The sequence below is a fragment of the Vitis riparia genome, chromosome 14 (assembly GCF_004353265.1).
Source record: "Vitis riparia cultivar Riparia Gloire de Montpellier isolate 1030 chromosome 14, EGFV_Vit.rip_1.0, whole genome shotgun sequence".
Taxonomy (NCBI): Eukaryota; Viridiplantae; Streptophyta; class Magnoliopsida; order Vitales; family Vitaceae; genus Vitis; species Vitis riparia.
In genome coordinates this window covers 11,061,550-11,184,407 of record NC_048444.1, presented here as the reverse complement: position 1 = coordinate 11,184,407, position 122,858 = coordinate 11,061,550, and the positions used below count along the sequence as shown (strand labels likewise).

The window sequence follows — 122,858 nt, the reverse complement described above, 5'->3', positions numbered from 1 at the left end:
AAGCCTGAAAATCTGTGAGGGCTACTCAAGCAACAACTTAGCTAGATTAAGATGCTGAACTTAGTAAAGCTTGTACCTACTACAATTACCCAAAGGTGCATAGGGAAAGTAATAAGAATTTTTATTTTGTAATAATAACTTGTATACTATGTTTGTTGTTAAGCTCTAGTTTGGGTACTAATCTTATTATTTTTTTAGTGTTTTTAGTATAATTTTAGCTTTCTTTTACTTAAGAGTGATGAAAACATGGAAGGATAGATGTTAGAAGACTTGCATTTGAAAGGATAAGTTGGAATTTAGCTTGGAACTCTTTCAGGAGAATGCAAGATTGAATTTGCAAGGGCCTAACATGCATTGGAAGTCTAGTTTGCATTCATTTACAATTGAGAATTCAAAAAGAATGGCTGACAATAATGCACGTTGAGAAGCTAAGGGAACAGGCAGGTTGATAGGCAAAATGATTAGGTGTCACCAAAAGTGATCAATCTTCCTTGAAGAACAATTAATCATGATTGAGGTTTGTTGCCTTGATAAACAATCAAAGGGGTGATCGTTACAAAGTGATCAATCATCTTTAGGAAGCTATTTATTGTGATCATGCATGTTGTTTTGTTGAAGGCCAGACTAGAAAATGTTAGCCACAAGGTGATCAATCGTCCTAGTAGAACAATAAATTATTTATTCCATCTAATCATTTATTCCCATAGGTTCATAGTTTTGAACGCCTATGTCAATGTGGTAATATAAGTTTGAATTGCTATTCGAACCTAGCGAAAAGAAGTTTTTCTTAATGATTTCTACAACCACTTTCAAAAGGCCATGTAAGATTGCACTTCATAACTTTGAATGCCTATGTGAAGCTCAAATCAAGGGGATGTTTGAGGCTTTGTGAGAGAGATTTCGAATAGTAATTTAAGTTACTCTTTGAAAATGTTTATGGGTGCTTTTACAGTTGGAAGATGATCACATGCATCATACAATTCATACTAATTGGTTTGTGATCATTCTAAACCATGTTAAAGGCTGCCATGGGTGAATTTGGATGAGTATGGAATGCCTTGAGTTTTGAATTTGATGAAGAATGGAGTTTTGATCTTTGGCAGAAGATGTGAAGATGAATTTGTTTCATTCTTTCTTTGATCTAATATGTAAGGATATCTAGTTACACAAAGCATCCCAAGCCTTGGATCTTAAGAGTGCATGCAAAATTTATCCTAGGATTCTTTAGATCTACACAATGGAAACAAATAAGCATTTAAAAACTTAAATCCAGAGATTAGGAATAGTAAAAAAAACTTGTGATATGGATGTTCTTAGATCAATTCTAGTTGATGAAGAGATGTTGTGGATCTTGAAGACCGATGAATCTTCCACTCGATGACTCTTTTTCCTAGATCCTAGCACATGAGGAAGGTTGATTCCTCTCTAAAGGGGATGAAGGCTAGGGTTCCTCTTTCTTGAAGAATGAATAAGAGAAGTGTTTTAACCCTAAACCTAAAAAGGGGATTTATATAAACTCACTTGTGGGCTTAAGTGGCTTGAAGCTCGTAAATACTTAGTTTGACTTATCCCTGGACTATTTGGTTGTGCAGTTCTGAAACCAACTGTTCGTTACTTGCAGACTCAGACTTTAATTCTTCCATTGCTGATAAGTTCCTTCATTGTTCTTTGTTGCCATGTACCTATTTGTTGGATTCTCATATTTAAGTTGGAGTTGGGAGATATAGGAGCAGCAGTGGCCTTCTGTCTGTCCATCTGGCATAATGTGATATTGCTTGGCCTGTATGTGAAATACTCTTCAGCATGTGAGGCAACCAGAATGAAATTCTCAAAAGAAACTTTTCTTGTTATTGGAGAGTTCTTCCGTTTTGTTGTCCCTGCTGCTGTAATGGTTTGGTAATTTCTAATTGCATCTTGGTTTTTTATTTCCATTTTCTTTTTCGTTTCCTAAACTATTTTCCATTTTGGGCTCATGGATGATTTTAGTCTTAAATGGTGGTCATGTGAGTTGATTACTTTGCTGTCAGGCCTTTTACCGAATCCAAAGTTGGAATCTTCAGTTCTTGCTATATGGTAAGAATTTGTTTTTCCATGGATCGGACATTTTTCCTTAGAATGTTTTCGAATATTTATTATTGCTATTTTATCAGCCTCACCATCACAACATTGCATTTCACCATACCATATGGGCTAGGCGTAGTCGCAAGGTGCTCTAGAATGGTGTCTTTGTGATTGCACATCCTTTTGTGTGATATAAAGTATGCCATATATGTTGTTTGTTCTCTATGATCACCCAAAAACAGAAACTATATATATATATATATCAAGCATTGAAAAATACATGCCTTGATCTCTAGATAGGGAACGAACTTGAATCCATTATGCGCTTGATGAAGAAGTACGAATCTTCTAAGGCTGTAGAGGGGTATCCACCGTTCATGTAATCTCTCTGACGATGGGAGCAGGAGAGAGCGCGTTCTGTTATATTCAAAAGATATGTTCAAAAGGAACAGACACTTAGCCTTATATACCCTCTATGCCTTAGGGACCATACCCTTTGGACTATTGGGCCTCGCGTGTCTTAGGCCCATCATCTAAGACCTGTTATGACATTGGGCTCTACACATAAGGTGACCCATACTCAATAAACACAAATTGAAATAAATACGGATATCTTAATCAAGAACTATGTTACATATGTGAGTCCATATTTTAACAATCTCCCACTTGGATCACATATATTACAGAACAATGTTCATGATAGTACTTTATTGAGCTCATCTTTTATATTTTATCTAAATATCCTTAAACAATTCGGTCTACTAATTATGCTAACACAGGATTAAAGCGGCCTTCGTTAATCATATTTATAACTAGACCCATCAATGATCACAACATTAACAAAATTAACAACATGGATCAAGTATGGATGTGTAGCATGGAAATTACATAGAATGTGATCTTTAATATGTCTATTTCCAATTGGTCATACTTTATGACTAAAAATAGTCAAATTCCACTTTCAACACTTGATGCTAAACTGTTTCTGAAAGTCATCATTTCAATTCAGAGTATTCAAACACAATAGTCTTTATAAACAAGGTTTGTACAGATAACACAAACATAATAACACATCAAGAAAACAAACACAAAATCTAAATACAAACTCTCAATATATTAGCACATCATCAATTTGTACAATACCTATATGTGTGACATGCTCATGATATACTTTGGGTGGCAAACCCTTAGTGAGCGGATCTGCAATCATGGAGTTTGTGCTTATGTGTTCAATTGATATTTGAAGACTCTGAACTCTTTCTTTCACAACCAAGAACTTGATGTCAATGTGTTTGGACTTTGACGAACTTTGGTTGTTCTTAGAATATAATTCTGCGGCCTTATTATCACAATTGATTCTCAATGGTTTCTCAATCCCATCAACGATTCACAACTAAGTAATAAAATTCCACAGCCATATCTCATGGTTTGATGCCTCGTAGCAGGCTATGAATTCTGCCTCCATGGTGGAAGAAGCAATAAGTGTTTGTTTTAACACTTTTCCATGAAATTGCTCATCCAGCCAACATGAAGATGTATCTTGAAGTGGATCTCCTGCTGTCAAGACATCTCGTTAAAATCGGAGTCCGAATATCCCACGATATCTAAATGACTGGATCTACGATATGTGAGCATATAATCTTTAATTCTTTGTAAATACCGCATAACCCGTTTTGCCTTTTTCCAATGATTCATACCTTGGTTACTCAAATATCTGCCTAACATTCCAACAATGTACGCAATATCCGAACGCATACAAACTTGTGCATACATGAGACTTCCTACTACCGAGGCATAGGGAAACCTCTCCATATCCTTCTTCTTAAGTTTATTTTTCGGACATTTGTGTAAACTAAATTTATCGCCTTTTGCCACAGACGTGTCTCCTGGTGCACAATTGCTCATGCCAAACCTACTTAACACCTTATCGATGTAGGACTTTTGTGACAGCCCAAGTATACCTCTTGAATGATCCCTATAGATCTGTATACCCAACACAAAAGATGCATTACCAAGATCCTTCATGTCAAATTTACTAGATAGAAATCGATTGGTTTCATGCAAGAGTTCTACATCACTACTAGCAAGTAGAATATCATCTACATATAGCACCAAGATAATGAATTTGCACCCACTGAATTTGAGATATATGCATTGATCAACGATGTTCTCCTTAAAACCAAATGAAGTAATCACCTGATCAAACTTTCGGTACCATTGTCGGGATGCCTGTTTTAAACCATATATGGACCTTTTTAATTTGCATACAAGTTGCTTTGAATCATTAGACTCAAAGTTCTCTGGTTGCACCATGTATATTGTCTCATCAATGTTACCATTAAGTTTTAACGTCCATTTGATGCAGCTCTAAATCATAATGAGCCACAAGTGTCATGATGATTCTAAAGGAGTCATTTGACTAAACCGGTGAAAAGGTCTCCTTATAATCAATGCCTTCTTTTTGAGTGAAACCTTTTACGATTAGGCGTGTCTTATACCTAATAATGTTGCCTTTTGAATCCCACTTGGTTTTAAAAATTCATTTACAACCAATCGGTTTTACACCTTCAGGCAACTCTACTAGGTCCCAAACACCATTGTCTTTCATGGATTTCATCTAATCCTTCATGGCTTCTATCCACTTTTCAGAGTCAGAACTTTGTTTGACTTGACTAACTGAAATTGGATCGTCTTCCAAACCCATGTCAAACTCATGTTCCTAGAGATATACAACATAATCATCTAAAATTGTACTTCTCATTTCTCTAGTGGATTTCCTCAATGGCACTTGTACTTGAGGTTCTTGAGGTTCTTGAGTTACCTCTTCATGAACTTGAATTGGTTCCATAACTTGAGTAGGAGGAATCTCAGGTATGTCTACAATCTTTGTTATTGGTTATACATTCTAGATAGTGTCATCAAACATAATATGACCATGCCACCTTATGAGGGATCCTAATCATGTCTATAGACTTAGAAAAGCTCTCTATGGTTTAAAGCAAGCTCCAAGAGCTTGGCATGAAAGACTCACATCCTATCTTCTTAAGAAAAGATTCATGAGAGAAGGAACTGATCAAACATTGTTCATTAGAAGAAATGATGAAGTGTTCTTGGTAGCACAAATATATGTGGATGACATAGTGTTTGGCTCTACCTCCAATGAGTGTGCTTTAGATTTTGCCAAAGAGATGAAAAGTGAGTTTGAAATGAGCATGGTAGGGGAATTTACCTACTTTCTTGGTTTCCAAGTGAAACAACTCAAGGATGAGATTTTCTTATCCCAATCCAAGTATACAAGGAATCTTGTCAAAAAGTTTGGGCTTGAGTCAATCAAACACTTTAGGACACCAATGCCTACCAACCTAAAGCTAAGTATGGATGAATCTAGAAAAATGGTAGATGAAACATTGTGTAGGAGCATGATTAGTAGCCTTTTATACGTCACTACTAGTAGATCGAACATAGCTTTTAGTGTTGGAGTGTGTGCTAGGTATCAAGCATGTCCTAAGGAATCTCATCTCATAGCTCTTAAGCGCATCATTAGGTGCATTGCTGGTACTTTAGAGCTAGGCCTTTGGTATGTGTTTGACACTCATTTTGATGTAGCTTGCTACACTGATGCTGATTGGGCTAGAAATGTGGATGATAGGAAAAAACACTTCAGGTGATTGTTTTTATATAGGAAATTGCGTGGTTGCTTGGATGAGTAAGAAACAAAACTCTATTTCACTCTCCATAGCTAAAGATGAATACATTGTTGCCGGAAGTTGTTGTTTTCAACTTCTATGGATCAAGCAAATGTTGAGAGACTATGGAATAGATCAAGGAACCATGGTTGTGTTTTGTGACAATACTAGTGCCATCAACATATTCAAGAACCCCGTTCTTCACTCTAGAACAAAACACATTGACATTAGGCATCACTTCATTCGTGACTTAGTTGAAGACAAAGTTGTATCCTTAGAATATGTTCCAACAGAGGGTCAAATTGTTGATATTCTCACTAAACCTTTGGATGTGTCTAGGTTTGAATCACTTAGAAGATCCACAGGTTTATGCACACTCAGATGACTTCCTTTAGATCTTGTCTAGGTCATCTTCTTGCATATCTTTGAGTCCTAGTGGTCTTCTCAAGTTCCTAAATGTCATCAAGTTGATGTTCTTTTTGTTTTGGTTCAATCTTTTCTCTATTGTTCATAAATTTTCTAAAATTGTTGAGTTCATGAGAGTGATTTTCTTATTCTTTTGTTTAAAAGTTAGACTGACTCATAATGATCTTAAAAGCTTCAAGATGTCTTTATCTCCATGGCTTGATTGATAAGCATGATATTGAATCCTTGCTATTTTGATTTGATTAGATAAACCACAAAAGGTTAGCTTCATATCTTTTAAGTGAGTAAAAGCTCATGGTTGAACCTTGTGATTGCATAAATGGTGAATAATGCTCTTTAAAGTCTAAATGTAAACTTATACCTATTTAATAAGCATTAAAGAGTGGGTAATGTCACCTGGAAATTCCTTGAGTGGTTGAGATGATCGTTCCTTGATTGTTTGCTCTCTCTTTGAAATTAAGTATGAAAAAAATGGAAAAGAAAAGAAAAGAAAAAGAAAATATGAAGTTTCTTGGAATGGTTATGACTCCTTGGAAATGTTTCAAGAGTTAAAAAGCCTCCATTGTGAGAGTGGACATCCCTTATGTTGTTATATTGTAAAGGCATCCTTAAAGATCCTCAAGTTATAAAAATAAAAAATAAAAATGATCTTAAGCATAAAGACTATATATTTGTATTCCTTTTAATGCTAAATTTGAAAAGCAAATGAGGTATGAACTTTGTTAAAGGGATGTAAATGGGCCGTGTTAAACAGAAATCCAACCAAGAGAGGTGCAAATTGACTTCCTGGAACATTACCTTGAATTTCTCTAGGAAGCAAGAATGTCTTGAAATTGATTTTTACCTCATGGATAGATATATGTACACAACTAGAAAGAAATTAACATTCTCACTATTTTATGGTGTCATGGGCAAGTCTTCGTTGAGTTTAAGTTTACTTGTAAAGTGTTGATAATAATTTGTTTTTTACCTATTCATTTGATATATTTGGAAGGTTCTTCAATCTCTATGTTTGTTAATTTTGTCTATTGTTAAGTTCTTGGAAGTATTTTTGTTCAATATGAATAAATTCTAACTCATTGATTGAAAGATAAGTATGTCATCCTATTGTATCTCAACTTTGGTGGATCAATTTTCAATTTTTTGAAAAGCTTTTTGGTATCACCGAGAGCTCATGATCGAAAGCTGGATCGATTCACCAAGATCGATACCACTTATGCACTTGTGAAAATTTTCATTTTTGCTCCCAACTGGTTATACTCATGATTTAATGGATGAAGGGTATTTTTGTAATTAAAAGTTACAAAAAATTGAAAAAGTCAAAATCCCCAAATCAATTTTTCCCAATTCATTTCTTTCAAAAGCCCTAGGCCTTTTGTTCTAGAGAAAAAAACTTCTCTACTCTATGCTTCTCTTTAGCCATCATCGTTGGTCCATTATTTTGGCCACTACCTCCGAAAGTTTTTACTTTTGAAAACCTTTGTCATCGTACATCCATATCTAGTGAGAGTTTCAGGTTTGGCCAATCCTACTTGACAACCCCATCGAATAGCCTTGAACTGTTGTGTTGTTCAACTCGTTTTGTCGGCCTGTGTGTCTTTTCTTGGCATGCCAGTGCTGCAAGAAATTGCCTGCTACATAGCCTGTGCTGGCTAGGACCTTTTGTGCGCGTCACTGGACTGTATCTTGTGCAGTCGAGATTTTGTTCCAACCATTGGAAATTCTGATAAGCCTTTAGGACTGGGTTCTTCAAAGTACGGTCAACAACTCAATCTACCCTTAGGACCATTGTTCTGAACAACACGTTTAGTCTAACCACTTTCATCGACTTGTGTTTTGGAATTTGTCGCCGGTTAGTGTTCCATTTATTATTGCCAACACCATTTTTGACGAGTTCTTCTTCTTGTGCCTATGTCTTCTCTATCACAGGATCTCTTTTCTGACAACCACTACTACTCTATATACAGGTTTGTCATCCTTCACTAGTCTTCTGTGTTTGACAAGTGTTTGAGTGGGCATCGGGTCTCCCTATTCTACTAATCTTCAGAGTATGTGTTCTCAGAACTATGCCTCCAAAAAGTTGTGGGAGCAAAGCCCCAGTTAAAGAGTCATCCTCTAAGATCCCAAAAGGTGCTCAGGATGAGAATTTACCCATCAATCCACCTATTCAGACTCCCAATATCCCTAAGGCTCTTGCGAAAACTTCCATAGATGGGATTTCTTTTAATGTTTTCCCGAAAAAATTCTATACACCAAGGTTTATCGTTAGAGGTCTCTTGTTCTTAAGAGACAACTTCATATAGAATCATTTCTCGACCCACCAATTCCAACACTATTTGTAGAACTAGGTTGGATTCCTCTAGCATGCTTCACTGGGACTACATGCGCTCCCATTGTCCATATGTTTTATTCGAATATTATTGGGCATGACTTGGATGAGTCCTACCTAAAGTCAAGTTTCTTTGGTATTGTTGTTAAAGTCACTCCAGAGGTGATTGTTGAAGTCTTAGGCATCCTATTGGTTGAAACATCCTTTGTGAGTGAATTGGAAATCACCTCTGAGTTGTTGCATAGTGTCCATTGACTTATGGGGAGAGGTTCGAGTTCAACTAGGCTCAGTTGTACACACTGGTAGCATATCTCATCTTGCATGAGTGTTGATGACTTTTCTAACATTCTCAATTTATCCATTTTCTCACCTGGTAGATATTTGTAAGAAATGTTGCATTCTATTGTCCCGAATTCTTCATAGGAAACCCATCAATTTAGCATCTTGCATTTTAGATGAGATGATTGTTCAAGGATATCCTTCCGTGTTGAAAAAAAAAGGTTCTTCCCTTTGGCATTTTAATCACAAAAATTTGCCAAAGAGCTGGGGTGGAATTTTTTGTATATTCTTCATTTCTCAAACCAATGGGTCTCATTGATACCTCATCTAGGAATCAAAGTCAGGGACATATTAAGGGTGCCTTTATTCTAAGAAAAAAGTGTGTTGTTGTAGAACTAAGATCCAAATTGGTGAAGGTGACTTAAATTCAAGTGTCCTAGCTCAACTTTGTGCTAGGTTTGATGCATGGATGAGAAAATTTATGCACAATCCACCTTGTTGTCTGAGCAGATTTCTCAACTCCACTCTCATATTGAGAAAGGCTTCTCACTAATTGATGGACAAATGCTTTGCAACATGGATCAACTGCAAGCTCTTGAAGACTTTGTCCATAAACATCTCCCTTAGTCATGTAGCGGCTAGTTATCTTTTTGGATAGCTTTCTTTTGATAACATGTTCAGTTTGCTAGTCTTATATACTTTGCTTGTTTTAGACAGCTCTTTGTCTAATTTTGGGACAAAAAGAGGAAGACATTTTACATTTTACATGGATATTGATATGACATGTAGTTGATCATGACAGTTTCTTTGTGTTTTGTTGCTTTGGATATTTGATATGTTGATTATGATCACATTTTTGTGTATTTGTGGATATTTGACATGGTTTTGGACTTATGAATGCATATTGACTATCTTTAGACAAGTGATTTTTGTGGATATTTGTGTGTCAATTCATTTGAAACTTGTGGAAGTGTCTTGGTAATATGTGCAGGTGCTACTAATGTTTTTCCTAAAATTTATTTGTAGGTATTGTAGTACCTTTGGTGAGGTTTTGAGTGATTGAGTGAACTTGTATGAGAGTTGGGTGGGGCTTACTTGTACTCATTCGTGTTGTAAAGGGTTTTGTCCCAAAATCGTCAAAGGGGAAGATTATGAGTGTTTAGTTAGGTTGACAATTCCAGATAAAATTCCTAAATGTCCCCTAACTCGATTTTCCAATTCCTCTTTGGACTACTTGACTTTAAAGATTAAGACTTTGCCAAGAAGTTGAGGTATGTAGTCGAGTATGTGGTGATTGAATGTGAATCAACCTTGTTTTTCATCTTTAAAAGAGTTAAGAAAGCTAGGAGAAATGTTTTTTGATGAAAGGTTTTTGTTTCCTTATTTCTAGATCAATCTAGGTGTAAGAGCATATCAATCCAACTAACCTGTTTTTAAGATCAATTTTTACCCCTTGGATTAAAAGCTTCATTCTCATTTAAAATCAAAATTTCTCCTAGTTCAAAAAATAGAGAGAATAACAACCACAAGAGAGCTTTTCCTTTCTCCCCATTTTGAGGGTGTTTGCCTCCTAAGAAAATCTCATAAGTTTTCTAAGAATTTTTTTTTAAAAAAAATGGATTTTCTGAAAATGAACATGGGTTGATTTCTGAAACATTTATCTCTCATTATCTTGGTTTTGTACAAAAACTCATTTTCTTTTTGTGTGGATTCAAGTAAAGGTCGAAATCAAGCTTGGTGTGGACTCCAAGTGTGCTTCAGAAGAAGAAGGTGAGAAGTTGAAAGTGAAAGGTACTAATCAAGTAGTTCGGGAAGGATTGGTTGACTTGAATTAGGTAAAACCTTGTATTTAGTTTTTATTCTTCATAGTGGATGTTGTTTTTATCTCTTCGGAGGTTTTCCACGTTAAAATCCGATGTCAATTGTCTCATTGTCTCTCTTTCTTTTCTTAACACCAGTTTTCAGTTTTAGCAATTTATTATAGTTTTGATTGTCTACTATTTGATTGAATGATGAAGAGAAATGACTATGAATCATCTATGAAGTTGTTTCAACTTGTTGATCATTGACATTTTGAGGTATATTGATCTTGTTTTTATCTGAATTTAGTTTAAGTTGATTTGAGTTTGGGAGTGTTGGATCATGTGCATGTGAATTGCATTTTAATATTGTTGGGGAGTGTTGTTGCATTCATATATGCATGTGATTTATAATTTGTATTTTTGAGAATGTGTGAAGAAAAGAAAAATATTCAAATTTTTTTTAAGGTTTGCTAATTTGAGTTGAGTTTTTTTTTTTCTTTCTTTCTTTTAATTGGTCAAAACACCAATTCACCCTCCCTCTCCCTCCCCCGTCTAGTTGTATTTTTACTATTGAGATTCACCTTTTCAATAAACCAAAATGTTTCCTAATTATTAAATAGGTAACACGCCGTGTAACCCATTTAATAATCAAATCCTCCTATTTAATAATCATGTTAAGTTATATATATTATATAAGTCCATAGGATTAATATTTTAACCAAACATATTAATGATTTAATAACCTATTTATTTAAAAACAAATTTAAAATAAGTCAAATATGAGTTAAATAATTTAAAGTTATAATTAAGTTAATTAATAGGATTATTAAATGATTCAATTCAGATCAAATTCGTGTTATATAACTTAAAACCTACTTATTTATTAAATGAGTTATGCAAGTTGATACGAATCTAATCCAAACTCAAATATAATCAACTTAAACTCAAAAAAACATGTTGGGTTCAAGTCATATTAGCAAATCCTATGAAGGAAACAATGGTGAGACCAATTACGCTTTCTCTATCTGCGAGATGATTGGAGATACATATAGCAAGTTGCCTTAGGGTTGGTTTAAATCACAACGTTACAACTCATTTTAAATCATATTATTATGGTCCATTCACATGAATACCTATTTTTATATGCCTAGTCAACAATATAAAGTAACCCAATCATAGAACAAATCTATGTAGGTGTACTTGTTTGAAAGTCTTATTAAATATGAACAATGTGTACTAAATTATGAACCTCACTAATACATATCGTATAATATATGTATACATTAATAATTTTCAGTTTAATTTCGTTTATTACTGATTATTTAAATGGAAAATCATGGACCGAATTTATTTAGTTCGGTTTTATATTTACAAAATTGTAATTTTTAGAAAATTTTTAAAATTTGATTAATTGAGGATAATTCAGTTCAATTCAATCGATTACTTCAATCGAATAATAAAAAAACTTATGAATACACAACTTAATTATTTCAAAAGAAGTGATCGGAGTAAATTTTAGACAAATATATGGTCAAATAATTAGGATTAATAAGAAGCATGCCTAAAATAGACTCCATATTCAAATAAGAATGATTTCATATAAGTTTGTTTAATCTGAAAATTACTTTCTCAGGTTGATATAATATGATTAGAGAAAAAAAAAATATATATTTCCTTGTTCTTTTTAATCGTCCTGGTGCTATACAAAAGATACCTATGAGAATATATATATCGAGTCAAAGAAGTGATTGAATCAAATTGAACTCTTAGAATGCAGGATGAAAAAAGTCATGGATTCATGTTGAAAATTCAAACACGACTTGGAGTTGTCAATTTTCTTTTGGTAAATTTCCTCACGCATGGATAATAGCAATGGTTAGTACGTTACGAAATGGTAAAAAATAGTAATGTGATTTTGGTTACACAACTAACCATTTTCTAATAGTAGTAAAATAAATTTAACATGAAAAGTTAAGTATTATTATATAAACTTTTGGAAGAAAAAATAGATAATTGATTTTTTTCTATTTCTAAAAATGAAAACATGCAAAACAATCTAAAAGAGTGATTCGAAAATTTTTCTCTTTCAAAAAATGATCATAATATAACTAAAAGCAATAATATTTCAAGATGGTATAATTTTTCTTTCTAAAAAAGTGATTATAATTTATGTTTGACTCTAATTATTTTACTCATCAAAAAACTATTTAAATAAATATTAGTTTCTTTGACTTCTTTAAAAAAAAAAAAATACAAATATCTATTATTTTTCATTTTTTTTCCAATCTAAATTAAAAAAAAAAAAATCTCTTTAATATCTATCTACTCTAAGGGTTAGTTCAAATAAATTGTAACTTGGTCTGATGAACTACGTCCAAGAGTGGTGTGATTTTGGTTGCACAACCAACCATTTTATAATAGTAGTATGATATTTGTCTTTAATGTTTAGAAGTATTGAATTAGTTGATGACCTGGTTATCCATACTATAAAAGTAAAGTATTTGTCGATTTTTTTTTTCCCTTAGAATGTTCTTATCATCTCACTTATATACATTTAGATCCTATCATTATTTTTCTTTTTTAAAGAACAATCTAAAAATCGATTTAAATAATGTTTCCCTTAAAAAAATATCATAATTTAATTAAAATAATTTTAACATGAAAAGTTAAATATTATTATTGAAAATTTTGAAAGAAAAAATAGATAATTATTTTTTTTCTATTTCTAAATATGAAAACATGTAAAACAATCTAAAAGAATAAGAAATATGTGTATGTTAAAGAATTCAACTCCCAACTCTAAAACTTTTAGAAGTTCTCCAAACCAAGCAAATAATACTATAAGACTTTTTCTATTGGTCCTATATTTAAGACTATGTTTGATTTTTACGGAGTATCATCGATGAAAGAAAAAAATATTAAAAAATTAATTTTTTTTTATATTTAGTTTTATTATAAAAAAATATGAACAAAATTAAATATAATTAAAGGTTTATGTATTTTTAAATTATTTAATTTTTATATACAAGAATTAAAAAAATGTGAAAATGAGTTTGAAGTTAACTTTATTTATTTTTTTAATTTTTCTTTTTAACTTTTCAATTTTATTTTTTTCCATCTTAGCTTACCTCGGATTTTCCGAGAAATAAGAATTGCTTAAATAATATTTGACGTGAAATTTTTGTGAATAATCTTAAATATTTTTTAAAAGTGTAATTTTATAAAAAAATTTATGGCAACCTTTTAACGTACAGTGAGAGAGGAAGAGAACGATTGATTAGTCGCGGCCTTTGGATCAAAGCTTTATTTCGACGCCATTAGTGGAAGAACTGGAGCAGGCATAGGATGATGAGAAGCATGTTGGATGAGAAGAAGAAGGCTGCAGATCGGTACCTGAAGCGCCAAGTTCTCGGAGAGGGCACATACGGCGTCGTTTACAAGGCCTTCGACACCATGGTATTCTATTTTCCACTTTCTTTCCCCCTTTTTTTTCCTAACAATCACAAATATAGAAAAAGCAAATTATACAAATTAAGTTTAAATTGTTTGGCTCTTTGTTTGAGACCTGAGAAGGCAGAAATCAGTAGATAAACAACAACTACAATTCTACAACTATGTTGGTCCCGTTTAGATTTATATTATATATTTTTGGAAATCAAAGCATATGTATCGAGGCATAAGATTTGAAGTTTCGGATTCGTTTCTTTTCCGTTGTTCTTTTTCNTTATTTATTTATTCATTTCTCTCATCCACCTACCCTCACCCACCCACTTCTTCTCTCTCCTCCCATACCCCCGGCCACTTTTCATTTTTCCCTCATTTTTATTCCTTCCCACTCTTCTCTCTCTTCCCCAAAACTCGTTTCCCCTCCCCCCTCCTTTTTTTTTTTCTTTCTCCCAAGACTTTCCCCCTCCACTCAGCTCTCTCTACAACTCCACTCCCATTCTCAACAGGCGCCCCAATTTTATTTTTTTGGTTTTTTCCCCCAAAACTCCCTTTGCCCCCCTCCCTTTTTTTTTTTTTTTTCTTTTCCCCCCATCTTTTGCCCCAAGACTTTCCCCTCCACTCAGCTCTCTGCAACTCCACTCCCATTCTCAACAGGCGCCCCCCAATATTTTTTTTTAGTTTTTTCCCCCCTCCACTCATTCTTTCCCGGCCTCACCCACCCAATTTTTTGAGCTTCCGCCCAAGACCATCATTCTCTCTACGAACGGCACACCGGTCACACACCCACCATCTTCTCTCTTCCCTTTCATTTCATCTCCATTTTTTTTCTTTCTTTTCTTTCTCCTTTTTTCCTTCCCCAACTCCCACACAGACCGGCCGGGGAACTCCCTCGAATTTTCTTTCCTCATTTTTTTTTCTTTTTGGTTTATTTTCTCCTCCAGAACACCCCACTACCACATGCCCCCTCATTTTTCCGTCCCTCCATTTCTTTTTTTTTTTCTTTTTGGTTTCTTTTTATTCCCCGTGAAACCCATCTCCATATCCACATTCGGTTAGTCGTCGTTGGCGAGCTGCCGCAGTCAGCATCATTTCCGGTAGTCGGGGATCCCCTCCCCTTCCATCCATTTTTGGGACAGTCGATTATTATTATTATTATTATTATTATTATTATTATTATTATTATTATTATTATTATATGTAATTTTGTATTTGATTTTAATAGTAATTATTGTTAAAATTTGGGTTAATTTTTTATTGTTAATTAATATGAAATTTGGATTTATTGTTGGTGAATAAATTTGAAATTTGTTAATTTGGGTTTGTGGGATTAATTTAGGATATTTTGATTATATCAATTGCATATTGTTTATTTAGACTTGGTCTATTGTTAAGTTGTTATTTGTTTGGGCTTATTGGATTGGACTTGAAATATTATTTCTCTTGACCATGTATTTTTTTTTTATGTGGGCTTGTTAATTGATGTGAATTTTGGGCCCATAATGTGGGTGAGATGTTGGGTTATTTAAATATTTGATATGGGCTTGACCAATTTGAATTGTTTAATTTGGACATAGGACAATTGTGGTGTATATTAAACTAGGCTTAGATTATGAAATATTAAATTTAGGTATAGTAGAATTTATTTTAATTTATCTTTTAGGTTTGGTTGATTTTGTTTGTATTTGTTATTAATTTGGATGTTCTGGGTTAAGACCTATAATAATTTGGGCTCATTTTAATTGACGAAATTTATGGGACTAATTTGAAATTGGAATTTGAGTTTGAATATTTGTTTGGGATTTTATACATCTCTAGATATTTACATCTGTGCTATTCTTGTTTTTGCATGGACTCACTCTGCAATCTTGTTGGCTGAGTATGAATTGATGACACGTGAAACTTATTGTAAGTTTATTTGGGTACATATTTTATTTCCTATTTTTATTTTGTTTTATTTTTATTAGTTCTTGTAAATATTTGTTCGTATATATTTATTGAGTGTGCACAAAATTGAACATCGAACAAACTAGAATTTTTTTTTTTAAATGAGAGGACGAAGTCAGTAAATGTATTTTAATAAAACAACAATTTTAAAATATTATTTTTAATAAAATAAAGTTTTTTATTATTTATAAAAATTCAGAAAAATGCATTTAGAAAAATTAAAAAAAATGTTTTTAATAGAATTCTAAAATTGTTTTTAATGACATTGTTAAAAATTTCTTTGTTTAATAAAAATTGTCCAAAAATTGTTTTGTAAATAAAGTTGTTCCAAAAATTAATTTTTAGTAAAATTATCTAAAAATATTTTTTTAAATGAATTTTTTTTTCTTAATTAAAATGGGATTAAAAGTATTTTTCAGAAATAGACAATTTAAATCTTTGTTTTTCTTTTTAATTAAAATTTCTTTTTCAAATAAATTTATGTCATTTTAAATAATTTATAAAAATTAGTATTTTAAATGAAAATGAATCTAAATGCTTTTGTAAATAAAATTGTAAAATTCATTAATTTTTAGTAAAAGCAAGTAAAAATAATTTTTGTCTTCAAATTGAAATTTTGTAATAAATTTTTTTATACAATAAGTGTAAATAGTTTTTTTGAAAATTGAATACAACTGAAATTGAGAAAATAAATTGATTCTTTTTTATAAGTAAATAATTGGAAATCATTAATTCAAAATCATTTTTAATAAAATCCTTTGAAATTTCTTTAAAACTTTTTTTTAATATCTTTTATTTATTTAATTCAATAAATCATTTTACATAATCCTCTTATTATTTATTTAATGTATTTTTGTAATTAGATTTCATTATTGTTTTTGTACATATTAATTTTCACCATGACTTATATATTGATTATTCACAATTTCCTCAATTCGTTTAGTAGAGGTCGTACGTATACGGGCTTAGAGGGGTGCTACGACTCATCAACGTACCTTCCCAATGAGTAACCTGACCCTCGGACTCAGACTCGGTTTTTCACAGACCCGTTTTTTTTCTTCATGAGTCACACTGTGGACCCCGCATTTCGGCTCATGCGTTTCCCACTCAATGGCGAGCTCGATTTTAATTTGAAAAATGATTTTTATTGATTAAGAAAATGACTTGGAGTCGCCACTTATTTTTGTTTTATTTTTAAAAGGAAAAACAAAATAAGAAAAAAAAACCCTAAGTGTGACTCCTGAAGGAAAAAACGGGTCTGTGAAAAACCGAGTCTAGATCCGGGGGTCAGGTTACTCATTGGGAAGGTACGGTGGTGAGCCGTAGCACCCCTCTAAGCCCGTATATGTACGACCTCTACTAAACGAATTGAGGAAATTGTGGCAATTAATTAATTAATTATGGATACCAAGAAAAATAATCAATATACAAGTCATGGTGAAAATTAATATGCACGAAAACGATGATGAAATTTAATTACAAGAATACAAAATAAATAATAAGAGGATTATGCAAAATAATTTATTGAATTAAATAAATAAAAGATATTTAAAAAAAGGTTTTGAAGAAGTTTCAAATGATTCATTAAAAATGATTTTGAATTAGTGATTTCCATTTATTCACTTAAAAAAAGGATTAATTTATTTTTTCAATTTCAGTTGTGTTCAATTTTCAAAAAAAACTATTTACACAGATTGTATCAAAAGAATTTATTACAAAATTTCAATTTGGGTGCAAAAATTATTTTTACTTGCTTTTACTAGAAGATAATGAATGTTTACAATTTTATTTACAAAAGTATCTTGATTCATTTTCATTTAAATAAATAAATAAACAAAAATACAAAAAAAATTAAATCTCTATTTCTCAAAATACTTTTAATCTCATTTTAATTAAGGACAAGGAATTCATTTAAAAGAATATTTTTGGACAATTTTATTAAAAATTAATTTTTGGGACAACTTTAATTACAAAACAATTTTTGAACAATTTTTATTAAGCAAATAAATTTTTGGACAATGTTATTAAAAACAATTTTTCAAATTCTATTAAAAACAATTCTTTTGGATTTTTCTAAATTTTTATAAATAACAATAAAAAAAACTTTCTTATATTAAAAATAATATTTTAAAATTATTGTTTTATCAAAACACATTTACTGAATTCTTCCTCTCACTTAAACAAAATTTATAGTTTGTTCGATGTTTAATTCTGTACACAGTCAATAAATATATACAAATAAATATTTACAAGAACTAATAAAAATAAAACCAAATAAAAGTGAGAAATAAAATATGTGTCAAAATAAACTTACCACAAGTTCCACGTGTCATCAATTCGTACTCAGCCAACAAGATTGCAGAGTGGGTCCATGCAAAAAAAACAAGAATGACACAGATGTAAATATCCAGAGATGTATAAAATCCCAAACAAATATTCAAACCCAAATTCCAATTTCAAATTAATCCCATAAATTTCATCAATTAAAATGAGCCCAAATTACTATAGGTCTTAACCTAGAACATCCAAATTAATAACAAAAAAATACAAACACAATCAACCAAACCTAAGATTGGATAAATTAAAATAAATTCTACTAGACCTAAATTTAATACTCCCTAATTTAAGTCTAGTTCAATATACTCCACAATTGTCCCATGCCCAAATTAAACAATTCAAATTGGCTAAGTCCATATAAAAAAAATACATAGTCAAGAGAAATAATATGCCAAGCCCAATACAATAAGCTCAAACAAATAACAACTTAACAATAGGTCCGAGTCCAAATAAACAATATGCAATTGATATAATCCAAATATCCTCAAATTAATTACCAAATACAATATGCCCACAAACCCAAATTAACAAATTTCAAATTAATTCACTAACAATAAATTAAATCGAATTACGTATTGATCTACCAACAACAAATTAACCCCAAATTTCATGTTAATTCAACAATCCAAATTTCACAAACAACAATTACCATTAAAATAAAATTAAATAACAACAATAATAATAACCATAACAATAACAATAACAATGAAAATGACAATAATAATAATAATGATAATAATAATAATAATAATAATAAAAACGTGTGTGATGGGGGAGTGAGGGGATGAGAGAAATGAGAAGATGGAAAAATAAAAAGAGAAAAAAGGGAAAATAGAGAATGGGAGAGCCGACTCTGTGGATCTTTTGAGAAGGGAAGCAATAAAAAAATGAAGAAATAAAAATGAAAAAAAATGAAGCAGGGGGAGCTACTGTCGTGTGGGAGAGAGAAGGAAAAGGTGGAAAAAGAAGAATAGAGAGAGAGACGGCTGTGGGAGTGAGGAGAGGAGGAAGAAGATGGAGAGAATGGAGGAAAAAAAAATGGGGCGGAATGGGGGGCTCGACCTCGGGAAATAGTGGGGGAAAACCTGAAAATGGAGGGCCAAAAAAAAGAAATGAGGGGGAAGGGAGGAGCTCCATCCAGGGGCCGGCCGTGGGAAGAAGAGAAAAGTGGGAGCCCTCAGTGGGAGAAAAAGTGGGGGGAAAAGATTGGGAATTGGGGGGAAAACCAAATGAGGGGCAAAATGGGGAGAAAAATAAAAATGGGAAGTAAGGAAAGTGGGGGGGCCGGCCATGTGGGAAGAGTGGGAAAAGAGAGAAGAAGAGGGTGGGGTGGTTGGGGAGTAGGAAAGAGAGAGGAGAGAGGAGAGAGAAAAATAAAAAAATAAAAAAAATAAAAAATAAAAATAAAATAGATATAATAATAATAATAATAACAAATAAAATTAATAAGTAAAAATAAGATTTAAAATAATAATAATAAAATAATAAAAATAATAATAATGATAATTTACAAAATAATGAAAGGGTGAGTGGGCCTAAAATAACACATGTAATTGGGATTTAAAATTGGACTTAAAATTAATGTAAAAATAAAATTGGGACAAATTTTGGGGTCCACAAATATGCCCCTCTTCGGTAGAGTTCACGAGTAAAGGGAGTGTATACACAAACGAAACGAAGTGAACTTTGCCGAAGAACAAGAAAGACCACCAAATTTGTCCTAGTATGACATGGGCTCTGAGCTCTCTTGAATGATAAGGCTAGGGAAAAAAATGACTCTGAACGCCAAAAAAAAGGAATGATGGTGACTCTAGGTGCCTGAATGAGTATGCACGATAGCTTTGAACGTTGACTGAGAAGTGATGACGGCTTTGAACGCCAAACTGGAAATAGTAATGGCTCTGAACGCCAAAACTGAAAAGCGATGATGGCTCTGAACGCCAAACTGAAAACAGTGATGGCTGTGAACGCCAAAACTGAAAAGCGATGATGGCTCTGAACGCCAAACTGAAAATACCGATGGCTATGAATACCAAAACTGAGAAGCAATAATGGCTCTGAACGCCAAAACTGAGAAGTGATGAAGGCTCTGAACGCCAAACTGAAAATAGTGATGGCTATGAATGCCAAAACTGAGAAGCGATGATGGCTCTGAACGCCAAAACTGAGAACGATGATGGCTCTGAATGCCAAACTGAGAAGCGATGATGGCTCTGAACGCCAAAACTGAGAATGATGATGGCTCTGAATGCCGAAACTGAAAATAGTGATGGCTCTGAACGCCAAAACTGAGAAGCGATGATGGCTCTGAACGCCAAAACTGAGAATGATGATGGCTCTGAACGCCGAAACTGAAAATAGTGATGACTCTGAACGCCAAAACTGAGAATGATGATGGCTTTGAACACCGAAACTGAAAATAATGATGACTCTGAACGCCAAAACTGAGAAGCGATGATGGCTCTGAACGTCAGAACTAAGAACGATGATGGCTCTGAACGCCAAAACTGAGAATGATGATGGCTCTGAACGCCAAAACTGAAAATAATGATGGCTCTGAACGCCAAAACTAAGAATGATGATGGCTTTGAACGCCGAAACTGAAAATAATGATGACTCTGAACGCCAAAACTGAGAAGCGATGATGGCTTTGAACGTCAGAACTAAGAACGATGATGGCTCTGAACGCCAAAACTGGAACACCAAAACTGAGAATGATGATGGCTCTGAACGCTGAAACTGAAAATAGTGATGGCTCTGAACGTCAAAACTGAGAATGATGATGATGGCTCTGAACGCCAAACTGAAAATAGTGATGGCTCTGAACGCCAAAACTGAGAATGATGATGGCTCTGAACGCCGAAACTGAAAATAATGATGACTCTGAACGCCAAAACTGAGAAGTGATGATGGCTCTGAACGTCAGAACTAAGAACGATGATGGCTCTGAACGCCAAAACTGGAACGCCAAAACTGAGAATGATGATGGCTCTGAACGCTGAAACTGAAAATAGTGATGGCTCTGAACGCCAAAACTGAGAAGCGATGATGGCTCTGAACACCAAACTGAATAAGCGATGATGGCTCTGAACGCCAAACTGAAAATAGTGATGATGGCTCACTGAGAATGATGATGATGGCTCTGAACGCCAAACTGAAAATAGTGATGGCTCTGAACGCCAAAACTGAGAATGATGATGGCTCTGAACGCTGAAACTGAAAATAGTGATGGCTCTGAACGCCAAAACTGAGAAGCGATGATGGCTCTGAACGCCAAACTGAAAATAGTGATGATGGCTCTGAACGCCAAAACTGAGAATGATGATGATGGCTCTGAACGCCAAACTGAAAATAGTGATGGCTCTGAACGCCAAACTAGGAAGTGGTGATGGCTCTGAACGTCGAACGAAGATGTAATGGCTCTGAATGCCATGCAGAAACAAAAACACGACTCTAAATGCCGAAACGAAGATGTGGCTCTGAACGCCAAAACGAAGGTAGGCAATGGCTTTGAACGCCAAACTAGGAAGTGGTGATGGCTCTGAACGCCGAAACCGGGAATGCGATAGTGATGGCTCTAAACGCAAAACGAGGATGTGATGAAGATGGCTCTGAACGCCGAAACTGAGAAGTGATAATGATGGCTCTGAACGCCAAAACCGGGAACGCAAATCGGAACGTCAAACTAGGAAGTGATGATGGCTCTGATCGCCGAAATCGAGAATGCGACAGTGATGGCTCTGAACGCCAAAACTGAAAATGTGATGAGGATGGCTCTGAATGCCGAATGAGGGGTGATAATGATGGCTCTGAACGCCGAACGAAGATGTGATGATGGCTCTGAACGCCGAAATCGGGACTGTAACTCTGAGCGTCAAACTAGGAAGTGATGATGGCTCTGAACGCCGAAACTGAGAATGTGACGATGATGGCTCTGAACGCCAAAACCAAGAATGTGACTCTGAACGTCAAACTAGGAAGTGATGATGATGGCTCTGAACGCCGAACTACAAAGAAGTGATGACTCTGAACACCAACTAAGATGCGATGATGGCTCTGAACGCCAATCTGGCAATGTGACTCTGAACATCAAACTAAGAAGTGATGATGGTGGCTCTGAACGCCGAAACTAAAAAGTGATGGTGGCTCTGAACGCCGAACTACAAAGAAGTGATGACTCTGAAAACCAACCAAGATGCAATGATGGCTCTGAACGCCAATCTGGGAATGTGACTCTGAACGTCAAACTAAGAAGTGATGATGATGGCTCTGAACGCCGAACTACAAAGAAGTGATGACTCTGAAAACCAACCAAGATGCGATGATGGCTCTGAACGCCAATCTGGGAATGTGACTCTGAACATCAAACTAAGAAGTGATGATGGTGGCTCTGAACGCCGAAACTAAAAAGTGATGGTGGCTCTGAACGCCGAACTACAAAGAAGTGATGACTCTGAAAACCAACCAAGATGCGATGATGGCTCTGAACGCCAATCTGGGAATGTGACTCTGAACGTCAAACTAAGAAGTGATGATGATGGCTCTGAACGCCGAACTACAAAGAAGTGATGACTCTGAAAACCAACCAAGATGCGATGATGGCTCTGAACGCCAATCTGGGAATATGACTCTGAACGTCAAACTAAGAAGTGATGATGATGGCTCTGAACGGCGAAACTAGTGAATCTAGCAGAAAGGCTCCAGAGAGGCTCCAAAGAGTGTCAGGACACAATGAAATTTTAAATCATCAATCCGACACATCTCGTAACTGAAGGCGATCACACAAAAGCGAGAATCTGCAAATCATGCATCAACAGATATGTAATCTCGGCCATCTGAATCCATAACAGCATCACGCTCATCAAGCTAAGATGCATCTCTCAGATAGAGGGGCATGATGGCATCTGAGTGCCGAGAAGTGCGTGCCTGGATGACTCTCGAGAGGCTCCACTGAGGAATCATCATAACAATAGCGAACAAATCATCGTCTCGGCACGTACTCCATAAGTGGGAACGATCATGTAACTCTTTAGAGATCTCTAAACCTCATCCGAAATGGAAATATGCCCCAGTGTGGCATCAAATATACGATAAGTCAGAAATCCAGTAATACAGAGTCACCTATCATCGGACATGTGATCTCTATGATCCAAATCAAATCCAAACATCCAGGGAACGTCTCTCAGAATAAAAAAGTATGAAAACAACCCGATGTCGAGAAATGCAGACCTGGATGAGCGGCTCCACTGAGGGGTCATCATAAATAGTGAAAACGTCATCGTCTCAGCGCATACCCCGCAAGTGGGGATAACATGCAACTCCGTGAAGATCGGCAAATCTCATCCAAACGGAAATATGCCCCATGGCATCAAGTGTATAGTAGGTCTGGCTGAATGGCCTAAAGAGGCTCCACTGAAGATCGTCATAAATAGCGACCACGCCATCATCTTAACACCTATATCGTGAATGGGGATAAGCATGCAAACCCGTGAGGATCTGTAAAATCATATCTGAAACGGAAATATGCCCCAGTATGGGCTCTGAACGCCGATACTGAGAAGTGATGGCTCTGAACGCCGAAACTGAAAAAACGACGAGGATGACTCTGAACACCAATACTGAGAGAATAATAGCTCTGGAAGCCAAATCAAAAAGCTAACTCCAAACACTAAACTAGAAGAATAATGGCTCTGAAGCCAAACCAAAAAGCTAACTCTAAACACTAAACTAGAAGGATAATGGCTTTGGAAGCCAAACCAAAAAGCTAACTCTAAATGCTAAAATAAGAAAATAATAGCTCTGAAAGCCAACCCAAAAAGCTAACTCTAAATGCTAAACTGAGGAAGTAATAGCTCTGGAAGTCAAACCAAAAAGCTAACTCTAAAAGCTAAACTAGAAAATAACAGCTCTGGAAGCCAAACGAAAAAAGTAACTCTAAACGCTGAACTAGGAAATAATAGCTCTGGAAGCCAAACCAAAAAGCTAACTCTAAAAGCTAAACTAGAAAATAACAGCTCTGGAAGCCAAACCAAAAGCTAACCCTAAAAGCTAAACTAAAAAAATAACAACTCTAGAAGCCAAACCAAAAAGCTAACTCTAAACGCTAAACTAGAAAATAACAGCTCTGGAAGCCAAACCAAAAAGCTAACTCTAAAAGCTAAATTAGAAAATAACAGCTCTGGAAGCCAAACAAAGAGCTAACCTAAAAGCAAACTAAAAACAACTCTAGAAGCCAAACCAAAAAGCTAACTCTAAACGCTAAACTAGAAAATAACAGCTCTGGAAGCCAAACCAAAAAGCTAACTCCAAAAGCTAAACTAGAAAATAATAGCTCTGGAAGCCAAACCAAAAAGCTAACTCTAAAAGCTAAACTAAAAGGCCCATAGGTGAAAACCTATGGTGGCGATACAATAAAAAATGCCCATAGATGCCAATCTATGGTGGTGAAACTCTCAAAGGCCCACAGATAAAAATCTATGGTGGTGAAATCTGAAAGAAGGGGGAATGCCCTAAACAAACTGACGGTAGGGGGATGCCCTAAACGAAATGACAATAGGGGGATGCCCTAAACAAAATGACAGTAGGGGGATGCCCTAAACAAGCTAATGGTAGGGGGATGCCCTGGGTGATAACTCATAAAGATCGGCAAAGGGGTCTGACAACCATGAACAACACGAGACACAGTAAACCCAAAGGGAGGGGGTATGCCCTAGTAGAAAGCGCTAAAGGGGGTATGCCCCAGTGTGACGACTCGCAAGATCAAGAAATAGATCGAACAGTGAGAAAGTCCGCAAAAGATCTGGTGGACTCAAGGATGGGGTATGCCCTAGTGTGAAAAGTAACCAACATAAGACATAGAATGTCACCAAACAAAACACTCTGGATATGTTCAATGATGATGCAATGCAAAAGATATACATAACCTCAATGAACAAACGCAATACAAGTCCAAACATCACTGAAACTATGCTGACAAAGCAAAACTAAATAATGGATCAAACAATGCTGACCAAAACTCTAGGTCTGAAATGTAAGCAAATCAAGACATGACGTGTCAACTATCAATACAAGAACATCATCACAAATACATCAACAATCTAACAGGCCCTACCATCATGGAAGATGTTGAACCTAAACTCCAGAGACATGTGAAAACTCAGCTAGAAAACTCAAGACTAGTCCATATCTTCCTCTGATCAAGATAAGAGGATAAGGTCATGTAAGATGGTGAAATATGTGGGCTCAAAAGATGTAAGGCTCTAATAAGATGAGTGCAGGTATAACAGAGTCCAATGTAGGATGTATAGGTGTGTAACAAAGGAAAATGGGTACCCAAGTCGGACCAAGTATGTCAAGAAGATTGAACCCAGGGTGCCAATGACTCTATAATCCGTCGAGAGCAGCAATCATAAACAGGAAATGGAGTCTCAATGTCAAAATCAACAAGGTGGCCATGCCCCAGTGTGAATGCATCATTTCAGAATGGGTAGAATGGGTAAACTCTCAGTGCAGAATGATCTCCGGAAAGTAAGTGTCCGGCATAAACTGTCATCTCACAAAATCATCATCGATGAGTGGGCCATGCCCCAGTGTAAGCACTCCAAATCAAACCCATGAGAAAAGTATAACCATCATGCATCATCTGATCCGAAATGAATCTCCGCCCTCAAAGTCATCGTGGTAATGTGAAGAGAGTATCTGACCTCCTCTAAAGAAAGAGCATGTCCAATGTGACTGGTATCTCTAAGATCAACCGCCAATGAAAGGGTTATGCCCTAGTATAGGGCAAACCCTGAAATGACTAAACTCCGCTACATGGTCTCATAAGTGTCTGTGTCCTGATCCAATCATCTGGAAATTGTCAGCAATGATGAGAAGGCTACGCTCCGTGATCACATCAAAGAAAACATCCGGTCATATCTCGTACTCTAGTGTGAAATGAATCTAATCATCTCCAAGGAACAACTATGCCTAAAAACCATCATCGACCGAAAGGGGTATGCCCCTGTGTAAAATACACCAGATGAAATGTGTCAATCCTGTCTCATGCTCCAATGTGAAAAAGGACATCTGATATCCCCCGAGGAATGGACATGGCTCAAAAATCCGTCATCGACTGAGAAGAGTATGCCTCAACATAACGGTCATCCAATAATAAAACTCTCTGAGATGGTGTGCCCCAGTGTAAGACCATACCATAACTCCTGGTCCATCACAATCAGAATGCTCCCGAATCAATCCTAGATATCGCTCACATAAGAGCTATCAAACACAATGCATGATGAGTCAAAAGAACCAGATGAGCTTAGATCACCTGTCATCGAATACGCGATCCAAGTCATCCACATGTACAACTGAATCAGACCTATAGATCAAAGGGGCGTCTCTCGGAAGGAAAGCATGATGACATCGAAGCGTCGCGAGGTGCAGGCCTAACTGGGTAACTTCCGAGAGGCTCCATGGAGAAAACATCGTGTCAATGTGTATCTCATAAGTGGGGATGAGCGTGCAACTCCATGAAAACCATGAACCTCCAAATGAAAATGGGATATGCCCCAGTGCGGCACCAGAGGTATGATACGTCAAAAATCAGGTGACACCAAATCAATCATCATCAAACTCACGATCCTGGTAATCCGAACACAACTGAATCAGACCTACACATCAAAGAGGCGACTCAGAAGAAGAAGCATGACGATATCTAAAATCAACCAGATCTCAATCACCTGTCCAAGGTAGACGACATTGATCTCATGGCCTCAGGGTGGTCTTAAGACACGGGACGTAACGTAGGCCAAGGTGATAGGGTGATAGAAATGAAAGGAAACTAGGCTCAAATACCCAATGATCAAAACCATGCCCTCATATATGAAATGCAACATGTATAGTGATCCCATGAGCCATGGACCTGAGATGTCTAATGCGAATATGATGTCGATAAGGAGCAAATGAAGCAAAATGAACTGATAGTGATATGTGTAATGATGATGCGAAACGAGTATCGAACCCGGGATGGGTCGCTGTAAGGAGGGAATAAGATGTGAAGGGAATGAGATGAATCACAAGCAACGATAAAAACGACAGCGAAACAATGAATGTGTGAAGAAAAGATGGTGATCGACTCAGATCAAACATGAAGTGAAGCCACATCAATAATGAATGTAATGATGGAAAGGACAATGACTCAGAGTCCTTAGGAGAAGGTCACTCATCTCTCTCACAAATAAATATGACAAAGCAATACAAATAACATGGGATCTCAAGAGCTCACATACGAACTCCAATAACGAACATACTCGATAAAAATGACCCCCAACATCAATATACATACTCAATGATAAAAATAATACACACTGTGCTAATAATAATTTTTTTTTTTTTTTCAATTTTTTTTTTTTTTTTTTTTTTTTTTTTTTTTTTTTTTTTTTTACATATATACAAACACGCGTACCCTGAACATGAATAAATAAACCCAAAGATGATATCAATAACAAATGAACACACTCCCAAGTGCTAAGGTAACAAACAAACTCTCTCTGACAAATGACCTTCTCAAACTAAGGATCTCTAAACCAGTGTCCGCGAGATAGATGGTGGAAATGATGTGACTATCCCCATGTGATGAACTGAGGAGGCTCACCACTCAGGATGGAGAGAATATGAGACAAACAAATAGTAGATAGGATAAGGAAGAAGAGATGAATAACACAACCAATAAGATGAGATGAAAATGCAGAGGTGCAGTGATAGGAAAAATGATGAGAAAAACATGCCCCTAGTCCAAGGCTCATGAAACTCCCAAACAATGCATGCATACATTAAAGGGCCCCTGTCCCGGTGTGAAAATGTGAGCAAGGCGATAAGAAAGAAAGGCTATAATACGCATGTGAGGCTCAATGGGCTAGCAACGGACTATGTATCAAAGGTGAAAGGGTATATGGCTAACCGAAATGATGGCCACCCATCATGCGACCATGGTCTCAAACATAGTTCCTCTTTAGCTGATCCACATTGGTTGGCTCTGAGAATCGGTTTCCGTCTAAATCCATCAGCCATGCAGCGTCCTCTGGGGTCAACTCCCTGATGAAATAAGGTTCGCTCCAGTTGGGTCTGAACTTCCCTCTAGGATCTCTGATCAATCCCCTGATGAACCTCAAGACTAGTCACCTCTCCATAATGATCAATCAACAATCTCTGCTATCTTCCCCCACCAGCGGGAGATGAAGGAAGAAATGGACTCATCTGATCTCTGTCTGAAACCCTCAAGCTCTCTCCTCGGCACATCTACGACAGTACTAAATGAAAACTGTCACAGAAACTCCTAAGCTAGGTCATCCCATGTCCTGCGTCGCAAGGACTCCAAAGATGCGAACTAATGTTGGGTTGCGCCACTCAGAGATAAAAGAAACATGGTGATCATCTGTGACTCGTCTAACCCATGGACCCTCATCACAGTACTGTAGAGTCGAAGATGAATACATGGACAACCAACGCCTGTGTACCTCTCAATGTCAGGCATCCTGAACTTGGCTGGTAGACTGGCTACTAGTATACTATCAAGATCATCCCAAGCCGATGAACTGTCAGATACTCTCAACTGCCAGATACGCTACTCAATACGATCCATACATGAATGAGTATCCTCAAGGACTGTCTACTCTGCTGACTGTCTATCTCCTGCCCGAGACTAGCCAAGGCCTCCTAAATAAAAGCCATGGCGATCGTGAACTGATCAACTGTGACAACCCGCTGATCCATGTCTGATCTCTTAGAAAAGCAAACTAATATCCCCTTTACTCTGACCCAAGATGACAAATCCACACTGAGAATAAAAAACCGATCCTGAAGAGCATGAAGCACAAGATACCTGAATAGAATCCATGGCGTCTGTGAACTAGTTAACCGTGACAGTCTACTGATCTATGCCTGACCTCTCGAAAAACCGAACTGAGCTCCCCTGTACTCTAACCCAAGATGGTAAATCCACACTGAGAATGAAGAACCAACCCTGAAGAGCATGAAACACGAGATATGGTAGGCACAGGGAAAACATGGAAGAAATGCTAGTTTGAACTGGAATGAGTAAGACATCAAAGTGTAGAAGAACTGTCCGACTGTAACTCAAACCCGTACTGATCTCTATGTACTCTCAATTGGAGACTAAAAGAGGGAATACTGAATCCCAACTATGACCAAAGAGGCTCTGAAGGCCCTCAGATGCACCCACGTGTAGGTAGGGAGTCCTAATAGAAGGATCTACGACTCAACCTACGAGGTCAAGGTGACTCTAAATGGATATGGGTGGACTTTAAAAGATCCCTTGCAGAAGCGATCATACCCTCCGGCGGTACGCAACCCTCTGCAACGCCTCTAAAGAGACGGGGCGCTTCCATGCAAGGTGGTCATCACATCCACACATGCACTACCTCGACATCACCAGGGGTTTTCCCTATGGTGAAACCTCTCAAACTCTCAACACTCAATGGTCAACTAGAGTGCACAGTGAAAGGTGTGGGTGCATCCAAAAACCCTAATGAAACTAAAAGAGAAGGGGAAACACACTGATCGCACAACTATCCATGAAACCTAGCTCGGGGCTATACAGGTCTTCAATGATCGGACTCCAATCAGCATCGATATGTCGGTCTCCTCCAGAACGCTCCCAGACATCGGTATAGCCCATCGCTAGACCCTACTCCTAATCGCTAGCTCGGTCGAAGAGCAAACAAAGCAACAAATCTCATATCATAATACGAGATCAAGGAAAACAAGATTGACCGAGACTAGAGAGTTGGAGGTAAGGGATAGATGTGTGTCCACACAGACAAACAATACATGCATCACATAAAAGAATAGCAGTCATGCACCAAAGCAGTCATGCAAATAACAGGTATATAACTCAATTCTACACACAAGCTAGGCAAGAATATGATAAGCAAGATAGAAATATAACAAGAATAGGCAATATGTCGAGATAAACAAGATGATATACAATAGATAGAATCAATCATGCCAAGATGAATGAGATATACAAAAATGAGAACATACATGTCCAGGAAAGCAAGATAATCATACAACAAGAAGAGTCACTATGCTAAAGTAGGTAAGAGAATCAATCGATGTAATCAACATGTCAACATCACAAATGAACATAACAGTCAAACATATATTACAGACAAACATATCAAAGCTCTCAACGTGTAATCAGCAACCAATCATACCAAGACACATAGAGAGGGGTATCAATTAATTAATCAATCAATCAAACGCCACATTCCCCTCAACTCAAGTTCAAGTTTGACCCTCTAAAAATCCCCAGTGGAGTCGCCATTTTGTGGACCCCGCATTTCGGCTCATGCGTTTCCTACTCGATGGCGAGCTCGATTTTAATTTGAAAGATTGATTTGTTGATTAAAAATGACTTGGAGTCGCCACTTAATTTTGTTTTATTTTTAAAAGGAAAAACAAAATAAGAAAAAAAAACCCTAAGTGTGATCCTGAAGAAAAAAAAACGGGTCCTGTGAAAAACCGAGTCTAGATCCGGGGGTCAGGTTACTCATTGGGAAGGTACGGTGGTGAGCCGTAGCACCCCTCTAAGCCCGTATATGTACGACCTCTACTAAACGAATTGAGGAAATTGTGGCAATTAATTAATTAATTATGGATACCAAGAAAAATAATCAATAACAAGTCATGGTGAAAATTAATATGCACGAAAACGATGATGAAATTTAATTACAAGAATACTCAAAATAAATAATAAGAGGATTATGCAAAATAATTTATTGAATTAAATAAATAAAAGATATTAAAAAAAGGTTTGAAGAAGTTTCAAATGATTCTATTAAAAATGATTTTGAATTAGTGATTCCCTTTATTCACTTAAAAAAAGGATTATTTATTTTTTCAATTTCAGTTGTGTTCAATTTTCAAAAAAACTATTTACACAGATTGTATCAAAAGAATTTATTACAAAATTTCAATTTGGGCACAAAATTATTTTTACTTGCTTTTACTAGAAGATAATGAATGTTTACAATTTTATTTACAAAAGTATCTTGATTCATTTTCATTTAAATAAATAAATAAACAAAAATACAAAAAAAATTAAATCTCTATTTCTCAAAATACTTTTAATCTCATTTTAATTAAGGACAAGGAATTCATTTAAAAGAATATTTTTGGACAATTTTATTAAAAATTAATTTTTGGGACAACTTTAATTACAAAACAATTTTTGAACAATTTTTATTAAGCAAATAAATTTTTGGACAATGTTATTAAAAACAATTTTTCAAATTCTATTAAAAACAATTCTTTTGGATTTTTCTAAATTTTTATAAATAACAATAAAAAAAACTTTCTTATATTAAAAATAATATTTTAAATTATTGTTTTATCAAAACACATTTACTGAATTCTTCCTCTCACTTAAAACAAAATTTATAGTTTGTTCGATGTTTAATTCTGTACACAGTCAATAAATATATACAAATAAATATTTACAAGAACTAATAAAAATAAAACCAAATAAAAGTGAGAAATAAAATATGTGTCAAAATAAACTTACCACAAGTTCCATGTGTCATCAATTCGTACTCAGCCAACAAGATTGCAGAGTGGGTCCATGCAAAAAAAACAAGAATGACACAGATGTAAATATCCAGAGATGTATAAAATCCCAAACAAATATTCAAACCCAAATTCCAATTTCAAATTAATCTCATAAATTTCATCAATTAAAATGAGCCCAAATTACTATAGGTCTTAACCTAGAACATCCAAATTAATAACAAAAAAAAAATACAAACACAATCAACCAAACCTAAAATTGGATAAATTAAAATAAATTCTACTAGACCTAAATTAATACTCCCTAATTTAAGTCTAGTTCAATATACTCCACAATTGTCCCATGCCCAAATTAAACAATTCAAATTGGCTAAGTCCATATAAAAAAAATACATAGTCAAGAGAAATAATATGCCAAGCCCAATACAATAAGCTCAAACAAATAACAACTTAACATAGGTCCGAGTCCAAATAAACAATATGCAATTGATATAATCCAAATATCCTCAAATTAATTACCAAATACAATATGCCCACAAACCCAAATTAACAATTTCAAATTAATTCACTAACAATAAATTAAATCGAATTACGTATTGATCTACCAACAACAAATTAACCCCAAATTTCATGTTAATTCAACAATCCAAATTTCACAAACAACAATTACCATTAAAATAAATTAAATAACAACAATAATAATAACCATAACAATAACAATAATAATGAAAATGACAATAATAATAATAATGATAATAATAATAATAATAATAATAATAATAATAATAAAAACGTGTGTGATGGGGGAGTGAGGGGATGAGAGAAATGAGAAGATGGAAAAATAAAAAGAGAAAAAAGGGAAAATAGAGAATGAGAGAGCCGACTCTGTGGATCTTTTGAGAAGGGAAGCAATAAAAAATGAAGAAATAAAATGAAAAAAAATGAAGCAGGGGAGCTACTGTCGTGTGGAGAGAGAAGGAAAAGTGAAAAAGAAAATAGAGAGAGAGACGGCTGTGGGAGTGAGGAGAGGAGGAAGAAGATGGAGAGAATGGAGGAAAAAAAAAATGGGGCGGAATGGGGGGCTCGACCTCGGGAAATAGTGGGGAAAACCTGAAAATGGAGGGCCAAAAAAAAAAAATGAGGGGGAAGGAGGAGCTCCATCCAGGGGCCGGCCGTGGGAAGAAGAGAAAAGTGGGAGCCCTCAGTGGGGGAAAAGATTGGGAATTGGGGGAAAACCAAATGAGGGCAAAATGGGGAGAAAAATAAAAATGGGAAGTAAGGAAAGTGGGGGGGCCGGCCATGTGGGAAGAGTGGGAAAGAGAGAAAAGGGGTGGGGTGGTTGGGGAGTAGGAAAGAAGAGGAGAGAGGAGAGAGAAAAATAAAAAAAAAAAAAATAAAAAATATAAATAAAATAGATATAATAATAATAATAACAAATAAAATTAATAAGTAAAAATAAGATTTAAAATAATAATAATAAATAATAAAAATATAATAATGATAATTTACAAAATAATGAAAGGGTGAGTGGGCCTAAAATAACACATGTAATTGGGATTTAAAATTGGACTTAAAATTAATGTAAAAATAAAATTGGGACAAATTTTGGGTCCACAATTTGTATGTAAAAGAATTCAACTCCCAACTCTAAAACTTTTAGAAGTTCTCCAAACCAAGCAAACAATACTACAAGACTTTTTCTATTGGTCCTTTATTTAAGACTATGTTTGATTCTATTGAGTATCGATGAAAGAAAAATTATTTAAAAAATTAATTTTTTTTTTATGTTTAGTTTTATTATAAAAAAAATATGAACAAAATTAAATATAATTAAAGGTTTATGTATTTTTAAATTATTTAATTTTTATATACAAGAATTAAAAAATGTGAAAATGAGTTTGAAGTTAACTTTATTTATTTTTTTAATTTTTCTTTTTAACTTTTCAATTTTATTTTTTTCCATCTTAGCATACCTCGGATTTTCCGAGAAATAAGAATTGCTTAAATAATATTTGACGTGAAATTTTTGTGAATAATCTTAAATATTTTTTAAAAGTGTAATTTTATAAAAAAAATTATGGCAACCTTTTAACGTACAGTGAGAGAGGAAGAGAACGATTGATTAGTCGCGGCCTTTGGATCAAAGCTTTATTTCGACGCCATTAGTGGAAGAACTGGAGCAGGCATAGGATGATGAGAGCATGTTGGATGAGAAGAAGAAGGCTGCAGATCGGTACCTGAAGCGCCAAGTTCTCGGAGAGGGCACATACGGCGTCGTTTACAAGGCCTTCGACACCATGGTATTCTATTTTCCACTTTCTTTCCCCCTTTTTTTTCCTAAACAATCACAAATATAGAAAAAGCAAATTATACAAATTAAGTTTAAATTGTTTGGCTCTTTGTTTGAGACCTGAGAAGGCAGAAATCAGTAGATAAACAACAACTACAATTCTACAACTATGTTGGTCCCGTTTAGATTTATATTATATATTTTTGGAAATCAAAGCATATGTATCGAGGCATAAGATTTGAAGTTTCGGATTCGTTTCTTTTCCGTTGTTCTTTTTCTAGGCGGGCAAACGGAGGGTTAGGGAATTGATCTTGCTAAGTCTAAATTTGTGGGTGGCATTTGGATTTGACTGGGAATTCCAATTCTTAGGACTTGGAAAATTTTGCTGAATCGGGGTTTATAGAGTTTAGATTCAATTCCGAACAACCCCAACAAATAAAAAAGGCAGAGCTGGATTGATCTGGATTTCCAATTCGGAGGACCTGGAAAATTTTGCTGAATTGTAGTTTATAGCGTTGGAATTGAACTCCAAACACCCTGCATGCAGCCAAACATAACCAACAGAATTGCACGTTGTGTTGATCGCCTTTGATACCCTTTTCCTCAAGATTTGAGCAGTTTTTTTGTTTGTTTCTGAGAAAAACAGGGGAATATACAAATTAAAATGGAACTTCTAATCTTCTCTTTTCAGTTGTTTTCGTTTCCATAAATTAAACAAGAAAATTAGGCTTCTTTTGTTATGGAAAATATTTACTGGTTTCATTTTCTATCTTTACCTTTTAGAAATATTCCTTATTTTATATTTTCCTACCAATGTGCATCTATATAAGCTTCTACACTTAGATCTGCATTCTTTTTAAACAATATTCTTTCTCTAGAGTAGATTTAAGATGGTGTAGGATTTTGTAAACCACTTGAAGATGTGTTTCTTTTGGATTGTGTATAGATTGACTCACTACACTTACAACATAGGCTATATTCCACCATGTATGTGATAGATAAATCAATTTGCTAACTAACTTCTGGTACCTTTCTTGGTCTACTATTGCATCCTTATCCACTTTATGCAGCTTATGGTTCTGACTCAATAGGTGTATCGACCCATTTACATTTCAGTTGTCCTATCTCTTTGAGAAGATCAACTAAATACTTAAGTTGTTATACAAATATTCTTTGTTGAATGTGCCAATTTGATTCCTAAGAAGTTGTTGAACTACCAATTTTCCTAAAAGTTTAAGCTTGTAGGATTTGGGTTCAATATGCATATCATGCTCTTCAACACCCTTCCTCATGTGTGGCCCCAACCTGCACATGGAGGGATAGACAGATAGTGGAGAGAGATAGATGGTCTCATAGGCAAAAAAAAATGCAAATAGCCTTTTTTTGGGACTTGCAAATATGCAAATGGGGAAACAAATATACAAATTGTGGAAAGATGACTCGAACAGGAGACCTCCCGCTAAACCAAGGTTGGATACCATGTTGAACTACCAATTCTCCTAAAAGTTTAAGCTTGTAGGATTTGTGTTCAATATGTGTATCATGCTCTTTAACGAAAGTACTTGAGTTTCCCTAGCTCTGCTATCTCAAATTCCTTAGTTAGTTGTTTTTGAAGTAGGTGCCTTTCTTCTGGATCATTCCCCATCACAATTATGTCATCGACATATACAATTAAGATTGGAACTCCCCTTGAGGTTGAGTGCTTTATGAATAAGGTTATGGTCTACATGACTTTGCTTATACCCCATCTTTAACATTACCTTAGAACATCTTTCGAATCATGCTCTAGGGGATTGCTTTAACCCATACAATGCCTTATTTAACAATAACTAGCACACTTAATTCTTGTCAAAACTTGGTGGAGCCTCCATGGATACCTCTTCTTCTAAGTCATCGTGCAAAAATATGTTTTTTACATCAAATTGTTGCAAACACTAATCAAGGTTAACTGCTAAAGACAACAAAACACGCACAGTATTCATTCTTGCCATAGAGACAAATGTTTCTTGATAATCCACCCCATGGATTTAAATATAACCCTTAGCTACCAACCTTGCTTTGTATCTCTCTAAAGACCCATCAACTTTATATTTAGCCATAAAAACTTATTTACACCACACTGTCTTTTTCCTCTTGGAAGATCAACAACTTCCTATTTTTGGTTTTTATCTAGTGTCTCATCTTAGCACCCATGGCCTTTTTCCGGTTCTTATCTCTAAGTGTCTTATGTAATGTTTGGGGAATGTCAAGGAATTTCAATTGAGTAAGAAAAGTTCTGTATGTTAGGGATTATTTTTCCAAGGATATGAAGTGAGATATAGGTTATTGAGTGCTTTTTGATTCCTTTTCTAATGGTAATGAGTATGTCTAGGTCATTAACAACAGGAGAAGGAAGAAGAAGTTCAGTACCTGGTGCTAGCTTAGATTCTTGGACCTGCATAGGTTCAAGAACACACTTTTCTCCTGGAGTAAACTTGAAGTGGCTGGGCAGCGATGGGATTAGACTTGACAGCTGTAGGAATGACAATTTCAGATTCAGATTCAAAGGAAGTAATTGTTGGAATTTCTTGGGCAGTTGCTGGAATTTTTGGGACAATTGTTGGAATGGTGGTTGTCTTCAGACTTGAGCCCATAAGAACTTGCTGAAAGTCTAGGAACAAATCCTTATCTTCCATGGATGATGGTGGCTTCCCTTGAAGATAAGGATTTTGAAAGAAAGATTGTTTTTCAGAAAATGTGGCATCCATGTCCATGGATATAAAGAACTTCCTTAAAGGTGGATGATAACACTTGTAACCTTTTTTTTAGTAGAGAGTAACCTACAAAGACACACTTTGATGTCCTTATATCAAGTTTATTTCAATTATGAGTATGAATGTGTACAAATGATGCACATTCAAAGATCTTAGGAAGAAGTTTGCAAAAAACATTGAAATCAAGAAAATTTGAAAAAACACATTGATGGGATTCTTGAAATCCGATTTATTAAGTGAGCTGCTGTTAACACAGCTTCACCCCAATATGGTTCTAAAAAACATTTTTGTGGGCATAAAAGAGCTCGAGTTACTTCTAGCAAATGCATGTTTTTATGTTCTAATATCCTATTTTGTTATGGGGTATCCACACTAGATGATTGGTGAGTGATACCTTCTTGTTGGAGAAAAAGGTGACCAGCTTTGATTGAAAATGATCTCTTGTATTGTTAGATCTTACGCTTTTAATACAAACCCTAAATTGGTTCTGAATCATTCTATAGAAGATCAGGAAAACACTACTCACTTCCAATTTTTGTTTTAGGAGAAAATCTAGGTTATTCTAGTGCAATCATCAATGAATGAGACAAACCATGTAGCACCCGAAATATTTGGAACCTTATTGGAGCCCAAATGTCTGAATGAACTTATACAAATGGAGTAGATGATCTCGTATTACTTTGAGGAAATGAAACCCAATGATGTTTTGCAGACTCACAAACATCACAATGTAAACTATCAACATCAACACTTTTAAACAAGGGAAAACATGTTTTTAAGTGAACTAAAAGGTGGATGCCCAAGATGAAAGTGATGAAGCCAGATTTCATCTTTATTTGGTGTGAAGTTTTCTCATAGATAAGAAAGCAGGAATCAGCTGCAATTACCTATTGCTGTTTTAAAAAAAAATAGTCATTCCTTCTCCTTGGCACATCTAATCATCCTCCCCTTAACCTAATCCTGAAACATACAATAAGTAGGGAAGAAAGTTACACTACAAGTTTAGTCCTTGGTAATTTGATGAATGGACAAAAGATTGACGAATAGTTTAGGAACATGTAACACATTCTTTAAAAAAAAGAGAGGGATTTAGAGTGATTGCCCCTTGAGTGGCAACAATTGCTAGAGAACCATCAACAACTTTAATCTTCATATTTCCAAGGCATGGATTGTATGTAACAAATTGGTGTGAAGTGTGAGTCATGTGATGAGTCGCCCCTGATTCGATGACCTAAGAATTAGAAATGATGTGTTTGAGGCACTAAGAGTGTAAGACACTTATCTATCTGGGCCAAGAACATGATCTTATTGGTTTCTCAATAGTGATAAGGAGGTTTTTCAGCCTTTCAATTTCCTCTTTGTTGAGGCCCCTAATTTTTGTAACATTGAGACTAGAACACTCATGAGAGTTCTCATGAGAGTGATCTTCCTCATTTGTCAAGTGTGATTGACTTCTTTACCATCTGCTCTTGAAGCCACCATTCTGACCAATACCTTGTGATTTCCCATGAAGTTTCTAACAAGTCTCTTTTACATGATGAGGTTTAGCAGTATGTACACCATATGCCATCGTGGTCATATGACTTTAAAATTCATTCTTCCCTTCTTTTTTGTTACTGCTTTGTCCCTCATTATTAATTTTGAATCCACCATCATTTGGCTTTGGAAAAATCATAGTAGAGCCATCTATGGATTAGGAATCAAGCACAACAATTCTTCTACTCGAATCATTGAGAACACATTATTCAAAGAAGACAAAGACTTTTTTCCTAGAACTTGCACTCAAACTTTATCAAACTCCACATTGAGTCCTTTAAGAAATTCAAAAGTCCTTTCCCTTGGCTACAAATTTTTGTAACATCGTAGCATCCTCACTACACTTTATTTTAAAATTTTGATAATAGTTTAGTTCAAGCCATTAATCCTTTCATAATGTTGTAATACTTGATCATTGAGAGTGCACCTTGTTTGGTGACAGATATTTTAGTCTTAATATAATAATTTTGGGTTGTGTCTTGCACCTTGGAGTAGGTTTGTTAAATTATCTCCCAAATCTTCTTTGTAGTTATAAGAAACATTCAGGTTCCATTAATTTCAGGCTGCATAGAATTCCAAACCCAGGACGTGATTATTGAATCTTCCTCATTCCATATACTAAACTTCGGATCATCTAGGTTTGGTCTAGTCCCAATCAGATGACTCAGCTTCCCCTTTCCTTTCAGGAATGTCTTCATTAGTTGTGACCATGCTGGTAGTTGTGACCATTGCTGGTAGTTGCTACCATTTGCAGCTTGAAACTTTTGGAGTTTTCTCTTTGATTGGTTCTATTGAGTTTTAGTGGTTGGAGTAGGGAGATTGATTTTGGATTTCTCAAGCATATTCAAAGGATATAAGGCATAGAAGGTTGGCTATAAAGGCTATATAATTTATTTTATTTTTTTATTTTTTTATTTTTTTATTTTTTTTTTGAGGAATTTCAACAATGAAGGCCATAGAATAATCTAAATAATTACCTAGAGAATGTATGACTTTGATACCATGTGGGAAAATATGATAATTCTTGTATTCAGAGAGAACAATTGGTACAACCTTTATATATATAGAATAAATGGGCTAACTTAGGAAACTTTGGCTACTCTATCAATCCTTGTAAATCAGGCATAATTTATTTTTAATAAGAAAATACTATATTTTAAATTTACTACTGTAGACAAATTAACTAAGATTAAGAAAATCTTAGATTTTCCAATAAATATCCATAGTTGGATTTAGTATGCCCACCTCTGATTCAAATGTCTCAAACAAGTTGAGATTTTATCCACATTTCCTTTACTTGGAAAATCATCCTCTAGGAAACTAACATCTTGCAACTTGGTTTTAAGCATCATACAACCCTTTGATACATCAGAATATCTAATAAAGATGCATTTACTTGTTGTAGGACTAAGTTTTGCATATCCATGGGAGCTAGTGTGAACATAACTTGTAGACCCTTGGGGTTGCAAGTGAGCTAGGTCAAGTTTCCTATTTGTTTACAACTTGTATGGAGTATAAGTAACAAACTTTGAGGGTACTCAGTTCAAGATGTAGGCAGTAGTCAAAAGAGCATCCCCCAAAAGGATGTTAAAAGGTTTGCTTGCACCATCATCATCTGAACCATACCTAAAAGCATGCAGTTCCTCCTTTTTGGCACACCATTTTGTTATGAAGTCCTTAGAACCATCTACTGTCTTTGGATTCCCTTGGAGTCCTTAGCATTGTCAACTGTCTTTAGATTCCCTTGTCATTAGGTTGACTCTGAAAACTCTCCAATATATACTTGCACCCATGGTCTATCCTTAATGTTTCAATAGTTCTTTTTGTTAGGTTCTCTACCACATTCATGAAAAGCCTAAAGCAATTCAATGCTTTTAACATGTGGGAGATTAAGTAGATATAGCCATAGTGCATATAGTCATCTGTAGATGCGTGAAGTAGTAGGTACCATGCTTTACCTTAACATTCATTAGGTTAGATATGTTAGAGTGTACTAGTTGCAAAGGAAGAGATGCTCTGGTGGCTTTTTGCTTTTCCAAAAAGTTTCCTTGTTGACTTTCCTCTCAAACAATGTTTATTAGGGGGTAAATTAATTTCATTGAGTTATCCCAATAAGCCTTTCTTGGCTAACTTGTTCATTCGATCTTGCCAAATATGGTCAAGCCTAGCATGCCATCTTACATAGTCTATGGTAATAGTCATAAAGGAAACCATTAAAATTATCTACTAAAGAGCCAATACCATAAAGGAGTATTCCTAAAATGAGTCTTGGCATTGTTTCATAAAAAAAAAATGAATTGAAACCTGGATAGAATGGTAGAAAGATTAACATAAGCAATGCAACAACTGATAACAATTTGCTTGATATTAGCAGTAAGCCAAACTTCGTGAAGTAATGAAGTATGATCACCATGTAAGTGTAGTTGGTGGGTACTAATGCTCAACACCAACACATTAGCTATAGTTCCCATGCAGATCCTTGGCTTCCTACCAATACTTAATGATACTTCATGAATCCAGCTCAATCCATCGCTACATATTCAGTTACTCCATAGACTACAATCCAATCAAGAGATGAATGAACAACCATTACATGATTAGAAACATAAACACATCTAGAATCTAAGTTAGGGAGTACCCTCTTGGGCTTAGGCAATCACGAGTGAAGGTTAACTTTCCTCGCCATGATTGAAACATGCTTTGCTAGCTTTGCACTTCTCATCGTGCTTGCCTTGCTTGTGCTTGGTGTTCTTTGTCTTGTCAAACTTAAGTCCCTCATTATTTTTCTTTTTGGCAGTTTTCCTGAAGTTCCTACACTTAGGACTAAGTCCCTTGTGTGAAATTCCCTCTACTACATACATGGAGCCATGTGCTTTTGCAATTTCCAAGCACGTACTTTCAAGTTCAAGATGACTTGAAAAGTCATCAAACATTTTACTGTTCTCATTATGTCATGTTGATCTTCTTATGTTCCCATGAGTTAGGAAGGGAATGGATGCTAACTTAGACCGGTTGCTCATCAGTGAGATTTTTCCCTATTGCTTTCAATTTGCAAATCATTGTTGACATCATTCTAAGATGTTGCTTTATTATCCTATTCGAGTGCATCTTGTATGGGTTAAACTTAAGGCTCAACATGAGCAACCTAGTAAGAGAGGTTTGACCAAACTTATCCTTAAGGACAAACAACACATCTTAAGCAGTTTAATACCCCTCAAACAAACTGATCAAATCATTGTATATGGTGCTTAACATGGTAAAACATGCACAATGGTCCTTGTGCCAATTTTGGTAGGTAACTAATTGGGTATTGTATAATGTTTCCTTGCTCAAGTTCAACCATCAACTAAATTAGGATTTCTAGACCCTCTTGCTCATTTATGAGAGATTAACCTCGTGCTTTTAATATATTCTCTCTATTTACTTATCAAAAAAAAATTATGAGACATTTGATCTTGCAATATTAAATTAGCAATTTTGTTTGTTCAAGATTAAAAGAAAAACTATATATATGTATATATATAAGATAAAAAGAAAAACTATGTTCTCAACCATCTTTAGCGCACATAAATCCATTACTGATTTTTTACTAAATTATGCACCAAAATGTCATAGAAAGTTATTTTCTATGATCTTCATTTTTAAAAAAATAATTTTTCATGTTTGCAAATAATTATTATAATAATAATTCAGTTAAATAAAATGCTTGAAAAATAAATCCAAAAATCATAGAATAATTCCCATTGTCCAAAATATTTACTAATATTATTTGGAATATTAAAAAATTGAGACAATAATTTTAATACTAGATTTTTCTTGAAATAATTAAATTTAATAATTGAGAAATTGTTAAAATAAAATACAATACAAACAACTCAAGAAAAATATAAGAGGTCACTAAAATAATAAAAAAAACTATCATCAAAACATTTTTGTTCAAAAAACAAGGTCAAAAGGCTCCACATGCACTCCCACTTATTTAAAAAGGTAATTTTTAACTTTAAAAAGACTTAAGGGCTATGAAAAATCGGGAAAAAAAAAATCCCAAAAAGCTAAGGAAAATGGGAGTTTTCATCCACCGATGTGTTTAAAAAGGTCATTGGAGGGTGCCTCACAAGCTGCCACATGCAAGCAGTGTGCAGCGGCGTGGTAGGCTTGGTAGGTGAGTGGGCAATAGCAGCTCACGTTGTTGTGCCCTCTATGTGCCTCCTTGGCACATAGGTGCCATGTGTCGCTTTCCTGGAGCATAGGTGTCATGCATTGTCTTCCTGGTGCATAGGTGCCATGCGTCATCTTCCTGGTACATAGGTGCCATGTGTCATCTTCCTGGCACATAGGTGTCATTTGTAATCTTCCTTGCATAGGTGCCATTTGTCATCTTCCTAATGCATAGGTGCCATGTGCGCCTTCCTAGCATGTAGGTGTAAATCTCCTGCCTAGCATGTAGGTGCAAAGTAGCTTCCTACCAGCTGTTAGAATCTCAGCTGCCACCAATCTCCTTCTCTTAGTCTTAGAATTCCATTGATCTATCCATTTTCCGGTTTTGGTGCCTTGAACTCTGTGTTTGAAAAGCACTCATTCTCTACCAAGAGTAGATCCCTATTTCCAGAAGAAAAAAAAATCCTATTTTCCTTCATTAGTTTACTTGAATCTTTGAAAAAATCATGTCTTTCTCAAGTTTTGTCAAAAAATTACAATAAATATCTAGTTGGAAAGTTTACAATGAGAGAGATTTTTTCGTGTATTACTTTTAAATACATTTGAGAAAGGATCCAACCAGTAATTAAAGTTAATTTTCTTTTGTAAGCAAAAAGAGAAACAAAATTTGCATCGGATACAAATTGATGCATGGAAGACAGAATTAGATACAACCTGTGTTTTGATACCACTATTGGAAAATTTAATATTAAAAAAAAAGTACGTTTTTGTGGTTTGAACATCAAACTTAAAAAAATGAGAAATGTACTTCAAGAGCAATTTTTCATTATGAACAACAATAATAATAAAAATAATACTGCAAGACTTAGATCTAGGCATAACTAGTTCTTAGTCTTTTGATGATGCCTTCACAATGCAGCAAAAAGAATCCCACAATGGTGAATGGAACAAGAGCATATACCCTATATTCGCAATTTAAAAGTCTCACTTAAGACACAAAGGGAGAGAGAAACAATAGTTTGCATGCTTTAAGTGAAGAGAAAAGAGGTGCCCCATCTTTATCAACACCAAGGGAGAGAACCTTGTGGAATTAGAGGCAAACTCCCATCATTCATCTCTAGTCAATCACAATGCTGATTAGAGAAAACATAGGAAGTGGCTTGGTGTCATAGGACTTTGCCCACTTTGGGTGACTTTTGTGACTCAAACTCTCAATTTCAATTCACTGAAAGGAATTAGTATATTATATCATATAAAAATATGTCCACTTCATGATAATCAATATAAATAAAGAGAGTACGTGATACATATTCCTTTTATAATTGGGTCCCACCAGATATAAATCTAACATATTTGTAATATTTATATTTTTTTATGTTGTGGGTTATGTGAAGCGTTTGTGTTATTCACCTTTGAGTTTTCAAGTTTTTATAAAACACATTTCACTTTTGTTAATAAATTTTTGTAAACATCAAATTGATATTTTTTTACATTTTCCCTCTTTCAAACTCAGTTTTGGATTTGATGTTCCGAATATTTTTTTAATTTTTTTTTTATATTTGTCTGCAAAAATGAAAAGGAAAATATTTTAAACAAAAAACAGGCTAAAAAATCAAAAGCACTCAGCAGAAATTGTTGTGCTAGGCTTATTTGTGTATAGTTTTTTTTTTTTTTTTTTTTTTGGATATGATTTATTTGAGTGTAATTGAGCACAGCTTTTAGATTTTCTTGGTCCAAAAAATGTCTAATAAAGGATTTTTTTAACTTTAATTTTATCAAAGATCTTATGTTTTCTTGACAATGAAAAAAGTAATGATTGTGAGATTCTATGAAATTGTTCGTCATTAGAATTTAATTTTTGGATTGTGCAGACTGGGCAGACTGTTGCCATTAAGAGAATTCGGCTTGGGAATTACAAGGAGGGTGTGAATTTCACTGCACTTAGGGAAATCAAACTCCTTAAAGAGCTCAAGGACCCGAATATAATTGAGTTGATTGATGCATTTCCTCATGATGGAAATTTGCACCTAGTGTTTGAATTCATGCAGACTGACTTGGAAGCTGTTATTCGAGATAGAAATATTGTTCTTTCTCTAGCTGATATAAAGTCATATATGCAGATGACTTTGAAGGGGCTTGCATATTGTCATAAGAAATGGGTTGTTCATAGGTATTATATGGTTCTTTTATGGAGTTCAAATCACCAGAAGTTCTTAGATGTGTTCACATGTATATGTATGTGTTTGTTCCCTGTGTATTGTGCTTTTGATCATTTACTAATTTGTGTTCCAGAGATATGAAGCCAAACAATTTACTGATAGGAGAAGATGGACAGCTTAAATTAGCAGATTTTGGTTTAGCACGCATATTTGGGAGCCCAAATCGCAAATTCACTTACCAGGTATTATATGGAGTTCATATCAGAGATTTCGTAAATGCAAGGTCATATGCAGCATACTTCTCTTAGTTTCTAGGGTCTGTATTTGAGTGGTAGGTTTTGAACTGAGCTTTCTCTGTCAACTTGAGTTACTCTCTCTTCTGAAAGATTTCTATCTGGTGCCAACATCAAACATGTGGAACAGGAATTTCTCTCTGGCCACTGGTAAAGGCAGTTTTTTTAACACTATATATGTTAGAAGAAAAGATACCTATTGACTAGTATTGTAATTGTGTTTTTGCTTATGTGATGACTACTTACCTGCATCTCTAAAAAAAAGGAAGGGAACAAAAATGCAGTTTTCTGTTTAGAAGAAAGAAAAACATGCCATTTTGGCATCGCTAGAATCAAGAAATGGGTGTTTGATTAGCATCACTAGCATCAGAAGCTTGTATGAATTTTCTGTTATTCTCTGCTTCATAGATTTATGATTAGGATGTTAGATTGCTAATTTTGAGCTGTCTACTTTGTCAAATTAACTTATCTGCAATTATCTTGAATAATTATTGGTTTGTAGATTTGGCATAAATTGCAAGTAATATACCAAAAGCATAAGAAAAAAGGATTTACCACCGAATAGAGGATAATGACCATACTAGCATTTTCTGCAATTTAAACTGCATGGCTGCTTCCAAAGAAGAGTTTCTCTGTGTTAGATGGATATAGTGTCCAACAGAATACTCCTCTGGAAGGCTTGGCACTTGTCAGAAATGCTTGGGTTGTTGATATCATACACAAGGCTGACCAGCAACCAAGATAGACTAAATAAGTAACAAACCAATAGGGCACAGTTATTTTGTTTCAAAAAATAAAAAATATTTTTGTAGAAATTGTTTTTATGAGAAACATTAAGTAAATTGTTAGACAGGAGAGTAGTATTAGTAATAATAATATGAGGTTTGGGTCTGCTTGGAGAGTTTGAAGGAATTGGCCATGAAAGATTACTCAATTATCAAAAGAAAAAAAAAAATTAGAATAATAATACTAATATGACATATATTTATTTATTTGTGTGCCCTGGTCATGTCCGTCCATTCCCTTTTTTTGACGATTTTTCTTCATCCGGATGTCTCTATTGTTTATATGCATTTCCCATTTCCCTGTTCATGTGACAAAATCTGCAATCATGTCAGGGAGGTCTCTAATGATAGTCTAAAAGAATTCATTTATTTCTTAAAATGAAAATAAATTAATTTATAGAAATAAAAGTTCAATACAAGAGCTCCTGCTCAATTAGAATTTTCAGGTAGTATATAAAGCTAGAACTTTTAGGAAAAGGATGCCTCCTTTGGACTGAATCTCTGGCTCCTCTCTTGTTGGAGGGAATCAAATATTCAAAGACTGCAAAAGAAATTGTGATGTGATTTCTTCAAGGGATCAGTTTGCAAATGTGGTGTCTTGATTTTATTGGTGAACTGGAAGGCATAGGCTAGAAGGGAAGCTCTTTGTTTTAATCACTTCTATATTTCATGTCTCTGCTTTCTTTGAGGTTATATATATGTAGTTCCTATATACATTGGCTACCTACCCTTTGGTGTGCCACATATTTACCTAAAGATAAAAAGGGCAGCAAAATAAAGGATGTCAGGAATCCTCCTGGCTAATTAATCTCATAAATAATGATAGCTGCCATGCTGCTCTTGAGGCTACTGTTGGTGGGACGGACTTCTCCATTTTAGTTGTAGAATGTGCTGATTCATTCCTAACATGTCCTTATCTCCATGCTTCTTTAAATATATTTTATTTAATAAATCAAATCCTTTTGAGCAGGTTTTTGCTCGATGGTACAGGGCACCTGAATTGTTGTTTGGTGCCAAACAATATGGATCAGGGGTTGATATCTGGGCTGTGGCTTGTATATTTGCTGAGCTTCTCCTTCGCAGACCCTTTCTGCAGGTGAATCTTTTAAGACATGGTGATTTATTTTATGTATGTTATTTTCCTGTATATCTATATATATATTTCCTCGGATGGTTTTACATGCTTCTTTGGTTGCTGTGGCTAAGCTTTTAAGGGATTTGCAATGGTTGACTTTGAATTTAATTAATATAATAAAGAGATAAAAGAAAAAAGTAATATATAAGTTGACAATTTTACATATATAATTTTTGTTTTTCTTAATTCATTCAAATCTGTTCCACAAGGAATTCTCTAATGACTTTGTGTGAGCCCTTCAGTATCCTCAATGCTGGGACAAGAAATTCAATTGTTTTTAGCAATTCAATTGTTATTTTTTGTTTTCTGAGGTGGTGTCGTCCTGAGTCACTTACATCATTTCACTATAAAATGAATTATTTTCTCCTAAATGCTTTCTTTTTGATAGGAAAATTTCTCCCAAGTTCCTACTGCTGGTTTGTTAGTTCTTAAAAAAATTTCTGATATTTTGTGTGAAGGATCCTTCCAGAAGAATCAATCTATTCTACATTACTCAAGTAAATCTATGCCATTACGAAAGAAGATGGTGAGATTCTCTCTCCTTCATCTCTTCAAACAGTTATCACCCATTAAATTACTTATCTAACCTGTTTTATTAAGATAATTAATTTGATAACAAAAATAAAATGATAATTTACTTTGTGAGCTTCACCAAAAATAAATAAAATAGAATTATATTTAAAATATTATCAATCTAAATTTCTATTTTTCACATTGTTTTCAATAAAATCTTCTTTGTTCTACCGTTACATAAATGATTGTTTCAATGGCTGCATGATGTTTAGTTTTTGAATATTGATCTCATAACTTTATATTAAAAATAAAATATATTAGCACACACATTGTATGTGTGTTGCATCTATTATCATACTAAACAACGAAAGAGCTTTAGGGAATAGGCCTCTAGAAACTATGTTGCATGCTACTGGTTATAAATCTTGAGTGTTGGTATGTATCTAAGTGTTAAATTCATTTTATTTAGGACAAGTGGACATAGCCAAATACTCTTGTTTCTCTTAAATATCATTCTATCTCTTAGGCCAAATTGAAGTGTATGACTAAGATAGAATCTCCATCCAAGGGTATCATGAAATATGAATTTATTCTTTTCCTTTGATGGGCGTGCCTATTGGATTACTATCTTAGCAATGGACACATCTGATACATCCCATACCTAAACCCATGTCATGTCCTATTTAACATGGGTACTTCCAATACTTGGAAGTGTCCATGTAACATATTCTGCAACTATAGATTTCACTTTCAAAACATATGTATATATATTTTTTTTTCCTGAGAATCAATCTGGTTAGAGCATCAAAGAATTGGAGAAGTGGTTGAAGATGCATTCTGAAAAATTTATAATAAATTTGCTGGATTGAAAGATTGCAATTTCAGCATCATGTCTGGTGTCACAAGGAGGTATTGAGGTTAGGTTTCAGGATTTGTGTATTTTGCTGTGCGTTGTGGGTGAAAGCAGGATTCTCATAATCGACCACTTGGTACAAAGAGGCAATATAGTTCCTTGTTGCTGCTGCATGAGAAAGAAGGCAAGAGAATCTATTGACTATCTTCTATTACATTGTGAAGGGCCTGGGATGTGTGGGCATTCATTTGCTCTCTTTGTAGTTAGATGAGTTGCTATAGGTAAGAGCAGACAGCTTCTTAGGGGTAGACTTAGGATGTTTATGAAGTGGTTTCTTTTTTCAGGGATGCCTTTTCAATTACCACACTGAAATATTTAATTTCATATTCTTTATTTTATTTTTTACTTTTTATTTTTGTAAAATACTTGAGTAAAAATAAGTCCTGGGTCACTTGTGGACTTTGGACATGAGGCAATTAATAGGTAGTTTCTTCCTTTCTTGTTCCTTTCTTGGCAATTGTTGGCTTTCCAATATAAATAATGTGCTGCCCCGTTAAAAGAAAAGAAGGAAAAAAGATAACTTCACATATTGATCTCATCACACAATGTTCAAATAATTATCGTAAAAATATTTTCCTTCCAAGCTGTCCATAATGAATCTTACCCTGCACTCTGATTCAAGGGAGTGACCTGCATCCAATCTTGTAAACAAAGGGCTAGGATGTTAACAATCCTTGGTTTCTCCTTTCTTTCTTTTTCTTTTGTTTTTTTGGTTGTTATGTCCATTTTGTCTTGTTTTTAATCTTTTCTGTTATTCTCGCTTTCTAGCTTCCCTGATATGATAGGTTGAAGTCCTCATGGGCATTCATGCGTTCACAGGAAAAGCTTAGGAAGTTCAGACTGCACAAACACTTCTCCAACACTTCTTGGATTTCCATCTCATGCTCTTCATGTTTCAATTTGAAATAATATTTTATTTATTTCAGATATTCAGCTAACCTTGGTTGTCAAGCATTAGGCTCATAGTGCAGTTGTCAAGCATCAACCTTGTAGTGGACATCATTGGCAGAGCCACAGTTTCAACTATAAATTTCAAAAAGATGAATGTAGTGGGGTATTTGAACCCCTGCCCAAAAGAATGAGCATTTGCTCTTGAGCTACACTAGTTAGTTTTCCATTTTTTTGCACCCCTTCCCAGACAAATTCCTAAATCTTGTCTCCCCTAAATTAATTTCCTCGCACCACCACTGTGGATTCCATGTGTGTTATATTTGCTTTATTTTTTGTTTAAGAAGTTGCCATATTTAAACTACCTTGTCTTTACATTCCCTTTATAAATGGATGAAAGCTTTAATTCAACTAGTCTAATTTTCTTTTCTTCTTTGATGGGCAGGGATCTAGTGACATTGATCAATTAGGAAAGATCTTTGCAGCATTTGGGACTCCAAAACCTTCCCAGTGGCCTGACATGGTTTGCCTTCCTAATTATATGGAATACCAGTATGTTCCGGCACCCCCATTGCGAACATTGTTTCCAACTGCAACTGATGATGCTTTGGATCTTTTAGCAAAGATGTTCACTTATGATCCAAGAGCAAGAATTTCTGCAGAGCAGGCACTGGAGCACAGGTTTGTAATTATATGACATCTATAGGAAGGATGACACTCATTATTTATTTATTTATTTTATTTTCTGCCCTAATTTGTATTCTGTTCTAGGTATTTTTCTTCTTTACCGCTGCCAACTAAACCAGTGGAGCTTCGTATACCCCCTCCAAAGGGGGATTCTTCCAATTCTGAACCCTTAGATCTTAATCAGCAACAGAGTGGTCCAACTGTACTATCACCATCAAGAAAATTGAGGAGAGTGACACTAGATCATGAAAGGATTTGATAGGGACAGATATCAGAGTTGAGAGTTGTTGATCTTGTAAACAATATCAGACATCTGGTCAGAGCACAGGCAGGAACCAACATATGCCAGTGTCTATGGGTGTCTGTGTGTTTGAATGAAGATATCCCTATATATCCATAATTTACAGGTAATATGCCATTGAAAATGCGATATTTTATTCTCTGTACCAATGGTTCATCTCAATAACTCATCTATGGATTTGGGGATCTCTTGTTTTAGCTTTAGCCTGCATACTGCATTAGTTGGATTATCCTAACCATTCATCAATCTTATTCTTTTTGCACTTCAAATACTTGTACTACTATAGGAAGGCTCCTTACGGCTGATCATGGGGATTTACTAGAACCCTTATTTGATATGTTAAATGGAGCTAGATTAGGGACTCTTATGAAACTAGTTTAATCTGTATTCTTCTCTATCATAATTTCTGTCATATGTGCTCTCTCTCTCTCTCTCATGGAGTTTGATTAGTGGTTATTATGAGTGTCATCCTCCCCATTGATGTCATAATTAAACAGGTTGTTGAGGGGCGATCAGCACCCCAAGGTTTGGGTCCCCATAGAGAGTCTTAAAGGCTTGGCCATAGAAGGTTCCTCGGTTATTAAAAAAATAAAATAAAATTATGAGCTATACACAGGTTATTGCTACAGCCTGTTAAGTAACCCTTGCTAGGATTGCTGTGGTTAGAGTCCCTTTAACCCTGTGAAGTTTACGAGACTCTGGGACAGATGAAACAAAACCATTTCAATTCCCTTTCCATAAATTTGAATGCAGAAAAACCCTCTTGTTTCCCTTTGTTTTGAACACGGTCACCATTAGTAGAAGAAATGAAAGAAAAATAAAGGTCAAGTTGAAAAGAAAATAACAAATGGTGCTGTCATATGAAACAACAACAGAGGCTTGAATGGTATGATATCTTCAAACCCTAAATTCATCGTCTTGCTCCCTAGGTTTGGATCAATCCAGGAGAAGTAGTTGTTTGTTACGCTCGAGTCATTTAGGAAAGTCATGGATACCAAAAGTAATTGTCAAATCTGTTGCATTGTCCCAAGAAAGAAGGGTATTTTTCATGGGATACTAATCATGCTCTTTGTTGTATCTTCCCTTGGCTTCTTACTTGCAGGCGGCCGTTCTGATGGATGACATCTCAAGAGAGAAGTGGAAGTGGAATTTCCGCATACAGTGGGGACCTTCATGGAGGTAATGACTCTCAGATTCAACTCTCTACTCAAGAGATTGGCGCACCTTGGTTTTGAATAATGTGGACCAATTCATTATCATACTCAATATACATTTTTATGTTGTACTGGGTCATTATGAATTCTAAATGAAGATGTGTGGACCCCGCATTTCGGCTCATGCGTTTCCCACTCTATGGCGAGCTCGATTTTTATTTGAAAAATGATTTTATTAGATTGAGTAAATGACTTGGAGTCGCCACTTATTTTTGTTTTATTTTTAAAAGGGTAAACAAAATAAGAAAGAAAAACCCTAAGTGTGACTCCTTGTTTCGGAAAAGGTGGTCTGTGAAAAACCGGATCGGGTTCGGGGGTCAAGTTACTTATTGGGAAGGTACGGTAGAGACCGTAGCACCCCTCTAAGTCCTTAAAGTCGGGTCTCTACTAATAAAATGAAGCAATCATGGCAATTGATGAGGAAATCAATGAATATCCTGGATGATCATGCACATATGAGAATCAGAACATGTATAGTGAAGTATCAGAATGAGAGTGTATGCGTACCTGGGCCACGAGCCACAACGCGCTTTCAAGAAATGAGATTAGAACACAATTAACAAATACAAATTATAGCTCATGCATATCGGAGTGCAAAACGAAGATTAAGCAAAATATATTAAGCATAACAGTTGACAATCAATAGGGATCAAACATAGGGCCCCCCACCAAAGCCCAATTTATTATTCACGAACTAGTCTCACAAATTCCATGTTTTAGAATTATGAAGAATTCACTGTTGCTTATGTAAAATCAAGAAGATCATAAGATTATTTAGGAAATGAAATGGAATTAGAACTATTCGGGTGAAAACTGGATTCTTGGAGTTTATTGGAAAATTGGAGATTTTGGGAATTAAATTTAAAAGATTAGAGTTTCGGTAATTAAAATGAAATTTGCCAAAGAAAACGAGAAATGAACTTTACGGAATTAAACTGCAGGGATATATATTTTGAAAGTTGAATTCGTAATAATAATAATAATAAGATTTTGAAAGTTTGAATTAATGATAATAATAATAATAATAATAATAATAATAATAATAATAATAATAATAATAATAATAATAATAATGAGATTTCGAAAGTTTAAATTAATAGCAATAATGATAATAATAAGGTTTTGAAAGTTTGAATTAATAATAGTAATGATAATAAGATTTTGAGAGTTTGAATTAATAATAATAATAATAGGATTTTGAAAGTTTGGATTAATAATAATAATAATAATGATAAGGTTTTGAAAGTTTGAATTAATAATAATAATAATAATAATAATAATAACAAGATTTTGAGAGCTCTAATTAATAATAATAATAACAATAACAAGATTTTGAGAGTTTGAATTAATAATAACAATAATAGGATTTTGAAAGTTTGAATTAATAATAATAATAATAATAATATTAATAAAATTTCGAGAGTTCTAATTAATGATAATAATAATAGGATTTTGAAAGTTTGAATTAATAATAATAATAATAGGATTTTGAAAGTTTGAATTAATAATAATAATAATAATAATATTAATAAGATTTTGAGAGTTCTAATTAATGATAATAATAATAGGATTTTGAAAGTTTGAATTAATAATAATAATAATAATAAGATTTGGAAAGTTGAATTAATAATAATAAGGATACTAAGAATAATAATAATAATAATAAGATTTTGAAAGGGCTTTGGGTTTCATCCCATCATAGGCCCAAGTCCATTCATTAAAAGAGCTTTGGGCTCCATCTCCATCAAGCCCACATCCATTCATTAAAAGAAAGCTAAATCCACAAGCCCAAGCCCACATCCATCATTAAAAGAGCTTTGGGCTCCATCTCCACCAAGCCCACGTCCATTCATTAAAAGAAAGCTAAATCCACAAGCCCAAGCCCACATCCATCATTAAAAGAGCTTTGGGCTCCATCTCCACCAAGCCCACGTCCATTCATTAAAAGAAGCCTTGGGCTCCCTCTCCATCAAACCCACATCCATTCATTAAAAGAAAGCTAAATCCACAAGCCCAAGCCCACATCCATCATTAAAAGAGCTTTGGGCTCCATCTCCACCAAGCCCACGTCCATTCATTAAAAGAAGCCTTAGGCTCCCTCTTCATCAAACCCACATCCATTCATTAAAAGAAAGCTAAATCCACAAGCCCAAGCCCACATCCATCATTAAAAGAGCTTTGGGCTCCATCTCCACCAAGCCCATGTCCAATAATAATAATAATAATAATAATAATAATAATAGTGGTGCATGGTGGGAAGCCCAAATTCCATTCTATTGGGTGATATGGAACGAGCCAGTGGGAGAAAAGGTGATGGGAAGGAAAATGGGTATGAAATAATGGGTTTGATAGCTATGAGTGCATGCATGGGATGACTGATATGGAACGAGCTAGTGAGAGAAAAGGTGATGGGAAGGAAAATGGGTATGAAACAATGGATTTGATGGCTATGGGTGCATGCATGGGATGAGTGATATGGAATGAGCTAGTGAGAGAAAAGGTGATGGGAAGGAAAATGGGTATGAAACAATGGGTTTGATGGCTATGGGTGCATGCATGGGAATGAAAAAAAATGAGGTTGCATGGAAACGAAGTGAAGGGGATGGTTGTGACATGGTGAATTAATCCTATCTGTATGAAGCAAGAGAGCCCGTGGGTATGGAGAATTCGTGGTGTAGGGAGAGAATATGTGGTAAAAAAAAAACGTGAAGGTTAATGAGAGAGAAATGGATTTATGGAAGTATGGTTAAACTAGAATATGCATGGGGCATGAGTGTTAAATGTGAGGGAACAATGGAATATGAGAAGTGTATTTGAAGGATGATTTAGGCTATGACAGTGAACAACGACGTGAGCATGAGATGTATGAAATGAATGAGTTGGTGGAGAAGGGATTGATAAGTGAAGCATGAAAAGTAGGAAGTGGGGTGAGAAAGACGTTAATGAGATAGTTGGGGCGTCGGTATAGAGAGAGGGAAATGGGTATTAGGAATGGTGGCTAGGCTTTGCATGACTTCATGCACGTGAATGGACGAAATTGGGAACTCCATGAAGGCTTTTGAGTGGATTTTGGGCGGTGGTGTAGAGAGAAGATATGATAGATGGAAAATGGGTGTTAAAGAAACATCTACTTCGTCTGGTTTCTCTCAAAGATGCTCTCGTCAAAATGGCTACACCCAACATGATACTCAACCACAGCTTTTCATACCCAGAGACTGAGAGCATGTCACTTGCAGTACTTTACTTCTTCAGGTCAAAGACGAGAAATCCGATGCGTGCCATGGAAGGGTGCTAGGAACAGGGGAAAGTAAGGAAACAAAGCACAAAAGAAAGCAAACAAATAAAGAAAAACTTCTATTAATTCACTTCAAGAATCATCAGTGAATCTTCCGAGCAAGTGAGAAAACCACATCAATGCAACCATGGGCATGATTCTTGAGCATCTCATGATCACCATAGAGGCAGAACAAATTAAGATGGACAATGGTAAGCACAAATGCAGGGTTATACCTCAACAAACAAACAAGTGGCCTTCAATATCCACCCCAAACAAACGCATGAGTATTCAAATCTCAATAAAAGATGTAGAAGAGTGAGAAACATACCTGAGAATCCCTTTCTCAACCAAGTATCTGAGACTCCCAGTCCACTGCTCTGTCTCTAGCTTGCTCTCTAAGCTAAAACCTTCCTCTGTAGCTTGCCTCTCCCCAGCTAAAAAAAACACCCCCTTTTTCTTCTATCTCCCCCCCGAGAAACTTCCTCCCTCCTTCCTCCTCTCTTGGTGTCCTCTTTCTTTTCTTCCTGTTTGTGTCTTCCTCTGCAAGCCATCATCGGCTCCACTGCTCCCCTCGTCAGCAAGGATGGGGTCTCTGACCATCAGTGTGGCTGCTGCCATGCCCATGCAGCTGATTTTTCGGGTGTGGAGAAAAGAGGGCCCCCACTTATCTCAAGTGCTGCCCGGTATACCAACCTCAAAGGGGGTCTACAAGATGGTCTTTCCTCGTTCCGGACCTTGTTCATGCCTTCCTACATGTATGATGTAACCACGCATTTGCTCATTTTAATGGTTGAAAATTGCCAACTTATTAATGATCAATATCAGGATCCTAGGGACTGGGGCCTGGCCTGTTTCACTGGCTTCTGCTCTTTCTCTGTTTAACTAATAGATCTCATTTACATATAACAAAGGCAATGCTATCTCTTTCGTTACTAGTTTCCATGGTCCTTTGTGGGGTAGTCAATAAAGAAGTACGGTTAAAAAGGTTTATTTTGAACTACACTACTTTAGAAAGAAATTTTTTGATTACGATTTTCCAGGGATATATATATATATATATATATATATTTTTTAAATAAAAATTTTTGTATCAAATTTTTTAATTTTTATATAAAAAGTATAGACATATCTTATATCATTAAAAATTATTTAATTTTTAAAATTTGAGATAGTATTTTTTTTTAATATATTAAAATTTGGATAAATGAATATTTGATAAATTAAAATCTTTTGGGGTCCAAATTTGAATCATTGTACTAAATTACTAATCTTGATAATATACCCAGACATAATATTAAGTATTATAAAATAAGAAAATAAATTATAGAGCAAAGGAATATTGCAATATGAAAGAAAAATTCTTATACACATACATAAATAGTTCATAATAATAATAATAATAATAATAAATAATGTATTCCTTAATTTCACCATCATTTTTATTTTTCTATCAAAATAATTTAAAGAAATTTAATTGTAATATTTGGTTGGTATTAACCATTTAATGAAAATTTGGTTCCTGTAAATGAATAAACTAGATTTTATTTTGAATTATAATTTTATTGTATTAAATAACTAAAAGTAAAGAATTTTAGTCAAATTCAATTTTAATATAAATAATGATTTAATAAGCCCATAAATAAACTAAAATTGGGTTTATTTATTTAGAATTTTAATTTTATTCCATGAACGAGCTAATGATAAATATTTTGATTTAAAAGAAGACAAAATTAATAAAAAAAAATTATTTAATAATAAAAATCTTTATTTTATTTTTTTAACCAACACTTAGAAGTACTTTAAACGGTTAAAAAAAACATTTTTGATCATAATTTCTAGGAGCAAATAAAGAACAGAAGAAAAAGAGGGAATTTGTTTACTCTCTTCCAAGACCTTATACCTGTAGGGACCACCCCTAAGCGTACACGTGGTAGGCCACCTTAGACTCACAAGGCACTCCTCCGATGGACACGTGACACGTCCTACCCTCTGTTCGGACGTCCAGTCCGGACCTGGTAGTTGTCGTCCCAAACAAGATCCCTGATCATATTTCGCAGGCAATCATTACTCATTTCGCCAAAAGCATACCAACCTACTATGACCTGCCCTATGCCGCCTATAGAGTGAAAAGACAAGTAGGACAAGTCGCCCCCCCCCCCCCCCCTCCCCCAACAATCTCTGTCAGCCGCCTGTAGGATAATGATGGTTCTACCACTCTTTGAGCGCCATCATGACTGCGAAAGTCAAAGAGCCTTCCCATCTTCAAAGTGACGGGGCTCCAGACACTATAAAAGGCCCCCGACGACCCAGTTAAAAGGAGAGGTAAGCATTCCTTAGAAATGCCCAAGAATATCAATATGCTTAGCTACCAAACTGACAAAAGCTTCGGAGGGTGTGTTCGGACCACCTGTCCGGACATCTTCTACAAGGAAATGGAAGGAAGCATCGTTCTCAGTTGAGGGGGCGAGTACTTCAAGGAGCTACAACGACTCTAGGTGTTCCTCGCATCAACATTGGCGTCATCTGTGGGAAAAGCATTTGCGAAGATGTCCACATCCTCTAGGAGCCGTTCATCAACCATGGGTGATGAGGGTTATTTTGACTGGCACGAAAGCATGGAAAAACGACAGCTGGAAAGCGAGCGGCAAGTGCAGGCCCTGCTCTAGGAAAAGAGGAAGCTTAGGGAAGAAAACAATGTGTTAAGAATCCAGGTTTCATCCTTAGGACCTCCTCGCGACCAACAACCGAGAGGCCAAGGGACAAACTCTAGACATAATCAGAAGGCTACGTATCTTGGGATCGCAGAGATCGCTCTTGATATGTGCGGTGAGCGGCCTAACTAATGACCCTTACCTATGTATCACGCTCCGTAGGATGAAAGCTCGGACTTCGTGTCTCATCAAAGAGACAACACGACAAGAGATCCCAGTTATCTTATGCAATACGTGCGAGGTTGTGACCGCAAGTACTTGGTAAGGATAGGCCACATGCAGCCGCGACCCGGAAGACATATCCTAGTCCCTCAGCCGCACCTATCACATAAGGCAATCCCCCAAGCCTAGCACTACAACAAGTCGGAGGAAATTCAGCAAATGAGCCCCCTCCCGGGCACCATTAGTAGGCGATTGGACGACATGCTCTCCACGCCTTTTAGCTATCGTATTATCAATTACGAGCCCCCAAGAGGTTTTCTCATGCCAAAATTTTCCGCGTATGACGGATCTAACGATCTGTTTGATCACATCATGCACTACCGACAACTCATGACTCTCGACATAGGGAATTACGCGTTGTTCTGCAAGGTGTTCCCCGCCAGCCTCCAAGGCTAAGCCCTCTATGGTTTCATCAACTCTATAAATTTTGTTGATAACTTCCGAGATCTATCAGAAGCCTTTGTGGGACAATACCTATGCTCCACGCGACATAAAGATAATATTAGCACCTTGCAAAACATAAAAATGCAGGAAAATGAATCCCTAAGGGAGTTTGTGAAACAATTTGGACAAGCTGTACTGCAAGTAGAATCCTACAACATGGATGTTCTCCTCCAAATTTTTAAGCGGAGCATATGTCCAAGCACACCATTCTTCGAATCACTAGCTAAAAAACCTCTCACAACTATGGACGACCTGTTTCGGCGCGCGAACAAATACTCAATGCTGGAAGATGACATACACGCAGCCACCCAACAAATCCTGGTTACCAGACAGCCATTCAGGAGCGACGTGGCAAGAAGCTCCAAACCTCTGAGCCAGCAAAGGCCACTCAACCGTAGGCAAGGTGAGCAACGTCAACTAGATTCGCCACCGCTTACACCCCTTATCGTGTCATACGAAAAGTTTCTCCCAATGATTCGCGAGCTGTTTGACTTCAGGTGGCTCAAACCGCTCAAAGCGGACCCAGCCAAGAGAGATCATAACAGAAAATGTGCTTATCATAAAGAGCATGAACATTCTACGGAGCAGTGTAGGAGTCTCCATTACTTGGTGGAAAAGCTCATAAGAGCAAAACACCTAAAACAATACATTCGCTCAGGAGCTAGGAGAGGAGAGACATCCCGAAGTCAAGCCTCTGGAGCCCCCTCATCCCCGATCGTCCCTAGGGTCGTGATTAACTATATTCATGGCGGGCTCTTGGACGAGGAGTACGACTCCAAGTGAAAGAGGCAAAGGCTGCTGCGAGCCGCTTTGGTCCGTGAGCGTGTTAACTCCATCTAACCCGGATTAACCAACGGGAGCGCCACCCAATAGATGAGACAATCATTTTTCCTCAAACATACCCCATACGGATATTGCACCCACACCGAGATGCCCTTATCCTGTCTCTTAGGATTGAAGACTTTGATGTAAAACGGATATTGGTCGACCCGAGCAGCTCGACAGATCTTTTGCAAGTATCAGTAGTCAAACAAATGGGACTCGTGCCCTCTAGCCTAGATAACCTGGGGCGGGTTTTGTTAGGATTCAATGGAGCCTCAACAACCTCCCTAGGGGATGTTGTGCTACCAATCCAAGCAAGCCCAGTCACCCTTAATGTGCAGTTCTCGATGGTGGAAGATTTATCCCCCTTCAATGCCATTTTGAGATGCACCTGGTTGCACTACATGAAGGCTATTCCTTCCATGTACCATCAGATGGTGAGCTATCTCACCGAAAACGGATAGATTGATTTATATGGTAGCCAGTTGGCGGCCCGTCAATGCTACCAGATAGCACGGGTGGTCGAGTTTAGAGGCGATCGTGAGCCGCCCCCAGAGCAAGCAAATGCACCCGACCAATAGCAATTACAGTACCCGACGGATAAAGATCCCCCGATGGCAAATCCTTTGCAAACCATCCAAGTCTCGAAGAGAAAAGATAGTCTCACTTATGCTAGTTCCCTTTTGAAACCCAACGAGACGCAAAACATCCAAGAGATGTTCCAGCAAAACCAAGACGTTTTCGCATGGGCCCACTCCAATATGCCTGAAATCCACCCATCGGTTGCCTCCCACTGGCTTAACATCTTGCACTCATCAAGACCTATCCGAAAAAAAGTCAGACGATTTCATCCGGATAGACAAAAGATCATTTAGAGTGAGGTAGATAAGTTACTGGACGCCGGATTCATCAAGGAAGGTGAGTACCCGGAATGGTTGGCAAATGTAGTGGTAGTCCCCAAAAAGGAAGGAAAGTGGCGAGTATGTGTTGATTACACCAACCTTAACAATGCATGCCCAAAAGATAGCTTTCTGCTGCCGTGGATAGACCAAATAGTGGACTCCACTGCCAGGCATGGGATGCTCTCTTTTTTAGATGCCTTCTCCGGATACTATCAGATCCCTATGGCCTTGGCTGATGAGGAAAAAACTGCCTTTATAACGCCACATGGACTTTATTGCAACAAAGTCATGCCGTTGAACTAAAAAATGTTGGCGCCACCTACCAAAGACTGATGACAAAGATCTTCAAGCCCTTGATCGGTCACACGATGGAAGTATACATTGATGACATAGTGGTCAAAAGCAAAACCAAAGAGGAACATACCCACCACTTGCAAGAAGTCTTCCACTTGCTGAAGAGGTACAACATGAGGCTTAACTTGTCCAAATGCGCCTTCAGTGTAAGTGCAGGAAAATTCTTGGGGTTCATGGTCACCCAAAGAGGAATAGAAGTAAACCCGGATCAAATTAAGGCGGTCATTGAAACACCCGCCGCCAGTAACAAAAAGGAGTTGCAGCGCCTTACCAACAAAAACGTCGCGCTAAGACGTTTCATAGCCCGATTCATAGACAAACTGCGACATTTCTTCCTGGTGCTAAGGAAAGTCGACGCAACTGGATGGACGGATAACTGCTAGAGCGCGTACGAGAAAATCAAACATTACCTCACACAACCACCCATCCTGAGCAGCCCTCAGCCTGGCGAGCGGTTATACATGTATTTAGCGGTATCAGATTGGGCAGTTAGGGCTGTCTTGTTTCGTTGTCCATCATGCAAAGAACATAAACCTATTTATTATATCAGTAGAGCGATGACCGATGCGGAAACAAGATATTCAAAGATAGAACAGATTGCCTTAGCCTTGCGAAGCGCCGCCCAGAAGCTCCGCCCGTATTTCCAAGCTCACCCAATAGTCGTACTTACCGACCAACCCCTCCGAAACATCCTGCACAAACCAGACCTATTCGGAAGGATGTTGCAATGGGCCATAGAGTTGAGCGAGTATGGGATTGAATACTAGCGTCTAGGTCATGAAAGGGCAAGTCATGGCTGACTTTGTGGTTGAGTCTCCCCAACAGCCCGCTCAAGGCGGAGAATTGGACAAAACGGAGTGGTGCACCTTACGAGCCGATAGAGCCTCCCAGTCGTCAGGATCCAAAGTGGGACTGTTGCTACAATCTCCAACTGGCGAACAATTGGAGCAGGCTTTCCTGCTCGGATTCCCCGCATCAAACAACGAAGCCGAGTACGAAGTCATTCTGTCTGGATTGGACCTCGTACTTGCACTGTCCGTCTTTAAGCTCAAAATCTACAGTGATTATCAGCTCATTGTGGGACATGTGCAGAAAGAATACGGAGTCAAAGACAAATGCATGTCCCAATACCTGACAAATGTGCACGACACCCTGAAGCAATTGGACGAATGGACTATCGAAAAAGTCCCTCGGGCGAACAACATACAGGTCGATGCCTTGGTAGGAATAACTATCTCACTTCCCATAAGAGAAGCCATATTGCTACCCATACATGTGTAGGTTAATCCCTCCATCACACAATCGTCTGCTTGTAATGCTATCGGAGAAAGCCAGGAATGGACGAGTGTCATAAAGGAGTACCTTCGGACAGGCACTCTGCTTGAAGAATCCAAGCATACGCGTAAGATCTGTGTGCAGGCTGCCCATTTCACCCTGATTGGGGAGTATTTTTACAAACGATCTTTTGCAGGTCCCTACCTCATATGCTTAGACCACTCGGAAGCCCAGTACGTGCTAGCAGAATTACATGAAGGCGTATGCGGAAACCACTTAGAAGGACAATCTTTAGCACATCGCGCCGACTCGTAGGGGTACTATTAGCCCACTATGAAGCAAGACGAGGAAGCTTATGTCAAGAAATGTGACAAATGCCAAAGACACGCGCCCATCCTACATATGCCATCCGAGACGTTGAACCCGATAACAAGCCCTTGGCCATTCATGCAATGGGGGATGGACATAGTGGGACCTCTGCTTGTTACAGTTGCCTAAAAGAAATTCCTACTCTTTGCCACAGATTATTTCAGTAAATAGGTAAAGGCGGAAGTGTATGCTAGCATCAAAGACAAAGACGTCACGAAATTCGTTTGGAAAAACATCATTTGCCAGTTTGGAATCCCTTAAGCAATCGTAGCAGACAACGGCCCGCAGTTTGACACATTGCCTTCCGAAATTTTTGTTTAGAACTCAAAATCCAAAATTAATACTCCACACCATGGTACCCTCAAAGCAATGGGCAGGCAGAGGCAACGAACAAGACCTTACTGTCAGTATTAAAGAAAAGATTGGAGCGAGCCAAAGGAAATTGGGTGGAGGAGCTGCCCGACGTCTTGTGGGCCTATCGGATGACCAACAGGAAACACTCATTTCGTTCTCGCATATGGAATGGATGCAGTCATCCCCACGAAAATAGGTTTGCCCATGGCCTGGATTACTGTACAAGGTCAGAGGGATGAAGACCAAGAACTCAAAAAGAACCTAGACTGGGCGGATGAAGTGAGGGAAAGTGCATCCATCTGGATGACCGCCTACCAACAAAGGGCGACTGCTCATTACAACTGCAAGGCACGACCTCGCGTCTTCAAGGTTGGAACACTCGTCCTCAGAAGAGTCTTTGAAAATACAACTGAAAAAGGGGCCGGGAAGTTCCAAGCGAATTGGGAAGACCCCTACATTGTCTCCAAAATAAGTGAAAATGAGGCTTATCATTTACAGAAGTTAAACGGAACCCTTTTACTCCGTCCATGGAATATATCTAAACTTAATCAGTATTATCAGTAAAAAGAAACAATGAGCGAGAAAAGAGTAAAAGAACGTTGCATTCATAAATAAGTGTAAGAATTGTCTTTACAAATCAACCGGACCATTCACGACAAAGAAAAAGTTATATGGAGGAACTACACAAAAACTGAGTTGTCTCATCGTGGAGGACCTCTAGGTATCTCATTCTCGTCATCAAAAGGGAGGGAAGGAATGTCGTGCATGATGCCATTTTTCTTCATACAACAGCGGTAGCCGAAAAAGTACATTTCGTCTACTTGCTTCTGGTACTCCGTTTCCAACTCCTTCTGAGCGGCAAATCCGATTTCTAGCTCTTTCTTCTGGGTGAGCACACCCGATTGTAACTCCTTAACCTTTTTCTTCTGGGCCGCGAAACTGGCCCGAAGTTCATCCACTTCCCTCCTTAATTGGGAGTTCTCTTGCTCCGCCCATTTGTACTTAGCCTCCATAGTCTCTTATTTTTCCTTCAGTCGGTCCGCTTCAGCCTAGATAACTCTCTTCTCCTCCTTAACCAACTTTAGCGTCTCGATTCCGTCCGCAACGACCTTCTGGGTAACAGCCAAGTTAGTCTCCCCTCGCTCTAGCTTCGCATACAACTCTTCGATGTTGCCCGGGTGGTGGGAGATAAAGACTCGCATAGCCTCTGCCACCTCCAACCGTTTGAAAAGTTGCGCACGCTGTTGCATCATGTTGTAGATGCCGACTACCAACTAGAAGAGATAGTAAAAGCCAAGTTAGTGCCAAGCGGTGTAGTATGCATTACTTGAAAAGGGGGCAAGAAAGGGATTACCACTTATGCAATCTTTAACACTGTCCATTCTTGCAACTACTGAATGCGGAACACAACAGACTCAGGAGTTCCAAAGGGAAGCCGGGCTGAAACGAAGGAGGGGGGGTCGTCGCCTATATTCACAGATATACGCTTGGTAAAGGGAAAGGAGTCTGACATTTTTGTAGATGGAGCTTCAGAGTCCATAAAGCACGGCACGCGCTTCAACATCTCCATCATTTCATCCCATCTTGGAGGAGTTGCAGGAGTAGGACTGTCATTCTTATCCGAGATTCCCTCGACGGGAGCAGCATCACCAGGGGCCTCCCCCGTAGTCGGATCTGCCTTTTTCTCCGCAGCAGGAGCACTGCTAGGTCCCGCTACATCCAATTGGGGCAGGACCACTGGAGGAGTCCCCTTCGTCGGCTCTTCCTGAGCCCTCTCCGAGCAAGCCTTTTTGGTTGGGGGAGGGACCATGTCAATCGCTTCATATAGGGGTTTGTGGCGTCTCTCCTTAAATCTAGCTCTTAAGTCATTCATATCCTCCTTTTCCTCCGGCTCGTTTACAACTCCCAAAGCAATAGACTCCGGCCCGGGCTGAGAAGGGTTAGTCCCCGGATTGATGGTATCAAGCCTCGACGAGCTAGAGTCGCCCTCAGACACCTGGGTAGAACTGGTTGATCGGTTGGACGCTAAAGCAGTAGAAGTAGATGAAGGTTCAGGAGTTGGGGACACAACCTTGATCACTTTTGCAATGGTCTTCTTTTTCTTTTTCTCAACAGGAGGACTGCCCATAGACGATGAGCCATGACCTCTCTCACCGAGGGCCTTCCTCAATTTCCTTTCTTGCATTTTTTCCTCTCGCTGCTCGAGGCGCTCCTGGCGAGCCTTTGTGTCCGCCTCACGAGCCTCTTCGTAGAAGGGAAGATCTTTTAGAACGAAGTGCTCCCCGGATACCATGACTTTCAGTAGCCGCTTAGGGAGGATGTTGAGGACATACAATTGAGTTCCCGGACAATCGCAAGCAGATTACGGGCGAAAAGAAGCATGTGATGGTTTTTCTCAGTGGTAGTGATTTCGAATAGCTTGTTCAAGCGGACAAACAAAGCCTTCTCCACCCATTTGACCAAGTGACCCCTCTTGCCTAAGCCTGCGTAAGCCAAAACAAAGAAGGTTAGAAATCTAATGGAATTAAGCCAAGCATCAAATATCAACAAGGAACGAATGCTCAAAGCCACCCCTACCCGGAATCTTCAACTAACAGTTGGGGCGGAAATCCCTTTCCGAATCTTCCATCAAGCCAGTCCATGGGCCCCTGACTAGTACATGTCCTTTAGCTCCCCATTTGTTCAAGTCAGGAAGACCCGTTACTAATTGAAGGGACGAGATGTGGGCAAATATACTAAAGATATATTTTTCTCCCTTTTTGAGGGTATAGATGAAGAGAACTTCTAGCAGGGAGAAGTCCAGCTGGAAGAGCATATTTAGGAAGTTGCACCCCATCAGCACCCGGACGATGTTGGGATGGATATAGGATAGGGGAATTTGGGTGTAATAGAGGAATTTTTTGAAAAGAGACGGGAGAGAAAAGCGGAGCCCCGCATTGAGCTGCTCATTGGTGAAATAAATGGCGTTATGTCCGACTTTCTTTGTGGACATGGGATCCCCCTCCACTAACTGAACGGAGACACCGTTTACAATATAGAAGCGGTCGTGAAACTCCCGCTTATTGAGGAGATCAGTGGGCTTTCCCGGATAGGGGCGTTCGGAACCGCCCTTCCCACTTGGCCTAACCGTGCTAGATGAAGCAATATCCTTCTTCGCAGGCATGTTGGAGCGTGGGGCTGAGACAAACATGCATGGCGCAATGTAGACAGTTAAAGGATAGTTACTTGGCCTCACCGCCCTGAAGGCGGCGCCCCAAAATGCCTAAGCTCGGTAACATGCCTGAGTCAGTAACCTCCCCAAGTCAAGAACCCCAATTCCGCTAGTCGACTCCTAACCCTAGCCAAGAAGTGACTCATAACCATTTTCAGGCATACAAAGGGGTGACAAAATACTCAACGGTCTCAACAGAGCCTCAAAGCACAAAATAACCCAAAAGCAACCCTGGCCAAAGTTAGCAAGGCACGCCACCAACAGAATGTGATGCCCTTGAACAATCCTATGCATCTTCCCTTCTGCAAAAACCAGCAAGGACATTTCCCAACCCACCAAAACCCCCAAACATCACCCCTATCCCTCAATCGCAAGCTGGCACAAAAAACCAAGGAAAATCGAGAAAACAGGAAGTAGAAGACGATGAGGAAGAAACAGGGAACATACCTGACAAGTGTTTGCAAGAAGAAGACGAGCTAAGCCGCAGTCACCTGAGTGAACCGATTGTGAGATCGCGAGGAAAGCATCGTTGAGTGAAGCCCTAGGAGCAATGCCTAGTTAACGCCAAAATGAAGTAGAAATGAAGAAAAAGTGCTACCGGGGAGAGAGGGGGGGGGGGGGGGGGTGAAGATTGATTCCCTATTTATGGGAGGAAATCCCTAGGGACCATAAATGACCAGACACCCAATCGCACTACACTCGAAACGACACGTCGGCTGGTAATCATCCCAAGGACGGTGACTCTTCATAAATGCCCCCCTTGGGCGCCACGTGCCATACAACTCCCAAAAAGAGGCTGAAGGGATCATTTTAACCCATCTTTTCTGTCCGGACAAAATAACCGGGTTAAAAAGGGGCATTGTAGGGACCACCCCTAAGCGTACACGTGGTAGCCACCTTGGCCTCACAAGGCACTCCTCCGATGGACACGTGGGACGTCCTACCCTCTATCCAGACCTGGTAGTTGTTGTCCCAAACATGATCCCTGACCATATTTCGCGGGCAATCATTGCTCATTTCGTCAAAAGCATACTCGACAGGACATTCCTAGGTCTTTTCAGATGACCTGCTACGACCTGCCCTACGCTGCCTGTAGAGTGAAAAGACAAGTGGGACGACAAGTCATTCCCCCAACAGTCTTTGTCAGCCGCCTGTAGGATAATGATGGCTCTACCACCTTGTGAGCACCATCATGACTGCGAAAGTCAAAGAGTCTTCCCATCTTCAAAGTGACGGGGCTCCAGACACTATAAAAGGTCCCCGGCGACCCAATAAAAAAGAGAGGTAAGCATTCTTTAGAAATGCCCAAGAATACCAATATACTTAACTGTCAAATTGACAAAAGCTTTGGAGAGTGTGTTCGGACCATCTATCCAGACATCTTTTGCAGGGAAATGGAAGGAAGCATCATTCTCAGTTGAGGGGGCGAGTACTTCAAGGAGCTACAACGACTCTAGGTGGTCCCCACATCAACAATACCTATGCTTGTCTAGAAATTCACAAACTTTTTCTTCTATACTAAAAACCCTTATCCCTTTGAAGTTTTTAACATCAAATATTTCCTGATATCTTTTTTTCCATAAAAAAAAAGACAAAATAAATGTTGATGGATTGTTACAACACTAAAAGATGTCTTCCACGTTGAAGGAAAATAATATCTCTATGGGATTTAATTTTTAAATTAATTAAATGGCCACAAAACTTAAAACATTTATTTTATTTTATTTTATTTTAAAAGGTTCCGAACACCTAATGGAGGCCACGCGAGAGTAGTTAAGTGATATTTTCAAATTTAATATATATCGAGGAGTCTAAGGTTAATCATAAAAGAAAAAAGAAAAAAGAGAAAAAGAGAACTTCATGCCATGAGGCCACGCGAGAATAAATACTGAGTAGGTAAGTGATATTTTCAAATTTAATGTATATCGAGGAGTCTAAGGTTAATGATGAAAAGAAAAAAGAAAACTTCATGGCATGAAACCTAGGTACCAGGTTTCCGTTGTTGAGAAATGATTCATGATGATTCACGGATGGTTGATATGGATAAGCATCTTAGGAGGGATTTGACCCTAAATATACTAATTTTCATATCAGCCAAGATGTAGGGTAGCCAATGCTTTGACAATTAATTTACAAGGCCATAAAGCATATGGCCCGTACAGACTAACGATGGCATGGAGGGGAAACTTCCTTTGCACGGAGAGTTTCTAGTGCAATTAATATCCCAAAACCCCATCATTTCAGGGATTTGTTAGTGAAAAAGTGGATTATTATTCACTCATTTGAAAAAGTATCTTAAATTTTATATGATAATTATTTTCTAAAATGAACATTTTTACACCCTTTTAGTTCTTTAAAGACCTGACTTAAGATTCTTTTTCTCTCCGGTAACAAACGTCCTTAGGAATATTAAATAATAATAAAATAAAAAATTTTAAAAATTTAAAATATAATTAACACTAAAATACTTAAAAATTAAATACAATTAAAACAAAAAACCTTAAAATTACAAAAATAAAATATCGACTTTCATTGTATTTTTACTTTTTTCTTGATATCTATATTTTCAACTAGCATACTTTACTCGAGAAGTGAAAGCCAATATTTTATTTTTATAATTTTAGTTTTTAAGTTTTTTTTTTTTAGTTTTAACTTGATTTAAAATTTTTAAAATTTCTTTTTTTTTTAATTAATGTGAATTAACAAAATTTTTATTCATTTTTATTAAAAAGAGGAGAGAATTTATATAATACAAAATATAAAATCATTATTAATTAAAAAATTAGAAATGATTTTATTTATCATATAAGGATCTGGAGAATTTTTCCACGATGATTTGTAACTTATATTATATAATAAAATTTATAATATATTTATTTATAAGATACTTTTATTAATTAACTTAAAATGATAAATTAATATTTTTAATAATTTTATTTAATATTATATAGTAAAAGTATCATTTAAAAAATAGTAATAATTTGATATACGAAAAAAGTACATGTATTTTAAAAAGTCGGTTTATAAACTTTTCACCTTATTTTTTTTCCATATATTCTGAAATTAGTAAATCAAAACCAGTATATATATATATATATATATATATATATTTTTTTTTTTCCTTTGTGTTGAACATCGAATCAAAGTTTTAGACTTTGAGGCTTCAGTACACGATCTTCGGTTGAGACATTTTTACAATTACATCAACCCAAGCTACTTCCTTTCGATCAGTCTATTCCAATGATTTCTCTCACCAAACCGGCCCTTACATTAGATGAGAATGACCCACAGGTAGGTTTATACTTCAATGAAACTGGGGGGCCTTTAATGTATCCATCCAGCATTTCATTGATTTTAGGATGTCTTTGGTTGTTGCCAAGGATGAATACTGAAAGAAGAGAGCTCCCAATAATTAATTAAGGACTCCAGTTGGACCGACAAATGAAAAGATGAGGAACAAAGTTTCATTGGCTTCTTCTGCAAAATTATGCTTTCTTCAGGAAAAGCGCGACATGGAAATTATATGGTTCCATCTGGGTGTTCATTTAATCAAAAAGAGATTTTATTTTCAAGTTTTTTCTTCTATTTTTCAAGAATTCAAAGAGGGATATGATGAAATAAGTCCAGCCGAAATAAGTGGCCACGGGGGATGTCATAGGGCGGCATGGCAGGGAGCCCACAAGCGACTAATGAATTGAACCCATCTTTCATCTGAGATATACAGTTTGAAACTAAACTTAGCTATGGTGTTGAAAATGGGCAAAAGTTTGTGCCCCACCAACCAAGCCCTCAATCACAATTCATAGGAAGATGCCATATTGCGTGGAAAAGGGGAAGATAAGAAATGAAGAGATGCTCTAAATCAATCATATATGGTTAGCTGATGAAACTTGGAGAGGGACCAAATAACAAAGGGCTGCAGAAAATGGTGCCAAACTATCCATCAATTGAAAACCAATTTATGATAGGGCTAGAATACAGCCAAAAGGCTAAGGGGCCCGTTTTGTTTCTTTGGGACCATAGCTTTTAACGTTCACCTTTTTAGTTATTGATGAAAAGGATGATAGATAAAGAGAGCACCTGCCTCTGTGTTAAGATCTAAGAACCCTAACCCACTTCTATCTCCCTATGGAACAAGAAGAACCCAATATAGAGTTTGAGGATCAAAAACCGTCCCTCTCCTCCTCCTCCTCCTCCTCCTCTACCCTGATATCCACAAAGGTTCCCTTACCTGTCACGGTACAACAAGGCACTAGGGGAAACCAAGTTGTGAGAACTAGTAGTAAGAGTAGGAAGGAGGTCAAGGATGGAACAAGAGTGAATGATGGGAAGGGCAGGGCGTATCGGGGAGTACGAATGCGGAATTGGGGCAAATGGGTGTCGGAGATTCGAGAGCCCAAGAAGAATTCAAAAATATGGCTGGGGACTTTTCCCAATGCAGAAATGGCGGCTCTGGCCCATGATGTAGCTTCGCTCAGTCTTAAAGGTCACACAGCTTATCTCAATTTCCCTGAGCTGGCTCAAGGGCTCCCCCGTCCGACCACCGCCTCACCAAAAGATATCAGAGCTGCAGCTGTCAAGGCGGCCACCTTACACTACCCAAGAAGCCATGAACCTCATCAAGCCGCGCTAATGGGTCCATACTCCTCAGGTCCTAGTGTGAGATCTAATATCCTTCAAGAATCATCAACTTCACCAATAACAGAAGATGATGACGCATTTCTTGACCTTCCCGATCTCTTCCCTGAACTACCCGATCCCTTTCTCGATGTCGGCCATTTGGAGCTGGCTGGGACTGAGCCCATCAGCACCAGGTTTGATCACCATCACTTTTAACTTCCAAAAGTCTGCCACATTTGGTGATCACAAATGGTTTCTCTCTCCGAGTTCATTAGCATGCAAGTTCAGGTATGAACCGAGGGGTTTGGCTTGGTTGGTTAATGGCATGGACATTAGTATTGCTATCTAAAATTCAGTTTGTATCAGGTTGTTGTTGCATAAAAGTTGTAGCTAGCTAATAGATCGCCATTTCTGCTTGGTTTTACATGGACATACCTTCATTGCTGCCCTTCAAGTTTGTCACGAGAGGTCCGATCAACCCTCCCCTCCTTCTCACTTGTGAACGTATATGAATAAGAAATTAAACGATCAGAAAACGTCCATGTGCATGAGTGAGGCTGCGGTAGATTCTTCAAGGTTCCATACATTTGAGTCGTCTCAAGTAAGTTTGTTTTTTTAGTTTTTCCAAGAAAATAAATGTACCATGTAGGAATGAAATATAGTATATAAACCGCCTCTTTCAAAGCCAGTGGAACATCTTTTTGCCAATTTAATCACCCTGAATAATGAATTGAGAGTAAAGAAACATCAGTGAGATTCAACAAAAGCTTGACAAGTGCAGTGTACTCCCTCTGGCCACGTCACAAACAGACAACAATAAAGACAAGGCATGGGGAGACAATAATCGTCGGTTTGCATTCAGGACTTGTCCTAGTTAATTCACTGAGGAACTACGTACATTTGACCATTAATAAGAAAATGAAAATTCAAAGAGGTGGAACCCCTAGGCTAGTGACTGCCAATAAGAAGTTTTAAGCCGTACAGGATCTTATCAATCACCATACCAATCACTTTCTCTACTGTCGGCTTCACTTACCTTTTCCCAACTTTATCATTGCCCTTGGCCCCCCCCACCCCATACCTCATCAAGACCTTCACACCCAAAGCAATTAGTTAGGGTTTCAAGAGTTAGAGTTGTAAAAGTATGGTTGTCGTATTCGTTCTATGGTTATCACTTGAGTTCTGTTTTTGTCCGAGTCCAAGCAATTATATATTTCTATTCACTACTCAGTGGTCACCAGCAGCAAAAATTTGAAGATGAATGAGTATTATTTATAGGCTCGCGGAATAAGTTTTCTTAATACATTTGGAACAAATGTCCTCATTTTACAATAATATTTATGAAGCATGTGATTGAGTGTGAGTTTCTTTCGAGTACCAAATAATTTTCCGTCCATGATTCTGGCAAGGCAAGTGGTCTGTGCACTTGTTTATAAGACATGCCCAAGATCTTTTGTTATACTGTCAGAAAATTTTTACATGCAATGTGTAGATGAGAGGAAATACCAGATCTAGCCAAGTACTAATTTAGATGGATATATAACTAATGTGGATGAATAAGGGTCCAAGGAGAAGTTGATTTTAACGTAGCTACGGCATGATGATCACCCAGGATGAGTATTTGCCCGGACAACAATCCTATTTGAAAATTTTGGATCTTCTATTATGAAACTACTTAAGAGGAGAGGGTAAACATATGGAATGGTTCTTTTGATTTTAGCCCAAAACTTGAATTTAAATATTTTTTCGTTCTTTGATTAGGGTATTCAGTTAATAAATCCCAAGCACAATCAATCTCACAGAGGATATGTGATTTACATAAAAGAAAAAAGAAACAAAGAAAAAATGTAAAAAACTACGAGATCATGGGGATACCAATGAGACCATCTTTTTAAATTTCTTGTGTGTATGTGCTGGCCGGAAATTTTTGCATGCATGTTGTGCTATTTTTTATCCAAATGATTTAGGGAGTTTGCATCTTTCATATATATATATATATATAAAGAGAGAGAGAGAGAGAGAGTAAATTGAAACTTACCACAAAAAAAAATTTCATACATTTTTTCACATTGTTTAGTACTTCTTGAGATCCTTTTCCAAATTTTGCATCCCAATTTCTTGTGAAACGTCTATCTTAAAAGGAATAGGGCTATTTTATATATAGAAATTAATTCTTCAAATCATAAAAATTATCTACAGATTTTTTATATGAAAATGATAGAAAACTAATATAAAATAATTTGTAAAAAAAAAAAAAAAAAGTTCTCTTACACCTGAATTTATCTTAATAGACATAAGACATCAACTAGTTGTGGAAATATGTTTTTTGGGTATGAAACTACCTAGAAAGAAGTGGAGGATAGAATATGGTCCGTAATATCCAGGGATCAATTATGATGCAAAAATGAATACATCAAATATGATCAATGCACACACTAGTTATGCATGGAAACTCCTTAAACCATCTTTTCTCCGAAAGTTAAACCACCCGAGGGACTATTTGGCCATAAGGATGATCTTAGCCATAAGGTAATCTTAAATCTTAAAAAGTATGAAGTTTTAGCAAATCCAAATTGCACAGTACCGGTTCTACATGTTTGTTTATTTGTTTGTTTGTTTGTCCTTTTTGTTTTTTTTAATGTAATGCTAAATGCAAATTACTTTCAGACTTTAGATGCATTTGTTTTTAATTTTATTTTTACTTATTACCTTTTTTAAAAAAAAAAAAAATTAATTAAATGAAAAATTAAAATATTTGACTTTTTGTTGAATGCTAAAAATAATATTTTGAAACAATTAAAACATAATTTCAACATGACCCTAACCCTATTCTTAACACTTAATAGAAAAAAAATGATAAAAAGACAAACAACTTAATAGTAAATGATAAAAAGACAAACAACTTAATACTATTAAGTTGTATTCAGAATTAAGTTAAATTAAATTATATTTACATTCAAGTAAAAAAACAAGTGCCACCTTAATTCTAAAAAGAACCTAATTTAACTTAAGTCTATGATAGTGTTTTTTTTTTTTAAAAAAAAGTTTAATTCTAAATACAACTTAATCTAACTTAAGTTTAAATATAACTTAATAGTATTAAGTGTTAAGTAGTTATTTTTTTACATATTTTATTTTTATTAAGTGTCAAGTTATTTGATTTTTATGTTTAAAATCAACATTTTGTGCATTAAGAAAATAATTTTTACATTAATTCTTATTTGACCAAAAATAATTTAACATATTTCTAAAAATTTCAAAATAATAGAAATTACTATAATAATAAAATTTTAAATAAGTAATTTGCATTATCATCCTGAAAAAATAAATGCTATATTTATTCTATTTATATAATTAAAATAAAATACTTAAAGCAAATAATTTGATAAATAATAAATTGATAAACTTAAATCAAATTAGAGAAATGAAAATAAGACAACTAAACTGTTAGAGTTATTTATTATTATTTATTTAGTAATATCTAGTAGCTTTAGTTAGCTTTATTTAGTTACTATTTTTCTCTCTTATTTAGTTACTATTATTGTATATAGAATTATTCTATTTCTTTTTTAGGTTTTATTAGGTCTATTTAAATCCTAATAGTATTGTATCTCTTTCAATAGAGTTCATAAAGAGAAATACTACATTTTCTTTTCTCTCTCTCTTTGAATTTCTTTTTAGATTTCAACATGGTATCAGAGCAAAATTGATCTTGTAATGGGATCTTTTTATCTGTATTCGTTTGTTCGTGCAATTCCTTTTTGTCGTGCTTGATCATGGGATATCGTAGTGAGTGATTGCATTGTTATTTTCTTATTTGATTTCGTATTTTTTTTCTTCATTTTGTTTTTGTTTTTGTTTTTTTATTTGTTGGCTATTTGTCATTTATTTATCATGGCTAGTGAACGACATGATTCCTTTCAATCTATTAGTGTGAGATTAAATGGAAAAAAATTATTTGTATTGGAGTTATGTGATGAAATTTTTTCTAAGGATAAGTGAGTTGTATCTTTAGACTGAGCTAATTGATTAATTATGACCTTGTATAGTTAATTAATCAATTAGTAGCATTTTTGGGTTAGATTAAGTGACCTAAGTCCATAGTGGGCTTAAGTCACTTAAGCTTAGTAAGAGACTTATCAATACCCCTTTAGAGGTGAGGGTTTCCATGTCTTCTCATTTTCTCTCTATAGTCCAAAGATGGAACCCTAACCTCTATCCTTGAGATCTCCATCATCTCAGTGCCTAGACATAAGAAAGAGTCAACAGGCGGAAGATCATAGTGTTTACAAGATCTATTACGACTTTGAAGTTATTTACATTGATTGGAATCGATTTTAGAACATCTGAAACAAAGGTGTGTGGTTTTTTTTCTCTGGATTTATGATTTTTGTGGTATCAATATTTGTTTTGAATACCTAATTTCCATTGCAATAGATTGAGAAGGCTTATGATAGATTTTTATATACCCTATGAGATCTAGGACATGGGAACGAAGTAATATGGGGTTCCCAATAACTAATATATGAGATTTAAATTAATAACGATAAAATATTACACCTTTTTTTAGTATCAAGTATATAGTTGTAGAAGATGATGCTTAATAATAATAATATCCCAAAAATTTCACACACACCTTTTTTTTAAGTTTTAGTGTCATGGTTTCGTATGTTTGAAGATGATGTTTATAAAAAGTGTCAAGATTTCTATTGATGGAAGATGACATATCTTTTAAATGTCAATGTTGTTGGTGATTATTTAATGATGTTATTTTAATTTTTGGGCAAGCACCAAAGTTCATAAATGATGATGTTTTTTCTAAGTGTCAAGGTTTATGTTATGAGAAGATGACTCTCACTAGAAGTGTTAATGTATCTACAACCATAACATGGTAGTCTAAAAAATGATGCTTTAAGTAAGTGTCATCTTATATTTTTCTTGATGCATAAAAAGCATTGTCTTTACCTTTTTCTTTATAGTGAAAATGCATTAAAAGACAATTTTGAGAGTTTTCATGTCAGAAGTTAAGAGGAAAGAAACTCTAATAAAATAAATTTTACTCCAAACAAATTTAGAGTTTTCATAAGAGGAAAGACAAATTAAAAGTTCATAAGAGGAAAGACAATTTTGAGAGTTTTCATGCTCCCAAAAACCGTCTTTCCAATTTACTAAAAATGATAAATTGTGTCTAAAAGAGACGATTTCCACTAATAAAATAAGAAGTTGGAAATCGTCTCTTGAAAAGACAATTTCCAAAAAAAAAAATGTATATATATAAATTAAGCAATCAGAAATCGTCTCTTGAAAAGACGATTTCCACCAAAAAAAAAAAAAAAAAAACAATAGGAAATTGTCTCTTGAAGAGACGATTTCCACCAAAAATTAAAAATAGAATAAAATTTAATATATATTATAACACAATTAATTATCTACATATTATAAAAAAAATAATACAATTTAATATAAAATATATTATAAATTTAAAAATTTATTATACTCATACAATTATTATATATATATATATATATAATTAATTAATTAATTAATTTTATTTGCTAAATTTAATATAAGATAAATAATATTTATCTATTATTTTTTTCTTTCACTTTGTAATTAAATAAAGACTACTATCAATTTATGTGAAAAAATGAGTTAAAAAAAAAAATTGTTATTAATTTATTAAATAATTATTTACAAAATAAATAATTTTGTTTGTTTTTATTTTAAATTAATTTTATTATATAAATTTTAAGATTAAAAATATTAATCTTTAAGTTAAAATTTCACTGTAGTAGAACTTAACTTTTTTATGGCCTTCGCTACACGCTTCATATCCCCAATTCTAATGCATTAGACTCATAGCCCATAGGAGAATCTTACCTATTACACTTCATCACTTCACACACTATTACACTACAATTGCACTCAACCAATTTGAAGACCGTTTCCTACACTCATAGCCCATTGGAGAATCTTACCTATTGCATTCAACCAATTTGAAGGCACGTTGTCATTTCTTCTGAAATGTTGAAATATTCCACCAATTTAATACTCCACCAATTTGACCGTTTGATGTCATTTCTTCTTACACATTCAAACGTACACCCTTTATCCTACACACTACACTCATCCTACAATATAAATTAGATTCAAATTTTTTCATTCTCATTTTCCCCATCTTCCCCACTTGAAACTCAGTTTTTCACTTATCAGTTTTTTACATTACATCACTTCTATCTATATCCCTCATTCTCTTTGAGAGATTTCTTAGCATATCTCATCTCTTTCCTTCAACGGTCACGCTTCTTATAAGGTAATATTTTTGTTTTATTTTTATTTCAAATTATTTTGTAATGTATAGTTTTTAAATTCATTTGGATTATGTAATATTTGTTTGAATAATATTTATTGGAAATTATTATTTTAAATAGATTAAATCATTCAAAAAATAAAAGATATATTATTTTATTCCTAGGTAATATTTTTGTCTTTGTTTCATATTTATTGTGTAACACATGATAGATATTTGTTGTTATATGTATTTTTTAATTTATTGGATTTATGGTAATTTTGTTAGAATATTATTTGTTATAAATTATCATTATATAAAGATAAATGAATTAAATCATTCAAAAAATAAAAATGATATTAGTTTATTTAATTAATATGAAATAATATGATTATTGCTTATGTTTATCAATCAAATAATACGTTTTATAAAATATTAAAATTAAATATTAAAAATAAAATAAAATATTAGTAAAATGAGAATGAAAAATAATAATAATAGAATAATTATATATCTATATATTTTGCATAATATATGATTTAAAAAATATTAAAATCTAAAAAATAGAAATACAACAGTATCCGAAATTATGAATTTATCATATATATATTTTTAAATTAATATTAGTTTTAAATCATTGAAAAAATTGTTGTAAAACAATGAGATGTAAAAATAAAAATATAAATAAAAGTAGAAATAAAACTAAAATGTTATTTGATTTATTTAAATGGATATTTAAATGTATAATATATATATATATATATAAGTAATTATGTATAGTACAAAATAGTAACCATGAGTATTAAATGTATATAATATATATTTAAATATTAAATATATATAATATGTAAATTTACATTTAAAATGTTATATTATATACATTTAAATATCTATTTTAAAAAAAGAAAAGAAATATATAGTTGTAAAATGTTAGAATATATAATAAAAAAATGGATTTAGTAATGGTTGTTAGTATTAAATTATTTGTTTGCATATAATATTATTTAAAAAATATTAAAATATAAGAAATATAAATAGAACATTAACCAAAATTATGAATTTATCTTATATATTTTTAAAAAATTAATATTAGTCTTAAATTGTTGAAAAAATTCTTGTAAGATATTGAGAGCTAAAAATATAAATATAAATAAAAGTAGAAATAAAACTAAAATGTTATTTGATTTATTTAAATGGATATTTTAATGTATATAATATATATATATATATTCAATGTATATGATATGTAAATTTACATTTAAAATGTTATATTATATACATTTAAATATCCATTTTAAAAAAGAAAAGAAAGATATAGTTGTAAAATGTTAGAATATATAATAAAATAAAATAAATAAATTTAGTAATGGTTGTTAGTATTAAATTATTTTTTTGCATATAATATTATTTAAAAAATATTAAAATATAAGAAATATAAGTAGAACATTATCCAAAATTATGAATTTATCTTATATAATATGTAAATTTACATTTAAAATGTTATATTATATACATTTAAATATCCATTTTAAAAAGAAAATAAAGATATAGTAATGAACAATGCACCATAATATTAGTAAAATAGATTTGCAAAATACATATTGTATATCAATTATTGTCATAAAGTTTATTGATGATGATACTCATTTGTTGATTTTTTTAATATATTTAATAATGGACGGTTACACCATAGTGTTACGTTATACTAGTGGTGAAATTATTGATTGTGAATTTGGGGTATATTATAATCATCCTCTTGAAAAAGGTGTTTCAATAAATAGTATGATAACATTTGATGAGTTAGAAACAAAATTGTGTCATACTCTGAATATTAATCGTACTTACACCAAGTAAAATATGGTGTTCTGATATCCAGTTCCCTTTCCAAATGGAAGGGATACTATTAATTATGTCCCTTTGCCTATTCGAGATTATGGTGATGTGAGCATAATGTTTACTGTTGTCGCACAATCTGCTCCTCCAAATACTATTGAAATGTATTGTCAAACTTCTTTAATTGATTATCACCCCATGCCAAGTAGCTTTACTACCCCAATGCATATTGAAAGTCTAGGTCCAAGTCAAAAAATGGTAGAAGAGAACACATATTCCCCTATGTATATGCAAAGTTATGATAATGATATAGAACCTATAGTTAGGGTAGATTTGGCGGGGGTTACTAATTCAATTGTAATGACAGTTGAAAATTATGTTGATATTTTACCTAAAAATGATGATGGCAATGTGGAGTTATTTGATGAAGATGATGGCAATGAGGATATTATGGACATGGAGGATAATGAAAATACAGAAAATGATGCATCATTGCTAGGTGGTGGTGAACATGATGTCCCTTCCCCAATATTTAGAGAATTGAATTGGGATGTAATTAACTCCATGTCTAATAAGGATTTAATAGCATGCACTAGCTTATGGAATGAATAAGATGAATTGTTTAAGGGTTTGCGGTTTGAGAGTAAGGTGGACTTACAATCTATTGTTAAACGTTATTCCATGTGTAGAAATTAACATTTGATTGTTATTGAATCTGAGCTAGATATGTGGCTTATAAAGTGCAAAAAATGGTTTGAGGGTTGTAATTGGAGGCTTCGTGCATGTTGTCGTAAATCTCATGGTTTGTTTAAGATAACAAAGTACATGGGTCCTCACACTTGTGTTTACCATAAACTATCACAAGATCACTCACAATTAGATTCCACATTCATTGCACAAGAAGTTCAAAATGTAGTCCAAAGTGATCACACAATTTCAATTACTGAATTACATCAAATAGTGAAAGATAAATTTGGTTATAATGTTCATTACAAGAGGATTTGGAAAGCAAAGAAGAAAGCAGTCATAAGGATATTTGGTGATTGGAATGAATCTTACCAAGCTTTACCTAGATGAATGAATATTGTTAAACTTACTAATCTTGGGACTAAGGTTGTTTGGAAGACATCAGTACTAGCAGGTTGCAATTAAAATATTTTTTTTATGCATGTGTTCTAGGCTTTTGGGGCATGTGTTGAAGGATTTAAGCATCGTAGACCAATAATACAGATAGATGACACTTTTTTATATGGAAAATACATAGGGAAACTTTTGATTGCAACATCAATCAATGCTAATGGTCATATCTTCCCTCTTGCATTTGCAATAGTTGAAGATGAATCATCAGATAGTTGGTCTCGGTTTCTTTATACATTAAGGAGTCAAGTCATGAAAAGAGAAGACATATGTCTCATTTTTTATCATCATGCAGGAATATAAGCCCCCATTAGGGATCCTAGTGTTGGATGGAACCCGCCTTATGCACACCATCAATATTGTCTTAGGCATGTGACAAACAATTTTAATGATAATTATAGAAATAAGATGTTAAAATACTTAGTGTATAGAGCTGGGTCTCAACATCAACCACAAAAGTATGAGTCATGTATTATTGAGTTCAAATGATTAGATGAGAAATGCTTAGAATGGTTTAACAGGTTGGACACAAAGAAATGGACTTTGACACATGATGGAGGACATCGGTATGGGTGGATGACTATAAAGTTGAATGCATAAATAAAGTGCTTAAAGAGGCTAGAATGTTGCCTATCACTACTCTTGTTCGATTAACTTTCTATCGTTGTGTTTCACATTTCGAGACTCGTCGAACAGAGATACAAACTCGAATTGTAAATGGAGATTTGTATATTTCCTATGCCACTAACAAAATAACAAAATATGAATCAAGGGATCGTGGACACACTGTTAATATCTTTCATCGTTCAAATGAGATATTTGAAGTGACAATTGCTCCCCATAGGTTTCATATGGATAAAGGAAACGATATACAAATTGTGAAATTGAAAGAAAGAACATGTACTTGTAATAAATGGCAATCATTTATTATCCCATGTTCACATGTGCTAGCTATATGTGCACATGTAAGGATTGATAGTTGGCAATTTGTTGACAAGCATTATAGGATGGATGTATATGGTTATTGCTATGCACCACAATTCAATCCAGTTCCACATCATGCCTATTGGCCAGAACCTAATTTTCCAATTGTTCATCCTAATCCAACTCTAGTATGTGATAAAGGAAGACCAAGATCTTCAAGGATTAGGAATGAAAAGGATTGGAGAGAACCAAGTGTCAAAGTTCGATGTGGGCTTTGTAAACAGGAGGATCACAATCATCGAAAATGTCCTAACAGAGGGGAGTTTTCTAACACAACCACTCAATGATATTGTGAGTTCAGGTTGAAAATTTCTTATTTAAATGAAAGTTTTTTTTAACATTAAAGATGAACATTGAGTTATTTCCATATAATGTCATTGGAATGTCTTGTAATAAACTAATGAAATTATTTAAATGATGTAGGGAATACGTTCTCATAGATCTTGGACCTGTAGATCGTTCTGTTCTGTATAACTAGGAAGACACCGATCTTCACTTATATGAGAAGGAAATGATCCTGGAGAGCTCCATTGTCGACGTCGTGAAGCCAGTTTCTATCGTAATAGTGTTTTAGATGCACGCATCATTCCATATTTGCAACAATCTAGATTCTATGGTGTTGCCTGATTATGTTTCATTTCATTTGATTGGCACCTTATTACAACATTTATAGAGAGATGACGTCCTGAGACCCACACTTTCCATGTACCTCAGGAAGAGTGTACCATCATACTTCAGGATGTTAGCATTATTTTAGGCTTACTGATTGATGGTGTTGCAGTTAGCGATAGCACATGCTTGGATTGGAGAGAGGTGTGGTGCCTAAAGATAGAGGTATATCTGGACAAAGACTTCGTTTGTCTAGGTTGACAGAGCATTTTCCTTCATTGACACCTGATGCTAATGTGGAGTCTATGCGATGCTATGCTAGGGCATTCATCTTACAGTTGATTGGAGGTTTTCTTTTTGCGGATAAATCAAACAATAGGGTACATTTAATGTTTTTACCACTACTTGAGGATTTTAGAGTTATTGGTACTTATAGTTGGGGTAGTGCTTGCCTAGCTTGGCTATATCGAGAGATGTGTCAAGCATTTCGTATTTTTGTTACAATTATGGATATAGGATAGATTTTCCTTTATAGCACCTATGCACTTACATTCGACCCTACATGATGAAGTACTAGCACAACCACCTTTAGGCATGCGGTATATATTCAACCTTAGTTATAGCATATGTAAACACATATATACATAAATAAACAATTATATAAACTTTTAATATATATTCTTTTTGTAGTTGGAGAGATGAGTTTTGTACTACTTCAACGCCTATGCATGTGTTACCCTAGTATAGGTATCTACTTGATTGACTTATGCTAGAGCAGGTGAGAAATTCATTATTTTGAATAATTTTTTTAAACAATTTGTAATCAAAATATTATTAAATAATGTGAGTCATATTTCAAATTTAATTGCAAATTATATGGAAGCCATATATTGATGATGTCATCTCTGGACTCCTAGATTATTCTATTATTGCCTCGGACTTATGGTTGACTATTTCACCGCTTATCTGTTTCCACATAGTGGAGTGGCATAGATCTGATCATGTTTTGAGGTAGTTTGGGTTGCTACAGCATATTCTTGAGCAGTGCGATATGGAATTGGGATTACATAAATATGATTTGAGGGGTTGACATGATTTGGATTGGATGAGTAGTCATCACCACTATATTCAAAGATGGGAGGCTACGTACAATCATCTTGTTAGAACTAAGGCAACATCTACTTCTTACGAGTATAACCACCCATATATAGTGTGGTATCGTTCTATCACTCGTCTTTTTCTTACTCCACATGGATCTTCATGGAAAATAGTGGTAATTACAATGTCTTTTTATTTATTATTATATTTTCTTCTAATTAGAAAAACATCTAACTTTTTATTCTTAATTCTTACATAATCACAGTTTGTAACAGATACATCTATGGACTGGTCCAGATACATCGAATATAGGTCATCGTGATGAAATTCATCAATTAAGTGCAACCACTTTAAAGGCTATACACGAGGCTGATAGGTTGCTTATTCTCCCTAATGTCGATGATACAGAGAGACAATCATCGGATGAGAAGGTAGTGATGAGAGATGGTGGGGTACGAACTAGAGGTGGTGAAGTGGGGACTAGAAGTGGTGGAGTGCGGACTAGAAGTGGTGGGGTGCAGACCAAAGGTGGTGGGGTACGGACCAGAGGTGGTGGGGTATGGACTAGAGGTGGAGGTGTACGAAAACGTGGAGGTGTACGAAAACGTGGAGGCCATATTTATGATGATCCACACTTTCCTATCGATGATGCATTGCTAGATTTTCCATCATCATCACTTTTACAACATACACGAACTAGAGGTGGAGGTGTTCGAACTAGAGGTGGAGGTGTATGAACACGTGGAGGCCATAATTCTGGTGATCCACACTTCCCTATCGATGATACATCGCTAGATTTTCCATCATCATCGCCTCTACAACATACTGCCTTCACTTTTTCTACACCACTTGACCAGTCACTACCTCATTCATCAGTTCCATCCATTGATAAGGGGGTGATATAGGAAGATGTTGGGACATCATTCATCCAGGAGCCATTGCATTCTTATATCGATGGGCCTTCTTTTCATATACCTATGTCATCTAGTATTGAGGTGTCATTTACTCCACCTACAACACCACTCATTGCTTTGTCACCACAATCATTAGGACATCCATTTATAGATGATGTGACGACACAAATACAATACTTTCCTACACCACTTGTTGAACAACAGGGAAAGGATCACTGTAAGAAAAAAGCCTTTTGTTGACAGTTTTCACCATCAAGGTAAGGTATATCTGTCAAGGTATGTTATAATTTATATATGCCATCTATACCAGTGTCAAGAAAAGTTTAAATCTACCTTGACATTTACATATGTCAAGGTTGTTTATATTTCTACCAATGATGGAATTTTTGTTAGTCTGACATATGTTAATGTTTCTTTCATTTTTGTCAAGGTTGGATTCAACATATGTCAAGATTTCTTGATCTTATGTCAATGTTAACTTGCTCTTCAATTAAGGTTGCTACAACAAATGTCAAGGATAAGTATAATATGTCAAGGTTTCTAGCTATTGCAATGTCAATGTTGGGCATTGGCCATCTGTGAAGGTTGCCTATGACAAATTTAATATTATTTTACTATAATTTTTAGTTTTAATGGAAAATGAACTTGTTACCATATGAACCTTGTTTCCAAATTAAATTTGATGCATATTTAATTATGATAATAATAACTAAGTCTTAAACAATGTAAATAAACTATTACTCAAGGGAAAAAATTATTATATATACATTTGAATATTAAAAACACAATGGAATAAATCTTTTTCTACTTACTCTCTTTTTTCTATCTACAAAAAAAAAAAAAAAAAAAAAAAACTAATTACAAACATTCAATTAAGATAATATATAAACTTAAATTGAAAAGTACAATACTATCTTTGTAAGAGGTGGTCACTAATTCTTCATCTTCTTCTTCTTTTTGCTATATTTCTTGAATACCTAGTAGGATAGACACAACATTAATAGAAAAGTTAGCAACAAGTATCAAAATAGCAATTTTCAAATTATAAGGTACTTTCAATTGCAAGAATACATCAAACATATATGTAATTTGTAGATACCATATCTCTAGCATTAATATTCAAGGCACTATCCTCTAGAAAGACCCCAAAATTGCCAACACCTCTATCTCAAACCTATGATAGAAAAAACAAATGATGTTAACAAAAAGAAAAGCTCAAATTGAGAAATTAGATATCTAACTACAATGAAATATTTTTAAGATTGAATTCTAAGTTTAATTATTGTGTTTTTATATTATGGACCTAAATAACTATAAAAGTATACTTCTTTTTAATTTCTAAAAGGAATGCAAAAAGGAAAAGAGAAAACAAAATTTTCTAATATATCTTTCATGTTATTTTGGCCTCTAAATAGATAAAAACTCACATTATCTAAGAAATCGTTAAAATTAAAGTTGCCTATAAATTTTAATCATCTCAATCATAAATAATGAAATATCTAAATTCAAATTCATGGAAACCACACTAACTATTAATTTCAAGCACCAAATGCATCTAAACTTAACAAAATAGAAAATCAAGGATATTTTCCTTCAATTCTAATAGGGTAATAGATCTTATGTGTGCAAATTTTGTCTTTATTTCAAGAACTAATAAATGCACAAGCTATCTAGTTGAGAGATTAAATTTGTAAATTTTTAAAAGAAATAAATTAATTAAATAAACAAAAAAGGTTTAAGAAATGGAAAATCTCCAAAATTAAAGAGAAAATCAAGCACATTTCATAAATGGGAAAAAGTTATGCAATATGTTGCTATTCTTTTCCAACTAATGTGAAATTGAAAACATATTTGACACAAAGTTGTGTGAGAATACATCTATAAGGTTAATAGAAATAATGTGTAGATTGCCATTTAAAGCTATGTAAACTAAGAATAACAAATAGCAAATTATATTATTTATATCTATGATGCCTTGTTAAAATACAATGTCAAATATTCCATAGATAGACAACTACGCATGAGTATGAAAATGTTGTGTAGATGTTCCTCTCATAGGCAGCTAATGCATGAGTTCATCAAATTCAAAACTTAACAACAATTAAAGCTGACAAAGAACCCAATTATCAATTATTAAAGAACTCTTAATTCGAGCAAAAACTAAAACTAATAAAACAACTAATAACAAAATATAAGAGTTGCATTGGCACCCAATATAATGTTCATCTTAATGTAATTGTGCTCATTAAAACAAAAAATTTTATAGCATAAATTAATTGAAGACCCCATATAAGCAACAAGAAAATACTTCATACCATTACAATGGTAATTATTAAGGACTATAGAAACAATTTTAGTTGGCTTGTGACTATGAATCGAAGAATTAAAATTTTGTGAGGGTTGATTTATTGCTTATCAATCAAATAGCATATCAACATTTAACAAAAGAAAGAGTTTCAAACAATCATGAATCAGAACATTAAAATTTAGCCCTAAAAAAAGAAAAAAAAAAAAAGAGAAAGAACCAAACCAAAGGAGCCCAAGTAAAAATTCAAGTGCATAAATAAGTAAAATTAAATAGTTAACCATATTAAAGAGAAAACTATGTCACTGATTACTACTCAAAAAGTGCTATTTGATAGCTTGTAATTAATCCTTTTAAACACTTTTGAGTAGTAGTTATTGCCTTTTAACCCAATTAATATGTTAAGGCCCCTTTCAATCAATTCTAATCAAATTGCCTTAAGTTTTGGTGTTTTGATAGCTTTTTGATCACCAAAGCAATATGAGATTGAGGAGAGTTATTTGGAATCCTTGGCAAAGCAATGGGAAGCTCAAAGGCATGAAGAATCAAAGCTTTGAAGTCCTTTGCCATAAGCAAAGTTGAAATGCAAGGAGGGGAAGCAAAGAGAATCCAGTCATGAAGCATTCTTGATGACAGTCATGTCAGCCACTTTTGGAGCACTTCCTGATGTCTAATTTATGCATGCTATATGTCATTTGAAAGCTTAGGAAGTCAAAAATCCAATGCTTCAAACGGCACGCAATTCGGAGTTGAAATGAAGGAGTTACAACTGTTGGAAGCCGATCACTCCAAGCTGAATGAAGGATTTAGCAAAGTGCTGCGAAATCACCCTTTTGTTGCGAAATGATTTCGCAGCCTTTTTGTACAGTGCTATGGATTTCCCCTGAAGTTTCACGACGCGATGGAAGCCAATCACCACAAGATGAAAGCCAACTTCGCAGCACTGCGGAATCAGCCATTTGCTGCGAAGTGATTTCGCAACCCTTTTTGTTCGTCTGCGAAATTTCGCAGACCTCTTTTTCACCTGCGAAATGGTCCTTAGTGCTTCCCGATATTTGTAACCGACACTTGGAGATATTTTTCTTCAGATTTTTGTTACCTAAATCCCCAAATTCTCCTTGTATCCCACCAATTATAGGATTCCTTAGCTTTTAAGTTAGGAAAATGGCTAAATATCCATGTAATAGCTATTAATGTAATTTTTCATATAAAGAGAGCCCGAGGAGTCTGTTCTGAGGGTGATGAACCTTTTGTAAAAGTTTCAAAGGAGGTAAAATACAGAGCTTGAGCTCTACCTTACCTTCTCACTTTGATTGTATTTTTCATTTACTAAGTTATGCACTCTCTGAGGAGCTTTCCCTAGAGAATGAGTAACTAAACCTTTTAGTTCCTTGGAGTTAAGGTTGTCGGGAAAGGTTCCAAGTGCAAGAATCAGAAGCTTTGTGGTTTCAGCTATGAATGAAGAGAAAGTGTGTCCCATGAATGGTTTCTATGTTTTTAGTTAACTTAAAACGTCTCGGAGTCACCTGGGCCAACACTTGGTAAGGCAAGTGATCTCTAACCATGGAGATGCACTAGTTTACCCCTTGCGAGCCTCTGGGAGGTGACTTGAAGGTAGGATTTTCTAGAATTGCCAACACTTGGTAAGCTTTTGGACTCTAAGGAGACATCCATTAGTTATCTCTTGCGAGCTTGTGAAAGGAAGTCCAAGGTTAAAGATCACCTTGAATGGTAAAGGCTAAGTGAGAGGCTCGAACCATTGCAAGTTGCATCAGTGAGAGAATTAAAGCTGAAATCCAATTGAGGGATGCATTTGTGCAGCACCTGTTAGAGAAGTGACTTTATGTTAATTCTCTAGTGCGAGAAATTGAACCAACTGACCGGAGCTATGCTATTGCATGAGGAACCTCCCCTGTAAACCTGAATCTCCAAGGAATGCTTATCTTCTTAAGTAATTTCCATCACTTGCTGTGTTGTTAATCTAAGTCCAAACCTTTTTCAACTAAAGTTTGTGTTTTATTTCTTAAGCTAATCTTAAAATGAAACAGCACCAATTCACTTTGAATTAGTATCATTTTCAGCTTGGAAACCCTTCCCAGTGAACGATCCTAGAGCCACTATGCTATAGTAGCTTTTTCTTTGCTACTCTAGTTCATGGTGTTATAGGTTATAAATTTTGTTGATTACTCCCGCCATCAAGGAGCACCAGCTGGACACGAATCAGCTGAGACACCAATTAGGCATGAATCAGTCACATTATGCAAATTGTTTTTGTGTGCCCAAATATATAGTTCTGTTTCTTCATATAGCATTAAAAGTCCAATGGTATCGCTATACAACTGCAAAGGAAATAGTAGAGATAAAATTTAAAGGTAATCTACTCATAATTATTTCAATTAACACATCCAAATATTATGGATCAACAAAGAAATCAATTTAAAGAAAACAAAACATCAACCTTTACTAGCATAAAACAAAAACAAAAGTTTTTTAAAAAATCATTAGATATTAGATTATTTTTGGGGCAACAAAATTGAGACACATAATTGCATTAACCATTGATGCTTATAAACTCAATTTGAAACATAAAAATGAAATTGAACATGAATTTCAAGCTTCAAAAGTGTGAACCAAAGAAACACTTATAAAATGTTAGAAAAGAATGGGAAAAAAAAATCTAAAATAGGAAATTCCAATATGCATTTTTTTTAGTTATCTTCCTTATTTTTCTATAATCAAAGAGAGTAAAAAGGGAAAAGAAAAAGTGAAGATGACATAGAATCAAATAATAGAGTAAAATTCACCAATTATCTTAATTGAAATAATTTTTACAACAATAAAACATGATACACGATTACATGAACAACCCACGGTTTATTGAATTAATTCCTCATAGAAATGATAATTGAAACTTCAAATTCTGAAAACAAATTATCATACGCATGATCATTGCGAAATCCTAGAAAATAACAAATTAAAAAAAAAAACAAATTCAAAATTTCAAAATAGGATATTCAAAGTTTTCACTTTAATAGTTCTTTTTTCCTATTATTTTTCCACAAGCAGATACAGAGTTGGTGGCAGTGTGGTAAGGTGCAATGGTAATTTATGTTCATAAAGGAAATACGCATCCATTAGAAATTTGATACAATTTCCACATATATCATCACATTTATGTTCATGCCTACTTGCATATAGACCAAATCCCTAAAAAATTTTCATGAAGAGAGTGAAGATTGTCGCCAATGTTGCCAAATGTCAAACAACACAATTACAAAACCCTAATAAATCATAATAGATAATGCATCTATGATTCTCATTTTTGCCACAGGGGATAAGAATAGGGTGATGTGGATTGATTCAATTGAAGAAAATTCATAATAGATTTGAGAAAAAGAAAGAGAGAGAGAGAGAGAGAGAGAGAGAGAGAGAAAGAAAGAGAGAGAGGAGAGGGGAGAGGGGAGGGAAGGGGAGGGGGGGATGGTCAGTCTCACTAACCTCACGTGCCCTAACACCACCCAAATAGGAATATAGCCAAAACCCTTGGGCCTTTAACCCACTGAGCTACATAGGAGGAACCTTATTTGACCCTCCATTTCACATCTGATGGTCTTAAGTTTTTTAAACAATTATAATTTATTTATTTTATATCCACTATTCAATTCAATACAAATAAAAGAGCAAGAAAAATAGGCTAAACAAAAAAAGAAGATGGAAGGATTTTGGGTGAGAGGCCTTGGAGAAGATAAAACAAGAACGTCGGTTTTTTTTTCCTTGGCGTCCAAACACATCTTGCAGAGGTAAAAAGTTGGAAAAACTGATCTGGGGTTGTCTTATTTTCTAAGGAAAATGGGTATTTTTTTTCAGAAAATTTGCTTATTTTTCTATGTTTTTGCTACTATGTAATGGACTCTTCTCATTGTAGTTCTTTTTCTAATCTTTGGAGTTTCATTCACTGTGGGTCATTGTTTATTTGTTGAAATGCAGAGTAATTATAGATATTTTTGAAGGATTTTCTTTGATCTTGAGGTGATTGGAAGAACGTTTTCTTGGAGTTTGTAGTATTTTTTTTACCCTTATATTTTCTAGCGTTTTCTCGAGAAAATTGAGATGGGTGTTGTTAATGTGGTGTCGTTTTTGTTGCAGAGATATAGAAATGGATAAGGAAGTGAAGAATCAGAAATGGTGTAAAGGTTCGGAACCAGACTTTCTGTTGAGGTGGGGGAACAGGAAGAGACTTAGATGTGTGAAAGTCAAAGATGGAAGAAATGTTGCAGATAAATTAGACTGTTTGGGTAGCAAGAAAATCACCTCTCATGTTGATCGTTGTGTTGTCACTGCCGAGAAGGAGACCCCTCTCCACAAACCCATCGTCTGAATAAGTAATGACGACCATAGGTGGCGCATGAAGAGAAGGTGTGGTGGAGCTAATATGGGCGGCAACAAGTGGCTATCAATGGTGGACGATGAGAATGGTGGCAGAAGAGGTCGCCGTAGTGGGATCGTAGGAATGGTGTGCAGCCGACTGTGGTTGGCATAGCCAACAGTGACGACGAGGGATGGCATGGTGAAGATGGGAATGTGAGAGAGTGAGAGAAGAAAAAAAATGGAAAGAGAGAGAGAGAGAGAGAGAGAGAGAGAGAGAGAGAGAGAGAGAGAGAGAGAGAGAGAGAGAGAGAGAACGTTGATTGGTGGCGTCACCAGACTGATAGCCGCGGTATTGTTGAGATGGGTGAGTGGCATGGGTATGGAGAGAGAACGGGAAAGAAATAGGAAGGAGGAAAGAAGAAAAAACAGAGAGAGAATGGATAGTGGCGGTGGCAGAGAAGTGGGAGAGAAAAATGTGATCTCTTAAGGTTCTTTGAAATGAATGGTAGAGATGAGATTAAAAAATAAACGGTCCAGATTTCACCAACATTCATCTTATCACACCAAAATTTAAGTTCTTATTCTATCAGTTAACTTGATGAGAATCAATTTATGGAATATATTTATAACTTTTATAATGTCAATTTACCATAATTAATTTTCTTCTTTCCTAATGTCTAAATTTGTATGAGTTAACTTAAAAAATAAAATTTTGAAACCTAATATTATGCCCAACAATTTATAAATCAAAATTTCAAATATCTTAATTTTCAAGCTTACACAAATTTATTAATTATTTTTAAATCAAATACAAGTTAATTACTAATTTAAAAATAATGAAAAATAGTTTATGAAAAAAATATTGTATTAATACAAACTCAAAAAAATAAAATAATAATTGACATCAATGAAGAAAAAAAATAGTTTATTAGTATTGATTTTATTTATATCTAGTTATAAAAAAAAACCATAATGTAGCAAATTTTATTTCACTAAAATTAGTGAATAAAAAATGGTTTAAAAAAATTTATTTCATTGCTATTGATATAGACTAAAAAACAATTTAATCAATTTGATAAAAAAAAAATGAAAATTGATATTAACATTACTAAAAAAAATTATTAAATAAACATTGTCTTCCTTAATCAAAATTAATTGTTGTCACTTCAATTTATAATACTTAGTAAGTAAATTAGATATACACATATCAAACAAATTATTATCATTATTGTTTTTATTTAAGTACCTTGACATATGAACATACTAACTATATATTAACTTATAAATTATCTATCCATATTCTATTCTATAAGTCATGAAAGAATTCAACAAATTTTATATATGTCATTATTGGTTTAAACAAGTTTTATATGTCATAGTTGTTCATTTAAATAGGCAATATTGACACATATCACCTTAAGTCAAGATAATATATGTCAACAATGACCTTTTTTCTTATAGTGGACCAGGTTCAAGATTAAGGACATGGATGAGGACGAGGACGAGGATGATGGAGCAACATTAGATGATTCCTCATATCAATCCAAGTTGGAAAGATGTCACCAACACCCACACCAAAGAAGAAAGCCTCTTTCATGTGGCACACATTGATGACTTTTATATATTTTATTGAACATAATTTGACGATACATGTTGCTCTTTTGTTGCTTGTTGGTTTATTTGTATTGATGATGCAGGCTAACTTTTATTGGTTGTTAGTTTATTAGTGATGTATGTTAATTTTTGGGTTGTTTGTTGGTTTTTTAGCATTTACATAAATAATGTTATTGGTTTTTTATATTCATGATATTTTTTATTTTATTTTATTCATTTTATAGTGAAATTTGAAATTAAAGATTAATATTTTTAATTTTAAAATTTATATAATAATATTAATTTAAAAATTAAAACAAAATAAGATTATTATTTTATAAATAATTATTTAATAAATTACTAACAAAATTGTTTTTTATAAAATCATTTTTCACATAAACAAAAAAAAAGATAAATATTATTTATCTTATAAATAAAAAAATATCAAACTAAATTAATTTTATTAGTTGTAATTAATTGAATTAATTTAAAGAAAATTTGATTTAAGGACAATTAAAATTATTTAACTTATTTTTTTATATTTTATTCATTTTACAGTGAAATTTTAACTTAAAGATTAATATTTTTAATCTTAAAATTTATATAATAAAATTAATTTTAAAATTAAACAAACAAATTATTTATTTTTTAAATAATTATTTAATAAATTAATAACAGATTTTTTTTTTTAACTCATTTTTCACATAAAATTGATAGTATTTTTTTTTAATTCCAAAGTGAAAGAAAAAAATAATAGATAAATATTATTTATCTTATATTAAATTTAGTATACTATTTATAAATTAAATTTAGTAAATAAAATTAATTAATTTTATAATATATATTTTTAATAATTGTATTATTGTATAAGTATAATAGGGAATGGAAAAATGGATTTTTAAAGTTTTTTTTTTTTAAAAAAAAAAATCATCTCTTGAAGACACAATTTCTAACGTTTTTGTTTTTGTTTTTTTATTTATTTAATAAATTAATAAAAACAATTAAACTCAATTTTCACATAAAATTGATAATATTTTTTTTAAGAAAAATTCCAAAATGAAAGAATATATATATATATATATATAAATATTATTTATCTTATATTAAATTTAGTATATTATTTATTTATTAAATTTAGTAAATAAAATTAATTAATTTTATAATATATATTTTTAATAATTGTATTATTGTATAAATAGAATAAAGAATGAAAAAAAAATGGATTTTTTAAGGTTTTTTTTTTAAGTGAGAATTTCTCACTTTTGTGCTGCCCACTTTGCTTTTTGTTTTTTTAAGGATTTGTCATGTGAAAATCGTCTCTTCAAGGATGATTTCCCACTTTTTTTTTTTTTTTTTTTTTTTTTTTTTTTTTTTTAAGTGAGAATTTCTCACATATATATATTTTTTGTGCAAATCATCTCTTTAAGAGACGATCTCTCACTTGGTTTTTTTTTTTTTTTAATTTTTTTAAAATCATCTCTTGAAAAGACGATTTCTAATTTCTTAAATTTTTTTATTTTTTATTTTTTGAAAATTGTCTCTTCAAGAGACGATTTCTCTATGATTTATATTTTTTAAAAATCGTCTGTTGAAGATACAATTTTTCACTTCCAATTTATTTCCTCTTTCCTACTTGAACAAAAATATGATAGATTTGAAATTATTTTTCCTACTACGGTAATTTAAGAATTATTTTTTAAAATTGCCGTATTCTCATCAAAAATCCCATTTTTATCTCTTTGGTAGCAAAAAGTTTCACAATAACAATTACTTGACAAAATAGAGGCATCATTTGCTTTTGCTAATTAAAATATTGACTTACCAATCCAAACAATGGATGGACCATGGAACCACACTCACCATCAATAGATAGACATCTATATTAGTTGTTGCTCCTTGCCATTGGGAAAAGAAATTTGGAGATCCTAGTTGGGGTTAAAATTACTTAATCTATCTATCTTCACCTACCTTTCTACTAAAATCATTTTAAATTCATTTATTAAAAAAAAAAAATGATAGTCTGGTGAATAAATTATTAAATTTATCCAAATATTTCTAATATATTTAAATTCTAAAATTAAATCATTCAATATTTTTAAATATGATTTCATATCAATTTTTTTATTTGGAATTTATTTTTAACAGCCTTTTAAAAAAAAAAAATAAAATAAAATTGTTTGACCATTTTTATTAGTTCATTCAAATTATTAAAAATATTAAAAATTGTATGTATAATTTCCCTTACCATGCAGAGTCTTTGGAATTGAAAGTCGTTTGGTTTTAATTAAGATGTATATTTTATTAATATAACCTATTGTATTATCAGTGAAACAGCTGGAACTGCACCTTTTTCTATATATGGAGTCTGGCCCATATATATATTCATAAAGCGCTGGGCCCGATTTTAAGGACATTCTGTTGTGCGGAGTCTGGCCCATATATATATATTCATAAAGCGCTCGGCCCAATTTTAAGGACATTCTGTTGTGCGGAGTCTGGCCCAAATATACTTATAAATCGCTAGGCCCGATTTTGAAGACATTTCAGTAATTTCTTGCCAAAGTTATTATAAAACTTCAAAATCTCATTGCAAACTCTTTGCTACCTGTGCCAGTATAAAGAAAATGAAAAAAATATTAGAAAAAAGAGATGGTATTGCTTGTCCTATTCAGAGGAGTTGTGACATGGTGAAATTAGGATAATAATTAGGAGTCAAATCTTTGAAGGAATGTTTGGTCCGATATAAAATATATAATAGAGAAGAAAAGTGAAATAAAAAAAATAAAAAAATAAAAAAATATTTAATGTTAATAATTTTATTTTTATATTACTTCTTATTCTTTTCACTTATTTAGGTCTTTATATATAAATATTAAATAATTTAAAAATATATAATTTTTTAATAATTTTAATTATATGTATTTTCATAGTAAAATCAAATATGATAAAGTTATTTTTTTAATATTTTTTTGAACCAATGTTAAAGATTTCAATTTATCATGCATTTTCTAAAAATTTTAATTTAAACTCTTATCTTTTATCCCCACAAAATAAAACAAACACATGAATGAATTGATATTTTTTCCATCATAATTATTGTGAAGAGACATCCACAATAATTAGTCTCGGACAATTTATTTGTGAAAATGTATGTACAACCAAAAATGAACCACACTTAAAATCAAGTCAAGTTCTAATTGTTCAAGTTGACTCTGTAGTAATAAGATCATCTAAGCCTTATTTGGCTACTCTAGGAGCAGCTCTGTTCATGGACATTATGGGGAAATCATTTACGAAGGAGATACATAAGTTATATTTATATATGAAAAATCAAGATCTGATGATATAACGCAGATTAAAAATTACCTTTTTATTGCAATTGTGACTCAAATAATTTCTGAAGTACCTATTCTTAAAATTAAGAGTCTAGTCGTACTATTTAAAAACAGTTTTCTGTTTTTAAAAACAAAAAAACTATTTTTAAAAATTTACAACACTATTTGATAATTGTTCTTTGAAAACATTTTTTTAAAACAAAGTAAAATAGAAAATAATTTTTAAAGCACAAGTAAAAATTGTTTTCACAATTTTTAAAAACAAAAAGAAAATATGGACCTATTTGATAATGTTTTTTGAAAGTTATTTTTAAAAACTATTATTTATTCTTTAACTAAAAAACAAATTTTTAAAAACGGTTTTAGAAAATATTGCCAAACAGGTCATAATATTTAGTCTCCTTCCCTATCATGCATAATACAATACTAGTAGTATGCTGTATATAATACTTATAGAACGATAACAAAGAAAAACACAGTGATCAAGAGAGAAAAAGTGAAATATTACATAAACTCTTCCTAAAAAAGCAGGGAAATTACATAACCTCCTTTCTTCTTCTTCCATGGCAGCCTGCTATAGCAGCACCATGGATACACACCACTTGAAGATCACGCAAAAAGTCAAAATGAAATATAACATATATATGCGTCCATAATCAACATTTAGTTCTAGGAAAAGGAGGTACATACTATTTTTGTAGCAAAACACTGCGCATATATGCATATTACCAGGGTGGAGGCGGGCGCCATGGCCGAGGCTGCCAATAAGGGTCTAAGAACGGCGGCGGAGGATGACCGGGTGGTCCGGGAGGTGGAGCAAAAGGGGGAGGTGGGGGTGGAGGTGGACAACCTGGCCAGTAAGGAGGCGGAGGAGGAGGAGGAGCAAAGAAATCAGGATGTGGATGGTGAGGCGGTGGTGGTGGGGGGTGAAAGTGTGGTGGCGGTGGCGGTGGTGCATACGGACCCGGAAGTGGTGGTGCGCCAGGAGGTGGATGTCTATGAAAGGGCATTCTTTTTGATACTTAGCGTTGAAGGTAAAAGAGGAAATTAATGTATGGCAAGTCCAGAGGGTGGACTTATATACAGACACTATAGACTATAGAGACCATAAGGTGGAAAAAAAGGAAGGGTCTAGACAAATTTGGAGGGCTGGTAGTTGAAAGACTAGTAGTTTTTAAAAAATGGTTCAGATTCATCTCCCCAGGACCTCTACACATTTGACAGAGAGTGAAAATAAATAAAATAAAAAATACGAGATTTCAATTTAAAGAAATATTTTGCCAACTGATGGAAGATAGGGTACCTAGCTAGGTTTGGAACTCGGTTGGTGACTGTCTATGTGTAAAGTTAGGGTTTGTTTGGTTGGTGTTTTTAATAATGTTTCTGTTTTTGAAAATAAAAAATACTAAAAACTTGTTTAGTTGAGAAAGTTGTTTTTTGTTTTTCTTGTTCTTCGTGTTCTCAAAATGACACTTTTTAGAGAACAAAAAAAAATGGTGTTTTGCCCCTTTTTTTATTATTTACAAAACAAAAAAAGTCATAAAGAGAACATATGTTCTCCATTTTTTTTTTTGTTTTTCTTTTTGTTTTTTGTTTTTGTTTTTGTTTTTTTGTTTTTTTTTTTTGTTTTTTTTTTTCCAGATTTGAGCCTTTTTTTTATCATGTGTTGTTAGTTATTTTTTTTTCCCATTTGTATTTTCCTGTTTGGATGTTGAGAAAAGTGGGGAATGAGAATAAAAACAAGAAAAAAAATTCTTGATTTTTCCCATTTCTCAGTTTTGATTTTTCTTGAGTTGTTTTGTTCAAAAAAAAAAAAAAAACTTGCTTAAGGACATAAAAGAGAAAGGAAAGGAGTTGTTTTGAGAGGGTTTTGCATGTGACTTTTTCTCAGTTTTTAAGAAGATGAGAGACGGCGAAGGGTGAGGGTAGTCATTTGTAAATAAGGTAATAATATTGGGTAAACACTTTTCTCAATAGTGGAATGAGCGGAGATATTTTGAAGGGACATGGTTGGTAAAAAAAAATTCATATATAAAGTGCAAATTTCAAAGCATATTAGGTGGTAAAATCTATTGATCAACCCAAGCAAAACACCATCTTCACCCGTGGGATCCCTTGGAAAGTGATTATCTCCTTCCTTGCATTTATTTTCATGTCCTATTTATTTTATTTACAAGTTTGTGAGGTGAAAATTAGTTATAAAAATTTAATTAATTCTTTTTAAAATTTTTTATCTCATCTTAATAAAATATATTATATTTTTAAATAAAATTAAATATTAAATCAAGAAAAAAATGTTAATAAAAATGATTTTATCATGTTTGATTTATTTAAAAAAAATATAAAAAATATTTTAATTTTAAAATTAATAAAATAAATATTTTTTTTTAAATTTAAATGAACTTTGTATCTAAAAATTATTTATAAATTTATAATATAAAATTACTTGAAGAAAATATTTTATTAATTGGAAAAGAAAAAAAAACATATTTCAAACATGTTTTTTGTTTTACTTGTTCTAAAAAACTTTTTTATTAACTCAATCAAACATATATTTTTTTGTTTTTGAAAACAAAAACTATTTTCCAAAATTCAGTTCTCAAACACAATTTTTTTTTTCTAAAAACACCAAAAATTGTTCTTAAAAACTATTCTCAAAAACTGTTTTCCAAAATAGTTTTTAAAAACAGCAACCAAACATACCTTTAGTAGCCTTTCATATGCATGCATGTTCCACCAATTAGTTGGGATTTGGACGACTGGAATTACCTCTTAGTAGCACATGATTGTTTGTCCAATTTAGAGTTCGTTTAATAGTAATTTTAGAAGGTGTTTTTAATTTTTTTAACACTTAAAATTTTTTATTATTTAAGTATTAAAAATATTAAAAACGTTTTCTGATTGTAAAACATACTTGATATATAATTTTATTTATGTGGATAATGAAAGCAATTAATAGAAGTGACCCAATTTGTACCAAGTGAGGACCATACAGATAATTTAAAAAAGTCAAAATAGGAGTTAGACTTTTGACGCAACAAAATGCTTTAAAAAGACGTATATTTTAGTGGGTTTAGATTAAATATAATTGTGTTCATGTCATGATCATAGACAGATAGTGCTCATTTTGACTATTCAATTCGTCCAACCTACTTAATAGTGTAAAAAAATGATTAAATTTTTTACTCAACCTAACCCTCTTAACCCATATAAATGTATTAATTTTATATATTTGATTTTTTTAAAAATTAAATAGTTTTTAATTGTAAGTATCATATAATTAAAAAATTAAATAACTAACCACATATAATTTTATATATTTTATTATAGAAATTACAAATATTTTATAATTAAAACATTTTATAAAATAATAAACAAGTCTAAATTAAAATTAAAATTTACTTTTATATTTTAAACATATTATAATTAAAATTTAAACTTGAAATTTTAAGCAACTAAAAATTATTTTAAAATAATACATTTATAAATAAAAAAATTTTAAATTAAGAAGTTTAATCAGTTCAAATCATGTTGATATGTTTAACAAGAGTTTGAAGCGTGTTAACAGGTTTAATGAATTAGCTTAATGGTATAATAGGTTATCTATATCAATTCATACACAACTATTTTTTTTTCTTTTTTAACACATAAATAAAAAAATGTTTCTTATAAAAAAATTATAAAATTTTATAATATTTATTTATTTATAAATTATATTTATTTTGTATATAATTAAAAAAATTTAAAATGAAAAAAAAAATTTAATTAAATGGATGATGTGGAGACTAGTATGAGAAATTTTAGTACCCATTTAGAGTTTTTTAGATGAGGATAAAATTTATTTATATAATCTAGGTGGCGTTGGGATTAGATGATCCACCTTGTTGCCATCCCAATTTTTGGTGCACTTTTCTACAAGTTTTACTTAATTAATTTCTTGCTTTTATTTTTGAATAGGAGGGTTCCTTAATATGAAGTGAATACAATACCAGTTCCAAAGGTACGACTTTTGTGACGTTCAACATCTATTTGAATCTAATACGACAATGTGTCGAGTAAGGATGAAAGAAAGAGAAAGAGAGGGTGACATGGAAAGCAGAGAGAACTAGTAAAAATATAAGGTGGCACATTCCTTTCAAGTAGGAGAGGGCAGGTAAATAAGTGCTGAGTACATCAAGGAGAATTATCATAATAATGTTTCTATTAATTTCCTACTTTTGAATCAAAAAGCCAAGCCAAGAAGTCACAACTACTCCCAAACTAGAAGTCCTATCAATGTTTAACTATTATTTTAGTATCCTTACCCAAGAAATTATACGAGGAAATATTCTTTGGCATCGGTCATGTTACACCCGTTCAAATCATTATTATTGCAATTCTTACATATACATCAAGGTGGTGTTAATTTTTTGACCGAATAAAGTGAAAACATTTGATTTTTTCTCTTTAATGGAAAGTAACATGTTAATATCAATTAATATAATTAAATTGAATCTATAAATAACAAATTCATTTTAGTTATGTCGATTGATCTCAATAAATTACTTTCAATTGAAAAAAAAAAAAAATCAAATATTTTGACTTTTTTTATTCAACCAAAAAACAAAGTAAATCAACTAGCAAAGAAACATCGGTCATAAAGTACAAACTAATCAATTTACAGTGATTAGTTCCAAGGCTTCTATCAAGTTTGAAAATTGGGAGATTTAATTTATTGCACCAAAGTTAACATCCTTGGGAAAAGTCAACATGGCCTTGATAGTATTCTTATAGTAATATTCTTATTGAATTAATATATATAAATTATTCTATTATATTTTTTAATCAACCCTTGTTGTCTTAGTAATAGTAGACTATTTGGTGAAAAGAACTGTGCTTTGAAAATTTGTCATCGCAGTGTATTGTATTATTTATAAGAGAATTACAATTGAACTACGTAAAACTCTACATGGAAGTATATTTATATGTAAAGCTGAAATAGAAAAGATATATACAGACTTGCACATAACCATCGTGAATTAACTTTCCTAAATAAAGATGCGTAAATCGAGGAATTCAGCTTAATGTCGTGGCTGTCAAGATTGGCTTTCATCAACCGTGAGGTCTAACCGCACGTCGTGGTTAGCTTTACTATTCGAGGTTCCGTCAATCGTCGATAACCTAACACCCCCCACACCACCCCGCAAGCAAATGGGGAGGTCGCATACCATGAGCTTGTCACATAGCATCTGAAAACGGGCAGAAGACAACCCTTTGGTGAAGAAGTCACCAATTTGATCTGTGGTAAAGCTATAACAGACTTTTAACATCACCATTGATCACTTTTTCACATATAAAATGAAAATCAACCTCGACATGGACCAAGAAATATGTTGTATCCAGTAGTTGACCTCCTGTTTATGGCATCTCTAGCCCAGTCTACGTCATAGTAGGCTGTGAGTGCGAGTGTTCTCTTGCTGAAGTATATGCAATGGTTGACAGTACCTTTCAGATACCTTAAAATTCTAGTAGTTGATTTCCTATAGATATCAGTAGGAGCATGAAAGTGTTGGCAGAGTTGGTTGACTGAGTATGCAATTCCTGGTCGGGTCAACGTGCAATATTGCAGAGCACCCACAACTTGCCTATACTACACAACATCCAATTTGATTTTGTTATTATTCCTTCAATCTTGCCTTTAATGCAAGTATAGATCAAAAGGACATCGTGTAGGCCAAAGGCCCCTACATACTTTCACATTCATCCAAGAGAAAAAGATACGATTACATTCTTCTATATACACCACTCTTTGCTTGGACAAAAGATATTTTATAATTAATTAAAATAAAATTATTGTAAATAAGTTAATTTTATTATTTTATTATATATTTTATATTTAATTAAATACAAGACAAATATAAATTTATAAATAAAATATTAATATCTCAAAATAATTTTTTTTTATATAAGTATCATTATTTTTTTTTATTTTTGTATATATTCAAACTAAACACATTATCATTTTAATAATAATGTATTTTTGAATTAGTATATTATTATTTAATGTTACAAATTTATTATCTATATTAATTTTTTTTTAACAAAACAGTTTCAATATATGTGTTATTACTTATTTTGAAGTTTTCTAATATATTTTTATTTTACCAATATTTTAGGTCAAAATATCCATCGATATTTTTCAATACATCCCGATATATGTGTAAAATCAAAATACTGATACATCATCATTGGCTTTCATACATCCTCACCCTAAAAATAATCCCTAATATACTGACAAAACCCCATGGAACTCTACATTTTGACAACTTTTTCTTCTCCCATACCCACATAATCACATAAGACACTTTCAAGGAAGACCGAATAAGCTAAGTCTGTGAATTCCATTGCATATTGCAGTTGTGAATCATTAGCAATGAACATTGGGCCCGGCCCATATTGGCTTCGGAATAATTTGGATGTGTCTCGTTTATGTTATTGTAAATCACATATAGAGTGGCAACTTACCTCCTGGATGTAACAAAATTGTCAAATTAAGGACATGGATCTATTAGCATTGAAAATTCAAACAATTAGTCTGCAATGATCTCTTTCCTGCCAAGCTGCATGGAATTCTTAGTCTGTTAATAGCCTGCCAGGTTCATCATTTAATAATAAAAATTCAGGGATTGCGAGAAGAAAAATGAGGAACTCTCTTAGCTAGGCTCTGGAATATCGGTATTAAAATTGAATTCAGACTCATCAATTAGTGACATATCTTTCCATCTTTTAATAAGCATATATACTGGCTAGTTAATTAATCCAGCCCAGAATTAGACACTGTTGGGGCAAAATGTGACACTACTAGATAGCAAAATTTTGTTTCTAGCCAATAACTTTAAATGTCATATGTTCATCGCCACAGTTTGCCCTTTTGAATCCAAAGTATATCGCTAGCTAGATTATTAAGATGACGATGATAGTAATAATTTATTCCGCCATAGAATCTACAATAGGTATGTAATAGCAAGATATAAGTGATTCATAAGTACCATCACTAGTAGCCATGGTTACAGAGAGAAGAAACTTATATTATGCAGAATTCACGGAGCTGCAAAAGCACACACCTTCATCTCCAACTTCTTTTTTGTGTTACACAACCTTTACATATGGCGGCACGCATGCTAATAAGGTGGTGGAGGGCGGTGGTGAGGCCAGTGGGGCGGGGGAGGACCTGGTGGTCCGGGCGGCGCTGGTGGACTGTACGGCCCCGGGGGTGGTGGTCCTGGTGGCCATGGTGGTGGCGGCGGTGCAAAAGGATCAGGTGGTGGTGGGTGGTGCCAAGACGGAGGAGGAGGCCCTGGTGGCCCTGGTGGCCCCGGTGGCGGTGGTGGTGCGAAAGGATCGTATGGTGGTGGTGGCCGCCCTGGTGGCCCTGGTGGTGGCGGCGCATAAGGATCGTATGGTGGCGGAGGATGCCTGTGGTGTGTCATGTTCTTGAAACTTCTGGGAGAAAACGTTACAGAAGCTAAAGCAGAGATGGGTGGTGTTAAATGGCGGAACTTCCTTATAAACAGATAGAAATCACACAATCAAAGAGACTAGTAGTTGGGAAGACCGGTGGGTCAAATCCATCTCATTTCACATGGGAAAACGACTGGTAGCTTATGTACATACATATGACATCTCTTTGATTCCTACTTCTCTGTGAGGTTGCCACATATGAGACGAGGAGTGGTAGGTGTCAATCATCCGCCCCCTCTCTCACTCTGAATCAAAGTCATGACGTTACCTGACATTATTATTACAGGATCATTTAAAAAAAAAATTATTTATAAAATTCAATACAAAAATACGATATTTTTATTTATTTATTTATAATTTGATTTTATTTTCATACTGAACTCATATTTGAAGAGATAAGTGAATATTAAAAAAATACCCAAAACGGGTTACGTAGATACGAAGGAATGACATGTGGCGTGGATTTCTATCTAATTATCCCAAGTTTAGTCAACCACATTTTTATTGGGAATAATACTATTTCTTATTGTCGTGTGTTTTGGTGAGATGGGGAGAATATTTGCGCCTCACACCATGAAATTGGGAAAAAAATAATTTACCAGATATTAAAAATGTCATCACAATTAACCAAAAAAAATTAATAAAACAAAAAAGATAAACTAATCCAAATAAAATATATGATTAAATGTTAAATGTATAGGCCAACAGAGCTTTTTAGTAACACAGCACCTGAAGGAAAGCTAAAGCCCAAAAGAAGAAGAGAGATAGAGCCCAAAGCATTCAAGGTCCAAGAAGCCCAAAGTAGTTTTGTTGGTATTTTTTTTTTTTAAAAGAAGACTGTTTGAATTTTCAAAGAAAAAATGGTTTGGATGAATAGATTTTCTATTTTGATTTTTTAAAGGATTTAAAATTATAATTTATATAATATTAATGAATTTCATTAAAATATTATTAAAGAATAATTTTTTGTAAATCTGAATACTAATATTATAATAAAATAATTAATTATATATTTTTTTATTAAAAATATATTATTTTAATATATATTTTATAAAATATATGTAAATAAGTCAAAAATTTAATTATATGCACACATTTAGCACTCACTGTGGATAAAATATTTTAGAGTAGTCTTAATTTAATTAGTTTGCAATTAATAAGGTCATTTTTTTATTCTAAATTATTATTAAAAATCAAGAGATTCCTTGAAGAATCTAAAATATTAAGTTTCACTTGATTTGATTTGATTTGATTTAGAATTTCTTTGTCAAGTGAGAAAATTAGGAAAAGTATGATTATGTGTAGAGGATAAATGGGAGAATCATTATTTATTCAAAACCAATTCTAGAAAAATGATAGAATCATTATTTATTCAAACCAATTCTAGTATTAATTGATTTAGTATTTGAATTTCAAAATATTTTTTAAAATTACTAAAGTCATTAATAAATCCAATGCATTAAGTTTTAAAATGATATATAATGAAGAAATTAACAAAGTCATTTAAGGTGAATTTTAGTCTATTATTTTTTAATATTAATTTGATTGGTTTTATGTTCCATGACTTTCTAATATTGATGGGATAAGTTTTGAAGTTTCAAATTATTTTTATAATTAGCAAATCCTATGTATTAAGTATCTTTTGATTTGGAATCTATTTGTTTTGGCATTGGTTAGTAGAGGAAGAAAAATAGAAGTATGTTATATTTTATTTGTCTTGACCAGGAAGTGCTTTCTAGAAACATATAAAAAATGATGCTCATTGACAAGGAGCTAGTTTCCAATTTTTATGTTTTTTTTTTTTTTTTTAAATTCTTTTTATTTCTCTAAGTTTTGTTTTTATTTTTAAAAAACAGGTAAAAAAAAAACTTCTATTTGTTTGCTAAAAATATTCTTTATTTCACTTTGTTTTAAAAAACTGTTCCCAAAGAATGATGATCAAACAATGCTATAATTTTTTTTAAAATATTTTTTATTTTTAAAAATAGAAAACTGTTTTAAAATCACATCACCAAACAAATCTTATTTTTTCTAGAAATAAACCTCCTACAAAACTTAAGGTTCAACCTCTTTCTTCCTCCTCTTTAATATATGTTTTTTTTTCCTTCTTTTAATTCCACACATTCCTTTCTAACTCATGATCTTGTCTTTCTTTCAAATCTATACATATCTTTATGTTGGAGAGATGTTTGTAAATGATAGAAACTTCCCTTTCATAGCATCAATTAGCGTTAAAGATGAAGAAGACAATAAGTTATGGTGGTGAGGATAACTCTTTTGGTTGGGTTTTTGTATGCAATGGTGAAGCCGTGCAAAAAAAGGGTGTATGTTGTTAACAATGGTTCTAGTGGCTATTGGTGCTTCTTACCTCTCCTTCATGGATGGTGAGTGAAGATGGTGATTGGTAATGAGGGTGATGAGGGCGACAACAAGCATATTATAGGGTGGATTTGGTAATGGCCAACATGGTAGGTGTACTAACTTCAACCATATGAATATTTTATTCAACTATGAGGTCAATGTTGATCACTTCAATTCTTTCCCTCAACATTTTCTTTTAAACTTAAATTTTGTTGCGTTTCTTTTTAGGTTTATGTGTTAATTCAACTAAAGTAAATCGTCTGGGAGGGTGAATTGGGTGATAATCAAATTTTACAAGTTTTAATAATATAAATGTAAGAGAAATATAAAAAATAATAAGACAATGAAAAGCAAAAAGAGAATGATAGAGAAATTGTATATAATAATTTATAGTGGTTCGATCCAATCTTAGTCTACATCCACTTTTCCCTTTGTTGGGGTAGTGCCCTTAAAAACAAGACATGATATAATAAAGTTAGACTTTAATTTTCACTTCTTTATCCACTTTTGCATTGATATTGATTTGAACATTCAAGCTCATATCACTTGTATTGCACATGACTTGGGTGCATTAAGAGTTGCATAGAAGATACAAATTATGGGTTCCTTACAAGATGATAAATAGTCTACAATCTATTAATAGATTTGAGTAATCCAATAAAGACTATAGGATACTACCTCTTAATTGGAGGGATGACTTGTCTTGGCTGTTGGGATGAGGTTTCCATAGGGAGTGCATTAGTGTATACAATTACATGTTGGACAAGACCTACAATGAGTTATGATGTAAGACTATTAGATTGTCATGATTTCACTAAGCTATTTTATTGCATGGAGTCTCACCCTTGAGAGGATACTGAACTTGTGCTGAAATCAACAAGAGGTTTTGACATGTGGGTGAGACCTTAAAGTTGTCATATATTTCTTATGGACTAGGTTAGTTTTGATGGAGGTTGGTGGCAACATGTATTTTCGATAAAGGACAATGATATCTCTTGAAATTGAGACAACATGCACCCTTGGGTGATCCAAAGGACATGTGACCATAAAATCTATGGTCCCAATAGAAGGATTTGTAACTCAAGGATTAGAGAGATAATCTTGATGGGTTGATAACATTACCTTATTAGATTATGGACACTAATTCAAGGGGGGTTTACATGCAATTAATAGTAGGTAATGGATCCAAGCTTTGCCTCGTTGTAATTTCATAGAAAACTGGAGTGTAGTTGACTTTCTTTAATAGAGTGTTAAGTTAACTTCAAAAATGGATTTTGAGGAAGCTAGTATTTTGTTACAGGTCTTAATAGTCTTATGTCGAGCTCCTAGTTTATGGTGATGTCTTTTGTTTAAGGGATTGAGGTTTGTAATTCATAAGTGTGCATAAGGGCATTTTAGTAAAAAATTCAAGGTTGTACTAGATCTATGAATAGACTTTCTTGATTAGGTTTATTAATTAATTGGAGTTCAATGAGGCTAATTAAGTAACTGTAATCCAAGTGGGTTAAATTTGGTGACCTAAACCTTATTTGTGCATAAGTCACTTAAAACTAAAAGGAATTCTATATAAGCCTCTTTAGGAGTTTAGGGTTTAAGCTTTTGACACTTTTTTCATCATCTTCTAGGGAGAAAACAAATCCTAACCACCCTTAAAAGAGAAAGAGAAGCCTACTCTTATTTTGTGTCAAGATCTTTGAAGGGAGAGGTCGAGTGGAAAATCATTAGATAGACGAGCTCTAAGATGAGTTTTCCATGGTGAGTGCATTAATGTGTATGGTAATACATTGAATAGGACCTATGATGAATCATGACATAAGGTTATTAGCTTGTCTTGATTCACTTAATTACTATATTACATGGAATCTCAACCTTGAGAGGATACTGAGTTTGTGTTGAAATCAATGGGAGACTTTGACCTATCGGTGAGACTTTAATGTGGTCATATGTCCCTACTAATTAGAACACTTTTAATAGAAACTGATGGTAACAAGTATTCTCAATAGAGACACCATGATGTCTCATAAGATTGAGACATTGTGTCATCTTGGTTGATTCAAAAGAAATGTGACCATGAAATCAGTGTTTGCAATAAATCTTTAAGTAGAATTTGATATATGTTCTTTATGAGCTTAAGTATATCAATTGGTCACATAATAGGAAAGTTTGTAACTCAAAGATTAGAGAAGTAACATTGACGGTTTTATAACACCGCCCTATTATATTACGAACACCAAGTCATGGAGAGGCTACATGCAATGAATAGTAGGTCATAAACCTAAGCTTTTAACTTGTTGTAATTTCATAGGATACTGTAGTGCAATTAACTTTCTCTAGTGGAGTGTTAAGTCAACTTCAAGATTGAATTCTAAGAGAGCTGATATTTTTCTATGGGTTCCTATGGTCTCTGATCAAGCTTCTAATTTATGGAGGCATATTTTATTTGAGGAATTTGGGTTTTTAGTTCATAAGTGTACATAAGAGCCTTTTTGTAAAAAGATAAGGTTGCAGTAGATCTTATGAATTGACCTTTTGGATTAAGCTAATTAATTAGGGCCCAAGTAGGTTGGATTAGGTGACCTAAGCCTAATTTGGGCTCAAGTCACTTAAACCCATAAGGGAGCCTTATATAAAACCTCTTAAGGGTTTAGGGTTTGAACTTTTGCCATTTTGTGTCTTCCAAATAGCCCCCAGAGAGAAACCCTAGCCATCATCAAGGAAGAAGAGAAAAATTCACACTTTTCTCGTGCTTAGACCCATGTGATGAGAGATTGGGTGGAAGAACACTAGGTAAACAAGTTTTATGACATTTTTCAACATCATTATTGGCTTCGAAACAATTTTGGAACATTCAGATTGTAGGTAAGAGTTTTAACTTGTAGATCTAATATCTATTTTGGTTTTTATAGCCATAGTTTTTCATTGTGTTAGATCTAGAGAAGCTAATGGTAAATGTATGCATCTTACAAGGTCTAGAGCCATAGAATGGAGTAATATGAGGTTCTTAGAAACTAGTACTAGAGCCCTAGGTTAGGTTTTTGCATGCTATAACTATTTTGTGCTCATTTTGTTTTATAGGGTTTGCATATTCATCCCACAACCCAAATGGATGAATGAATGAATGAATGAATGAATATGATGTTCATATTTGTGATTTAATATAGTTGTGATTGAAATATTCTTTCCCTAAATGAGTTGCAAGTCCCATAAGAAGTATAAGATTTTTATTTTATTGTAAAAATATTTTCTTTTTAATAGATGAGTTGTAAACTCCATTAGAAGAGTATAAAAATTTTTATTTTGTAAATCTTCATTTTTTTGTCCATCTATGGTGACCGAAGAGAAAAGAAAGATTCTTGGGAGTTTTTTTTTTTAAGATCCTATGGCAACCCAAGAGAAAAGAAGAATTCTTGGAAGGTTTTTTCTTTATGTTTTTTTTTTATTTTTTATTTTTAGATCCATGATAACACATTAACCCTAACTTTGACTCAAAATTTGGCTACCTACCATGAGTTTCTTGTGGCAAGCCATATATGGTTTTGAAGCTTAAGAAGTCAAGAATCTAAAACTTCAAATGGTTTGCAAATTGGAGTTGAAACAAGGGAGATATGATCAATTAAAGTAAGGTCACAAAAAAGGGCAATGTTGTTTGGGGATTGAGTTTGGACCAACTTCTTTTTTGTTGTTTGGGCTTGGTTTTAGGCTTCTTTTTTAGTGCATTTTTTTGGTGGCAAATTGGTTTTTAGGGTTCAATTTCCACCAACACCTATCTTTGGTTGTAGGGCTATTTTGATAATTTGGATTTTATCCAAATTTTAATTATCAAATACGCAACAAGATCCCTAAAAGGTGATGGGGAAATATTTGATATTTTTTATTGGAAATAAATTTTCAAGTATTTTTAAAAATTAGAAAGCTTATTTGAATTGGAATGTTCATAGTTAGGAAATTTTATTTGAATAAAAAGATAAGTTGGAAAAGATAAAGATCTTTGTTTGCTTTTAAAATTAATTCTTAGATATTTCATTTTATTTAAAATCTTCTTAAATATTTGAAATCTCTAAGAATATTTTTTTTTTCCATTTAAGGAAGAATTCTTAATTATTCAAATCTTAATAAAGATAAGATTGTTCCTATTTTTTTTTTTTTTTACAAGATTTTGATTTAAATAAAATAAGCTAATTTTGGGAAATTCATGATAGATAATTTATGATTAAGATGGTTATCAAAATAAATGTTATAAAATTAAGTATTTTGACATTCTTAATAAATTTTCATGAGAAGTATCTTTCCAAATAGTATTTAGTTAGAATTGGATATTGCTATTCTTGGGTTGCTATTTCCTTTTGGAGCTTTCCTCTTAATTGGGGATGGGTAGTTCTCTAGATTCCTCTACCTTGAGAGAAGGAGAACAACACCTATGGTGATTCTCCAAGCTATTTCCTTTTGGAGTTAGAGCATGCTCACATGTGTGAACCTTTTTGTGTTCTTGCATGGGGATAGTATGGGTATTTCATCACTTTTATTGGTGATCACTCTAGGTTTAGATATGCGTACTTAGTACATAGGTAATTCGATGCCTTGGATAAATTCAAGGTTGAATCGGATAGCCCAATGGGTAAACATATCAAGGAACTTCAATTAAATCAAGGTGGTATGTCTTTCGAGTTTGATTCTTTCCTTAGGGGGCATAGGATTATATCTTAGTTGTATGCACCAAGACCTCCGTTGCAAAATGAAGTGGAGGAAAGAAGAAATCAAACTAGGATAGACATAGTGAGATAAATGATTGGTTTCTCATCACTTCCCATATTCTTTTGGGGATTTGTCTTGGAAATTGTGTTATACCTTTTACCTAAGAGGCATATCAGTTTATAGGATATCCAAGAGGATTTAAGGGTTATTGCTTTGTAGTCAAGATAATTATAAAGTGATTGTCAAAACAAATACCAGATTTTTTTAATGAAGATTATATGATAAGTAATAAGACAAAGAATGATATACATTAGAGGACACTAGAAGATAGTCCTACTTTTGCATAAGATACTATAGATCTAAAAGTATAAGCACATGTCATTCCTAATACTTCTATTACAGGAGTATCTCATCAAGTGAGAGGTTTGTTCCCCAAGGATTATGATGGAAGCGGTAAGCAATAATAGTGCTCATTCTTGGCGAGGAGTTATGAAGGGAGAGTTAGAATCTTTATGTTCCAACATAGTCTGGATTCCTATAGAAGCACCTAAAGGGATAAAAACCCATACGTATAAGTTAGTCTATAAGAGCAACAAATGAGTAAGTGGAAGGTTTAAGACTTATATGAATAGAGTTGTAGCTAAAGGTTATAGTTCAAAACATTTTTTCGACTATAGAAAACCTTTTCATCAGTAGTCATACTCAAATCTATCAGAGTGCTCCTATCCATTATGATATATCTTAATTATAAGATATAAAAATTGGATATCAAGATAGAGTTCTTTAACAATCATCTTGATGTTAGCATTTATATGATGCAACTAGACATTTTCATAGCAAAGGACCTTGTGTGTACAAGAAGACATAAGGGAATCATGATGGTGCTCTAAGATAACTATCTACTCATTTGAAATGATGTAGAGATATAATCATTAGTTAAGATTTGGTTGTCTACTTAGTTCTAGAGGAGAATCTAGAGGGAGTGTAATGTATTCTTAGGATCAAAGTCCTTTAGGACTATAACAATAAGAAAATTGCACTATGTCACCTACACTAACAAGCATTTGGTTAAGTACAATCTTGCAAGACTCTAAAAAGGGTTGCTACCCTTAAGTTTGGTGTTTTTTTTTTTATTAGGATCAATGTCTTTACACATTTGAGGAGAGAAAAACTCTACAATGGGTAGCCTTATGTATGTGATGTATGTGCTAGATGAGATATTTGCTTTTGCTATAGGGATGATGAGTAGATTTAGTCCAGTCTAGGATTAGAGCTTTGGGCAAATGTAAAGCATATATTCAAATACCATAGGAGAACAAGGCAATATATGCTTATGAGTCTTTACGATCAATTGATACACTTTAGCTATTGGAAATCAAACATTTAGTCTACTGATGACTCTCGCTACTCTAAGTGGTATTTGTTATTACTTTTAAAACCATAAAGGAAGTCATTTGGCTTATGGGTAGTTCCCTTGGTTCCATAATCTAAGATGTTATCATGTGACAATAGTAGAGCGGTGTCATAGTCTAAAGAACTAAGTTACCATTGGAAAAGAAAATGCATAAATAGGAAGTATTATCATTTTGAGAGATAGTCCAAAGAGTTGATATGGTTGTGGAGCATATTCTTTCTATGGTGCCAATTTTCTTTTAGAACTAGTGAGAGGATGTTGAGATAGAGAACTTAAAAGAAAGATATGATATAACAAAGTTAGACATGAACTTCCATTATCTATCCATTGTATTTGTTGACATTGATTTGAGCACTTAGATCTATATCAATTGCATTGTGCATGACTTAGATATATTAGGAGTTTCATAGAAGATACAAGTCATGGGTTGTTTGCAAGAAGATAAGTAGTTCACAATTGATTCATAGATTTAGGTAATCCAATAAAGGTTGTAGTGTACTACCTCTTAATTGGAGGGACAACTTGTCTTAGCCATTGGGACGAGTTTCCCATGACGAGTGCTTTAGTATGTATGGTTACACATTGGACAAGACCTACGATGAATTATAATGTAAGGCTATTATATTGTTATGATTTATTAAGTCACTATATTGCATGGACTCTCAACCTTTAAAGGATATTGAGCCTGTGTTGAAATCAACAAGAGACTTTGACTGTGAATGAGACCCTAATGTGGTAATATATTTTTATTGATTGAGTCACTATTGATGGAGGTTGGTGGCAATAACTATTCTTAATAGAGGCACCACGATATCTCATAGGATTAAGACAACGTGTCTCCTAAGTTGATGTAAATGACGTGTGATCATGAAATTTGTGGCTATAGTAATTCCTTAAGTGAAATTTAACATATGCTCTTTATGAGCTAAAATATTTCAGTTGATCAAGAGGGTTTGTAACTCAACGATTGGAGAAGTAATCTTGTTGGGTTGATAGCACTATGAACGCTAATTCATGGGGAGTTTGCATATACTTAATAATAGGTCATGAACCTAAGCTTTAACTTGTTTTTATTTCATAGGATATTAGAGTACAATTGACTCTCTTTAGTGGAGTGTTGAGTCAACTTTAGAATTGGATTTTGAAAGAGCCTTTCCTATAGGAGCTCGATTGCACTAAAAAGAGCAAACTACACTCTAATATCACATGAACCACTTGTGTGTCAACTATAATTCGTGATCCTCATTAGCGGGTTGCTATGAATGATGAGCTAAATGCTCTTATTCAAAATGGTACTTGGGAGTATGTTTTGAGGTTTCTAATCAAGCTATTATTGGCTGTAAATGGGTGTTTCAAATCAAAAGGAATCCGAATGACACCATTGCTAGCTACAAGGCTTGACTAGTTGCTAAAAGTTTCCATCAAATACTAGGAGTGGACTATCATGAAACTTTTAGTCCTGTTGTTAAACTAACTACAATTTGATCAGTTCTCTCTATTGCCTTGGGTAACGATTGGCCTATTCATCAAAGGGATGTTAACAATGCTTTCATGCATGACACTCTCAATGAGGACGTTTACATGATGTAACCTTTGGGCTTTGTTGATTAAACAATGCTATGTCTACTACTAAGTCTCTTCTTCAAAGTGATGGGTGGCCGTTAGGCAATGTTATCGAATACCGACAAGTCGTGGGGTCTTTGTAATATCTCTCACTAACTTCACTAGATATCTCTTTCATAGTGAATAAACTTGCTTAATTCATGCACTCACTTTCTCAAAATCATTGAACAACTGTCAAACGTTTGCTTCACTATCTCAAGCATACTATTTTTTATGGTCTTTATCTGTGTGGCAAGCAACCACTATCCCTTCATGCCTTCTTGGACATTGATTAGGCTGGAAATCCTCATGACCGAACCTTAACTTCAACCTATCTTGTTAATTTGAATGGTAATCTTATTTCTTGATCCTCGAGATAACAAACATTGGTTGTAAGATCTTCTATGGAAGTCGAATACAGGTTTATTGCGTTCACTACCATAGAGCTATCATGCATGCTTTCTCTTCTCCAAGAACTTGGAATTCTAATCTCACCTCCAACTATTAATTACGATAACATGGGCAACGTATCCTTGTTCCAATCTAGTTTTTCATTCGCAAATGAAAGATACAACAATCAACTTTTATTTTGTTTGAGACAAAGTGGCTTTAGGAGTGCTTCGCATCTCACATGTAACCTCTCGAGATTAGATAGCGAATCTTCTCACCAAGTTGCTATCCAGAATTGACCATCACCAATTGACATCCAAGATTGGTGTCTACAATGGCTCCCCATCTTGCAAGGGTATGTTAGACCAACTGTTATTGGTTATTCTATGACATTCCACATCGGATAGGAGGGAAAGTTCCTGACTCTATATAAGTATGAACTTTTCTTAACCCTGTAGATGCGTTTTAAAGCCGTGAAGGCCTATTTGGGTCCAAAACCGACAATATCTACACGGTTGGGAGCGGGTCTTTACAAATGGTATCAGAGCCGATCTTCGACCTCGGTGTGGGAGTTTGTTTGACCCTGTAGGGGTGTTTGTTTGTTTGGCCCCGCAATCTCGTGGGACACAACGAGGATGTTGTGTCTGTATAGGGGGGGGGGGGGGGGGGTGTTTGTGACATCCCACATTGAATAGGATAGAAAGTTCTTGGTCCTATATAAGTATGGACTCCTCGTAACCCTGTAGATGCGTTTTAAAGCCGTGAAGACCCCTTTGGGTCTAAAGCGGACAATAATCTTCATGGTTGGGAGCGGGTTGGTACACATTCAAATTCAAATTCATAACTACTTGGTCACTCAACAACTTCGGTTCCTACAATCTTGACAATTTTCTGTTTTAACAAATTCCTTTATTTGTTGAAAATTGTGTTGCTATTTTTATGTATATTTTAAATTCACTCTCTGATGTAAACTTTGTATATATATATGGCAACTTGACATTGATAATAAACAACCAAGCTCACGCCATTTCCATTATTCTTTATTATATGAACTCTTCTATCCTCGTCCCAAGAAGTTGCCCTGATTGTTTGTGGGGTTGTTCTATTGGTTAAAGATGTAAGCCTTGTGACAGGCTCCACCTTAATTGTAGACAACCACGGGACAGTTATGGAATTTTAGTTGCAACATTAAAATAGGGTTTTCTAATTTTTTAGGTTTTCATGATCATCCATAAGAATAATCTAGCTAAACCTTTTGCCATTATCTTCAGCCAATTAGAATAACGCTTTGTTAAATTCTGCAAATGATATATCAAATTGTGAGAGAAGAGTCAAGAAATTTTGGATGCTCATATTTGATAAAATATCCTGTGAAGAGAGTTAGGTCTTGTCTTTTTTTTTTTTTTTAATCTGAAGTTTTAATAGGGTTCACATTCTTTTAGAATGCTTGATATTTTTTAGGTTAAGTCTTAGTCCCGACTTTCCTTTTTTTAAAATATAGAATTAGAAAAGTTGAACTTTATTTGAGATTTGAAGTCTTAATAATAATATTTTTTTCATAGATTTTTATTCACATCTTTCATAGGTTTCTTCAAAATCCAAATAAACAGACAAATGCCGGCCACTGTAGTGTAGGTTTTATTGTAACAGTTTCTAATGGAGCAAAAAGTTTGATTTGGCTTGATAAGTAGGATCTATTGCAATGCATGTATGAAATTCTTACTTCATACGGGTGTTCCTTTTTTTACTAAACCTATTAAGGAGTATGATATGTATATTGAATCTAAATCCTGTAAATTTAAAATTTTAGAAAAAATATTGATAATTTAACATAGTATCAAATCTTGGTTTACCGGGAAGATTGATCTCCTTTTCTACAATTTACATTTTTCCTATTTGTTTGTTATATATGAATCCGAATTTTGTTTGTATTTTTACAAGTTTAAACTTCTAGGAAAATAACAAATAATTTAATTTATTTGACCGAAAACCACAAAAATCATATAAAAAAGAATTTGTAGCTGCAATTCTTTTTTTCTTCTTTTCAGTTGATATTGAAGTCCTATACACTTTCTAAATGGTCTCCTTAGAGATATGTAACATACAAAGATGATGTGTGGGGCTTACTTCTGGTTTCTGGCTAACTCCATGGGTCAGTGTGCCTTTTCTGCATTTACATAACAGAGACATCTTTAGGTGACACTACTGAATTCTTTGGTGGAGTCCAATGGGATTATGCTCTGAAATACACGTGAAAGTGGCAGATTTTGAAGGTGCTAGGGTTTCTAAAAACATTGGGAGTAGCAATCTTATCCTCAAGGACACACATGAATGATGTAGCATCTGACCAATAAACTGTTACAATAACCCGTTTCACCTTCAATATTACAAGAATTGCCTTTCAAAAGCTCATTATCTACCTAACATGGCTGCAGGAGATCAGGCCAATAGTGTTGGCAACATATGACAGCATGCAGCCAACTTTCCAGCAATTAGTCCATAATTAATAATTTTTTCAAGTAAAACAGAAGGAGCTTTGCATTACAATATTAGCGCAGATACATTTTATTAACTTATAGGATCAAATGATTGTTTTTCTTAGTATATTCACAGCTAGCTCCTAAGTTACACTTCAATATTTAGGATTTCAAGAGTGGACATGGATTATTCTTTACTATCTCTTCGAGCAACTTTTGATTTTTAATAATCTACCCTTGTTGGTCTGTGAAGAATTCATGCTAAAGGATGGATTCGAGCCAACTATATCTTGTTTAGAATACAAAGGGAATGATTCATATCCTGCAAATGCGTTAATATTATGCATGATTCATCCATTCTGAGTGCATGTCTACCACCAAGCACGAAAGCTCCACTAAAAAATAAGGAGAAAAATTAGCAGAAAAAATGATGGTAAATGAAGTAATCAAATGGGTATTGAGAGATAATGAAATTACATTCCATGAATCAGAACTTTAGCATTTGTATCTAAATAACAAACATGTAAGATGAAAAGGAAGTGGAGTCTTCCACAAGTCCAACTGGCATGGATAGAATATATACTGGCTGTCTTTGACCATGGAGAATCAGCTGTGGACAAGACAAGACAAAACTTCCATGTGACTTTCCACTCCATCTTCTGCAATATCTATCCATTTGCATGTTCGTAATCTTTAGGGATCTGTCTAGTATTATATACAAGAGGAAACAAGATTTGCTTAATGGTTGAAGACATCTCACACAACTTCCATGGATAGTCATTACGCAAAATAGATACCTGCCGACGAGAACATATATTCATCCTCCATAATGGGAAAAAAGTAGGAGCCTTTAAAGTGGTATGATAAATCAATTTAATAACTTAATATGACTTAATAACTTGATTTAAATCATTAAATAGATGAAATATGTTTGATAAAATAACTTATTATTATAATTTAAAATTATTTTTAAATTTAAGTATTAAGTCAAAATAGTTAATTTATTTTTAATCTCATTTGCCCATGCCACATTAATGAAAGTATATTTTTGAATTATGATTTTAAATTTATAACTCACTTTTTATAATTAATATTTTGTAGTTAACTTATGTACCTACAATACTTTAAGATGAATGTTTTATAAATAAATTTATTACCTAAAATTAATGAAAAGAAATAGGAACTAAAATTAATAAGGATAAATACTAATTAAATTGATGAAGTTAAATATGTTAATTTGATGATTTAAAATAAATTTTAAGTTTACAACTTAAAAATAATTTAATTCAAAATTAACTTAAATTATTAAATAATAAGTATTAAGTTTTATCAAATACTCACTTATTTTACCATATTGCAGCTTTCACAATTATATGGGAAATGTTGAATACATAGATGTTTATTTTCCTTGTTCCATTATTGTAGTTTTCTCCTCTTTTGCCTTGCCCTATTTCATCATATCCAAATTTGGGGATACAAGATTGACAAAAGAGTGCTTCTAGAGATCTTATGGAGACTTTATCTTTAGTTCAATAAATTGATACTTTACTCACAATATAGATAGTATTCCCCAAAATTGTGAAAGAAAATCTTCATTTACTACGGATTTGTGGTTATTTTGTATCTAATTAAAATTAAAAAGAAATTAAATGCCTGGGAAAGAGACATGGAAAAAGAGGTGGTTAATTACTCTATCTGGTCATTTCAATCTTTTGTTACCTATGTGTGTGTGTGAAAATGAAAAAGGAATGTTAAGGATCATATCTATGACTCTTTCTGCTGATTACATATAAAACGCCAATGGGTTAATCAATTCCATCCCTTCACTGAAACCACATTATTGAATTAGTTACAAACAAAGCCTTATCGAATGGGTTTTGAATCTAAAAAATATGGCATATATTCAGAGAATGGAAAGGCTGGGTCTTACAGAATATCATGGATGACTGCTAATGCATGGACATATTTATCAAGAAGAAGTTGTAAATTCAAGACTTTGCCCATATTTGTTATTTAGATTAGGAGATGAAGGAATCTTAACAACTGCCCATTTATTAGGCAGAAATTAGTCACTGAATCAATGTCTTTAGATCGTTGTCCTTCATGTTTCCAAAAGTCTGTCATTCCTAATGATCTAATGAGATCATTGGTCATTGGTCATTGGTCATTCTCCGACACTGTTGTATTTTTCTTGGGTTAGGAACCTTCTTGCTTCTCCCCTTTCTTGGAAACTAACTCTTGTGTGTAAGCTTAAACCTGACAAGGAGATACATGGTTTGTTGAAATATTGGTGAAATTAGCTAGAGGAAGAAGATGAGAATGTTGTTGTAAATTCTTGGTACTTTGGGATACTAGTCAATGGATTCATCACCCACAAAACTGCAAAAACATTCCTCGGAACAGTGATTTACCTGATTGGAAGTACCTTACTGATCAGATGTTTATGCCGCAAGGATCTAAGCTTCCATGTATATATGCCTAATGTTGGTCCTAGATTTTCTTAGTTTTCAGAATATATCAGATCTTTTCTGTTTTTGAAATAAAAGAAATTTGTATTATAACTTTGATATCAAGTGAAAGATAATTTTTGGAAAATTAAGTTGAAATTCTCTGCACAGATACCACCAAGTCGATGAAAAATCAATCCAATAAACAGCTGAAGAGGAGAAAATTAAATTTTTCAGAAAGACATATCCAAGGAACAATTTCTTGAAAGAGTTAAAATTCTATCCGAAACCACCATGTAGGTGCAAGTGATTGACCAGACCTCGGCTAGATAGAGAAACTGACAGAAACATGACATCAAGCAAAACATATTTCTCGGAAATTTTCAATACAAGAAACAGGTGGGTGCAAGTTCAATTCATTATAAAGCTTAATGGAGAAACAAACAGATCAAAAGATGAGATCAAATCAAAACCATTAGATCTTGGAGTGTGGAGTAAGGTAACCAGTTCGGTAAGCTACATGCAGCGAGCCCTAGCTACAGGGATATCGTCAGACTGTACACGAAGACTTAAAACTTGATGATTTCCGTACATAAAACCACCACTGCTAATTGACAGCCTCCACATGCTTTGATCTTCTGGAATACCCAATTGAACCTGTAGGAAACAATTAGAAGAAAATAAACATTGAAGTTTAATCTATAATTAACTTATCAGCATGATGAAAAGAAGAAGAATGCATGAACAATTTATTCATTTGCTTCCTAATGCTAGTTAATTGTAATAATCCTAGTATTACGAGTATGGAGAGGGCCTTAAGGTGATGACAGAAGAATAGAGAGCACAAAGGAGTGAGATGCTGGCTCCTTGCATTTCATCATCTGTGCTCTCTATCTTCTGTCAACAACGTCACCAGTGCCTCCTCCAACATAACATTAAACAAAATATATATCCTGGGTATTTTGTGTGTGTGTGTGTAACAGAGAGAGAGAGAGAGAGAGAGAGGGAGGGAAGGAGGAAGAGGTAGAGGAAGAGGGAGTATGGTGCTTAGTTTTGTAAGGGAACCAAACAGAGACAGAGAGCTTTGGATGTGATCCTTAGGACTTCCAGAGACCTCTATTTATAGGGGGAAGGCCATGCCCTATCAGATATACCTGTTTCACTTACAGCCTTTTTGCCCGTGAGATGAATGAATAAACTAAAAGATTGAAATTCGCCATAAGATACATCCACATTCATGCATTTCACATTGCTATGGAAAGTTACTATCCCAAGAGAAACCAAAAGAGGCCTTGAAATTCATGACAATCAGCATTTGCACTCATTTAGTATTGCCTTGCTGACAATCTTATTGCGGTTAAAAGTAATAAGTATAAAATGCAGCTGTAGGTACATGATTTTCCTAAACCACTTACATTCTAACGTCATGCCACTGATTGAACTAAGAATAAGGACCCAATAGTCTTTTGATGTTGTAAAAGAATCAATTTCTTTCTGCAGTTGGGAAACAAACACGTAAGGAGGCAGACTACTTGGCGTTATCAAAAGCTTTTGATTTTGAAGAATGGAACTCTTAGATATTGCAGAAAAACATACTAGAAATGGTAGACTTATACTGCATCAATATGACAGGAAATAAATAGATGGATGAATTAAGGTGGAACCGCCAGTGACATTGACATTTAAAACTAATTTTCATATATGCCTGCTGTTCTCATGATTTTTTTTAAGCCACTAATTTGCCTTATTCAAACATCAATGTCCCTATTTAGTACAGGACTTTATTTTTGGCAATTTTAATCGTCAGTCACAATTGATCTAGTTTAACAAAATTTCCCATCTCCTTTTAGGGAAGAGAGTAGAGCATGAATACATAGAAGTTATACTCTTTTTCAGTCCATAATCAACTTTTGACAGTATTTTCCATTCAACATGCTTGGAAATGACTACATGATATATATATATATATATATATATATATATATATATATATGTTACAGCTAGCCATAATAAAAGTGTTTAGTGGTAGTTACTTTGTTCAAACATGTCATCTTGAGATCATTGTGCAAGTTGTTTGTCCAGACGTATTACTTTATAGTTTATCAGGCACACATGATGAATTAAGGGAAAGTGCCAACAGACCTAATGCAAATGCATTTCAGTTTGTTAGAATAGCAGTTTCCTTGTTTTAGGAACATGCTATAATTTTTGAATGGGGTGTAGCTTAGACATTACTTCAAATTGATCAACTTATTAATGGAGCCTTGCTTAACCATTAGAGGGTACTGTTTCCAACTAGCTAGTGGTCTTTAACTCTGGATAATGGGTGGGAAATGAATTACAATATTAACTAGGGGCAGTTTTATATGGTGCTGGCCTCCATTAATTTCTCTTAAATTGACGACTTGCATTAAGTCTTCAGGAATTACCTATATCTGCAGGGAAATAGCTAAAAATTCACACTACCATTCCATATATATATTTGTGTTAGCAACCACAACTTTCTTATGAAATTATTGAGGGAGAGGGGCAGGGAGAGAGACAGAGTGAATGCCGTCAGGGATTAGGCATGCTTGCAAGTTGCCAAGAAGCATGGAGAAGAAAGGAAAGAAGTGTGGAATCCCTCACCGCAAAAACCTTATCCTAGCACTCATAATTTGTCCACTTTCTTGGATGACCAAATGGGGCGGTGCACCGGTCCTTTTAGTTTCCACTTGTCATCACCCCACAAAGCTTCGCTCTTATTCCTTTTGTCGGCTTTCCTCGCCTCATCACAGCTATCATGGCCCTACTTTCTAAATTAAACTTATATATACGTAGGGCTCAACTTTGCCATGGTCCTTTCTATTTGTAGAATGTACTAGTTCGATCATTTTTGGAATGTCATATGATTAAACTTGTTAGAGGGTGAAAATTGTACTGCTCATGAAGTATGAGGAAGCTATCTTCATGTTTGAGAAGTAAAAGAATTATTTAACACCATAACCACCTTTTACATTTTCCTCTTTCATTTGAATACTTATTATGGAAAATTATCTGTCTCCTGAGGCATTAAATATCTCAAACAGATTTATGGTCTTTATATATATTCAAAAGTAAATTTTTTATAATAAAATAAATTTCTAATTTCTAATAAAAAGTAAAAATTATTTAATTTATCACACATCTATTTTACAAAAATAACAATTTATTTTTATTCTTTTATATTAAAAACATTTTTTTTAAATAGCCAAATTGTTCCTATACTTTCCAAAATAGAAAACTACTTTTCGCCATTTAACTAAATTGTCCGAATATTTATATAGGAAAACCACTCAACATGTACATCTTGGGTTGGCTGGCTGATTGTTGGAGGAATTAAACGTAAGGGAATTTTTCAATAGTGGTTAAGCATATTTTCTTTTCCTTTTTTGGATTGATGTATCTTTATTCCTTTCCTTTTTCATTATTATATAATTGTTAATTGATCACCCTTTTTGCAGCGAACCCTTTCTGACCATATCTAAAGAAAAGGCATGAGCATTTTGAATTCTTTTAGGATGCGATCATACATGGCAACCTTTCTGAAGTTCTCTTCCAATTTCTATTCCTCAACCCCTATATTCCTTTATATTAGCAATGACAATCTATGATAATAGGCATATATATCTTGTGAGAAAGTAAAACCCTTAAATGTTTTCCCAAGTGCTTATTGGATGTGCAATGCATAAAATTTCATATAACAATGTGTTTAAACAACTTTAATGAGAACAACTTGTAGTTATAGGGTTTTCCTTTTTTATTTCTTCTTTTTTATTTTTAATTCAAAGTTATGTACAAAGTCTATTGTTTTTTCATATAAATTTGCATTCCTAAATGTTATTTTTACACCCGCATGTAAAAATTAACCTCATGATCAAGATAACTAAAAGTTTTTCACATAAATTTGCATTTTGATAAGATTTTTAGTTGATGTTTGGAATCATGATGTCTATGCTCATCCACGAGTTTCATATCCCAACAAATTTTCATAACATAACTTCGTATTTCATAACACTCCCCTTTGATGATTATAAGAATATGTATTGTTAAAACCTAACTAGTAAAAACCCAATGGGAAAATCTCCATTGAAAGAAAAAAGTACAATATTTTAAAAATGATTTAACCATTAGGATTAGCACATTGAGAACCTTACCAAAAAAATCTAATGGGACAAAACTTGGATGAAGGAAAAAAATAGTACAATGTATACATATCAATATTTTCTTGTCCATGTGGCACATGTTTATGCCATCTTCAAGGTTTCAACTTATAAATCTTTCAATCTCTACATCCCAATGTTATATCTTAAAAGTTTCAATTTAATAGATAGTAATGCTTTTGTGAATAAACTTACTACATTGTACTAGATAATAACGCTTTTGTGAATAAATTAGTTATATTATTGTCATGATTGTATCTATTGAATATCAATTTCATCATTCTCAAACAGTTTATGAGTGTAGAAAAACTTGGGAAAAATATGCTTAGTTTTGTCGTCTTTTATAAATCCTCTTTTAATTTATGTAAGACAAGTAACAATATCTTTATATAGCTTTGTCAAACTGTATTTGATGAAGGCAATTGAGATTTTGATCAATTTGAATAAAAGAAACCCATGTCAAATGTTTTACAAAGATACCGTAATACATTTTTTACTCATTCCAATGTCTTCGAGTTGGTACAAAACTATATCTTGCAAGAAAATTGATGAAAGATATTATATTTGATTGTATATAATTTGCAAGATACATCAGTGTACTAATAGCACCAAGATAAGATACTTTCAAACTAAATAATTATTCATTATCTTCTTTATGATGAAAGGTGTCTTTTTTCACATCAAGTGAACAAATTACCATTTTGAAGTACTTAATAGATGTGATTTGTCCATATGAAAGTGTTTCAAAACTTTGTCCATGCATATTGATTGATTGGCTAACTTTCCACTTGAAAAGTGTTCAATTGTAGGTTGAGACATAATTTTATTTTCCAAAAATCTTTCATTTCAAGTTCTTTTTTGAAATAATTAACGATTCTTGTGAGTTCTTCAAGAGTTCGTAGCTCTTCAAGAGTTCCTAAAACATTTAAATTATCCATATATTGCAAATACAATTTCTTAGTTCTTAATAAAAATGTACATGCAACTTGAATTGCTCACATATCTTTCATTTGACAAATACTTGCTAAGAGAATTATACCATAAGTGTACAGATTATTTTAATCCATACAAGGATCGATAAAATTTGCTTGAATACATACTACAAAGTTTTAAACCATTGATTTTAGTACTTGAAATCCCAAAGAGATTTTCATACACACACAAAGAATATATATATATATATATATATATATATATATATGACTCCCAAACTAATCAAATAGAAAATGTCATTGCATTCATAACGGGAGAGTACATTTC

The 122,858-nt window shown here is 34.1% G+C and overlaps 3 protein-coding genes across 4 annotated transcripts; all 3 read left to right on the top strand.

Annotated features, from left to right (window-relative positions):
- The first annotated feature begins 34,084 nt into the window (after positions 1–34,084).
- LOC117929549 (cyclin-dependent kinase D-1) lies at positions 34,085–51,632 on the top strand. Its single transcript, XM_034849861.1, has 7 exons — positions 34,085–34,183; positions 44,492–44,790; positions 44,913–45,021; positions 46,828–46,953; positions 49,752–49,987; positions 50,078–50,400; positions 51,397–51,632. Exons 1-6 carry the CDS (start codon positions 34,085–34,087, stop codon positions 50,250–50,252), a joined length of 1,044 nt encoding a protein of 347 aa, XP_034705752.1. The 3' UTR covers positions 50,253–50,400; positions 51,397–51,632.
- Positions 51,633–57,877: 6,245 nt separating this feature from the next.
- On the top strand, positions 57,878–58,945 carry LOC117930459. The gene is made up of 2 exons (XM_034851117.1): positions 57,878–58,087; positions 58,250–58,945. Exons 1-2 carry the CDS (start codon positions 57,878–57,880, stop codon positions 58,943–58,945), a joined length of 906 nt encoding a protein of 301 aa, XP_034707008.1.
- Positions 58,946–69,534: 10,589 nt separating this feature from the next.
- LOC117929924 (ethylene-responsive transcription factor ERF038-like) lies at positions 69,535–70,757 on the top strand. Of its 2 annotated transcripts, none has more exons than XM_034850370.1 (2): positions 69,535–70,357; positions 70,525–70,757. In XM_034850370.1, exon 1 carries the CDS (start codon positions 69,578–69,580, stop codon positions 70,283–70,285), a length of 708 nt encoding a protein of 235 aa, XP_034706261.1. In that variant the 5' UTR covers positions 69,535–69,577; the 3' UTR covers positions 70,286–70,357; positions 70,525–70,757. The 2 variants fall into 2 exon arrangements, with proteins under 2 accessions (XP_034706261.1, XP_034706260.1); XM_034850369.1 differs by having other exon boundaries at positions 70,436–70,757.
- Positions 70,758–122,858: the final 52,101 nt, after the last annotated feature.

Bases quoted from the DNA above. Each gene is read 5' to 3' on its own strand.
- LOC117929549 (XM_034849861.1), top strand. From the start codon at position 34,085: ATGTTGGATGAGAAGAAGAAGGCTGCAGATCGGTACCTGAAGCGCCAA. The intron at 46,954-49,751 runs GTGAATCTTTTA...TTTGATGGGCAG, and splicing joins TTCGCAGACCCTTTCTGCAG to GGATCTAGTGACATTGATCA. The intron at 49,988-50,077 runs GTTTGTAATTAT...ATTCTGTTCTAG, and splicing joins GAGCAGGCACTGGAGCACAG to GTATTTTTCTTCTTTACCGC.
- LOC117930459 (XM_034851117.1), top strand. From the start codon at position 57,878: ATGAGCCCCCTCCCGGGCACCATTAGTAGGCGATTGGACGACATGCTC. The intron at 58,088-58,249 runs GTGTTCCCCGCC...ATAAAAATGCAG, and splicing joins ATTACGCGTTGTTCTGCAAG to GAAAATGAATCCCTAAGGGA.
- LOC117929924 (XM_034850370.1), top strand. From the start codon at position 69,578: ATGGAACAAGAAGAACCCAATATAGAGTTTGAGGATCAAAAACCGTCC.